At 42.5% G+C, this 144,179-nt stretch overlaps 6 protein-coding genes and 1 long non-coding RNA gene across 11 annotated transcripts in view; 3 read left to right on the forward strand and 4 right to left on the reverse strand.

Annotated features, from left to right (window-relative positions):
* The window catches only part of LOC307001797, a 10,532-nt gene extending 1,544 nt beyond the window's left edge, over nt 1-8,988 (reverse strand). The window contains exon 1 of the long non-coding RNA XR_013798326.1: nt 8,889-8,988. This is a non-coding gene — a long non-coding RNA (uncharacterized lncRNA). The remainder of the gene's footprint in view (nt 1-8,888) is intronic.
* A 37,241-nt stretch (nt 8,989-46,229) lies between these two features.
* LOC307002080 (uncharacterized protein) lies at nt 46,230-68,215 on the reverse strand. Its single transcript, XM_079619322.1, has 6 exons — nt 67,851-68,215; nt 65,325-65,521; nt 64,922-65,027; nt 64,112-64,228; nt 63,909-63,987; nt 46,230-51,325 (listed from the first exon to the last, which is right to left on the reverse strand). Exons 2-6 carry the CDS (start codon nt 65,480-65,482, stop codon nt 51,231-51,233), a joined length of 555 nt encoding a protein of 184 aa, XP_079475448.1. The 5' UTR covers nt 65,483-65,521; nt 67,851-68,215; the 3' UTR covers nt 46,230-51,230.
* A 2,640-nt stretch (nt 68,216-70,855) lies between these two features.
* steap3 (STEAP family member 3, metalloreductase) lies at nt 70,856-84,702 on the forward strand. Of its 4 annotated transcripts, XM_079619320.1 has the most exons (6): nt 70,856-71,349; nt 72,366-72,465; nt 78,871-79,350; nt 80,110-80,637; nt 81,548-81,712; nt 84,428-84,702. In XM_079619320.1, the coding sequence occupies exons 3-6, from the start codon at nt 78,874-78,876 to the stop codon at nt 84,698-84,700; spliced, it is 1,443 nt and encodes a 480-aa protein (XP_079475446.1). In that variant the 5' UTR covers nt 70,856-71,349; nt 72,366-72,465; nt 78,871-78,873; the 3' UTR covers nt 84,701-84,702. The 4 variants fall into 4 exon arrangements, with proteins under 4 accessions (XP_079475446.1, XP_079475445.1, XP_079475444.1 ...); XM_079619319.1 differs by lacking the exons at nt 70,856-71,349; nt 72,366-72,465 and adding an exon at nt 73,923-74,416; XM_079619318.1 differs by lacking the exons at nt 70,856-71,349; nt 72,366-72,465 and adding an exon at nt 74,289-74,420.
* A 918-nt stretch (nt 84,703-85,620) lies between these two features.
* cUnh2orf76 (chromosome Un C2orf76 homolog) lies at nt 85,621-89,241 on the reverse strand. The gene is made up of 6 exons (XM_079619323.1): nt 88,785-89,241; nt 88,538-88,687; nt 88,357-88,407; nt 88,239-88,276; nt 86,196-86,277; nt 85,621-85,761 (listed from the first exon to the last, which is right to left on the reverse strand). The coding sequence occupies exons 2-6, from the start codon at nt 88,668-88,670 to the stop codon at nt 85,685-85,687; spliced, it is 381 nt and encodes a 126-aa protein (XP_079475449.1). The 5' UTR covers nt 88,671-88,687; nt 88,785-89,241; the 3' UTR covers nt 85,621-85,684.
* Nucleotides 89,242-90,576: 1,335 nt separating this feature from the next.
* On the forward strand, nt 90,577-96,646 carry dbi (diazepam binding inhibitor (GABA receptor modulator, acyl-CoA binding protein)). The gene is made up of 4 exons (XM_079619324.1): nt 90,577-90,735; nt 93,463-93,580; nt 93,672-93,734; nt 96,119-96,646. Exons 1-4 carry the CDS (start codon nt 90,727-90,729, stop codon nt 96,190-96,192), a joined length of 264 nt encoding a protein of 87 aa, XP_079475450.1. The 5' UTR covers nt 90,577-90,726; the 3' UTR covers nt 96,193-96,646.
* A 1,029-nt stretch (nt 96,647-97,675) lies between these two features.
* Nucleotides 97,676-102,666, forward strand: tmem37 (transmembrane protein 37). 2 transcript variants are annotated; one of them, XM_079617630.1, is made up of 3 exons: nt 97,676-97,869; nt 100,401-101,033; nt 102,373-102,666. In XM_079617630.1, exons 1-2 carry the CDS (start codon nt 97,849-97,851, stop codon nt 101,019-101,021), a joined length of 642 nt encoding a protein of 213 aa, XP_079473756.1. In that variant the 5' UTR covers nt 97,676-97,848; the 3' UTR covers nt 101,022-101,033; nt 102,373-102,666. The 2 variants fall into 2 exon arrangements, with proteins under 2 accessions (XP_079473756.1, XP_079473755.1); XM_079617629.1 differs by lacking the exon at nt 102,373-102,666 and having other exon boundaries at nt 97,677-97,869; nt 100,401-101,117.
* A 7,195-nt stretch (nt 102,667-109,861) lies between these two features.
* On the reverse strand, nt 109,862-134,272 carry sctr (secretin receptor). Its single transcript, XM_079618176.1, has 13 exons — nt 133,388-134,272; nt 132,643-132,757; nt 124,133-124,228; nt 123,075-123,184; nt 122,711-122,820; nt 121,259-121,391; nt 120,867-121,020; nt 113,624-113,684; nt 112,831-112,900; nt 112,515-112,606; nt 112,153-112,291; nt 110,233-110,274; nt 109,862-110,032 (listed from the first exon to the last, which is right to left on the reverse strand). The coding sequence occupies exons 1-13, from the start codon at nt 133,448-133,450 to the stop codon at nt 109,880-109,882; spliced, it is 1,338 nt and encodes a 445-aa protein (XP_079474302.1). The 5' UTR covers nt 133,451-134,272; the 3' UTR covers nt 109,862-109,879.
* Between the last annotated feature and the right edge of the window lie 9,907 nt (nt 134,273-144,179).

The following is a 144,179-nucleotide window of genomic DNA, read 5'->3' on the forward strand; positions in this document are numbered from 1 at the left end:
CCTGTTAATATGAATATTTATTTTAAGTTTGACCATGCAATACAGACACAGATTTAGCATTGTGACAAAATTATATCTTTAAAAAAACACTTCTAAAAGTAGAACAGTCTATTAATGATTATTATTATTATTCAGTCTAACATAGCCTACATGATTCTTTATTCTTTCAAGCAGACATATTTGTATAAACTAAATACAAGTAATCCTTATAAAAGCTATTAAAGAGCAATGAATGCTTTTCTATTTTTATTATGTTGTTTGAATAATATTAAGTGAAGTATACACTAAGAAATAATGTTGTGTTTTTAATCCATTCAGACATGAAAGAGTTAAATTCAGTCCTCGCGGGCTATATAACGTTAAGTTAGCAGTCTATATGCAGGGCTGCACGTGAGCGCACAGGAAAACGTACTCGGTTACTAACGTAACCTCGGTTCTCTCTAGAAGAGGGAACGAGTACTGCGTCGAAGAACGCTACGGGAAAGATATTTCTTTGTCGAGATTGAAGCCTAAAATTAATCCTTAATTTTGTAATAATGTAAAACGCTTTTCTGAAGCATACAACCTAGGCGGAGCAATACAGCTCACCCATTGGCTGCTCTGCCAGAAAAGCACAGCCTATGCGAGGCCAGGACGCTGACCAATGAGGGCGCTTCGCGCCCTTCTGCGTCACCTCCCGCCCAAACAGGCGTGGCCTAGGCCTATAAATACGAGCATAGCTGTCTAACACGCCGATTTTCGTCAATGAAGCGATGCAGCGCGGACACGCACGGCCATGAGACGCAGTACTCTAGGGGTGTGCATTGGCACTGCCCTCACAATTCGATTCGATTACGATTCACCAGGTAACGATTCGATTCAATTCGATTCTACGATGCATTGCGATGCATCAAAATTCTACTGCACACAAGGCAAATTTATCATCAGTCATGAGGCAATACAAGCAGTCATATATTGAACAACAGATTTTATTGGCTGCTATGTGTGTATTATCACTCTCCTGTATCTTCGACATAAATGTCATTATTAAACAAAATAAAATTGAATGGTACAGGGTATTGTATATGCCATTTTCAAACCTGAAAAAGAAAACATAAATCACTGCTTTCAAGGGCTGTAATCTCCCAGTCGATTAGTCGATTGTTGGTCGATACGTTCTGGCTTGACAAAAATTCTGATTGGTCGATTTTTTGCCGCGTTCATTTCATCAGTTTTGCCGCGTTCATTTCATCAGTTTTGCCGCGTTCATTTCATCAGTTTTGCCGCGTTCATTTAATCCGTTTTGCTGCGTTCATTTCATCAGTTTTGCTGCGTTCATTTCATCAGTTTTGCCGCGTTCATTTCATCAGTTTTGCCGCGTTCATTTCATCAGTTTTGCCGCGTTCATTTCGTCAGTTTTGCCGCGTTCATTTCGTCAGTTTTGCCGCGTTCATTTCATCAGTTTTGCCGCGTTCATTTCGTCAGTTTTGCGCGTTCATTTCATTCGTTTTGCGCGTTCATTTCATCAGGTGGAAAGCACTAATTGCTAATGGGGGTGTTTTCAGAGCACCCCTGTTTCACAGGTAACAGTCTGTCTTCAGAACACCCCCCTTGTTTTCACTTCTTTTGGATTAGCCCAACCCACCGGAGAAGAGAGACAGATTGAAGAAAGTAGGCTACTAGAAGGTTTGCTGAATATTATTTATTTAATTGAGAGCGTTTAATTCATAGTCAGTCCTCCTCTACCATGTCAACAAAGACATCGGCAGTGTAGCAGCATTTTTTTTTTAGAAGACGGGAAAAAATGATTGGACCCTAATGCGCAGTGCCACTGTTTGTATTCGTTTTGCCTCTATGCTTTATTTTTCAGTTATGCACTTTATTTCGTTTTTGCTCTTGATCTGGTTTGTTTAATAAATATAATTGTTTTATTCAAATGGACGTGCCTTTTGTGTTTAAGAGTAAAAGCTTTATGTTAATAGTCTATTCGTGTCTCAGCCGCGAAGCTGCGCTCCTGTGTTCAGCCTCGTCTTGTCTAGTTTCCCGTTCTTCGTAGAATCCGAAATGTGCCCAGATGTCCGCTTTCCAAGCTTTGAGTGCGTTTTTAATTACTCGTCTATCGCGGTCATCTCCCTCCGCCTCAGCCGTCTTGATTGTTGTTGTTGTTAAGCCCACGGAAGTAATAAACTTCACAACTTTATTGTCCAACTCAAGGCCAAAAAATAAACAGTGACATAATCGATTATGGCACTTTGCCGTATCGATGCTGAATCGTGCATATCCCGCATTGCGATGCATCGCCGAATCGATTATTGTTGACACCACTACAGTACTCGTTCCCTCTTCTAGAGAGAACCGAGGTTACGTTAGTAACCGAGTACGTTCTCTTACGTAGAGTTCTCTCGTACTGCGTCGAAGAACGCTACGGGAACCCCATGTAAAACGCCGTGCGTGCTCTTGGACCGACACAGACACCTAAGGGCGCGCGCGCCCTGGTATACAAGTGCCTACCCCAAGAAGTATAGGGAGAGCGGCTAAATTAGCATCATCCCTTTATAGTAGTGCCTCTTAAGGCATAACAGCATATATATGTAAATATAGATATATATGAGGGGTAATAGCATGCTCATGGGACACATTGTCAGTGAGTGATGCTTAAACATTGAAGTGACCTGGGCCGCAGCGCGGGGCAGGAACACTTATACATATTAACATTGAAGTGACCTGGGCCGCAGCGCGGGGCAGGAACACTTATACATTTTAAACATTGAAGTGACCTGGGCCGCAGCGCGGGGCAGGAACACTTACACATAGTCTTCTAGACCGAGAGCAGTTTAGCCTGCAACGCAGGAACCTCTAGGTTATAGAACCTAATAAATGTAGACGGGGAGGCCCAGCCTGCCGCCATACAGATATCTTGTAACGAGATTCCGCTATACCAAGCCCATGAAGAGGCCATGCCTCTCGTGGAATGTGCTCTGACGCCCAAAGGGCATTCCAAACCTCTAGATGCGTAGGCTAGCGCAATGGCGTCCACTACCCATCGAGACAGACTCTGTTTCGTCGCGGCTCGCCCCTTGGAGCGTCCGCTGAACGAAACAAAGAGCTGCTCCGTCTGTCGAAAAACAGCGGAGCGGGACACGTAAGCTCTTAATGCCCTGACCGGGAAAAGGGAGCTATTTCCGTCCTCTGAGGCCGGCAGGGCCGACAGGGAGATGACCTGAGCCCTGAACGGTGTGTTGAGGGACTTAGGCACGTACCCATGCTTCGGTTTCAATACGACTACAGAGTCGTTTGGCCCGAACTCCATACAAGAAGCTCTCACTGAGAGCGCTTGCAAGTCTCCCACACGCTTCAGTGAAGCGAGAGCCAAAAGAAACACGGTCTTGAAAGACAGGTGTTTCATGTCAACTGAGTGAATAGGCTCGAAAGGGGCCCCTTTCATAGCGTTCAACACTGTAGAAAGGTCCCAAACGGGGACTGAGGGGAGGCCTTGGAGGGTTTAACCTCCTGGCGCCTCTAAGGAAGCGGACCACCAGGTCGTTCCTGCCTAGTGAACGGCCAAGCGTTGGATTAACGAACGCTGATATGGCAGCCACATAGACTTTGAGCGTGGATGGGGTTCTTCCCTTATCCAATAGCTCTTGCAAGAAGGAGAGAATCTCCGGTTCTCCACACTGAAGTGGTGACAGACCTTGATCTGAACACCATCCAGAGAACACCGACCATTTGGAAGCGTAGAGCCGTCTAGTAGACGGAGCCCTAGCTTGCTCGATCGTGTCTAACACTCCTCTTGGGAGGTTAGCGGGTACCCGTTTATGGCCCATACGTGTAGGGACCAAAGCTCGGGGTGAGGATGCAGAATCGCGCCCTTGGCCTGTGAGAGGAGGTCTCTCCTCACTGGAATCGGCCACGGGGCAGTACTTTTCAGTCGCATCAAAGCTGGGAACCAGGTCTGATTCGTCCAGTATGGAGCAACCAGTAGTACTGAGCATCCGCTCTCCTTGATACGCTCCAGCACTTGAGGCAGGAGTGAGACAGGAGGAAAAGCATAGAGCGGACGGCGGGGCCAGACTCTGGCCAGCGCGTTCGTGCTCTTTGAAAAGAATTCTGGGCAGTGAGCGTTTTCCTGGTTTGCAAACAGGTCTATTTCCGCTCTGCCGAACCCTTTTCCACAGCAGACGCACTGTCTGTGTGTGTAGGGACCACTCTCCCGTAGGAACATTGTTCCGTGAGAGTCTGTCCGGGCCTACGTTCAAGTGGCCTGGCACGTGTATTGCTCTTAACGAGCGCAGGTTGTGCTGGGCCCACACCAGTATGCGTTCCGCTAACCTGAATAGGTTTCGGGACCTCAGGCCACCCTGGTGGTTTATGTAGGCTACTACCGACACGTTGTCCGAGCGGACCAGGACGTGGTGTCCTTTTATCCGGGGACAGAAGCGCCTCAGCGCAAAGTCCACCGCCATCATTTCCAGGCAGTTTATGTGCGGTAGTTTGGCTCGCTCTGCCCATTGGCCAAAGAGCGGTCTGCCGTCGAGCAGTGCTCCCCAGCCTGAGGTGGACGCGTCCGTGGACACCACCTTCAGGCTCGAGGAAGTCCCCAGGCTTACACCTGACCGGTACCAGTCTGACGCTCTCCATGGTGTCAGGGCTGAAATGCATTCCTGAGTGACCTTGAGGCGATAACGACCGTGTAACCATGCTCGGCGCGGTACGCGCGTTCTCAACCAGAACTGTAGTGGGCGCATGCGCAGCAGGCCCAACTGCAGCACTGTAGAGGCTGAGGCCATGAGGCCCAGCATTTTCTGAAATCTCCTGAGCGGCACTATGTGGCCGCTGCGGAAGGATTTCGCCATTTGCAGGGTATTTCGCCTGCGCTGTGATGACAGGCGTGCTGTCATAGACAGTGAGTTCAGATCCAGTCCTAAAAAGGAGATCCTTTGACTGGGAAACAGTGAACTTTTCTCCCAATTGACTCTCAGACCTAAGCACTCGAGGTGATCGAGTATTAGTGTCTTGTGGTGAGCGAGTTCTGACGGCGATTGAGCTAGAATCAGCCAATCGTCCAAATAGTTCAGAATTCGAACGCCTCGGAGTCTCAGGGGTGCCAGCGCCGCGTCCATGCACACTGTAAATGTACGAGGTGCTAGGGATAGGCCGAATGGCAGGACTGTGTACTGATATGCCCGGCCCTCGAAGGCGAATCTCAAAAATCGCCTGTGACGTGACGCAATTTGTATGTGAAAATACGCGTCTTTCAGATCTATCGCCATAAACCAGTCTCCTCGGCGAATTTGCGCGAGGATTTTTCTGGTCGTGAGCATTCTGAACTTCCGCTTTGTTAGCGTTTTGTTCAGACGCCTTAGATCTAAAATGGGTCTGAGACCCCCGTCTTTCTTCGGTACCAGGAAATATCTGCTGTACAGACCCCCTTCGCTCTGAGCTTGAGATAAAGGCTCTATGGCCCCTTTGCTCAATAGCTTCGCTATTTCGGCTCGAAGTAGACGTGCTACTTCTGTTTTTACCGTGGTTTCGACTTTTCCCGTGAAACGGGGAGGGCGTCGATGAAACTGTAGCGAATAGCCTCTTTTTATAGTCTCTAGCACCCATTCTGAGACCCCGGGAAGTCTTTCCCATGCATGTGCACGTGTGACTAGGGGTTGAATGTAATCTGGGCCCTGGTCGCGAAATGGCGGCGACACGAGAGCAACCGTGTGCTGTAACATGGACGCCGTGGCGTCTGAGGCGGGGGACATGTTTAACACAGTATGCGTCCCGCGCGCGCTCGACTCTGTGTCGAGAGAGAGTGCGCGGGACGAGTCCCGTAGGGCTCGTTATGCTTGTGAATAAACGTGGGCGCTTGGTGGCGGGCACATTTATAACACCGGGGACACTGTGTTTGTGTATTGACTGACCGTTCGTTAGTTCCGTTTATACAGAAACCGCGGAACGTGCAGTGTGTAGTGGTTGTGGGCACTTGGCAGTGGACACGCTTACTACATGTAAAGCACAATCGACTGAGTCGATTTTAAGTGTGCAAACCCTGTGTTGAACGGGGCTGCCCGTAGGGCTCGTATATTTGTGAATAAATGTGGGCGCGTGGTAGCGGGCACATTTATAACACCGGGAATACTGTGTTTGTGAACTGACTGATCGTCCGTTGGTTTCGTTTTTACAGAAAACCGCGGAACGTGCAGTGTGTAGTGGTTGTGGGCACTTGACAGTGGGCACGCTCACTACATGTAAAGTACAAACGACCTGAGTCGTTTTTTATGTGTGCAGACCCTGTGTTGTACGGGGCTGTGCTTGCACGGGTTGAAAAACCGGGCTCTGGTCGCGAAATGGCGGCGACACGAGAGCAGTCGTGTGCTGTAACATGGCGTGATGCGGGGGCGCGCTTATCGAGCGGGCAGCCCGCGCGCGCGCTCAGCTCTCTCAGCTGAGAGAGAGAGAGAGAGAGCACGCGGTGCGAGCTCCGTAGAAACCATGTTGACATGTAGCTTGTAGTGATTGTGGGCACTTGAAAGCGGGCACGCTCACTACATATAGTGCACAATGTATTGTGTGGGGCTGTGCTTGTGTGTATGAATGGGCACTGGGTCGTGGGCATTGCAGTTACACACATTACATCATCGGCTGTGGCCGGGACACCGTGTAGCACAGAGAGTACTGTCTATCAGAACCGACTGACCGTGCATTCGTTTCGTTTTTACAGAAACCACGGGACATGCAGTGTGTAGTGATTGTGGGCACTAAAAAGCGGGCACGTTCACTAACTTACATGTATTGCACAATCGACACGAATCGATTTTATGTGTGCAAGCCCTGTATTGTGCAGGGCTGTGCTTGTGTGTATGAATGGGCACTGAGTCGTGGGCATTACGGATACACACATTACACCATCGGCCGTGGCCGGGACACCAGAAAATACATTTTCAGATTTACCTGGGGCGTCGTGAAAACGGCGTTTGTGTGCAGGCAAACGAGCATTGATGCTGATTTGGTGACTGCAAAATACACTGGCACGGTCGCGTATGTTGGGACTGTGCGAGCGAGACATTTTAGTGAAATCCGGCCGCGGCGGGATTTTAACACTGTAGCTTCCCTCGAAGCAGAAGTGCGCATCCTGGCTAAAGACGGGGCTTTCCGGGACTCCGCGCTTTCTCCGTGAATTCAGGAAGAAAAGGGCGCGGGTCGTGAGGACGGTAACGTACGTTCCTCTGCAGAAAAACAGCCATCCAGCCGGTAAGCGCATCGATGCTGGTCTTTCTCCGTCGACGCTCATGAGCGGCGGGGGAGGGGAGATCCTCGGAGCTCGCCCATCCGAAGCGGGAGAGAAAAGCAGTCTTCCTCCACAGACGCGGCTTCACCTTCCTCGTTCATGACGGACGCGGCGGCACACAGCGGCCATTGTCCGTCGATCATAGAGTCCAGCGAAGCGGGCGGAGAAGCTGGCGGCAGCAGCGGCGAGCACCTCGTGGTGAAGGGAGGTTCCGGGCTCTGCTAAGCACGGCGCTTTTCACGGCGCGGCACTACAGCAGGCGGAAAAGATGCAGCTTCAGTAAATGAACGCCAGGCGAGTCCGCAGAGTCACCGTAGGCATCAAATTACAGCGATGGCAGCCGCCATCGACGAGAGCTGAAGCTGCGTGATACTCACAGGCAGGAAACACAGCACGTGGTCCCTGTCGCTGAGCGGGGCTCTACACGAGCCACAGGAGGTGCGAGGCATCTTGAAAAAGACGCTCGGCTCTCTAGTGGTGGAAAAACTGTGTGTCGCGACGGCGAACACACACACAAAACACACACACATAATGTAAAGGATATTCCACGCCGGAGAAGCGCAGCAGGGAACGGCGGCTGAAGGCGGCGAAGACCAGCGGCTTCAGGTAAGGGCTCGTCCTGCTGAGGTGCTTGTTCCAAACGGCTGTGGCGGCTCGAATCCAATCCAGCGATGCGTGCAGCTTCGTTGAATTTTAGAAAATCGGCGTGTTAGACAGCTATGCTCGTATTTATAGGCCTAGGCCACGCCTGTTTGGGCGGGAGGTGACGCAGAAGGGCGCGAAGCGCCCTCATTGGTCAGCGTCCTGGCCTCGCATAGGCTGTGCTTTTCTGGCAGAGCAGCCAATGGGTGAGCTGTATTGCTCCGCCTAGGTTGTATGCTTCAGAAAAGCGTTTTACATTATTACAAAATTAAGGATTAATTTTAGGCTTCAATCTCGACAAAGAAATATCTTTCCCGTAGCGTTCTTCGACGCAGTACGAGAGAACTCTACGTAAGAGAACCTCTTTCGCGTCGTCACTCTTATTCAGATTATCTATATTTCTGCTCTTCTCTTTCTCCCAGACGTTTTTTTGAACGATTGACATGCATCAAGCGCATGCCAACTCCTGTTCAGTCAGGTAAATCAGTAGGCTACGTTACAAAATGTAGGCCTAACATTACGCATCTACCACAAACGCAAATCAGTTCTGAATGGATCTCTTCCCTAATAGTTTCTCCCTAACATTAACGTTTTTATTTGCCATTATTTGTAGGTTTTAATTTAACGTGTTAGTTATGGTCTCGTTTTTGTCTGTGAAAAAATGTTTGAAAAATGAAATTAACACTGCACTCTCAGTTCACTGGCAAACTTACAAACACATTTGAAAAATTAAACTATCACACAAAGACAACATTACTTATACAACGCACACACATCGATTTATACACTAACAGTTAGCTGCTAACGTTAACATTATGTGGCTCAAGTTAGCTGCTACTTTCGAGCTGTTTGAGAGCACATTAAAAATGGCGACCGACGGTCGCAAAAGTTTGTAAGAAACAGAGCAATGGTTTTGCAGATTGTACAACATAAACACGTTAATTAGGCTAACATCTAACTTTAAAAAATACAAAAAGTTACTTACATGGCTCAGTGTTCGAATAAGCTTCTGTCCTGGAACGAGAGTGAAGGATTTGCCCGCGGGCTTGAACTTTCCGTTGCTGCAGGTGGGCGGGGTCGTTTTTTTACGTCTGATATAAACTTTTAAAATGAGTTTTGTAAAATCAATTTATGGTGAAGTCCAATGAACCTAATTTTATTATAGAAAATATTAAGTTACGAAAATATTCACACTTTTTACTTATCAATAACTCAAAAAAACAAAGAAATAAAAATAAATTAATTTAATGGAATAAATATAGTTAAAAAAAATAAGTCTCATGGACAATAGCACTGAGCGACTTTTTACAGTGTAAGATATGCATAAAATAAACCACATTTAAACAAAAATTTGTACTTTCATCAGTTTCGTTTCGTTTTAGGCTAGGAACTTTATAGTGGCACGCACTGCTTTATGCAGTGAACCAGGAGTGGGTTACTTTCTTGTTTCCAGTAATTGTGGAGCAGGAAATGTAAAACAGGGTTGTGTGGAGCTGTCGAGTGATTGTTGAATGCTTTGAGTGAGGAGAAGAAATTGTTGTTGAGCCAATCCCTTCTGCTAGTGATCCAGTTTGTCATTTAAAAAAAGGGGGGGAAAGATGGTTTACATACAAGATAGCAATAAATAGTTATCAATAGCGTTATTAATCATGAAAATGTTCAACAGATGTTAAATAGGTTGCGATAACAAATGAGGGGCGGCTGTAAAAAGATGGCCCAAATATTTTAATGGTACCATATCTATTATAGTTGCATGTGACGTACCATCTACTGACATAAGAAGTTGAGCTTCTCCTCACAGTCTCTGTGTGTCCAGACCCTTGTTTGCTTGTCCAGGGCTCCACAACGAAGGTTTCTGGCAGGACACTGGGGCAGTCCCGTCTGAGCCCAGGCCGTAAAGTCAAGATCATCTCCATTGACCCATCTCCACTCTCCTGCTAGAAAGCGTAAACCAGTCCACACATATCCAGTGTCAGCCTGTGTGATTTTCCCTAAAGCAGAATCCAACCTGTTCTTTGAGCTCAGACTCGCCAGATCATCATAATGTTGTCTGCAGTATTCCAGAGCTCCTTCCCAGCTCTCTTTCTGCCGCACCAGAACAAACGTTGTCATACAGAAGAAGGCATATGTCTTCTTGCATTTAAAGTCATGCAGTTTCTTATGACCTTCGTGTAGAAAAGCGCATTCACCATCTTCAGGTTGTTTAGTATCCCAGCTAATTTGTGTTGCTTTTTCTCCTCCGGTCCACTTCCAGACTCCAGATTCTTTATGGAGACCAACCCAGGCATTAGAAGTTTGACCGACTGCATCTTCCAAAAATTGCTGCTCCTCGCTCTCATTGGTGAAGGTGGACAGGTCATGAAAGTAAGTTCTGCAGTGATGTAGTGCATCCCGCCAGTTCTTATCCTCATTCACGAAGAAATGTTGTTTAATGAGGCCGGAGGAGAGTCCGTAGAGCTCCAGGATTAGCAGCACAGTGAGTGTCGTCTTCATCTTCCTCCAGTGAAGAGGTTTGGTGATTTGTCGATGATTAGTTGAGGTAGAGGCCAGAATTGTGAACGATGGCACTGACTCTCTCTTACTTAAACTGACATACAGCCAATGACAAAAGAGTGTGAGGGTGTGACCAATCACAGCACACCTTTACAGTCAGAACAAACAAATCAACTGCATTCAACCAATCAAATAAACCTCATAATATTTCTAAGAAAGAAACTGTGGGCAGGTAAAACTGGCATGGAACTTTTTTTTCATGTGCTCCGTTTGGTTAAAGTAGTGGTCCCAGATTAAGCTCTCATATGTACAACTTACAAATACAATTCATTTTAGTGAATTCTTCTACAATCCTTCAAAAATAACAATTTATTTTACAGGGAGGGCTGTCCTTAGGACGGTGCAACCAGTGTGGCCCCGTGCCATGCTTAGGTCGTCCCCTGTTTCAAGGGATTCTGATATACCTTTAAAACCTGTCATCATCTGACTTTCTCTTATGTTCTCAGTTTTACAGACCCAGTGGATTGTTTTCCCATACAAAAATGCAAATTAAATCCAGTAAAGCAAATTTTGAATGCCATCCAAACAAGCTGTCAAACATTTGCCTTTGTGATTGGTGGTACAGAAAGCAAACATGTACGGTTCATTCTCCAGGGTAAGAGATCTACGGCACTGACCTTGGGCATCATCAGACTAATAGCGGACAAACACTAATAACCACCTCCTTTCACAACATATCTACACAGTGAAATTTGTCTCATGTATGGAGTATGGGTTTGTCTCTGGCTCAGTTATATAAAAAAACATGTGATGTGCAGAATTTTCTATATTGCAGCTGCTGGTTTTAACAAGATTTTGCCAAGTCAAGTTTCTTTAAAGCAATGACTAATACCTACATCTAGGGATGTGAACGTCTCGGTTAAGTATGTAACTCTCGTTCCCTGAGGAGGGAACGGAGACGTTACATCAGTGACTGACGAATGGGAGTTTAGCTTAGAAGCCTATCACCTTCGAGTTCTTACAAAACGAGCCAGCGGTTGTGGCAGGGGGACATAATGTCTCCGCTCCCTCTTCAAGGAACGAGGGTTACATACGTAACCGAGACGTTCCCTTTCATTCAGTCACTGCGAGTTACGTCAGTGACTGACGAATGGGGGTCCCAATTCAATCACGCAACTGCAGCTGTCTTCCAGTGCCCTGTGGAAGTCTGAGCTCCCTGTCGTGAGATTAGCACGGAGATTAGCAGGAATACCAAGGTACACTGGGTGGCATATCCCAGGTGGAAGATGTAACACAACACCTACCCATAGGGAGTGTGCAAAAGGGCATGATTATTTTATGTTTATGGTATTATTATAGTTTTACATTGACCAATTCAAGTGTTGAGTTTGCCTAGGGGGCGAGGTTTGAATCAGAAGTCTCGCGAGTTTTGTAAGAAAGGGCGAGAGATCGCATATTTGCGGCAATGGAGAAAGAGCGCATATTCACGGCAATGGAGAAAGAGTGAAGAAATGTGGCGCGAGTTATTATTGTGAACAAACGAGATGAGTTAAGGTGCATCAGAAGGCCATAAAGTTATAGATCGATAACATAGCTGGTGAGCAGTTTGGTATTTCATATGTGATGGGCGGCTGATGTTGTGTGATCGCTCCTGAGGTTGTTGGATTTCTGTGGTGAATACTCGTGTGTGCGTCATTGCAGACTGTAAGTGATTATCTTACATTTATTTTGTCTAATAATCATTGTTTTATATTCTGTTTAATGCATCAATAAGATATTTATTCAGTTATAAATAACAGCCAATATATTATACCTGTATCACAAGTTTGTGATGCCTCTCACGTTCAATCACGTGAAGTGATAATGATGCAGCATTTCTATTGTAAGAGTTGTAACAGAAACTAATTGAGTTTGTTTGTTTATTATAGAACCACACATACACGTTCATCTACATTTTGTCCGGCTGACCTGTCACACAAACCCAACACACACACATACTGAACATCGCAGCGATTGGCCCTTTCGTCTGAGGATCGACTTCTGATGACATCTGCACCCTTCTTCCATTAATCGGACTTCCTCTGGAATACTTGGGATTAAAACTGAGTACACTTAATTATTACCATCACTTCATTGCCCTCTCTCTTAATATAATTGTATCTTTTTGACTATGTTTCTATTGTTTGTTATTTTGCGTAGGCCTACGCTGTTTTATTGTGACATTTATATTTTGTTGAGATTGTGAGAGAATGTATCAATCAATACAGTGAGCGAATTTGATCTTTGTCTCTGGCTTCTTCAGTCTTCTCCTAGTTACTGGACATTAATTGTGTAATAATACTCTAAGGTGATTTAGAACCGTAATTGCAATCAGTGCATTCTACAGCCTTCAACACAGGGAGGACTTAGAATACACATATGACTCGAGAGCAGGATGCATATGGAAGCTCAGAGGTATCCAGCCCGCAGGGTGGAATATTTTAACCTCGAGATGGCAAGGGGTCTTGCAGAGGGAAAACACGTGCTCGGTGGAGACTTACCGTGGAAATACACATGTGGGGGTTGCACAAGCGGGGAACCATGCACATGGAAGCACCTAGCCAATCACGAGGGCTGACCAACCAGGTATGCACTCTGGTGACGGCATCGACAGTGTAGGAGGAATGAGCACTCATCTGATTGAAATAGCGCACGTATCTAATCCGTGGAGTGTACATGAGAGGACACTGGCTCTACCCGGAGATTATAGAATCTGGCGAAAGTGTTGGGTGTCGCCCAGCCTGCAGCTCTACAGATGTCTGTTAGCGAGGCCCACACCTGGGTGACGCGTGTCCACGTCAGGCGGGGAGGGTTTTGTTATGAGTAAGAAATAGTAAATAAGCATCAGTGATGCCGGTAACGCGTTACTTAGTAACGTGTTACTCTAATCTGACCACTTTTTTCAGTAACGAGTAATCTAACGCGTTACTATTTCCAATCCAGTAATCAGATTAAAGTTACTTATCCAAGTCACTGTGCGTTACTATTTTTGCCATTTTCCTCAGTAAAAATTATGGCTGTAGCCTACTAATGCGATATGAAACCGAAATCGCGACACTCAGATCCACGAACCTGTGAGAAGGCAGAATCGCGAAACACTCTCCAACTCCCAGAGTTATCCTTCCCGTCCAGATCCAATGCTACCACATCTTTAAATTACTATTAGTATTATTTGAAGTCAACATTATAAAATACGTAGACCTACACCACAAAACTAGTTGAGGAGAAATTATTTAAAATCGGGCAATTCCAGCGTTATGGACGTGACATTTGCAGTAAAAAACTTAAAATATAATATAATGAAATATAAATTATCAGAAAATGCATTTAATAACAATATATTGAAACGTCTGTTTATATCCATACTCCCTTAATAAAGGAATCCAGACATTAGAAAAATATCAGTCTACACACATGCATTTTATATTTAATATGAGAGAAATACACACTGCACAAACCTAGGCTAGCCACCGGATGAAGGGTTGGCTCTCCAGAGAACATAAAATATCCATTTTATTTTATTTTTCGTGTTTGCATTTATGAGGAAAAAACAATGTTATGGATGCGACAGTTCTCCGTTACGGACGTGACGCGCTCTGAAAGCGGCGCTAAAATACTGCTTTTTCACAGAGACCTAAAAAAACAGAAAGCACATTTTAATCAATGTTTTATCGACCAATTGCCTGGATTTAATAAATAAGAAGTAGGCTAAATATAGTAGACAATAGATAATCACGACACGAGGCTATTTTTATATTGAAATATCTACTTTTAAACAGAACAATTCGAAACGAAAACAGACTCTCTGCTTATGTAATACGTATGAAATGTGCATTTCTCTATGGCGCGTTCACTACTACGAAGATCGTGAGACAGCGGTTTGTTCAAGTCTGTTATATCCATTGCATTTTAATCGTATCTGTCGACTTCTTCTTGTTTCTGGCGTAGAATCGTCGGTATGTATACCTTGTTTTTGTGAGATTGTCTGGAGATATTCTGCATTATTTTTGACAATAATTTTGGTTTGTAGAGTGTAATCTGGGGATGGTCTGAATGTACTTCGGCTACTGAAAAGGACTGAAACACAGGGCTATAAATCCACACACAAAATGACGGGTAAACAAAAAACAGGTGATACTAATTATAGGGTAAGCAATTATTTTCATAAACACTCTTTTTAAATTCTGGTTAAAACTCTCCTGATAGCTTTTAATATTAGAGGGGTCTAAGTATTTAAAAAATGTACATATATCTTCTGTGGAAGTCTCAGGACCAAAGAAATGTTCATCCAATCATTGCATTTGGTACTTTATTAGTACAATGATAAAAGTCAAATAGAATAATGAAAAAGGAACACAAAGACATTTCATTTTTGTAAAGTAAAAGCAGTTTTAAGCTAATTCTACTGAAAAAAATAAAGTCAAAATGAGTAGTGTTTGATGGCTTAGTGACTAAGCCTGAGCCTCAAGATCTTCAATAGAATTCCATAGAATTAAGTACATTTTACAATAAAGAATTGTATTTAAATGTTTTTCCATCACAATTACATTTTTATGAATTGAATAAAATGAAAAACAAATATATAAATTATTGAAGTTAAAATGTTTTTTCTTGTGTAGTTTTTTTAAGAGGCTTTGCAGAATATCTCTTTGTCCATCTCTTTATGTTCAACCTTGGTATGCTTTTATTTAAAAGTAGCTTTGACAGTTACCGTCATTTGAGTGTAAGAAGTTCTTGAAAGTTCAGCGAATTGTTAGTTACCAGGTAAATGCATGTCTACTCGTCTGTAACCATTTCCCATGCAAACATATTTATTTATTCCAACATTATTCCTATTTATTCATGTTTTAAAAGAAAGGGTCTGGATTTGTTTCTCAAGAGAACTTTGAGTGAATGTAAATGTTGTTTATTTGGAGTGGTGCAATGTGTGGTTGACATGACATGGCCTTTTTTTTTGGTCCAATGTGTCAAAGTTAAGTAAATTATAGAAAATGATGTCAAAAAATGTGGTGATATTGTTCAGGAAGTGCTGTTTTATATGAACATACAGAGCATTCATGGGATTACTCTTCCATTTTTTCACAATTTTCAGCCAAACCAGAAAAAGCTCATATGGCGTGACTATCCCAAGCACATTTCACAAATTTAGATTTTTAATAAAAACAAGAAAATTAATTAATTTTCTGTTTATTCAATCATATATTGATTATCGCAGATGTCTACTTGTGAGTCTGCTTGACTAAAAGTTCAGGAATACTATTTTGAAGCCACCTTTAACTAAAACATTTTGTCCCAAAAATGATGTGACGCCATATTCCTTTTTTTAAACGGCCAATTTTTTGGAGACCTTTGGGGAGTGGGGGTCCTCCTTCTTCCAGGAGGTAGAACAACACCTCAGAAGGACACTGAAAGTTACAAGATGAGTTTTTTCTCTCTTCATGTTAAAAAAAAAAAATCAAGTATATCCGTCACTCTTTTTGCCTAGTCTTTTGGTGTGACGCATTTTACACAAAAATGCCCAAATTAAATTACTTTTCAGTCAATTTGACCTTTAAAACTATATTGGCATATTGTAGTTAGCATTGTTTTAGCATGTTAGCATAAAAGCACATTGCTTAAAGGGTGAATATATTCTGTGTGAACGTCATCCCATTCGTTGTGTGGTCGTGTTGCTATGGTGTCCGGAGATTTTTCTATGTCCAGAAAATAGCCCAGAATCGACCAGAGTGGAGGACCTTCGTGTCTGCCCTAATTGCATTTCTGTTACGACCGCTAGGGGTCAGCCGCAACAGGAAAAGGAACAGCGCAGGGGCAGACAAGGCCAAAATAACAAACAAAACAATCTTCTTTTTAGAACCTAAATGACCTTTAACAAAAGAAAGAAAAATTTAAATACAGTTTAACTTACCTAACTCCCTTACCCATAAACAAAGTGAAAAATAAATAGAAATAAATAGGCGTTAAACCCCCTACATCCCTTAATATAGTAACAATTACAAGAATGCTTACACACATTTAAAAAGTATCAGGTTGACAAGTTAGAATCGGAATCCAAAGACGTAGTCAATCAGGCAATAGTCAGATATAGAAGAAAACCAGAAGTAGGATTACATTCAACACTTACTCAGTTTCACTAAACACTAATAATCTCTCTGGCACGACACTCTTACTCAATTAAATAACGGCGAAACAAACAAAGCTGAAGAGAAGCACAATTAAATGGTATGACCGCGAAGCACAAAGGCATAAAGCAGAAAGTCAGCGAGGCTCAAAGGCAACCATGGTGTGTCAGAGGTGGTCCTTATATCCAGGTCAGGTGCATAGCTGGTCCAATCACAGTCTTCCACAGATTAACAGAGGTAACGCCCATCTGAAACACAAGCTTGTCTACACACAGAGAGAGAGAAAGCAAGACACACCCACACACAACACTTTCATTTGAAAAAAAGAAAAGTGAGTGCAATTATACAATTAAAACTTATTTTCAGAAATCTCAACAAACTGTTTTCTGCTTGAAGAATTGTCAGTATCAATGGAAGCTCACAGCACGATCACAGTCCCTACCAACAGTAACGTCTCGGTTACGGATGTAACCCTCGTTCCCTGAGTAGGGAACGGAGACGTTACGTTGAATGACAACGAATGGGGTTCGCTTAGAAGCCTATCCTCTTCGAACAGTAATAAAACGAGCCAATGGCAAGCAAATGCCATGGGTCTGCTGAATTTGCATAGCTTAACTCCGCCCCATCTCGTGGGTATAAAGGAAGTGAGCCGGCAACATGCAGATATGTTTCTTTGCTGAAGGAGCCAAGCTGAACTCAGGCTGTTCCAGCGGTACAGCGGAAGTGGCAGGAAGACGTAACGTCTCCGTTCCCTACTCAGGGAACGAGGGTTACATCCGTAACCGAGACGTTCCCTTTCGTTGTCACTTCGAGTTACGTCGAATGACGACGAATGTGGTTCCCAGTCCAATCACGCCACCTCGGCTGTCTTCCAGTGCCCTGCGTAAGTCTGAGCTCCCTGTCGTGAGACGAAGGACTCCTACTTAACACAGGAATACCAAGGTACACTGGGAAGCATATCTCAGTGGAATATGCAATCAGTGCCCGCCCGAAGGGGGGACTTAAGAATACACATATGACCCGGAGGGGGGTGCATACGGAAAACACTGGGGTGCACGGTCGACCTTGCTGCTGGTAACCCAAAGCAATGGCGTCCACTATCCAGTGAGACAACCTTTGCTTGGAGAGAGCCTTTCCCTTCAGCTTCCCACCATAACAGACAAAGAGCTGGTCTGAGGTCCTGAAACATTGCGTTCTGTCTACGTAAGCACGGAGGGCGCGTACTGGACAGAGCAATGCCAAGGCTGGGTCTGCCTCTTCCAGGGGCAGCGCTTGCAGGTTCACCACCTGGTCCCGGAAGGGAGTGGTGGGAACCTTGGGCACATATCCAGGCCGGGGTCTCAGGATCACGTGAGAAAAGGCCGGCCCGAATTCCAGGCACGCTTCGTCTACAGAAAATGCGTGCAGGTCCCCTACCCTATTGATGGAGGCCAATGCAACCAGGAGCGCTGTCTTGATTGACAGGAACTTAAGCTCCACTGATTGCAGAGGCTCAAAGGGAGCACTCTGCAGGGCAGTTAGCACCACTGAGAGGTCCCAAGAGGGAACGAGAGGAGGGCGAGGAGGATGTAGTCTCCTCGCTCCTCTCAGGAACCTGATGACCAGGTCGTGCTTTCCCACGGACTTACCATCGACTGCGTCGTGATGTGCGGCGATAGCGGCAACATAAACTTTCAGGGTGGAGGGAGACAGCCTTCGCTCCAACCCATCCTGCAGGAAGGAAAGCATGACACTGATCGGGCATGATCTGGGGTCTTCTGAGTGAGAAGAGCACCAAGAGATGAAGAGGTTCCACTTCAACGCGTAGGCATGTCTAGTGGACGACGCTCTAGCGGAAGTGATGGTAGCCACCACCGCTGGTGGTAGGGTACTCAAACATTTACATTTACATTTATGCATTTATGCATTTATCCAAAGCGACTTACATTGCATTATCCTATACATTTATACATAGGTATGTGCAATCCCCTGGGAGCGAACCCACACCTTGCGTTGTTAACGCAATGCTCTTACCACTGAGCTACAGGAAAGCTGCCTCGTCCCGTCCAGGAGCCACACGTGGAGGTTCCAGAGATCGGGACGAGGGTGCCAAAGGGTGCACCGTCCCTGAGAAAGGAGGTCCTTCCTCAGAGGAATTGGCCAGGGAGGTGCTGTCGCGAGGAGTACAAGTTCGGAGAACCAGGTTCGGGTGGGCCAGTGCGGCGCAACCAATATGACCTGCTCCTCGTCCTCCCTGATCTTGCACAGGGTCTGTGTAAGAAGGCTCACTGGGGGAAACGCATACTTGCGGAGGCCCTGGGGCCAGCTGTGCGCCAGTGCGTCCGTGCCGAGCGTGCCCTCGGTCAGGGAGTAAAACTGGGCGCAGTGGGACGAGTCGTGGGAGGCAAACAGGTCTACCTGTGCGTCCCCGAACTGATCCCAAATCAGCTGAACCGCCTGGGGATGGAGTCTCCAATCTCCAGGAAGAGGCTGAAGCTGTGAGAGCTCGTCGGCTGCACAGTTCAGGTCTCCCGTAATATAAATGGCTCGAAGCGACCTCAGATGCTTCTGACTCCATAAGAGGAGGTGGCGGGCGAGTTGCGACATACGGCGGGAACGTAGACCACCTTGTCGGTTGATGTACGCTACAGTCGCGGTATTGTCTGATCGGACTAGTACGTGCTGGTTCTTGAGCAGCGCCTGGAAGCGGTGCAGAGTGAGACGTACTGCCAGCAACTCGAGGCAATTGACATGCCATAGGCGGTGGGGTCCTGTCCAGGAGCCCGCGGCAGCATGTCCATTGCACATGGCGCCCCATCCCGTGGAGGAGGCATCCGTTGAGATAACAACATGCCTGGAAACTCGTTCTAAGGGCACTCCGGCCCGTAGAAAGCTGAGGTTCGTCCACGGGGTGAAGGTCTGACGGCAGGTCGGAGTAACTGGTACTCGGAACGTGCCCTGGTGCCATGCCCACCTCGGGACTCGATTGCGAAGCCAGTGCTGAAGCGGTCTCATATGAAGCAATCTGAGCGGCGTTACCGTGGCTGCAGATGCCATATGCCCCAGGAGCCTCTGAAAAAGTTTCAGTGGAACCGCACTCTTGCCCTCGATTTGTCTCAGGCAAGTCAGCAGTGATTGCGCGCGCTCATGGCGACCGAGTCGATTTCCATACCGAGAAAAGAGATCCTCTGCACGGGGCAAAGTTTGCTCTTCTCCCAGTTGACCCGAAGGCCCAGACGGGCTTGGTGCCGGAGCACTAGGTCCCTGTGTTCGCAAACCTGGTCTCGAGAGTGAGCTAGGATTAGCCAGTCGTCGAGATAATTCAGGATGTGAACCCCGTGTTGCCGTAGCGGCACAAGGGCTGCCTCGACGACCTTCGTGAAGACGCGAGGAGACAGGGCCAGCCCGAATGGGAGAACCGCGTACTGGTGTGCCTGCCCCTCGAAAGCAAACCGCAGGAACGGTCTGTGTCGAGGAAGAATGGAGACATGAAAGTAGGCGTCCTTCAGGTCGATCGCTGCAAACCAATCCTGTGGCTGCACACATTCGAAAATGCGCTTGGCCGTGAGCATCTTGAATGGAAGCCTGTGAAGGGAACGGTTCAAGACGCGCAGATCCAGGATTGGCCGTAACCCACCGGTTTTCTTGGGGACAATGAAGTAGGGGCTGTAGAAGCCGGACCTCATTGCGGCTGGAGGGACAGTCTCGATCGGCATAGCGGCCCGGTGTGGGGGCACGGTCATTAGCCGCGTCCTGCCAGAGAAGGCCAGGGAAGGACCAGCGTTCCACGGGGGCGTGCTCTGGCAGGGGTCTGGCGACAGAAGGGGATGAGAGCGGCGGGGCCCGTGGGCGGCGCGCACTGTCATTCCCTTCTGGGGGCTCAGAGATGGGGATATCAGTTCTTTCTTTAACCACATTAGGGTGCTGCCCACCCGTGGGTGAGCAGCGGGGAGTGGAGAACAAAAGATTCTCCCCCGGCCCTCCACCGGGGGAAGGAGTGGTCCTGCTACCATCTCCTGCGAAGAACTGGTCGCCATCTCTGAGCAGCCCGTCTCAGGAGCGCCGCTTGGCCTGGCGTTTAGCGGGGCGCGGGGCTAGAGAGGGCTGAGGCGCCTTCCTGCGGCTTCCTCCACGACGCGGCCCGGGTGAAGGCTGCTGCTGGGGCCGTGCGGGAGGGCGCTCTCGGTGGCGAGCAGGCTGAGGCGTCTGAGCCGACGGCTGGGTGAAGGCAGCAGCGAGCCGTCGGGGCAGAATATGTTTTATAGCCTCAGTCTGATTCTGGGCGGTTGAAAACTGTTGGGCAAAATCTTCAACCGCTCCGCCGAAGAGGCCAGCCTGGGATATGGGAGCGTCGAGCAGACGAGTCCGCTCAGCGTCCCTCATATCGGCCGAGCAGGGAGCGTGCGGTCACTTTCGTCGCCCGGAGAGCGAGGTCAGTGGCGGCACGCAGCTCATTGAAGAGCCCTGGGTCAGTCCTCCCCTCGTGCATGTCCCTGAGCATCTGGGCCTGGTAGACCTGCAGAGTGGCCATGGCATGCAAAGAGGCGGCTGCCTGCCCCGCAGCTCTATAGGTCTTCGCCACCAGGGTAGACGAAAACCTACAGGCCTTGGAGGGGTGCTTAGGATCACCACGGGAAGAAGCACTCTGTGGACACAGTTGCATCGCAACAGAGCATTCAACCATAGGTACCCCAGTGTACCCGTAAACAGCCGCCTGATCAAGAGGAGGAAAGGCGGAGGAGGTCGCCGAGCGATCACGGGAAGACAAGGGTGTCTTCCAGGACCTCGAGACCTCCTCATGCACATCCGGAAAGAAAGGCATTGGGGTCGGACGCCGACGTGAATCGGCGGCCGCCCCCAAAAAACAATCATCTAGACGCGAGCGCTCGGGGCAGGGCGGCGGATTGGACTCTAACCCGATGCTCGCGGCCGCCCGGGAAAGCATGGCCGTCAGCTCAGGATCAGGATCGGGCAATGCTGACGCGCCCGGAGGCAGCAGCACAGCCGACCCTTCATCTCCCGAGGACTCCTGCCCACCTTGTGATGCTGTGACCGACATAGCATCTTCATCAGGAGCGCCAGACGACGCGCTCGGCCCGCCCGCGACCGTTGGCCGGGAGTGATCAAGCGCATCATCCGGTCGGCTCGCGGGTTGCGTCACTTGAGAGGGGGGTGTGGCCCGAGGACGAATCGTCGGTTGTTGTTGCCACACCGTCACCCTCAGGTCACCCTGGCCACCAGCCGAAGTACCAGCTCTATTGTTACTAGAGGGGGTAGATCGGGGTGTGGATGAGGGGACTCTCACTCTTTCGAGATCACTGAGTCTCGACCATAGTGTCGCGATGGTCATGTTTCTGCAATGAAAACATGAGTCATCCACAAGCGCTGCTTTAGCGTGCTCTAAGCCCAAACACGCAAAGCAGCGATTGTGCCCATCTAAATCAGATAACCAGTGGCCACAACCAGAAGGGCACGGGCGATGCATCTTTAAAAAGACGTGCCACGCGCTTGCTCTTTTAAAGAGAAGGAAGATCCCCCCACCCCCCACCCCCCACCCCCCCACCCCACAGATGCTGAAGCGACCAGGGAGAGAACACACACACACTGGCAGATCACTGCTCAGATCGCAGGGAATGTGCACTCGCTGGAACTCGCTGTCACACCAACACCTGGAGGGAAGCTCGTCTCGAAGAGGAATGCAGAGATGAAACTCAGGATGGCTTGTGGAGTGAAGAATTAACTTGGCTCCGAAAGCGAAAACATAACTGCATGTTGCCGGCTCACTTCCTTTATACCCACAAGATGGGGTGGAGTTTCGCTATGCAAATTCAGTAGACCCATAGCATTTGCTTGCCATTGGCTCGTTTTATTACTGTTCGAAGAGGATAGGCTTCTAAGCGAACCCCATTCGTCGTCATTCGACGTAACTCGAAGTGACAACGAAAGGGAACAGTAAAAGTAGTTTAAGAAGAAGTCCTGTTCAATAACTTTTTCATTCCTGCATATGAAACACAAGGTGAATCAATACGTTTATACAAAATCCAATACACCTCATATTGTATTTATATACTGTATTCAATACAACCTTTAGTGGAGCAGAAACTATCCTGCGAATTTGTCTGCTACTTTATCATTCAACAAATCTGTTCTTTCTTGTTTTATTTTAATAGTGTGGATAAAATTATATAATGGTAGAAATTTGTAAACTGATAGAAATGTTTTACTGTATAAATCATAACCTTCTTCTGTATGTTTTGAAAACTGATTTGAAATTTGTGGAGAGGCCTGAGTTAGATTCTTCCTGTTTCTATCACTTTTTTGAGTAAATGAACAATTATCTGACCCAAGAATGGTAAAGTATGGTGTGCCACAAGGCTCGGTTTTATGTCCTTTGTTGTTTTGTCGACTGAAGACTCATCTGTTTAGCGAGGGATGTACAGTAGTTACTGTAAATTTCCATATTCTGGTCTTTCTGTTCCACTAGCTCTTTAAGGTGGGAGTTTTGTTTATTTTTTTCCACTGTTACTTTAATTCATTATTCACTTATTAGAGGCATAACATATATTCTTTATCTACCCACACCTTGGGAAAACCCATCTAGCTCTTGGCTACCATCAAACCCAAACTTGTGCCACATCTGTCATCATAGAGTTTCATGTGACGAGTGTCTGTCTTATGCTGTTTGCATCCCTCCTATTTATTGAAAATATGTAATAATTAATAAAGAAATTATTATAAATAAATCTATGTGGTTGGATCACAACTGTCCAAATGAACATATGTGTGCTTTGTCTATATTTTCTTTGTCTGCCTATGATCACTTGGACTGCTGTTATCATTTCATCCAGCCACTATTCACCATTGTCATCTGTGATGTTAATAAAGTCACACTTGAGTTCATCTTCTGTCTTGAGTTTCACGTGTAACATGGCCTTTCCTTGTTGTTGTTTTTTTTTCTTATCTATTTGAACATCACAATATTCCTTGTAAAACTGCTTTGGAACAATATTGTATTTATGTGATATATTTTGCATAATATTACAATAATTTAATATACAGTGTTATAATGTAGTTGTTGAATGATAACTGAATGATGCTGATATTGTCATAGGTTGGTTCAAATCAGGAGAGTTGTAACGGACAGAACGTTACTTGTTCTATTGTATTTTTGCTAATTGTTGATGCCCTAGTGTGATGTATTTGGGTCACGTGTAGTAAGAACAGGAGCACCCTGAGGGCGCTGTTGCCTGGAGGTAAACAGACATATAAACTCACCTACCATAGAGTAAGTCAGTTCGTTTGGTAGAGGGAAATCAAATGGTTGAATTCATGCTACCTTCTTGCTCCTCTAAAGTCCTTTGTTGAGAACTCTATGAGTTTCTGCTCAACTGTGAGTATGGGGTGTTTTATATACTTGACGTTGTGTTTGTTTCATAAGTTCATTGATGTTAGATATTTGCTTTCTTTCTAGAAAGGACTTTTAATTTCCACATGTTCTTTTGTGAGCACGGATTGGATTCTAGAGACAGTGGATCCAAGTGTAGTCCACACCAACAACGAGGCTACAGCACATGGCCAGCTACGTGGCGCTGAGGACAATGATTCACTGAGTGCTGTTGACTGCGATCTTTTCTCGTGTTGTGGGTTGTAGGATAACAACCATTGCATCGCACTCAAATTACCTTGTGGACTTGAAACTCATTTAATCTTCATCTTCACTTCAACTTATCAAAAGACAGGACATTCAAACGATCAAAAGACAGGACATTCAAACGATAAGTTTACTTCATCTCATTGGCTCATTATTGAAGAGACAAAGACTTTTGAGAGTGCTTTACAGTTTATGTATTGGCGGTGTGGTACATGTATTGAGCACTGGGAAAAATAAAATAGGTATAAAATATACATTTGTTTGGTGAAGAGTTTTATTGATCAGTACATGTCAAAAATCTGTTGAACCCCCTCAGAGTAACATCTTTAAAAGAAAGGAGGTGTTACAGAGTGTAGGCAATGATGTAATTGCAGCAGTACTTTATTAAACATCAGAACACTGGAAAATCAAACCATATAAAACAGAAGAGAACAGACAAAGAACTTAAAGGGCTGGTTCAGTATTTTAGACATCAGACCTCATTTTCCAAGTTAGCCTTGTTATTCATCAGTGGAGAAAGTTTTCAAAAAATGTCATCCAGTCCTTCCAGTTGCATAGTTCGCCGGTGCTAGGCTAGCGCGAGTCAGCGGTATTTGCTAGCCTGTCATTAAACAGTTTGACCCACTCCACAGTACACCAAAAGCAAATAAATGATAACGCCAGACTGTCGATATAAATGTCTGTTGAGAGAATAATGTTAGAAATCAAACTACCCTTTCATCGCATTGCAATAGTTATACTTTGTTCCCTATATTAATTAGCACAGTCTACAGCAGCGGCGGAGTGATATTAAGTTACCTAGACAACCGAGAGAGCCGGTCCACATGACGCAAGTGTATTTACCTGCCGCTGACACTCATCACTACAGACGCAGAGTATATTTCACGAAGAAATCAACATAGGACTATGGCCACGTTTGAAAGCCATGCCAATGTTTCAGACTTTGGAGACGAGGAATGTGTTTTATTCAACGAACCGTACATGTATGAGCTGGAATACACAGACGAGGATGGAGAGGACTCCTGAGGTTCTGGAAGGGCTGGAGTGGAGCCAAGAGACTTCTGATGGATGGAAGTAAACTGTGGAGGCTCTGGGGAAACTGGGTTTGGGCCCTCTTCCACTTCTCCCACAAAAAAGGAGGACCCACTCAACCATAGAGCATAATCCATGTATTTTGCCAGGGTACAGTTGGTTTCTCCCACTGGCATCAGTTGACAGATGACAATGCGGATAATGAGGGGCAAAACAAGGCACAAGTGGGAACAATCAATTAACTAATTTTGGCAACCTAGGAAACGGGGATCAAACACAAGAAAAGAAACCAAATACAGACAAGACGTGACGGATTCAAACTCTTCCATTAGACTAAGACTAATGCTTATTTGGGATAAAAATACAAACCCTGTACCTTTCACTATGCTATATTTCATATATAATATTAATATGATTCTATTATACAGCAATTATATGCCGATTGTACATGTAGATTATTATGTTCTATTATATATTATATGAATTCCTTCTAATAGTTTTGATCCAGATGAGAAGAACCGGGTGCACAATCTGTTGCTGGTGGACTCTATAAACAGAAGAGGAGATAGTATATGTAGCATTAAACACCAATTTGCATAAAAGCAGCAGTGTTAAATGTTTAAACACCAAGATAAATGTAACAGCAAAAAAGGTTGTCACGTGTTGTGTTATTTTACATAATTCATTAATACTTTCTTAGCCAAAACAATTGTTTGATATATTTTTTGTTACGTTTTCTATTATTGTTATTCTGGTGTCTCTATTGTCCTGTGCTTTGGGTTTCCAGCACAAGTCCAAGCCTATTCATTTCTATCTCCAATGTACTACCAAATTTAGTATTTTAATCAACAGTACATTTTTTGATAATCTTTTATCATATGTCTTGGAGTATCGCAATTATATTGTATTGTGAGTTTAGTTTCGTGATATGTATCGAATCGTGGCATGAGGGTATCGTTACACCCCTAATCACAACATGTTGAAATGTCCTGTTAACAGTGAAAACGTTCAAATACATTTTAAAAGTGTGACAACTAGCCCCAGTCTCCCTTGACTAGTGATGCTGTGTAAGTGACGTACCATCTACTGACATAAGAAGTTAAGCTTCTCCTCACAGTCTCTGTGTGTCCAGACCCTTGTTTGCTTGTCCAGGGCTCCACAACGAAGGTTTCTGGCAGGACACTGGGGCGGTCCCGTCTGAGACCAGGCCGTAAAGGTAAAATCATCTCCATTGAGCCAGAGCCACTCTCCTGCTAGAAAATGCAAACCAGTCCACACATATCCAGTGTCAGCCTGTGTGATTTTCCTTAAAGCAGAATTCCTCCTGTTCATTGAGCTCAGACTCGCCAGATCATCATAATGTTGTCTGCAGTATTCCAGAGCTCCTTCCCAGCTCTCTTTCTGCTGCACCAGAACAAACTCTGATATGCTCATACAGAAGAAGGCATATGTCTTCATGCATTTAAAGTCATGCAGTTTCTTAGAAACTTTGTGTAGAAAAGCGCATTCACCATCTTCAGGTTGTTTATTACCAGTATCCCAGCTAATTTGTGTTGCTTTTTCTCCTCCTGTCCACTTCCAGACTCCAGATTCTTTATGGAGACCAACCCAGGCATCAGAAGTTTGACCGACTGCATCTGCTAAAAATTGCTGCTCCTCGCTCTCATTGGTGAAGGTGGACAGGTCATTAAAGAAAGTTCTGCAGTGCTGTAGTGCATCCCACCAGTTCTTCTCCTCATTCACGAAGAAATGTTGTTTACTGAGGCCGGAGGAGAGTCCGTAGAGCTCCAGGATTAGCAGCACAGTGAGTGTCGTCTTCATCTTCATCCAGTGAAGAGGTTTGGTGATTTGTCAATGATTAGTTGAGGTAGAGGCCAGAATTGTGAACGATGGCACTGACTCTCTCTTACTTAAACTGACATACAGCCAATGACAAAAGAGTGTGAGGGTGTGACCAATCACAGCACACCTTTACAGTCAGAACAAACAAATCAACTGCATTCAACCAATCAAATAAACCTCATAATATTTCTAAGAAAGAAACTGTGGGCAAGTAAAACTGGCATGAAACAAATACATGTGATCAAATGAAACAAATTAAATTAAATTATTTTAATTTACTTAAAATATGTCAAACAATTATTTCATGATAAATGTTTAACACACAACTACAAACAGCAAAAATCACAGAAATATTTATTCATCACTAGATTAGACCAAGTAAACTGCAAACTCAACTGAACAAAAAAGAAAAGAAAATCAAAAATCACATATTTTGTAAAGCATCCTGAAATAACTCGTCATAATCTGTCATAATGTGACTTCCTCTCAGATTCTCAGAATTATACACCTCATGCAAATTAAAACTAGGAAAACAAATCATGAAAACCATCTAAACAAGCAGATAAGCATTTACATGTGAAAATAATGGAACACAATGCAAACGTTTAATGCAAACATGCACTGGTAAATCCACAGACGGTGACTTCTCAACAAGGATCAATTACTTGCCTAATTATTTGAAGAGAACTACAACATTTACATGTACTTTTACATTTATTCCTTTAAAAAAATGTGCGTGTGTGTGTGGACAATCATTGATTCGAAGTTTAGTTTTGAAGCCAACTGTGATGCTGTTTGTAAAAAGGGGCATCGACGTTTGTTCTTATTAAGGAAATTTCTAAATTGACAAAGCACTGTTGATTCTGTTTTTTGTGCTTTTATTAAATCAACTTTGTCCTTTTCTTTGGTGTGCTGGAACTGGAATTTCTCTTTAAAGAGACAAATTGTGTCGAGATCTAGAGCCAAATCTATTCTCCAGACTGAGAAATGGTCCAGTATTGACTGGGGAGCCGCTACTGAACCCTGCTTCACTGACTGTATACCAGCGGGAACAGCGAATGACTGTTTCAGTTTTAAGAGACTGGCATCATCCCCTGTATTATGAGTTCCTGCTCCTTCCGTCTAATGGATGGTTTAGACTAGTCCGCAGTGTACAACAAAATGGTATAAGAACAGCTTTGTCCCTGTAGTGATTCATTGTATGAATGAATAGTAATAAGATGAAGTAATAGGTCTGTTATAATGTTTTAGTGGTTAGTTTTGTTTTTATGTTGTCTATTGTATTGTCTATGATATGTATGAGAAACAGCCTGAACTTGTTCACCGAAACCTAATTTACCTAAGGGTATAAAATAAAGGAACCTTAACCTGTAGAAGCAAATTATACAAATTGTACAGGCAAAAGCTGAAATGAAGTAGCATGCTTATTTGCAATACATTTCCATTTGGGCTCATTCTCAGAAAATAACATTGTAAGAATTGATAAATGCCGGGCAGTCTGGTTGAGGAACGACCACTCCAGAGAAGACAAAGGACCTTGTAATGATTTAGAATTGTGTTTAATGCAAACTTAGTTCTAACTTAGTCCTATTATTTACAGGTCCTGTTGTTGTACTACAGGCCAGGTTCTCTCTCTCTGTCTGGAGATGAATGATGGCGAGCTGAACTACTACGGCTAGGAGCCTCCACTGAGCCTCCACTACTGGTCTGGTAGGAAGGTTGTCTGCAGCCTGTCCCCCACACACTTCTCCATAGACTAGCGCTTCAGTCCCACATGCACATCCTTTCCCTTGACGAACAATAACCTATGGACTTATCAATATAAACTCTCATAAAACCCTCGTGGGTTGTCGCGTTGGTCTTGAAGAAACCAAACATCGCTGGGACAGTTTTTTTCTTTTTGTTTCGTGTGTGTGGTATTTGCTATTATCACATCTTACTTGAACAATAACAACAAAGTGCACTTAACTATAACCGGTTCAACTGCAGTCTGTAAATATTTTGGGTTCTTTTCCTATTTTCATTATTTTTGTTTGTAAATATTTAGTTTAATCACTTTTCAATACATGGTACCTGTACTAAATTTAAATTCATGTTTCTGTGTTATTACGGACTACCAGCTCCTGTAGCCGAATCTAGACTCTCACGCTGAGACCATCTGATCTATAGAGACCTGAGACCCAAGAATCTATATGGTTTAGTGTGAATAATTATCATACAGTATTATACATGTTTGGTGTCATTTGAAATGTCTCAGTGCGACTGGTACAAGGGTCTCATTCGCAACGAAGTAAACCAAAAGGTAATACAGTGTTTAAGAGTTAAGAGATAACTTTCCCACAGAGGAGGGTGTGTCCTCCAGGCAAATGGCATTCTGCTCCCAAAAGGTGTAAACTCTGAATGCAAATTCCCATTGTTAGCAAATGTTTCCATGTGAAAGAAGTTTCTGTAAAAATAAAGAAATGCAACAAGAGGCTCAGGGCGATTAGTAACTCAAATTAGCCCGTGATGCGGAGTATTGTATAATGTCAGGTTCGCATCTTCTCTCTTTATTCCAGAGCATTTGATGTTTTGTATTGATTATCTTTGAACTGATTATGAAATTGCTATGATACATTTACCTGACATAATAAATTGTTGCATTTGATTTTATTCCGACTGACTCTGAAATTGTTTTCCCAAGTAGATTAATCGGATTTGCATGCAGATTAGTGGTGAATAATATTTGGCACTAATTCAAGTGTACGTGTTTTGCAAAGACAAGAAGTTAATTTGCGTTTAGGGCAGCAAAAGTGCTGCTTGACCAACCTAAATCTGTGTCTTACCTCTGTTTTAATTTAATGTTACTTTAGATAAGTGTACGTGGGAAACCACGGCATGGCCGTTCCAAAACTATTATAAGACAAGTAAAGTTGGTTGACTTATATCTGTAGTAGTGGCCATACCTCTATTGAAGTAAACGTTACTTGAATTTCAAGTGTATGCAATCACGGGGGCTCTTCCAAAGTATCTTTGATTGTGTAAGCGTGAATGCGACCGATCTCATAGCACCTTGTTGGGATGTAATGGTAACACTTTACTTGAAGGGGTGCATAAGACTGACATGACACCTTCATAATCATGACATGTGTGAATAGAGGTTTTATGCATGTTTATGACAACTGTTATTAAGTGTCATTCGCTCAATTATGACATTTTTAATGCAAATATGACATTGTTTGAGATATCTTTGTTATGACACCTTGACATAAACCAATACATCATAACCTGTCAGTGTCTTTGTCATGACAATATAAATAAATATCATAAATATGTCATGAACATGACATAGCAGATTAATGATCAAACTTAAGAAAGCACTTTTTATGGGTTAACATTACATTAAACTGTCAGGTGCTGGTTTTGACATTGCTAGCATGTGGTGTTCGAGTGGTGGTCGGGAGTCGGTGTGTGAACCGCATCCCATCAGGACTGTTCCCTGATGCAGTGGAGTTGAGGAACCAGGAGGGGGCAGCATCACAAGCAGGGGAGCGGTGGGGTGGCTATTTGGGCTTAAGCCCCGATTGTTTTGTCAAAAGCCTCGAATCTTTTAGGTTTTTTAAAATAACTTCAACTTTGTTTCATTTCCTCTCAGTCTTTCTGACTGGAGCGGCAAAAAATGAAACAAAAGCTCTATTACCGTGCGTGGTGGCGGACGGTAATGCCGTCCGCATCACTCAGCTTGTTTGCCAACTGGCAATAAAAACTATTGAAGAAGAATATAAATCTTCGTCGTTGTCATCAGGGGCTGGCGTAAAACCGAAACACAGCTTGTATCAAATGCTAAGTTATCTCAGGGCATGTTTTACAGCAAATTTCGGCACATTGGGCTTCGGAAGTTACAGGGCTTTGATGCAAAGTCCATTGCAGCTGAGATAGAGGCAATGTTACAGTCGCACAACTTCAGGTTCAGGTTCAGGTTCCTTTATTTGTACCCGTAGGTAGATTTGGTTTGCAGTGTCAGTGTTCTCCATACATTCAGACAAAACATAAACAATAAACATTTGACAAAAATTTAATACAAAATAAAAATAATAATAATACATATATACACACATACATACACATACATATACATACACACACATACCGGTACATACATACATACATACACACATACATATACACATATACATACTCGTACATAATAGATGACTAGCATAGTTTCTATGTCATCTATGCATTTTGTTCCTCTCATTAACGGCCGCTGGGACAAAACAATTTTTATACCGCTTAGTTCTGCACTTTGGGATTCTATACCTTCGTCTGGATGGAAGAAGTTGAAATTCACTATGCAGAGGGTGGGCATCGTCATTTGAAATTGACCCAGTTATCTGCTGTAACTGTCTGGTATACAGAGATACTGGGCTAAACTGAGACACTCCAATCAGCTTACTAGACCATTTTACAATTTGATTTAGGGAATTTCTGTTCTTTAAAGATAGATTCCCAAACCATGACACCAAAGAAAAAGATAATATTGATTCAATAAAAGCTCGATAAAATAAGACCATCATGGTTTTGTCAAAGCTAAAGTAAGACAGTTTCCTCAGACAAAACAGACGCTGGTGCACCTTTTTGCACACAGCTTCACAATTTGCCTCAAAATTCAATTTTGAGTCGATAATTGTCCCAAGATATTTGTAGGATTCTTGGGTGACCTACTGTGTGTTGCACAAGCCTATGATGGGGCATCTGTCATGAGTGGAGCAGTGGGCGGTGTCCAAGCCCGCTTCAGAGAGCGACACCCTGAAGCAGTGTATATGCACTGCTATGCACACGAACTCAACCTTGTTCTGTGCTACACATGCAAAGCTATACCTGAATCTACCGCATCCTTTGAACTGCTGGAGAATGTGTACACATTTTTCAGTAACTCACTTGTGAACCACAACAAGTTCATAGAAATCCAGAAACAACTTGGATTAAGGCCATCTGAACTTGTGCAGCTCTCCACAACAAGATGGGCGTGCCAGGTGAGGTCTGTCAATGCTGTCTTGAACAACCTTTCTGCCATTTTAGCGTGTCTCAGCAACATGAACACATCCATGGCCCTAGGGATCCATCAAAGCTCTGCAAGACAAAGACACTCTACATGCTTGCGATGTTTTCCAAACTCCTCGGCATAACTGAAGGTCTACACCGGTACCTGCAGGGGAAAAGTTTGGACTTGGCAAAGCAGTTCAGTACAAGACAGCAGTCCTTCAAACTTTGACAGAGCTCCGCACAGACTCTGGTGGTGGAGATGTGTTCAGGAGGGCCATGGCCTTATGTGTCGCAAATGACATCCAGCTCCCTGTTGGTCCCAGGCAAAAACAAAAAAAGATATGATGGTTTTGTGGTGGAGTCTGCCTGTGGGTCAACCTCCAATCTGACCACCTCAGATGAATTCAGACAACAGCTTTTTTAACCATGCCTGGACAGGATGGTAGAGGAACTCACCCATTGGTTTTCAGGTCTGGGAGAAGCACTTATGGCAGGTATTCATGCTTGCAACCCAACCACAGAGACCTTTCTCTCTGAAGAAGCCCTCAAAAGCCTTGCTTCCCATTATAAGATTCAGTTGAAGCCAGAATAACTCCTAGTAGCTAAAAGTTAAATCAATAGAAGGATGGAGAAAAAGACAGTCCCTGACACCTCCACTGTGTTCCAACTGCTTGATGAAGACATGTTTCCCACCCTGAAGGCTCTCTTCCAAGTTTCCCTGACGATTCCAGTAAGCAGCTGTAAACGCTCCTTCAGTGCCTTGCGCCGTCTTCATACATGGTTAAGGAACACCATGGGTCAAGACAGAATCAACGACTTGGCCATCATGTCAATTGAAAAGGACAATTTGAATGACACCAAACCTGACAGCGTTATTGACAGATTCGCTCAATTAAAGCCACGTCGGTACAGCCTTCTGTTGCCGCAACAGAAATAGAAGATGACAAAAAATGCTTGATCAAGACAACAATAGGAGAGCACAGATTTATAGGGTTTGCGAGAGATAGAATGGAGGCACGGCAGTTGGAAAGGAATGCATAGAAGAAATGGAAGAAAGTGTGTAGGAGGAAAAGAATGGAGAGTGAAAAGGGAGCAAAAGAATGGAGATGCTTTAATATGCTAGTTACTAAATAGGTTAGATATACATAATTTCTGTATGATTAATAACTTTTACATGTATATATTTATTAAATCTGAGAAAGGAGATTAGTCTGAAAATGAGCAAGGAGGAAAAATAAGTGGAAGTCTGGATTTGAGGAGCATAGATTTTTAGGCATTCTATTATCTCAAACAGCCGGAAAAATGCATTTAGCTGACGTAAATGGGAAAAAAATCTCCCAGGGGTAGTATGCCCCTGGACCCCCCTAGGTTTGGGCTAAGCCCCGAATGTTTACATTGTCTGGCTCTGCCCCTGATCACAAGCAGTGTGCATGGTGTTTATGGCCTTGTTCCCTGAGCATTACCACTCCCTGCTGGGGAAAGTGCTTGTGGATGTAAGTAACGCTGCAGAGATGAATATCCTTGGGCCTTCCAACGCGGAGCGACTAGCTGAGCTGTTTCCAGACAGTCTGGTGGTCAAAGGATTTAACACGGTTTCAGCCTGGGAGCTGCAGACTGGGGCTCATGATGGAAGCAGACAGGTCAGGGCTGCTGTTGTGCTATCTGTTGAAAACTAGCATAGGGTTATTTGAACTCTATGAGCTTTTACACTGAAAAAAAAAAGTGTGTGTTCGATTTACACACATGAACCAATTAAGTTAAACAAACATAATTTTATTTTTTTGCCACTTACTATAATTTGTTTACATTTGGGCATATAGCCAACGACCTATGTTTCCGAATTTCCTAGGGTGGTTTTGTCTCGATCGGACTAACGGTTTCAAAGATATTCATAAATGTTTTTTAAAGCTCTAAATCACAATGTTGCACTAACAATAAGGCATAACCTAGCATGTTTGGTATCGTTGGACTCTGCAAGGATTAGCCATAATTTAAAAATAGCAAAAATAGCCATTTTTTGTATCTCCGGACCAGTAAGTGGTGCTGCGCCGAAACCTAGCATGTCGCCTCAGGTAATGCTTGTGATGACATGTACCAAGTTTGGTCTGAAAACGATACTGAGCCTTTCGTCTGTTTTCTCTAGCGCTACGTTAAATTGGTTGTGCCGTATACGAGAACGGTTTGACCAATGAACTTAAATAAGCTAGTGTGCTCCAGAACACTGACGAAATTTGCATTTAAGAGATATATGCATTCAAAACTTACTTTATCTGCACTTCCGCTAAAATGGATCACAGATTTTTATGACATCACCGCTTCAGCTTCTCATCGCATCTTCTGTCCAATCAAATGCTCTCTAGAATCTAAAGCTCCGCCCCTTATGCTATAAATACCACCTGGCCAAAGCAACCATTGACACTTCACGGAGTAATATGGGTTGGAAATGTGCATTCAGTTGCTCAAACACTCAAGTTTTATTCCATTTTTCAACTGTACGCTGGTTAAGAATGAAATGGCTAGAATTTATTCACACCTCTACTATTAAATCCAACATATCATCAGCGCTAGGATTTTAAAAGGGGGAGGAGCCGTTCAATATGTCCCGCCTTAGCTTCCTGCTTCAGTGGAAATTACATCAACGCATCATACAAAGCTACGTGTTCCAAGGCACTTCAGTGGGACTTTAACAAAACAGGGGAATATACATAAGCAAGATAATGAGGGGTAAAATAAGGTACATGTGGGACAAATCATTTAACTACTGAGTAACCATGGCAACCTAGGACACAGGGATCGGGGGAGGGGGTGACCATGATGGAACAGCTGGCGGAGGAGAAGTGCATGTAGGAGCCAGTGGAGTGGGATGTCCAGATGGAGCCGGAGGTACAAAGGCCCACCGAATAGCACTTGGGAATTGCGGAACCAGGGGACAGAAGACCGAGGCAGAGTCAGGGAGCCTGGAGACCAAGGCAGAGCCAAAGAACCACGGTGACACTGTTGGGCCGTAACAGAAAATAATTGAGAAGCACTGCATTAGACTAAGACTAATGTTTATTTGGGACAAAAATACAAACTCTGTATCTTTCAGTTTTTATTGGTAAAAATGCTCAATTATGCTATATTTGACATATAATATTAATATGATTCTATTGTTGTTACGGAATGGCTGTGTCAATGAGGCACACGACGAAGGATGATTCCAGAAAATAGTGTTTTAATCAAAACCCACAAGGAACAGGAAGAGAAACTCAAAAACAACCATCCAACAAAGATGACGACAGACAACTACACAGTACAAGGAGAAACTGATTACACTGATTGACAATATAATTGACACACAGCTGAACCAAAATAACTAATGGGGACAGTGACCATGGGAACAAATGAATGGCGGGAAACTGAACAAAAGAAAAGAGTCCAAAAACAAACAGACATTTAAGCAAGCAAGCAACTTTATTTATATAGCACATATTCAAACAACAGACGTTGCCCCAAAGTGCTTCACAAAAATGATAACATTAAAATCATACAACAAAAGAAACATAACTTATTCAAAAGCTAAAGAAAATAAATAAGACTTAAAAGTGGCAATTGATGGAGCTGACCTCAAGTGGAATGGGACACACCACAGAAAAAGCACAATCTCCTTTTGATTTTAAATGGCAACGAGGGACCTTTAAAAGCCGTTGATCAGAGGACCTGAGAACTCTAGAAGGAGAGTAGGGAATAATAAAATCACTGATTTACTGGGGGGCCAGGCCTGATAGGGCCTCTTAGACAAACAAGAGAACTTTTCAAATCAATCCTGAATTTAACCGGAAGCCAATGTAAGGATTGCAGTACAGGGATAATATGATCTCTATTTCTCACCCCCATTAAAAGCCTTGCTGCTGCATTTTGCACTAACTGTAGGCGGACTAGCATAGTCTGGGTGAGACCAATATATAAAGAATTACAATAGTCAATCTTTGATGAGATAAAAGAGTGAACCACAATTTCCAAATCCTTACTGGATAGAAAATGCTTTACTTTAGCAATTGATCTCAAGTAAAAAAAGCTACCTTTAACAACGGCACCAATCTGTTTATTAAAATTCAATGATGAGTCCATAATTACCCCTAAACTCGTTACATGATCTTCAATCTTTAAGGACAAGGAACCTAAATGATCAGGAAAGGTAGGTGAGATGGGAGAATCTACAATCAAAACCTCAGTTTTACCGTAATTTAATTGGAGAAAGTTACTAGAAAGCCAAAGTTTAATGTCACTGTAACATTCCTGTACTTTGTCCAGCGAACAGGCTTTATCTAACCTCACAGGAGAATAAAAATGGAGATCGTCAGCATAACAGTGGTATGAAATGTATACTTCCGAAAAATAGTGCTTAGAGGAAACATATACAGAGAAAACAGCAATGGTCCCAAAATCGACCCCAGAGGAACACCACAAACTAAAGTCTCCCAGATTCACAGCAACTGTCTTGTCTTTTAAATATGAGGCAAACCACTGGAGGGCTGTACCCTGGACACCAACCCAACACTCCAGACAGTTGAGAAGAATCTCATGGTCAATCGTATCGAAGGCAGCGCTTAGATCTAATAAAACAAGAACAACATGTGATCCTGAGTCCAACCATAATAATATATCATTAGTGACCTTGAGCAATGCAGATTCTGTGCTGTGACAGGTCCTAAAGCCCGACTGGAATGCGTCTAAAGTATCACAATTATTCAAATATGAATATAGCTGTGAGTAGACCACTTTATCTAAAATCTTGGAGATAAAAGGCAGTTTAGAAATAGGTCTATAGTTGTTATATACTATGATCCAAATTAGTTTTATTTAAACAAGGGATGAAGAATTGCATGTTTGAAACTGTTTGGTACTACTCCAATCATCAAGGAGCTGTTAATTATAGTTGTTAGGCTAAACTCACAGTAGGAAAAACATCTTTAAAAAGATGAGTAGGGAGATTATCCAGTCTGCAGCTACCTCCGTTCATTTTCGAGACAATATCTGCCAGCTGGACTGATGAAACTAGTTCAAAGTTAGTGAAAATGTTAGACAGCGCAGGATTAATTGAACGGGAATGTGAAGGTACAATTGCACTTCTGATCTTTTTTTTTTTTTTTTTTATAATAAAAACTCTTCACAAGTCTCTTGTGTGGTATCTCTCAGTATTCCTTGAGGGGTTTAAAATAGAATCAATTATGTCAAACATTACTTTTGGCCGATTTTCATTATCTGAAATTACCTTAGAAAAAAAAATTTGTTTTCCCTCCTTTACTATCTTCTGATAGTTATCCAGGTACTCTTTTAACATCTCAGACGAAATCTGAAGTTTATCTCTCTTCCACTTCTGTTCAGCCAACGCATTCTCATCCTAGGGCGTCATATACTGACACTTTTGACAAATCATTTACATCCAACGCACATGGCACCCTTTAGCCTCAATATGAGACGCACAGAGCTTTGTTCGGTTATGGTTGGGTGGGTTTAGGTCTGGGGTAGGGTTAGGGTTAGACCGCTAGGAGGCGCCTTCTGGCCCATTTCTATCTGCGTCTCATATTGACGCTAAAGGGTGCCATGTGCGTTGGATGTAGACGATTTGTCAAAGCGTATATGACGCCTTGGGATGAGATCGGCTCTTGTCTAAGAGAGCGGGTAACATTGCTTAGCCAATGTTGAGAGGTTCCCTGATGTTTCTTTCATTTAAGAGGGACAACACAATCTAAGGCAAGAGTACATGACTTATTAAAATATCAAAAAATGTAACAACTATAATGTATACAACAATTATATATGCCGATTGTACATGTAGATTAGTATGTTCTGTTATATATAATTTAATTTATGTCATTTATCAATCATTTATATATCATGTTTAAACACCAAGATAAATGTAACAGCAAAAAATGTGTTGTGTTATTTTACATGATTCATTAATACTTTCTTAGCCAAAACAATTGTTTGATATGTTTTTTACGTTTTCACATTTTCTTTCATGAATTGGTTTGTTTCACAAGTCAAGATCATCTCCATTGACCCAGAGCCACTCTCCTGCTAGAAAGCGTAAACCAGTCCACACATATCTAGTGTCAGCCTGTGTGATTTTCCCTGAAGCAGAATCCAACCTGTTCTTTGAGCTCAGACTCGCCAGATCATTATAATGTTGTCTGCAGTATTCCAGAGCTCCTTCCCAGCTCTCTCTCTGCTGCACCAGAACAAACGTTGTCATACAGAAGAATTTGTGTAATGCATTGCAGTTTTCATGCTGCAGTTTCTTACAACGTTTGTGTATAAAAGCACAGTTTGATTGATTATTACTAGGCCAGGTAATTTCTGTTGCGTTTTCTCCTCCTGTCCACTTCCAGACTCCAGATTTTTTATGGAGACCAACCCAGGCATTAGAAGTTTGACCACCTGGACTCACTAAAAATTGCTGCTCCTCTCTCTTATTGGTGAAGGTGGACAGGTCATGAAAGAAATTTCTGCAGTGAAGTTGAGCAGAATCCCAGTTCTTACCCTTATTCACAAAGAAATGTTGTTTAAAGGGTTAGTTCACCCAAAAATGAAAATAATGTCATTAATGACTCACCCTCATGTCGTTCTAAGCCCGTAAGACCTCCGTTCATCTTCGGGACACAGTTTAAGATATTTTAGATTTAGTCCGAGAGCTTTCTGTCTCTCCATTGAAGCTGTATATACAGTATAGGGGAAAGTGGGGTGAGTTGTGCCAGTTTTTACTCAAAGTGACTTTAAAGTGAGGCCATGACAGTAATGCCTTCAACTTAAGGATGTACATATATTTCAGGATGTGGTGCATCCCTGAGAACAATAACTTTGGATCTGAAATAAATTGTTTCAGAAATATAGCTTTTGGGAAAAAAGTGGTCTCGTGGCACAACTTGACCCTGGTGCGGGGTAAGTTGTGCCTTTGGGGGAATACGTTGGGGGTAAATTGTGCCAGTGATTTCTGAAGTAAAACAGAACATTTTAATGTTATGAACTGTAATGCTATATAAAAGCAAGACAAATTCAATACAAAATGACTAATTTAAGGTTTATTTAGATATTGTCACCCTATTAAACTGTTAGAATACCATAGCATGCGTTTTTCCAATATGGTAAATTTTGTATTGAACATAACTCTGGATCACAGTGTCACAGAGACAAGAGGGTGGGCTCATTTTACTCAGACGACCAATCAGTCTCTCAGGATCATTGTGAAGCTATCAAGCCACGCCCTAGCAACCATTTAGAGCACCATAGCAACACAATTTATGATATTTGTGAATCATTTCAGGCAAAAAGGCTGTGGCAATAGATGCCTTTTGACATAGAACACTGTCTGTCAATTATGTAACATAAGAATAAAGTGACTTGGCTAATTTCTAAACATCCTGTGATTTAGGCCACTTAAAAACTTAATAAAACTTCTCTATAATAACATAGTGCAAACTCAAAACTGAAATCAGTGTTAGCTAAATTAAACAAATGGTAGGTAGGCCTAAGTCAAACACTGATGATGAGGCATACCCATCTCCTCACTTCTCCAGAGTATCCCCTGTGAGTATGTAGGTATAGGTGGTCTGGATCTGGCACAACTTAACCCAGGACCTTTGGCACAAATCACCCCAGACCCACAAGTTTGAAAAACTAGCAGGATCCAGCAGTTAAGAGCTAACTTTATGCTAACTGTATATACTCATTGTATAGCATGCTAAAGCACTAAAACATATGTGAAATGTTTTCAAACGTGTCTATACTTGTGCAGACACTACAATCAAAAAACCTTAATCATAGAAATTTTACTTTGAAAGGAAAAAAACTGTTTTTTGAGCTAAAATGTGTTTATACTCATGCCATGTGTCTCTCTTCTTTGGAGGATGAGTAAAATTGATTGCATTTCAAAATTATGTGGTCAAATGACCAATTTCTCCTATGGTTTTCCTAAAACAAGGGGTGGATCTACTTCCCCCCTGGCACAAATCACCCCACTCTCCCCTACTGTCCATGTCCATAAAGGTAATAAAAACATCATCACAGTAGTCCATGTGACATCAGTGGGTTAGTTAGAAGTTTTTGAAGCATCGAAAATACTTTTTGGTCCAAAAATAACACAAAATAAGACTTTATTCAGCATTGTATTCTCTCCCGGGTCTGTTGTCAATCGTTCACAGTTACGCTGATGGCGTAAGACGCTGATGACGTGTTATCTGGTGCGCCCGAGCTTCATTTATAGACTGAGGGAAACACATGATGTAAAAGTGTCTCATCCGCGACATGCACATTTACGCACCATTAAAAAAATGATATCCACCCAAACAATGTAGAATAGCTTGAATATAGCGTGCGTCTCCCTCAGACTGTAAACGAAGCTCGGGCGCACCAGATAACACGTCATCAGCGTCTTACGCCATCAGCATAACTGCAGAGTCCTGAACGCAGATTCACAACAGACCCGGGAGAGAATGCAATGCTGAATAAAGTCTTATTAGGGCCCAAGCCCTGAAAGGGCGCAGAGCCCTATTGTTCTTCTAAGGGTTTTTTGTTATTCTTCTTCTTCTTCTTCTTCTTTATAATACATTTTTTTCAAGGTTTTTGCCACTTTTGGGGGCCTTAACGTGCTCAAAAACTCTTGAAACTTTGCACACGGGTCAGAACCCGCGGCCATTAGAGCCGGACTGAAGCTGGTACCCGGGCGTGGCAGGGGGGGCTCGACAGCGCCCCCTGGAACGGGGTCCGAAAACTTGGTCCATAAATCAAACACGCTTGCATGAAATAATATGAAACTCGGTACACTTATAGATCTCATCGGTTCATATGTCCTTCATGCTCTGACTTTTTACCCCAGCCCAACAGGAAGTCGGCTATTTGGGGTAGTTTAAAAAACACATGCAATGGAATTTAAAATACTCCTCCTAGACGATTCAACCAATCACCACGAAACTCGTGTGCATGAAGTCAAGACATTGAGGATGAAAAGTTGCAAGGGGATTTTTGATATCTCGAACGGTTTGGCCGTGGCGAGGAAACGAATTTATGGCGAATATTGGAAACAGGAAGTGTGTTATAACTTCTGCATACATTAACTGATCTTGATGAAACGTCAGCAGTGTGTTCGCTGTAAGAAGCCGATCACATGGATGTGACTATTGTGAGTCAAAGTTATAGCGCCACCAACTGGCAGCAGGAAGTGTGTCACTTTCAAAATGCTTTGAAATCACCCTCTTATTTTTACCCGATTTGCTTCAAACTTCATCTGTATAATGTAAACACACGGCAGATGTAGACCTGTGAAAGGATTATTGATATCTTTAATACTGTCGCCATGGCAACGCTTTAAACTTTTATATTCTTTTTGGATGCATTTGAGGCTCTTAACATGCTTCAAATTGCATGAAACTCTACAGACACTTTACATTTATTGCCTAGTACACTTGTGCGAAGTTTCAGAAACGGGCGTGGTAAGGGGCTCAGTAGCGCCACCTTTAGTCAAAAATGGGGTATTAGTTTTACCTACAGTAACCAAACTCGGTACGTATATTCTTCTCTTCGATCCGGACAACTTTCTAATTTACAGTCATTAGCTCCGACCAACAGGAAGTCAGATATTTTGGTTTGAATGTGTACTGTTTGGAGCATTTTCCCTCTGCCCCTCTGTGTGTGTGTGAGTGTGTGTGAGGAGGGGGGCTAGTTTAGTTTAACCATTTCTCTGCTGTGTGCAAAATCTCTGGCACTTTTGAGGGCCTTAACGTGCTCGAAAACTCTTGAAATTTTGCACACAGGTCAGAACCCGCGGCCATCAGGGCCAGGCTGAAGCTGGTACCCGGGCGTGGCAGGGGGGCTCGACAGCGCCCCCTGGAATGGGATTCGAACACTTGTCCGTATATCAAACACGCTTGCATGAATTAATATGAAACTCGGTACACATATAGATTTAATCGGGCCGAACAACTGTCCCTGGGTCAAGTTTTACGCCAGCCCAACAGGAAGTCGGCTATTACTGGTTGATTGGAGAACGCTTGCTCTCGCATTTGAAACACTTCTCCTAGAGAATTCATTCGATGACCACGAAACTCGGTCAGCATGAAGTCAAGACATGGAAGATGATAAATTGCCAGGGGATTTTTGATATCTCGAACGGTTTGGCCGTGGCGAGGAAACAAATTTATGATTAAAAAAGGATGCATAAAGTGTGTTATAACTTAGTTATAGTTTTACCTACAGTAACCAAACTCGGTACGTATATTCTTCTCTTCGATCCGGACAACTTTCTAATTTACAGTCATTAGCGCCGACCAACAGGAAGTCAGATATTGTGGTTTGAATGTGTATTTTCTCTCTCTCTGTCTCTCTGCCATTCTGTGTGTGTGTGTGTCTGTCTGTGTGGGGAGGGGAGGGGAGGGGGGATGTGTGTGTGTGTGTGTGTGTGTGTGTGTGTGTGTGTGTGTGTGTGTGTGTGTGTGTGTGTGTGTGCGTGTGTGTGATTTTGGTTGGGTGACAGTTATAGGTTACAGTTTGACAAGAGTTTATAGTTTAACAAAATCACAATGTTGTGTTTCATTGCGAGTGTACACAAATATAAGGAAACACTTTGCATTTTGAATGATGTTCTGTATGAACAAAATGACGGAGTATGTTTTTATGTCTCCATTGTTCGATCGAGCCTCACACACACACACACACACACACACACACACACACACACACACACACACACACACACACACACACACACACACACACACACACACACACACACACACACACACACACACAGCATTCCAGCATTGCAATCTTGACATCGCAGAATGTTCATTATAGCCTTAATAAAATATAATAATAAAATAGTCAACCTTACATATAAAAATTACACTGCTCTGTTTAAATAGTCATTTGTACAGTTTGTGCCGTTCATAGTAAGCACCGCTCCACTGTGATGTTTCCAAGCACATTTTTGCGCATTTGAAGAGGATAATTTTTCTATATTGGAACGTGAGTGTACAAAGTGTACAAAGTACAAAGCCTATAAAAAGAATAGTTTAGCATCCAAAAATGTTAATAATATATATATTATTATTATATATATAATAATATATATGTTAAAAATAGGGGGAAAAAAGAATTTACATAATATATATGTCACGGGTATGGTGCGGATGAAGACAGGCAGACGGGTACAATACTCCAAAACAAACTTTTACTAGAATAAACTTACAAAAAGCTGGTACAGGCTGAAGGGTAACACTCAAACACAGTAACATAAACAAACAGAAAGTCCATGATAAACGTGACATAACGCCCCCCTTCAACAAGGCGCGACCTCGCGCCGTAGAACAACAAAGGGGTGGGGGGGTGGGCGCCCTGGAGGCTGATGAAGGGGTGGCCGATCTGGAGCAGGAAGCCTCCAGGGCGGAGCAGGCCTTTCTGGCGGCCAGGGCGGAGCAGGACGTGCAGGCGGCCAGGGCGGAGCAGGACGTGCAGGCGGCCAGGGCGGAGCAGGACGTGCAGGCGGCCAGGGCGGAGCAGGACGTGCAGGCGGCCAGGGCGGAGCAGGACGTGCAGGCGGCCAGGGCGGAGCAGGACGTGCAGGCGGCCAGGGCGGAGCAGGACGTGCAGGCGGCCAGGGCGGAGCAGGACGTGCAGGCGGCCAGGGCGGAGCAGGACGTGCAGGCGGCCAGGGCGGAGCAGGACGTGCAGGCGGCCAGGACCCTTCGGGCGGCCATGGCGGTGTGGACCCTTCGGGCGACCATGGCGGCGTGGACCCTTCGGGCGGCCATGGCGGCGTGGACCCTTCGGGCGGCCATGGCGGCGTGGACCCTTCGGGCGGCCATGGCGGCGCGGACCCTTCGGGCGGCCATGGCGGCGTGGACCCTTCGGGCGGCCATGGCGGCGCGGACCCTTCGGGCGGCCATGGCGGCGCGGACCCTTCGGGCGGCCATGGCGGCGTGGACCCTTCGGGCGGCCATGGCGGCGAGGACCCTTCGGGCGGCCATGGCGGCGAGGACCCTTCGGGCGGCCATGGCGGCGAGGACCCTTCGGTCGGCCATGGCGGCGAGGACCCTTCGGGCGGCCATGGCGGTGAGGACCCTTCGGGCGGCCATGGCGGTGAGGACCCTTCGGGTGGCCATGGGAACCGTGTCGGAAGGGCCTCCACGATCCCCTCAGAGGACTTATTGCCCCCCCCCAAAATTTTCTTGGGGAGGTCAGCACTGGACTGGACCAGCGGCGAAGAGGGCTCTGAGCTGACCGGGGCCAGCGGCGAAGGCGGTCCTGGGCTGGACGGGACCAGCGGCGAAGGCTCTGGGCTGGACGGGACCAGCGGCGAAGGCTCTGGGCTGGACGGGACCAGCGGCGAAGGCTCTGGGCTGGACGGGACCAGCGGTGCAGGAAGCTCTGGGCTGGACGGGACCAGCGGTGCAGGAAGCTCTGGGCTGGACGGGACCAGCGGTGCAGGAAGCTCTGGGCTGGACGGGACCAGCGGTGCAGGAAGCTCTGGGCTGGACGGGACCAGCGGTGCAGGAAGCTCTGGGCTGGACGGGACCAGCGGTGCAAGAAGCTCTGGGCTGGACGGGACCAGCGGTGCAGGAAGCTCTGGGCTGGACGGGACCAGCGGTGCAGGAAGCTCTGGGCTGGACGGGACCAGCGGTGCAGAAAGCTCTGGGCTGGACGGGACCAGCGGTGCAGGAAGCTCTGGGCTGGACGGGACCAGCGGTGCAGGAAGCTCTGGGCTGGACGGGACCAGCGGTGCAGGAAGCTCTGGGCTGGACGGGACCAGCGGTGCAGGAAGCTCTGGGCTGGACGGGACCAGCGGCGAAGGCTCTGGATCGGCTGGTGTTACCGTGAGGGAGGAACCACAAACCCAAAGAGCTCTGTCCATAAACTCAATAAAAGGTCTATCTAAGTCCCTGAGCAGCAATATCTGGGCTAGTGGATCATCAAGTCCTCTCCAGAACCGTTGCTTCAAAAACTCCTCCTCCCAGTAAACATCCTGATGAAGATGCAGGTAAACTTCCACAAACTCATCCAATGAACTCCCATTCTGATTGAACAGAAATGCCTCCATAGCGTCCTCCTCCATTACTTTATGGTCGGTCAATCTGTCACGGGTATGGTGCGGATGAAGACAGGCAGACGGGTACAATACTCCAAAACAAACTTTTACTAGAATAAACTTACAAAAAGCTGGTACAGGCTGAAGGGTAACACTCAAACACAGTAACATAAACAAACAGAAAGTCCATGATAAACGTGACAATATATATATATTTTTTTATATATATATATATTTTTATATGTATATATATATATATATATATATATATATAATTAAAGCTGCAAGCAGCGATGGAGGGCCCAAGCCGGTGGCACCACCACCCGGTGCCTTTAGTGTAATTTTGTGTTATTTTTGGACCAAAAAGTATTTTCGATGCTTCAAAAACTTCTAACTAACCCACTGATGTCACATGGACTACTTTGATGATGTCTTTATTACCTTTATGGACATGGACAGTATACATTTTCAATGGAGGGACAGAAAGCTCTCGGACTAAATCTAAAATATCTTAAACTGTGTTCCGAAGATGAACGGAGGTCTTACGGGCTTAGAACAACATGAGGGTGAGTCATTAATGACATTATTTTCATTTTTGGGTGAACTAACCCTTTAATGAGGCCGGAGGAGAGTCCGTAGAGCTCCAGGATTAGCAGCACAGTGAGTGTCGTCTTCATCTTCATCCAGTGAAGAGGTTTGGTGATTTGTCAATGATTAGTTGAGGTAGAGGCCAGAATTGTGCATGACACTGACTCTCTCTTACTTAAACTGACATACAGCCAATGACAAAAGAGTGTGAGGGTGTGACCAATCACAGCACACCTTTACAGTCAGAACAAACAAATCAACTGCATTCAACCAATCAAATAAACCTCATAATATTTCTAAGAAAGAAACTGTGGGCAGGTAAAACTGGCATGAAACAAATACATGTGATCAAATGAAACAAATTAAATTAAATTATTTTAATTTACTTAAAATATGTTAAACAATTATTTCATGGTGTTACATTTAATTTTATTGTGTTTGACCAATTTACTTAAGTTACATAAGTGATTTTTGTAGTTTTAAAGTAGCATTTAATAAAACCATTCGATGTCTAAATGTGAAACATTAGTTACTAAACTTTAACACACAACTACAAACAACAAAATTCACAGAAATATTTATTCATCACTAGATTAGACCAAATAAACTGCAAACTCAACTGAAAAAAAATAAAAATCACATCATATTTTGTAAAGCATCCTAAAATAACTAATATTTCTCAGGTTCTCAGAATTATACACCTAATGCAAATTAAAACTAGGAAAACAAATCATGAAAACCATCTAAACAAGCAGATAAGCATTTACATGTGAAAATAATGGAACACAATGCAAACGTTTAATGCAAACATGCACTGGTAAATCCACAGACGGTGACTTCTCAACAAGGATCAATTACCTGCCTAATTATTTGAAGAGAACTACAACATTTACACATACTTTTACATTTATTCCTTTTAAAAAATGTGTGTGTGTGTGTGTGTGTGTTTGTGTGGACAATCATTGATTCAAAGTTTAGTTTTGAAGCCAACTGTGATGCTGTTTGTAAAAAGGGGCATCGACGTTTGTTCTTATTAAGGAAATTTCTAAATTGACAAAGCAATGTTGATTCTGTTTTTTGTGCTTTTATTAAATCAACTTTGTCCTTTTCTTTGGTGTCCTGGAACTGGGATTTCTCTTTAAAGAGACAAATTGTGTCGAGATCTAGAGCCAAATCTATTCTCCAGACTGAGAAATGGTCCAGTATTGACTGGGGAGCCGCTACTGAACCCTGCTTCACTGACTGTATACCAGCGGGAACAGCGAATGACTGTTTCAGTTTTAAGAGACTGGCATCATCCCCTGTATTATGAGTTCCTGCTCCTTCCGTCTAATGGATGGTTTAGACTAGAGTCCCGCAGTGTACAACAAAATGGTATAAGAACAGCTTTGTCCCTGTAGTGATTCATTGTATGAATAGTAATAAGATGAAGTAATAGGTCTGTTATAATGTTTTAGTGGTTAGTGTTGTTTTTATAGTGTTGTCTATTGTATTGTCTATGATATGTATGAGAAACAGCCTGAACTTGTTCACCGAAACCAAATTTACCTACGGGAACCGATCATCTCTAGCCTAGTAGCTAATAGTAAATAAACAAGAATGAACAATGTTGAAAGATACAGTACAACTTACCGAAATGTATATTCCTCATACATAATATCGATCAATCAGTGTTTTTCAACCGCGGAAATAAAACAGCTAGAGAACAATTAAGTCACATAACATTTAGCTACCTCTAGCAAAGCCATTTAATGACCATAATTTATAGCACGTTAGTTGGCTAGAAAAAAGAGCTTTAGAGAGTATTTTGCTAAATATGTGTACTATATTAGGGGAGAGCGGGGCACAACGTAACGCTTTTTGACTTTTCTCAGTTTGTGTAAATCTACTTAGGCTTTAGAGTATTTAATTTCCCCCACATTCATTTTCCACATGTCGAGTACAATTATGTGGTTTTGCTTTATTAATACAGTGCATACTTTTTTCTTTATATACCCCGAAAGAATGGAAGAGAAATGTGACAACATGCCCCATAGGTGGGGTACATTGTAACATGTGAGGGGCACTTTGTAACATGACCATGAGATAGCTAAAAATGCTATCTGATCTAATCAAAAAAATATACAAGTCAAACTAAAATATTTTCTCAATAAAAAACAATTATTAACTTTTTCATATAAAATAATGGCATTTTTTAATAATTAAAAATAAACACATTTCTGAGTTTGACAACAAACCCACCAGAAAACGTCTCGGGTTACGTCTGTAACCCTTGTTCCCTGAGAAGGGAACGAGACACTGCATTGTTAGAAACAACTCTTTGGGGACGCTCCCTAAGCATACGTCTCTGAAGTATGAATGAAACTATTCCAATCCTGGGGTGCGTTTCCCGTACAACTATATAGCTCACTGCTTAACTACCATAGTACGATGCATCGTTGGATAAATCAACTAGCTAGTCACGACTGTTTCCCGAAACCATATGTCGCAAAGTATCGTTTAACCACGTTGGTTTATGATGTCTCGCACGTGGTGGACTAATAACTTTTTTAAATTAATTTGTTTGAGATCGAATTAACGCTAGATTTCGTCATATAAGTTACAGACATGGCATCTGAAGACCATTTCACATTTTTCTCAGTTACTTTGCTTTATTACCAGACTCAATATTTGGCTCGTTCTTACATAGTTGAGCACGTTCGCACATGCGCAGTCTTCAAAAACGGTGCTTTAAATCTCTTGACAAACTAGAAGACGTAAATTACATTTGTATGTATTCTAAATAAATAACACGGGTTGTACTGAATGTCAGCTTGCTTATTTTGCTAAAGATAAGGATTTATTCAGTCTACATCTCATGTAAACTAGAAACTATGCTTCTAACCACAGCTCGAGAGCTGTCGCTCCAACCACACAAGTCTGCGATGCTGTTTGCGAACGTTCGTTGGAACGATGGTTTCGGGAAACACCAAATCGTTGAACTATGCTGATAACGACGGAACTTGCGATCATAGTTGGCTTTCGATGCTTTCGGGAAACGCACCCCTGATTGGTGTTGCGTCATGACGTAACATGTGATGCATACCCGGATGTATAAAATTACGCCGGCACACACACATCATATTTTGAGATTGAGCCTTGCGATGAAGCAAGCCGCTCCAAGGTATGAAAGGGCGTGGCAAGGCGACGAAGTGTCTCTCTGACAGGACAGAGCACATGGAGCCTCTCTTCTTCTGCCGCCACATGTGGTGGAGGATGAAATGCCTGCAGGACCGTAGACCGTGCCATATTGGAAGGCACCTTAGGCACATAGCCAGGTCTCGGATGCAGGGTGGCCTTAACTCCTCCTGGGGCAAACTCCAAGCAAGCTGGCGATATTGCCAGGGCCTGGAGATCTCCCACCCTCTTAAGCGAGGTAATGGCTAGGAGAAAAGCCATCTTAAGTGTCAGGTCCTTAGCTGATGCCGACTGAAGTGGTTTGAAGGGGGCCAGGGATAGCCCTTCAAGAACCACCGCCAGGTCCCAGGTAGGAACTGGTCGTCGGTCTCATCCTCCATGTACCACAGAGAAAACTCATGATCAGCTGGTGCCTCCCCAGAGGCCTATCACTTAGTGGTGCATGGAAAGCCGCAATAGCAGCCACGTACACCTTAAGTGTGGAAGGGGTGAGACCAGCAGAGAAGCGATCTTGAAGAAACTCCAGAACTGAAGCCACTGGGCAGTTAACTGGGTCTAACTCATGTTCTCTACACCAAGTGGGAAACACATTCCACTTTAGGCCATACAATCTCCTAGTGGAAGGAGCTCTGGAACTAAGGATGGTCTCGACTACTCCGGCTGAAAGGCCAGCATCTAGGTACTGAACCCCCTCAGGGGACAGACCCACAGCTTCCACAGCTCCAGGCGAGGGTGGAATATCGTGCCGCCATCATTTTATACTTCCGGGTACGCCATAACATGTTACGTCATGACGCAATACCAATCAGGATTGGAATAGTTTCATTCATACTTCAGAGACGTACGCTTAGGGAGCGTACCCAAAGAGTCGTTTCTAACCTCGAAAGGAAACACAGCTATTAATTCAAAACATAATAATAAAAAACATTGACTCTCAGTCTTTATTTACATTTTACTCATGTTTTCTCAATAGAATTCATAAAAGTATAGAATATAATGGCATAGTTCTAATAGGGGCGCAACCTAACGCTCTCCCCTACATATTTATTATATTTTTACATATATCATTATATAAAGTTGTTATTATAATAAAAAATGCATTATATTTAATTTGAGTTATTTTTTACCTTAAATAATACTACCAGCTGGTAGGGCTCTCTGTATGTTTACAGCATTAGGTGAGATTTTATTTTCTTGAGTAAAATTAACACCTATCTTGTGTACCTAATATTTAATGATTTAATATTGAATCAAATCACAAGAAACCGTGAAATTTGTGTCAAGCAATAATCAAAATATTTTAGCTTACCAGAAATTGTACCATGTAAACATTGTAACATGTTGTCACTAAACCTAATACAATTGTTTAGTTACTCAAATGTTTTGACCCATGACTTGTAGATGTACATCTCAAATTATACAAATTTTACAGGCAAAACCTGAAATGAAGTAGCATGCATATTTGCAATACATTTCCATTTGGGCTCATTCTCAGAAAATAACATAATGTGTGTCCCAGTGACTAATGATGAAAGTTAACTTACATTATTTTAATAGTAATTACAACGTATAATAATTTGTATAAATCAGAAATGTTTCAACTACTCCATAAAGCATGAATATTGGTAATCAAGTTGTGTAAGCAAGTGTACCTGAAAGTATTTGTAATTAGCAGTGAAATGTAATAGATGTAAAAGATGCCTCGAAACCATATTTCAGCGAAGACTGAATGTAAGAGTGCAAAAATACAATATAACTGACCTGTGGATAAATGAATGATGTATTGGTTGAACTATGTCCTTAAACTTTAGTAAATTGTAGATGTATTTGATGCAACTACAGATGGTGCTGGTGTAATGGGTCTGTATTTGGATTTCAAATGTAAAGTTTGTTTTTGTTGTTTCTGACACACACACGCACGCACAATGAATAAGTCACTAATATCTCTGTGACATACAGTTTGAACCAAAATAGGACCCTGCCTGAGAGAAATATAGTTGGATGGGGATTAATGACAGTTGTGGTTTAAGATACAATAGATGCATATTAGCATATTAGGCATCAGAAAGTAAACTGATTATTCCCTATGTAGCTGTGTAGTGGTAAAGTGACTTATATAATGAGCATATGGGTCAAATAAATAATCAGTTTCATATTCTGAACATGGGAAAATCAATAGATACTGATGTCATTGTCAATTCAGTATTTGTCATTCAGTGGTAAACGTTCACATTTTACATGTAGTAATTAAAATACATTAGGTGTACTACTACTAGAATCTTGTTATTGTATGTGGTGATCCAGATGTGTGCAGGCTGTTTATGGGGGAAGAGTCTGTCGAGTGGAGCTGAACTGGGTACACAGTCTGTCGCTGGTGGATTCAGTAAAGGTAGGAGAAGAGGAGAGACCACTGCCTGCAACACACACACACACACACACACACACACACACACACACACACACACACACACACACACACACACACACACACACACACACACACACACAGAGAGAGAGAGAGAGGGGGGGGGGGGTGAGAGACATATTCTAACATTTAACTAATTGGGAATAGGTCAAAAAATGTTTTATAAATATTCTACATACATATATATATATATATATGCACTGAACAAAATTATAAACGCAACACTTTTGTTTTTGCCCCCATTTTTCATGAGCTGAACTCAAAGATCTAAGACTTTTTCTATGTACACAAAAGGCCTATTTCTCTTAAATATTGTTCATAAATCTGTCTAAATCTGTGTTAGTGAGCACTTGCCGAGATAATCCATCCACCTCACAGGTGTGGCATATCAGGATGCTGATTAGACAGCATGATTATTGCACAGGTGTGCCTTAGGCTGGCCACAATAAAAGGCCGCTCTAAAATGTGCAGTTTTGAGAGAAATAGGCCTTTTGTGTACATAGAAAAAGTCTTAGATCTTTGAGTTCAGCTCATGAAAAATGGGGGCAAAAACAAAAGTGTTGCGTTTATAATTTTGTTCAGTATATACATATCATATATACATTATATATATATATATTAGGGGTGGAACGGTATTTTCGTATTGAACCAAATCGGTACGGGCGTCACGGTTCGGTGCATGAATTTACACGGAGAATACACGGTATAAAAATAAATATAACTCGTGAGCAAATAAATTAATGTAATGCGAAACTACTGTTAGAAACACGGGTTCTGTAGCCCTGCCTGTTAGGTTTGCGAGCCTCCGCTGACTGCGCGCGCGCCTCCCTAAATGGACGAGGCATTTATACTTCGCGCTCGCCGGTGTACTATTCTTTGAAACGACAGGGTGAGACCAACGCTATCTCACGACCAATTCGTACGAATTTGTACGAGTGATTAAAAGGTGGCTAATTCGTATGAATTTGTACGACCTCACTCGTACGAATTTGTACGATTTGTCTAAACCCACGTTTAGGGTTTAGGGGCGGGGTCAGCGGTAGGTCATTCGTATGAATTCATACGATTTTGGCGAATCGTAAAATATGTACGATTTAACAAAAAACTTACAAATTCGTACGAGTGAGGTCGTATGAATTGGTACGAATTAGCCACCTCGTAAAATTCGTACGAATTGCCGTGAGATCGGGTTGGTGCGACTCAGTGTAATTGTCCTCTAAACCATCAGGAATCAGCGGTGAGAAGAAGTAAGGTACACTCGTGAATGTTTATTTTAGTAGGCTACACTTTAGTACACCAGATTATTCCTTGTGACATTAGAAAGAAAAAATGGATATGAGAACTTAACCTACAACTAAATGAACGTTAACTTACATCATTTTTATTTAGTTTTGTGAACCTTTTTATAAAACATGGCCATTTATTTTTATGTAAAGGACTTATGTCTGCTATTGTAGGCTCATTTAGTTAATATAAGCAACTAATTTAGACGCAAGAACTGGATGCCGGTGCGGTGAGATGTACATGCTCGGCCAGATTTGGCTTGAAGTCGCGCACCTTCGGATGCGGAGCCGTGCGCGCTGTTACAAAAAAGCCGTGCACTGCACACCACCACGCGAAATGGGGCCTTGCGCACCCAACGCGCACGACCGCAATGACGACATTTTTGCCGCGCGCACCTTCGCGCTCGTGCGTATTCATGCTGTATTTTCAGTTTTATAGCTGATTGTCTTATTTCATCCCACGCTTTACACTAGGGCTGCACGATATTGGAAAAAAAATTACATTGCGCTATTTTTTTCCCCAACGATATATATTGCGATATTGAGAGCCATAACTCCAGGCTAAAGTCAATAATGACCATTCCATGATATTAATAATTTCACTAATAAGCAAGCTTCATTACAAGTGACAAAAAGGTCACTTAATATTTTATTCCAAAATTAGAACATTTCTGTAAACACAAAAGCAGAACACATTTTTAAATAAAACAGCTGCTTTATGTCAACCCCCCTGATTGGTTTACAACAATATAACTTAAAATAAATATATTTTTTATAAAACAACTTATAAGCATTTTGGTTCACAATCTTTTAAGTCAACTTTTCTTAGCCAAAGTGCCAGAGTAAAACAGTGTTGGTGTTGGTCATCATCATAATAATATGAAATAAAACTTTAATATATTTTGTATTGTATTAAATCTTCTAAACAGATTAGAGAACATGTTTCTGTAAACAGAAAAGCCGAACACATTTAAACAGCAGCTTTACACCATACCGCCTGTCAGCGCCGCCGCTCCCACCACACGCGTCAAGAGCTGAGGGGGCACTAAAAAAATTGCCTTATGAAAAATCAATAATTATAATGCCGATATTATTTCAGTATAAAAAATACAGACATCCCAAGTCTCCCGGAAGTTCCGGGAGTCTCCCGCATATTGATAGCGGCTCACTGATGCCCGCAAATTAGTTAAAATCTCCGGAATCTAGAGCGAGCGCGCCCGCGAGACAGAGACTGTGAATATCGTTCAGCCCTACTTTACACCACTGCACCCCACGCTTTACACCACTGCATCCCACGCTTTACACCACTGCACCCCACGCTTTACACCATGCATCCCACGCTTTACACCATGCATCCCACGCTTTACACCATGCATCCCACGCTTTACACCATGCATCCCACGCTTTACACCATGCATCCCACGCTTTACACCACTGCACCCCACGCTTTACACCACTGCACCCCACGCTTTACACCACTGCACCCCACGCTTTACACCACTGCACCCCACGCTTTACACCACTGCACCCCACGCTTTACACCACTGCATCCCACGCTTTACACCACTGCACCCCACGCTTTACACCATGCATCCCACGCTTTACACCATGCATCCCACGCTTTACACCATGCATCCCACGCTTTACACCACTGCACCCCACGCTTTACACCACTGCATCCCACGCTTTACACCACTGCATCCCACGCTTTACACCATGCATCCCACGCTTTACACCACTGCACCCCACGCTTTACACCATGCATCCCACGCTTTACACCACTGCATCCCACGCTTTACACCACTGCACCCCACGCTTTACACCACTGCATCCCACGCTTTACACCATGCATCCCACGCTTTACACCACTGCACCCCACGCTTTACACCACTGCACCCCACGCTTTATACCACTGCATCCCTTGCTTTAAACCACTGCACCCCACGCTTTACACCACTGCACCCCACGCTTTACACCACTGCATCCCACGCTTTACACCACTGCACCCCACGCTTTACACCACTGCACCCCACGCTTTACACCACTGCATCCCACGCTTTACCACACTGCACCACACGCTTTACACCACTGCACCCCACCCTTTACACCACTGCATCCCACGCTTTACACCACTGCATCCCATGCTTTATACCACTGCATCCCACGCTTTAAACCACTGCACCCCACGCTTTACACCACTGCATCCCACGCTTTACACCACTGCACCCCACGCTTTACACCACTGCACCCCACGCTTTACACCACTGCACCCCACGCTTTACACCACTGCACCCCACTGCACCCCACACTTTCCACCACTGCATCCCACGCTTTAAACCACTGCACCCCACGCTTTACACCACTGCATCCCACGCTTTACACCACTGCATCCCACGCTTTACACCACTGCATCCCACGCTTTACACCACTGCACCCCACGCTTTACACCACTGCATCCCACGCTTTACACCACTGCACCCCACGCTTTACACCACTGCATCCCACGCTTTACACCACTGCACCCCACGCTTTACACCACTGCACCCCACGCTTTGCACCACTGCACCCCACGCTTTACACCACTGCATCCCACGCTTTACACCACTGCACCCCACCCTTTACACCACTGCATCCCACGCTTTACACCACTGCATCCCACGCTTTATACCACTGCATCCCACGCTTTAAACCACTGCACCCCACGCTTTACACCACTGCACCCCACGCTTTACACCACTGCACCCCACGCTTTACACCACTGCATCCCACGCTTTACCACACTGCACCACACGCTTTACACCACTGCATCCCACGCTTTACACCACTGCATCCCACGCTTTACACCACTGCATCCCACGCTTTAAACCACTGCACCCCACGCTTTACACCACTGCACCCCACGCTTTACACCACTGCACCCCACGCTTTACACCACTGCACCCCACGCTTTACACCACTGCATCCCACGCTTTACACCACTGCATCCCACGCTTTACACCACTGCATCCCACGCTTTACACCACTGCACCCCACGCTTTACACCACTGCACCCCACGCTTTACACCACTGCATCCCACGCTTTAAACCACTGCACCCCACGCTTTACACCACTGCACCCCACGCTTTACACCACTGCACCCCACGCTTTACACCACTGCATCCCACGCTTTAAACCACTGCACCCCACGCTTTACACCACTGCACCCCACGCTTTACACCACTGCATCCCATGCTTTACACCACTGCACCCCACGCTTTACACCACTGCACCCCACGCTTTACACCACTGCACCCCACGCTTTACACCACTGCACCCCACGCTTTACACCACTGCACCCCACGCTTTACACCACTGCATCCCACGCTTTAAACCACTGCACCCCACGCTTTACACCACTGCATCCCACGCTTTACACCACTGCATCCCACGCTTTACACCACTGCACCCCACGCTTTACACCACTGCATCCCACGCTTTACACCACTGCACCCCACGCTTTACATCACTGCATCCCACGCTTTACACCACTGCATCCCACGCTTTACACCACTGCACCCCACGCTTTATACCACTGCATCCCGCGCTTTAAACCACTGCACCCCACGCTTTACACCACTGCATCCCACGCTTTACACCACTCTGCACCCCACGCTTTACACCACTGCATCCCACGCTTTACACCACTGCACCCCACGCTTTACACCACTGCACCCCACGCTTTACACCACTGCATCCCACGCTTTACCACACTGCACCACACGCTTTACACCACTGCACCCCACGCTTTACACCACTGCATCCCACGCTTTACACCACTGCACCCCACGCTTTACACCACTGCATTCCACGCTTTACACCACTGCATCCCACGCTTTACACCACTGCATCCCACGCTTTACACCACTGCACCCCACGCTTTACACCACTGCATCCCACGCTTTACACCACTGCATTCCACGCTTTACACCACTGCATCCCACGCTTTACACCACTGCATCCCACGCTTTACACCACTGCATCCCACGCTTTACACCACTGCACCCCACGCTTTACACCACTGCACCCCACGCTTTACACCACTGCACCCCACGCTTTACACCACTGCATCCCACGCTTTACACCACTGCATCCCACGCTTTACACCACTGCACCTCACGCTTTACACCACTGCATCCCACGCTTTACACCACTGCACCCCACGCTTTACACCACTGCACCCCACGCTTTACACCACTGCACCCCACGCTTTACACCACTGCACCCCACGCTTTACACCACTGCACCCCACGCTTTACACCACTGCACCCCACGCTTTACACCACTGCACCCCACGCTTTACACCACTGCACCCCACGCTTTACACCACTGCATCCCACGCATTACACCACTGCACCCCACGCTTTACACCACTGCACCCCACGCTTTACACCACTGCATCCCACGCATTACACCACTGCATCCCACGCTTTACACCACTGCATCCCACGCTTTACACCACTGCATCCCACGCTTTACACCACTGCACCCCACGCTTTACACCACTACATCCCACGCTTTGCACCACTGCATCCCATGCTTTACACCACTGCACCCCACGCTTTACACCACTGCACCCCACGCTTTACACCACTGCACCCCACGCTTTGCACCACTGCATCCCACGCTTTACACCACTGCATCCCACGCTTTACCACACTGCACCCCACGCTTTACACCACTGCATCCCACGCTTTACCACACTGCACCCCACGCTTTACACCACTGCACCCCACGCTTTACACCACTACATCCCACGCATTACACCACTGCATCCCACGCTTTACACCACTGCATCCCACGCTTTACACCACTGCACCCCACGCTTTACACCACTGCATTCCACGCTTTACACCACTGCATCCCACGCTTTACACCACTGCATCCCACGCATTACACCACTGCATCCCACGCATTACACCACTGCATCCCACGCTTTACACCACTGCATCCCACGCTTTACACCACTCCATCCCACGCTTTACACCACTGCATCCCACGCTTTACACCACTCCATCCCACGCTTTACACCACTCCATCCCACGCTTTACACCACTCCATCCCACGCTTTACACCACTCCATCCCACGCTTTACACCACTCCATCCCACGCTTTACACCACTGCATCCCACGCTTTGCATTGCTCTCGGTGATGTAAGGCTTGGATGCAGATGCTCGGCCATGGAAACCCATTCCATGTAGCTCTACACACTGTTCTTGAGCTAATCTGAAGGCCACACAAAGTTAGGAGGTCTGTAGCTATTGACTCTGCAGAAAGTTGGCGACTTTTGCTCACTGTGTTCCTCAACATGCGCAGACCCGCTCTGTTATTTTACTGTGGCTGTTGTCCAATTCATGAAGGCATGAGTCTGATTGTTTCATTTAACCAGTAAACAACATTTGATTCTTGAGTGATCTAGTCACAACAGTAACAAATTATCTGTGAATAACGACATAAATAGTGGTTTGTCAAAAACAAAAGAAATATACATTATATTCTGAATTCAGAACAACTACATAGCATATGGAATTTTTTTGTGATACTTGTATGGTGTTTTTGCTTAAATTTTCATGTCCCTGTTAATTGCAGAGTGAGAGTACACTAATCAAAATGTTTTCTTTTTATATTTCACAGGAAAAAGAAAATCATAGCAGTTTGGAATAACAAGAAGTTTTACGAGACTAGATTTGATGGCCGAGTGCGGGCCGTAAGGTACTCGTGTGTGTGTGCGGGTTTGCATAAAACGATTTGTGGGACTTCAGCAAATATCTAAAAAATAAAGCATCTAAAAACAAATAAATTGTTATTCATCTGTTGCACAAAAGCAACAAGAACAAATAAATACAAATAAAAAGGATTTACAGGCAGAGTTTCTATTTTTAACATGTTTTTGCAGCGTTATGCAATGTAGCCAATCACAGACATATGTGTTGATTTCTTGAACGCAATGGCCAATCAGAAGCATTTCAGATAGAATCCACTCACCGCTCAAAACTGAGTTTTTGTTCAGTGCTGAATTCAGCATGCTGGCAATCCTCTTATTATAACAAACAAAGTGTTGACATTGTGAAAGATTCATTGTTCAGTAAGCTTTGTTGACAATAAAAGAGCTTTGTGAGATTGTGATGAACTGAGATGTCAGCTTTTTAGGAATTATTAAGGGGAGCGCACTTCGCACGCATTCTGTCATGCCAAACCATGTAAAGTAGCCTGCTTGCTTTTATGTTAAATTAACAGTGTTGATGTTGATTCTTTAATAACAAATAGTTTATTGGGAGCATTTATGCTGATTTGTAGGTTGTGGCTAGGCGACACGTAGGCTAACTTGAAAGTATTTCATGGTCATACAGAAAAAAATCTATTTATATTTTTAAGCTGACTTTTGCGGGCGGGATCAGGACAAAACATGAATGTTGCGGGTGGGAGCAGGAGAAGGTAACATATATTTTTGCGGGACCAGGACAGAATCCTGCGGGAGGTCTCTATCTCACATCACCAAAAACAATGTCAAGAATCAGATGTGTAAAGCATGCGGCTACTGGACTCTGGAGCAGTGGAAACCTGTTCTGTGGAGTGACGAATCAAGCTTCTTTGTTTGGCAGTCTGATGGGTGAGTCTGTGTTTGGCAGTCTGATGGGTGAGTCTGTGTTTGGCAGTCTGATTGGTGAATCTGTGTTGGGCAGTCTGACGGGCGAGTCTGTGTTTGGCAGTCTGACGGGCGAGTCTGTGTTTGGCAGTCTGACGGGCGAGTCTGTGTTTGGCAGTCTGATGGGTGAGTCTGTGTTTGGCAGTCTGATGGACGAGTCTGTGTTTGGCAGTCTGATGGGTGAGTCTGTGTTTGGCAGTCTGATGGGCGAGTCTATGTTTGGCAGTCTGATGGGCGAGTCTGTGTTTGGCAGTCTGATGGGCGAGTCTATGTTTGGCAGTCTGATGGGCGAGTCTGTGTTTGGCAGTCTGACGGGCGAGTCTGTGTTTGGCAGTCTGATGGGTGAATCTGTGTTTGGCAGTCTGATGGGTGAGTCTGTGTTTGGCAGTCTGATGGGTGAGTCTGTGTTTGGCAGTCTGATGGGCGAGTCTGTGTTTGGCAGTCTGATGGGTGAGTCTGTGTTTGGCAGTCTGATGGGCGAGTCTGTGTTTGGCAGTCTGATGGGCGAGTCTGTGTTTGGCAGTCTGATGGGCGAGTCTGTGTTTGGCAGTCTGACGGGCGAGTCTGTGTTTGGCAGTCTGATGGGCGAGTCTGTGTTTGGCAGTCTGACGGGCGAGTCTGTGTTTGGCAGTCTGATGTGTGAGTCTGTGTTTGGCAGTCTGACGGGCGAGTCTGTGTTTGGCAGTCTGATGTGTGAGTCTGTGTTTGGAAGTCTGATGTGTGAGTCTGTGTTTGGAAGTCTGATGTGTGAGTCTGTGTTTGGCAGTCTGATGTGTGAGTCTGTGTTTGGCAGTCTGATGTGTGAGTCTGTGTTTGGAAGTCTGATGTGTGAGTCTGTGTTTGGCAGTCTGATGTGTGAGTCTGTGTTTGGAAGTCTGATGTGTGAGTCTGTGTTTGGCAGTCTGATGTGTGAGTCTGTGTTTGGCAGTCTGATGTGTGAGTCTGTGTTTGGCAGTCTGATGTGTGAGTCTGTGTTTGGCAGTCTGATGGGTGAGTCTGTGTTTGGCAGTCTGACGGGCGAGTCTGTGTTTGGCAGTCTGATGGGTGAGTATGTGTTTGGCAGTCTGATGGGTGAGTCTGTGTTTGGCAGTCTGATGGGCGAGTCTGTGTTTGGCAGTCTGATGGGCGAGTCTGTGTTTGGCAGTCTGATGGGTGAGTATGTGTTTGGCAGTCTGATGGGTGAGTCTGTGTTTGGCAGTCTGATGAGCGAGTATGTGTTTGGCAGTCTGATGGGTGAGTATGTGTTTGGCAGTCTGATGGGTGAGTCTGTGTTTGGCAGTCTGACGGGCGAGTCTGTGTTTGGCAGTCTGAGGGGCGAGTCTGTGTTTGGCAGTCTGATGAGCGAGTCTGTGTTTGGCAGTCTGATGGGTGAGTCTGTGTTTGGCAGTCTGATGGGTCAGTCTGTGTTTGGCAGTCTGATGGGTGAGTCTGCGTTTGGCAGTCTGAGGGGCGAGTCTGTGTTTGGCAGTCTGATGAGCGAGTCTGTGTTAGGCAGGCTGATGGGCGAGTCTGTGTTTGGCAGTCTGACGTGCGAGTCTGTGTTTGGCAGTCTGAGGGGCGAATCTGTTTTTGGCAGTCTGATGGGTGAGTCTGTGTTTGGCAGTCTGATGGGTGAGTCTGTGTTTGGCAGTCTGATGAGCGAGTCTGTGTTTGAGAGTCTGATGGGTGAGTCTGTGTTTGGCAGTCTGATGAGCGAGTCTGTGTTTGGCAGTCTGACGGGCGAGTCTGTGTTTGGCAGTCTGATGGGTGAGTCTGTGTTTGGCAGTCTGATGGGTGAGTATGTGTTTGGCAGTCTGATGAGCGAGTCTGTGTTTGGCAGTCTGATGGGTGAGTCTGTGTTTGGCAGTCTGATGAGCGAGTCTGTGTTTGGCAGTCTGATGGGCGAGTATGTGTTTGGCAGTCTGATGGGCGAGTCTATGTTTGGCAGTCTGATGTGTGAGTCTGTGTTTGGCAGTCTGATGGGTGAGTCTGTGTTTGGCAGTCTGATGAGCGAGTCTGCGTTTGGCAGTCTGATGGGTGAGTCTGTGTTTGGCAGTCTGATGAGCGAGTCTGTGTTTGGCAGTCTGACGGGCGAGTCTGTGTTTGGCAGTCTGATGAGCGAGTCTGTGTTTGGCAGTCTGATGGGTGAGTATGTGTTTGGCAGTCTGATGAGCGAGTCTGTGTTTGGCAGTCTGATGGGTGAGTCTGTGTTTGGCAGTCTGATGAGCGAGTCTGTGTTTGGCAGTCTGATGAGCGAGTCTGTGTTTGGCAGTCTGATGGGTGAGTATGTGTTTGGCAGTCTGATGGGCGAGTCTGTGTTTGGCAGTCTGATGGGTGAGTCTGTGTTTGGCAGTCTGATGGGTGAGTATGTGTTTGGCAGTCTGATGAGCGAGTCTGTGTTTGGCAGTCTGATGGGTGAGTATGTGTTTGGCAGTCTGATGAGCGAGTCTGTGTTTGGCAGTCTGATGGGTGAGTATGTGTTTGGCAGTCTGATGGGTGAGTCTGTGTTTGGCAGTCTGATGGGTGAGTCTACGTTTGGCAGTCTGATAGGCGAGTATGTGTTTGGCAGTCTGATGGGTGAGTCTGTGTTTGGCAGTCTGATGGGTGTATGTGTTTGGCAGTCTGATGGGTGAGTCTGTGTTAGGCAGTCTGATGGGTGTATGTGTTTGGCAGTCTGATGTGTGAGTCTGTGTTTGGCAGTCTGATGGGTGAGTATGTGTTTGGCAGTCTGATGAGCGAGTCTGTGTTTGGCAGTCTGATGGGTGAGTCTGTGTTTGGCAGTCTGATGAGCGAGTCTGTGTTTGGCAGTCTGATGAGCGAGTCTGTGTTTGGCAGTCTGATGGGTGAGTATGTGTTTGGCAGTCTGATGGGCGAGTCTGTGTTTGGCAGTCTGATGGGTGAGTCTGTGTTTGGCAGTCTGATGGGTGAGTATGTGTTTGGCAGTCTGATGAGCGAGTCTGTGTTTGGCAGTCTGATGGGTGAGTATGTGTTTGGCAGTCTGATGAGCGAGTCTGTGTTTGGCAGTCTGATGGGTGAGTCTGTGTTTGGCAGTCTGATGGGTGAGTCTGTGTTTGGCAGTCTGATGGGTGAGTCTGTGTTTGTCAGTCTGATGGGTGAGTCTGTGTTTGGCAGTCTGATGGGTGAGTCTGTGTTTGGCAGTCTGATGGGTGAGTCTGTGTTTGGCAGTCTGATGGGTGAGTCTGTGTTTGGCAGTCTGATGAGCGAGTCTGTGTTTGGCAGTCTGATGGGTGTATGTGTTTGGCAGTCTGATGAGCGAGTCTGTGTTTGGCAGTCTGACGGGCGAGTCTGTGTTTGGCAGTCTGACGGGCGAGTCTGTGTTTGGCAGTCTGACGGGTGAGTCTGTGTTTGGCAGTCTGACGGGCGAGTCTGTGTTTGGCAGTCTGACGGGCGAGTCTGTGTTTGGCAGTCTGATGGGTGAGTCTGTGTTTGGCAGTCTGACGGGCGAGTCTGTGTTTGGCAGTCTGATGGGTGAGTCTGTGTTTGGCAGTCTGACGGGCGAGTCTGTGTTTGGCAGTCTGAGGGGCGAGTCTGTGTTTGGCAGTCTGATGGGTGAGTCTGTGTTTGGCAGTCTGACGGGCGAGTCTGTGTTTGGCAGTCTGACGGGCGAGTCTGTGTTTGGCAGTCTGATGGGTGAGTCTGTGTTTGGCAGTCTGACGGGCGAGTCTGTGTTTGGCAGTCTGATGGGTGAGTCTGTGTTTGGCAGTCTGACGGGCGAGTCTGTGTTTGGCAGTCTGAGGGGCGAGTCTGTGTTTGGCAGTCTGAGGGGCGAGTCTGTGTTTGGCAGTCTGATGGGTGAGTCTGTGTTTGACAGATGCCAGGAGAACGTTACCTGCCTGACTATAAAGTTTGGTGGAGGGGGGATTATGGTGCAGGGTTGTTTTTCAGGAGTTGGGCTAGACCCCTTACTTCCAGTGAAGGGAAATCTTAATGCTTCAGCATACCAAGACATTTTGAGTAATGCTCAATGCTTAATGCTATGCTCCCAGCTTTGTGGGAGCAGTTTGGGACTATTCCAGCATGACTGTGCTCCAGTGCACAAAGCAAGGTCCATAAAGACATGGTTGGATGAGTTGTGTGAAAGAACCTGACTGGCCCACACAGACCCCTGACCTTGACCCAATTCAACACCTGTGGGAATGTGAAAAGAGATTCAGAGCCAGGCCTTCTCATCCAACATCAGTGCCTGACCTCTCAAACTCTACTGGATGATTGGGCAAAAAATTGTCACACAAACATTTCAAAATCTTGTGGAAAGCCAGACGAGTGAAATCTGTTATAGCTGTGAAGTGGGGACCAGCTCCATATTAATGTCCATGTGTTTATAATGTCATGTCATTACATTCCCTGCTGGGGAAATGGGCAGGTGTCCCAATACTTGTCCATACAGTGTAGTTTAATCTACAGCACAAACTTCTCGAGATTTATTTGGAAAAGAAAAAAAGGGGGAAAAACAGTGTGTACATTTCTAAGACTTCCTTTAGAAACGAGCAAATGCTTTTCTGATACTGTGGTGTACAGCAACTGTAAAGGCTAAATTGGTCAGTAATGGTATTAAGGCTTAACAAAAACAACATTAGCTGTGTAACCTCAGTTTCTCTCACTTACCTCTCATGAGGTTGTACATGTTCAGGTAGTTTGTTCCTGAATCTAAAATGGCATACCAGCTACGAGAGATAGACCGGCCCTGAGGAGAGATTGAATGTTTCCATTAAGATTGTTGTCATTATTATTGTCAAGACATTCCCAAAAAACTGTAAACACAGCATGATAATAGAGTGTGTCTGCTTCAGGAGGAAAGATAATGTCACCTGAACATCACAGGTGTCTGGGTCTGGACTGCTGAGGTTGAAGGTGATGTCATCCACAAACCTCATCACAGGAGTGGTGTGTGTAGCAGTGATGTCCTCTGCATTCACAGACACCAGCTAAAGATAGGAAACAAAATCACAAGTAAGTGGCGATAACCACAGTTAGAAGGAGGGCCTTCATTGAAACTAGTGCGACCAAAACACACAAAATAACACTAGTCCTAGGTGAGTAAATATGAATTACAGTGCATTTGATTTCTGTGCAGAATGTTTAGGATGTTTTAAGCATTTCAGACCTCTGGTTTTTCAAGGTTATAAAAGCGCTGTCGTGCTGTTGCTTGGTCAAATTTTGCGGTCGTTTTAGAATCCGCTGTATTTCCGCGTGAGAACGGAAAAGTTTTCTGCACAGATTTTCCTCATGCTCAAGATTGTTTATGCAAATTTTGCGGCTCTGACCAAAAGAAAGAGACTTGTGTGCTTTGATTCAAACATTTTTTTGCCCATGCAAAATATTGCTGAAATGTAGGCTAACTAATGTGAGCGCACCTTGTTGGGATGTAAAATTACCATGGTTTGAATTTGTTTCATGTTAATACTATGGTATTTTTTGAATAACCTTGGAGTACTATGTAAATATAGGAATATGGTAAGGGTACCACTATTTAATGTGACCTGGATTCATATCATTTTATGATAAATTAATTATTTTATACAAAACAATTGCATACAATTTACCCATTACAGCTTCCTGGCGTATTTTTCTTTACAGTAGCCTATCATGAAGAATATATAATTATATAATTCACTCACAGAATAAAGGCATCTTTGGCTCTTCCCATGACATGTTTCTGTTGACCACTCTTTAATCTGGTTGACCAAGAGAGAGGAGACGTCAAAGCAGGTAATATCAAGTTTCCTAAAATAAATAAATAAATAAATACAGGTTAATAATAAAAATAAATAAAAATAAGTATATTAAACAAATAATCAAATATGCAAATAATAGCTCATTTAATAGGCATATCATAGGTGAGTTAGAAAAAAATATTCAATGTAAGAATTGAAATAATATCTTAAATGTTTATATATATCTTAAATGTTTATAGAAACCAGGGGTCAGCAAGACATGCATTGACTAATTTTAAAAAATGAGATGATTTTCTGTATCTGTGAGGCCAAGTTGGCTTATTGCATGACTACTGCGGTTCCGTACCACTCAACAGCGCACTGGGCATGGAGCGGCCCGGCCGCCAACGCGCACAGTATCCCGATCCCGAGAGCCAGCGCCGCGAGCACGGACACACACACCACCATCGTGCGCGTGCGGTTAGAGCTGCACGAGGAGTGAGAAAACGCCTCGCCTGAGCTCATGCTCGCGTTATCGCGGCCGTACAGATGTAAGATCAAGATCTCTCCAATAATAACCGGCTGCAGAACCGCAGAACCATGACGTCATGACAGTGTGAGGATGACAGCGCCAGCCTGACAGTCTGAGGCCGGAAGTGGGCGCGCCAAGGCATTACGCTACTTCCGCGTTTAGGAAACGTTATTATAAAGCCTTTGTTTTAAACTATTTAATTGAAAATATATATTTAAGATTGATTAACAATATGATACGTTAAATAAACCTTAAAACATAAAATAAATACTACAATGAAAACAAAACTTAAGAGTTTGAACATTTTATTCAATTGAAAATTACAATTCACAATAATATGATGGACTGAAAACCATGCTGAAAACACAAAAAATATTAATTTCAATAAAACGAGTTTTTTCCTCTGAAATATACAAATAAATCACACACTACCTGTTTTCTAATTAAATAAAAATACAAACTCAAACTAAATAAATAAATTATATAAAACAAAATCAAACCAAATAAAATAAATCTTATAAAAAGGTATACAGGCACACATTTAACAAACAATAATTTTCAAGAGAAAAATAAATAAATTAAAACTCCATACAATACACATGGAGTTTATGCTGAGGTGCCATTCGGTTGATTCGCAGCAGACTTTTTGTTGTTCTCCCCATGTTTTGAATTGGACATGAAGAGGACTACTCTGACCAACTGCAACTTTACGCACTGTGTAAATTCCATTTGATTTGTCCACACATTGGCTTGCAAGGTGAAATCTGGCATTAATGTCCTGAATTGGATTTTTTGTGTGTTTACGGTCAATATGTTTTTTTATATTTTTTTTATTCATGATGTTATTGCAGATTGGGCATTTCTGTTTAATAACAGGCCGTGCGCGAACCGTGCCTGGCATATTAAATGCTGTGTTGGAGGCTGATGATGTCCCAGTAGTAGGTGGCATGTTACAAACATTGCTGGAGGCTGATGATGTCCCAGTAGTAGGTGGCATGTTACAAACATTGCTGGAGGCTGATGGTGTCCCAGTAGTAGGTGGTATGGTCACAACCTCTGGGACAGTAAATGTATCACTAGTATTAGTGGACAGTGGCTTCTCTTTACATAATTCTAAATGATTAAGAAAAACATCTCTCCTCAGAATTGTGGCTGTACAATAGAGACAGTGGAAATGCAGAGATTGTCTGCAGCCCAAACCACATCTGTGAAATGTGAAATCTGAAATATAACAGGAAAAAAAGGAAACAATTAGTTCCTGTGCTTCAAAGTGTAACTCAAACCTACCCCTGATGGTTTAAATGTTTAATGGGATGCATTTATATACATGAAATATTACTATAACAAAATACAAATACACAAATATATAATTCTTTGTTTTTTTTTAGCTCAAGTTTCAGTGTGCAAACTTTAGACGTTAATGAAGACAATATTAATATTCTCTGTCTCGCTAATAAATAATATTTGATGCCTAAATCATGCAGAATACCATCTACATCTAACTAATTCCAAAGGGAATACTATTAAATATGTGTACCTTAAAATGTAATGCAAATCGCTTTGGATAAAAGTGCATAAATGTAAAATAATATCTATTGCCACTGTATATTAAAAAATAACTCAATATGTTCATACCTCCATGAACAACAGCCTTTTTTACGTGGACTTTCATATGATTGGTCAATTTGTCCAGTCTTGTTGGTTTGAAGATACTGGCATCACAAAATGGGCAGTGATAATTTGTGCAACATGTTGTGCATTGGTTCAGATGTGGTACCGCTGACCCTCTCTGAATCGTTATGTGCTTCTATAGGTGAAATAAAATACAATTAATGCAATTTTCATGGTCATAAAATGTAACAAATATTGTAAAATGCCACGCCAGTTTAACAAATTAAATCACAAACCATCAATATATAATCCAACAAAGTGATACTGTGTTATTGTTAAAGATTATCTTATAATACAAAATACTTCGTTTCAAAATACTTCGTTTAAAAAACAGTTCAGTACAGAGCCGTTTAGTATAGTTAAGCGTAACGTTATAACGTTAAGTTTGTTGCATCCATCAAAGAACCTACCTCTTTCTCCTCTTTTTCTTTTTTTACAGTGTGCTCCGCCATATTTCAACAATTTACTGTGTAACCATAGACTGGTCTCTAAACCCATAGTAACCATAGACAGTATGATAGTAACACATGTCTAAACATAAACTCCGTACACTTCCGGCATCAGACTTCTACCCCGCCCACTTCCGGCATCAGACTTCTACCCCGCCCACTTCCGGCCTCAGACTGTCAGGCTGGCGCTGTCATCCTCACACTGTCATGACGTCATGGTTCTGCGGTTCTGCAGTCAGACCTATCTCGATCAGCTGGAAAAAAAAAAATTAGCTCCACCAAGGACGGCCGAGGTCGAGGTGCCACACTTTAAACACGAGAGGCCTGTATTATGCATTACGATCCCGTTCAATCGCTTCCTATCCTAAGGATAGCTCAGAGCAGAAAGACGGAGCGCAACGGAATGGAAGGGGTATCGAGACGTCATCTCTAATCGATCACTCTCGGACCAATCCGCTGTAAACTCGACTCTAGAACGCAACGCTCCGCGCCGCAACGCAACGCTACGCTCCCCTGTGTTCTATACAGATAGCGAGTGAATGATAAAGATAAGGAATGTCTTTTTCTGCACGGTCTCGTATGTCTATTGCACAGTAACGGAAGCGCGCACCGGTTATACAGTCCTGGTGGAACTGCACTGCCCAAGAATCGCCAGAAAAGTTATTTGAAAGTGGTGAGTAGGCTACGCGTTAAATCATATAGGCTAATATAATGGATTTTCTGAAATTGCCACTAAATAATGATGTAAGGAATGTAAAAGTTAGAGAATGTTATTTTAACATTTGCCCTGAGTAATTGAGCATGTTTGTCTAGTACCCCTTTAGCAGAAACGAAACTTACTGACAACTCCTTTGAAGGAACAAAAATAGAAACTTCTAACATGCTCAACAACGACAATAATAAAAAATACTAACAACAATAACAAGTCATCCAAATATTTAAAATACACAAAACAACAGTCCACTTATCTTTACAGGCAAATCAGTAATGTAAAATGTGGGTAATTATGACATTTTTCATGAACATATTTTGTTATTTTTTTTAACAATAAACATTAAATAACAGGCCAACAACAAAAACGGGGTTGAGTTTAAAATTGAGAAAATGGACAGTGTATATGCTTTATATAGCCTATATATATTCCTGTTTTGCTGTAGAAAGATAAAACATATTGTTAGAGAGTTTATGGAATTTTTATTTTATTTATTTATTTATTTGACATGGACATGCAATTACATTGGACAAACCATATGCATTTGTTTAATTGTTTTATCACACATGCTCATTTTCAACACCTGTCCACTGGAGGCTTTTGGAAATGTAATGATAATCATTTTGATATGGGGACATGGGCACAAATATTTTAGCTACACTTTATTTCAAATATACATTTAAGTACTGAGTAATATGAACTACATGTACTTACTATAGGTTGAGGTTTAGGATTAGGCTTTTGTTTAGGGTTCATTGCATGTAATCATGCCTAATTTATAGTTATTACTATAGTAAATACATGTAACGTGTAACAAGGACACAATAAAATGAAGTGTTACCAATATTTTTATTGCAATTTAAAACAAGTCAATTACAAGTATTAATGAACATATAATAATATATCTAATATGCTTTAAAGTTTAATGGGACAACAGTTTAAAATGCATAATTATATCATTTCCTCACACTCCTCAGGTTGATTATGTCACAGTGTCTGGTTTGTGTATCCCCGGGTATCCACTAGAGGTCCTCGTCCGCCACGGTGTCTGTGTTGGAGGCTGATGATGTCCCAGTAGTAGGTGGCATGTTACAAACATTGCTGGAGGCTGATGATGTCCCAGTAGTAGGTGGCATGTTACAAACATTGCTGGAGGCTGATGATGTCCCAGTAGTAGGTGGCATGTTACAAACATTGCTGGAGGCTGATGATGTCCCAGTAGTAGGTGGCATGTTACAAACATTGCTGGAGGCTGATGGTGTCCCAGTAGTAGGTGGTATGGTCACAACCTCTGGGACAGTAAATGTATCACTAGTATTAGTGGACAGTGGCTTCTCTTTACATAATTCTAAATGATTAAGAAAAACATCTCTCCTCAGAATTGTGGCTGTACAATAGAGACAGTGGAAATGCAGAGATTGTCTGCAGCCCAAACCACATCTGTGAAATGTGAAATCTGAAATATAACAGGAAAAAAAGGAAACAATTAGTTCCTGTGCTTCAAAGTGTAACTCAAACCTACCCCTGATGGTTTAAATGTTTAATGGGATGCATTTATATACATGAAATATTACTATAACAAAATACAAATACACAAATATATAATTCTTTGTTTTTTTTTAGCTCAAGTTTCAGTGTGCAAACTTTAGACGTTAATGAAGACAATATTAATATTCTCTGTCTCGCTAATAAATAATATTTGATGCCTAAATCATGCAGAATACCATCTACATCTAACTAATTCCAAAGGGAATACTATTAAATATGTGTACCTTAAAATGTAATGCAAATCGCTTTGGATAAAAGTGCATAAATGTAAAATAATATCTATTGCCACTGTATATTAAAAAATAACTCAATATGTTCATACCTCCATGAACAACAGCCTTTTTTACGTGGACTTTCATATGATTGGTCAATTTGTCCAGTCTTGTTGGTTTGAAGATACTGGCATCACAAAATGGGCAGTGATAATTTGTGCAACATGTTGTGCATTGGTTCAGATGTGGTACCGCTGACCCTCTCTGAATCGTTATGTGCTTCTATAGGTGAAATAAAATACAATTAATGCAATTTTCATGGTCATAAAATGTAACAAATATTGTAAAATGCCACGCCAGTTTAACAAATTAAATCACAAACCATCAATATATAATCCAACAAAGTGATACTGTGTTATTGTTAAAGATTATCTTATAATACAAAATACTTCGTTTCAAAATACTTCGTTTAAAAAACAGTTCAGTACAGAGCCGTTTAGTATAGTTAAGCGTAACGTTATAACGTTAAGTTTGTTGCATCCATCAAAGAACCTACCTCTTTCTCCTCTTTTTCTTTTTTTACAGTGTGCTCCGCCATATTTCAACAATTTACTGTGTAACCATAGACTGGTCTCTAAACCCATAGTAACCATAGACAGTATGATAGTAACACATGTCTAAACATAAACTCCGTACACTTCCGGCATCAGACTTCTACCCCGCCCACTTCCGGCATCAGACTTCTACCCCGCCCACTTCCGGCCTCAGACTGTCAGGCTGGCGCTGTCATCCTCACACTGTCATGACGTCATGGTTCTGCGGTTCTGCAGTCAGACCTATCTCGATCAGCTGGAAAAAAAAAAATTAGCTCCACCAAGGACGGCCGAGGTCGAGGTGCCACACTTTAAACACGAGAGGCCTGTATTATGCATTACGATCCCGTTCAATCGCTTCCTATCCTAAGGATAGCTCAGAGCAGAAAGACGGAGCGCAACGGAATGGAAGGGGTATCGAGACGTCATCTCTAATCGATCACTCTCGGACCAATCCGCTGTAAACTCGACTCTAGAACGCAACGCTCCGCGCCGCAACGCAACGCTACGCTCCCCTGTGTTCTATACAGATAGCGAGTGAATGATAAAGATAAGGAATGTCTTTTTCTGCACGGTCTCGTATGTCTATTGCACAGTAACGGAAGCGCGCACCGGTTATACAGTCCTGGTGGAACTGCACTGCCCAAGAATCGCCAGAAAAGTTATTTGAAAGTGGTGAGTAGGCTACGCGTTAAATCATATAGGCTAATATAATGGATTTTCTGAAATTGCCACTAAATAATGATGTAAGGAATGTAAAAGTTAGAGAATGTTATTTTAACATTTGCCCTGAGTAATTGAGCATGTTTGTCTAGTACCCCTTTAGCAGAAACGAAACTTACTGACAACTCCTTTGAAGGAACAAAAATAGAAACTTCTAACATGCTCAACAACGACAATAATAAAAAATACTAACAACAATAACAAGTCATCCAAATATTTAAAATACACAAAACAACAGTCCACTTATCTTTACAGGCAAATCAGTAATGTAAAATGTGGGTAATTATGACATTTTTCATGAACATATTTTGTTATTTTTTTTAACAATAAACATTAAATAACAGGCCAACAACAAAAACGGGGTTGAGTTTAAAATTGAGAAAATGGACAGTGTATATGCTTTATATAGCCTATATATATTCCTGTTTTGCTGTAGAAAGATAAAACATATTGTTAGAGAGTTTATGGAATTTTTATTTTATTTATTTATTTATTTGACATGGACATGCAATTACATTGGACAAACCATATGCATTTGTTTAATTGTTTTATCACACATGCTCATTTTCAACACCTGTCCACTGGAGGCTTTTGGAAATGTAATGATAATCATTTTGATATGGGGACATGGGCACAAATATTTTAGCTACACTTTATTTCAAATATACATTTAAGTACTGAGTAATATGAACTACATGTACTTACTATAGGTTGAGGTTTAGGATTAGGCTTTTGTTTAGGGTTCATTGCATGTAATCATGCCTAATTTATAGTTATTACTATAGTAAATACATGTAACGTGTAACAAGGACACAATAAAATGAAGTGTTACCAATATTTTTATTGCAATTTAAAACAAGTCAATTACAAGTATTAATGAACATATAATAATATATCTAATATGCTTTAAAGTTTAATGGGACAACAGTTTAAAATGCATAATTATATCATTTCCTCACACTCCTCAGGTTGATTATGTCACAGTGTCTGGTTTGTGTATCCCCGGGTATCCACTAGAGGTCCTCGTCCGCCACGGTGTCTGTGTTGGAGGCTGATGATGTCCCAGTAGTAGGTGGCATGTTACAAACATTGCTGGAGGCTGATGATGTCCCAGTAGTAGGTGGCATGTTACAAACATTGCTGGAGGCTGATGATGTCCCAGTAGTAGGTGGCATGTTACAAACATTGCTGGAGGCTGATGATGTCCCAGTAGTAGGTGGCATGTTACAAACATTGCTGGAGGCTGATGGTGTCCCAGTAGTAGGTGGTATGGTCACAACCTCTGGGACAGTAAATGTATCACTAGTATTAGTGGACAGTGGCTTCTCTTTACATAATTCTAAATGATTAAGAAAAACATCTCTCCTCAGAATTGTGGCTGTACAATAGAGACAGTGGAAATGCAGAGATTGTCTGCAGCCCAAACCACATCTGTGAAATGTGAAATCTGAAATATAACAGGAAAAAAAGGAAACAATTAGTTCCTGTGCTTCAAAGTGTAACTCAAACCTACCCCTGATGGTTTAAATGTTTAATGGGATGCATTTATATACATGAAATATTACTATAACAAAATACAAATACACAAATATATAATTCTTTGTTTTTTTTTAGCTCAAGTTTCAGTGTGCAAACTTTAGACGTTAATGAAGACAATATTAATATTCTCTGTCTCGCTAATAAATAATATTTGATGCCTAAATCATGCAGAATACCATCTACATCTAACTAATTCCAAAGGGAATACTATTAAATATGTGTACCTTAAAATGTAATGCAAATCGCTTTGGATAAAAGTGCATAAATGTAAAATAATATCTATTGCCACTGTATATTAAAAAATAACTCAATATGTTCATACCTCCATGAACAACAGCCTTTTTTACGTGGACTTTCATATGATTGGTCAATTTGTCCAGTCTTGTTGGTTTGAAGATACTGGCATCACAAAATGGGCAGTGATAATTTGTGCAACATGTTGTGCATTGGTTCAGATGTGGTACCGCTGACCCTCTCTGAATCGTTATGTGCTTCTATAGGTGAAATAAAATACAATTAATGCAATTTTCATGGTCATAAAATGTAACAAATATTGTAAAATGCCACGCCAGTTTAACAAATTAAATCACAAACCATCAATATATAATCCAACAAAGTGATACTGTGTTATTGTTAAAGATTATCTTATAATACAAAATACTTCGTTTCAAAATACTTCGTTTAAAAAACAGTTCAGTACAGAGCCGTTTAGTATAGTTAAGCGTAACGTTATAACGTTAAGTTTGTTGCATCCATCAAAGAACCTACCTCTTTCTCCTCTTTTTCTTTTTTTACAGTGTGCTCCGCCATATTTCAACAATTTACTGTGTAACCATAGACTGGTCTCTAAACCCATAGTAACCATAGACAGTATGATAGTAACACATGTCTAAACATAAACTCCGTACACTTCCGGCATCAGACTTCTACCCCGCCCACTTCCGGCATCAGACTTCTACCCCGCCCACTTCCGGCCTCAGACTGTCAGGCTGGCGCTGTCATCCTCACACTGTCATGACGTCATGGTTCTGCGGTTCTGCAGTCAGACCTATCTCGATCAGCTGGAAAAAAAAAAATTAGCTCCACCAAGGACGGCCGAGGTCGAGGTGCCACACTTTAAACACGAGAGGCCTGTATTATGCATTACGATCCCGTTCAATCGCTTCCTATCCTAAGGATAGCTCAGAGCAGAAAGACGGAGCGCAACGGAATGGAAGGGGTATCGAGACGTCATCTCTAATCGATCACTCTCGGACCAATCCGCTGTAAACTCGACTCTAGAACGCAACGCTCCGCGCCGCAACGCAACGCTACGCTCCCCTGTGTTCTATACAGATAGCGAGTGAATGATAAAGATAAGGAATGTCTTTTTCTGCACGGTCTCGTATGTCTATTGCACAGTAACGGAAGCGCGCACCGGTTATACAGTCCTGGTGGAACTGCACTGCCCAAGAATCGCCAGAAAAGTTATTTGAAAGTGGTGAGTAGGCTACGCGTTAAATCATATAGGCTAATATAATGGATTTTCTGAAATTGCCACTAAATAATGATGTAAGGAATGTAAAAGTTAGAGAATGTTATTTTAACATTTGCCCTGAGTAATTGAGCATGTTTGTCTAGTACCCCTTTAGCAGAAACGAAACTTACTGACAACTCCTTTGAAGGAACAAAAATAGAAACTTCTAACATGCTCAACAACGACAATAATAAAAAATACTAACAACAATAACAAGTCATCCAAATATTTAAAATACACAAAACAACAGTCCACTTATCTTTACAGGCAAATCAGTAATGTAAAATGTGGGTAATTATGACATTTTTCATGAACATATTTTGTTATTTTTTTTAACAATAAACATTAAATAACAGGCCAACAACAAAAACGGGGTTGAGTTTAAAATTGAGAAAATGGACAGTGTATATGCTTTATATAGCCTATATATATTCCTGTTTTGCTGTAGAAAGATAAAACATATTGTTAGAGAGTTTATGGAATTTTTATTTTATTTATTTATTTATTTGACATGGACATGCAATTACATTGGACAAACCATATGCATTTGTTTAATTGTTTTATCACACATGCTCATTTTCAACACCTGTCCACTGGAGGCTTTTGGAAATGTAATGATAATCATTTTGATATGGGGACATGGGCACAAATATTTTAGCTACACTTTATTTCAAATATACATTTAAGTACTGAGTAATATGAACTACATGTACTTACTATAGGTTGAGGTTTAGGATTAGGCTTTTGTTTAGGGTTCATTGCATGTAATCATGCCTAATTTATAGTTATTACTATAGTAAATACATGTAACGTGTAACAAGGACACAATAAAATGAAGTGTTACCAATATTTTTATTGCAATTTAAAACAAGTCAATTACAAGTATTAATGAACATATAATAATATATCTAATATGCTTTAAAGTTTAATGGGACAACAGTTTAAAATGCATAATTATATCATTTCCTCACACTCCTCAGGTTGATTATGTCACAGTGTCTGGTTTGTGTATCCCCGGGTATCCACTAGAGGTCCTCGTCCGCCACGGTGTCTGTCACATTATGAACTGTATTCCCCACAATCCTTGTCTGCACTAATCACTGTTCACTGCACTCAGCTGTTCCCCGTCATCATTGTTCCCAGCTGTTCCCTGTTTCATTGTTAGTTATGTGTGTATATATACCCTGTCTGTTTCAGTGTTTGTCACGGAGTCCTTGTTTAATGTCCCCACACTTCCGTTCCTGTTGCTGCCTGTTTCTTGTTTTGTCATCGTATGTGGATTGCTTATATGGTTTTGACCCCTGCCTGGACTGGTTGTGAGTACGGATTTACCCTTATAATAAAATACTGCACTTGGATCCTCTCTCTCCTGTGTGTGTTCCGTGACAGAAGGACTCCGTCACCACAGGATCCAGCGGTATGTCTCTCAATGTCTCTTCCCCAACCACTGAGCGGGAGAGAAGAGAGTTTTTTGAGGGGACCCGATTGGTAAAATTTTGTGGGACCCGTGGAGGCCGCAGTGGAGGAGGTGGTCGAGAGGATTCAAGACACCATTCTCCACTCTGGCCCCTCTTCGGCCCTGGGTTGGTGAGATCCAGCCCAGAGTTCCATCCACCGCTGATTTCGCCCAGCCCAGAGCTCTGTTCGCCGTGGTGCCCGTCCAGTCCAGAGCCTGCACATTTTCGTCAGAAACGGCGGAGGAGGAAGACCTTCAGCCTCCCCAAGGACCCGGAGGCCGTCCCCTCCGAGCAGCCCGCTGTCGTCCCGGAGGCCGTCCCCTCCGAGCAGCCCGCTGTCGTCCCGGAGGCCGTCCCCTCCGAGCAGCCCGCTGTCGTCCCGGAGGCCGTCCCCTCCGAGCAGCCCGCTGTCGTCCCTGAGATTGTCTCGGAGCCGCCCACCATCAGTCCTGCCACGGCCAAGAGAGCGGTCTTCCTCTTCTATGCGGTGGCGGTACTGCATGCGTGGAGGAGGCACAGCACGTCTGCCGTTCCAGAGACTGTCCACGTCACGTCTGCCGTTCCAGAGACTGTCCACGTCACGTCTGCCGGTGCAGAGACGGTTCCTGTGCCAGACGCTGTTCCCGTAAGTCCTGCCATGGCCAAGAGGGCTGTTTTCCTTTTTTATGCACTGGCAGTACTGCATGCATGGAGGGGACACACGTCTGCCGAGCCTGGACTTCACGTCACGTCTGCCGAGCCTGAGCTTTATGTCACGCCAGTTCCCGAGCCGGCGTCTGTTGCAGTTCCTGAGCCGGTGGCGTCTGTTGCAGTTCCTGAGCCGGTGGCGTCTGTTGCAGTTCCTGAGCCGGTGGCGTCTGTTGCAGTTCCTGAGCCGGTGGCGTCTGTTGCAGTTCCTGAGCCGGTGGCGTCTGTTGCAGTTCCTGAGCCGGTGGCGTCTGTTGCAGTTCCTGAGCCGGTGGCGTCTGTTGCAGTTCCTGAGCCGGTGGCGTCTGTTGCAGTTCCTGAGCCGGTGGCGTCTGTTGCAGTTCCTGAGCCGGTGGCGTCTGTTGCAGTTCCTGAGCCGGTGGCGTCTGTTGCAGTTCCTGAGCCGGTGGCGTCTGTTGCAGTTCCTGAGCCGGTGGCGTCTGTTGCAGTTCCTGAGCCGGTGGCGTCTGTTGCAGTTCCTGAGCCGGTGGCGTCTGTTGCAGTTCCTGAGCCGGTGGCGTCTGTTGCAGTTCCTGAGCCGGTGGCGTCTGTTGCAGTTCCTGAGCCGGTGGCGTCTGTTGCAGTTCCTGAGCCGGTGGCGTCTGTTGCAGTTCCTGAGCCGGTGGCGTCTGTTGCAGTTCCTGAGCCGGTGGCGTCTGTTGCAGTTCCTGAGCCGGTGGCGTCTGTTGCAGTTCCTGAGCCGGTGGCGTCTGTTGCAGTTCCTGAGCCGGTGGCGTCTGTTGCAGTTCCTGAGCCGGTGGCGTCTGTTGCAGTTCCTGAGCCGGTGGCGTCTGTTGCAGTTCCTGAGCCGGTGGCGTCTGTTGCAGTTCCTGAGCCGGTGGCGTCTGTTGCAGTTCCTGAGCCGGTGGCGTCTGTTGCAGTTCCTGAGCCGGTGGCGTCTGTTGCAGTTCCTGAGCCGGTGGCGTCTGTTGCAGTTCCTGAGCCGGTGGCGTCTGTTGCAGTTCCTGAGCCGGTGGCGTCTGTTGCAGTTCCTGAGCCGGTGGCGTCTGTTGCAGTTCCTGAGCCGGTGGCGTCTGTTGCAGTTCCTGAGCCGGTGGCGTCTGTTGCAGTTCCTGAGCCGGTGGCGTCTGTTGCAGTTCCTGAGCCGGTGGCGTCTGTTGCAGTTCCTGAGCCGGTGGCGTCTGTTGCAGTTCCTGAGCCGGTGGCGTCTGTTGCAGTTCCTGAGCCGGTGGCGTCTGTTGCAGTTCCTGAGCCGGTGGCGTCTGTTGCAGTTCCTGAGCCGGTGGCGTCTGTTGCAGTTCCTGAGCCGGTGGCGTCTGTTGCAGTTCCTGAGCCGGTGGCGTCTGTTGCAGTTCCTGAGCCGGTGGCGTCTGTTGCAGTTCCTGAGCCGGTGGCGTCTGTTGCAGTTCCTGAGCCGGTGGCGTCTGTTGCAGTTCCTGAGCCGGTGGCGTCTGTCTCTGTTCCGCCTTGGTCTTCACCGCCATGGCCGCCCGAGTGGTCGGCTTCACCCTGGTCGTCTCCGCCATGGCCGCCCGAGTGGTCGTCTTCACCCTGGTCGTCTCCGCCATGGCCGCCCGAGTGGTCGGCTTCAACCTGGTCGTCTCCGCCATGGCCGTCCGAGGGGTCGTCTTCGTCCTGGTCGTCGCCCGAGGGGTCTTCACCGCCGTGGCCGCCCGAGGGGTCGTCTCCGCCCTGGCCACCCGATGGACTGTCTGCTTCGCCCTGGCCGCCCGATGGACTGTCTGTTTCGCCCTGGCCGCCCGCTTAAGCTGTACCCCCTTGTTCCTGTTCCCCTACATGGACCTGTCCCCCCGTCCAGCCCCCTGATCCTCCACCATTTCACCTTCCGCCTGTACTCTTGTTTTATTTATGTCTTGGAGCGTCTGGTAGCCGCTCCGTAGGAGGAGGGTTATGTCACAGTGTCTGGTTTGTGTATCCCCGGGTATCCACTAGAGGTCCTCGTCCGCCACGGTGTCTGTCACATTATGAACTGTATTCCCCACAATCCTTGTCTGCACTAATCACTGTTCACTGCACTCAGCTGTTCCCCGTCATCATTGTTCCCAGCTGTTCCCTGTTTCATTGTTAGTTATGTGTGTATATATACCCTGTCTGTTTCAGTGTTTGTCACGGAGTCCTTGTTTAATGTCCCCACACTTCCGTTCCTGTTGCTGCCTGTTTCTTGTTTTGTCATCGTATGTGGATTGCTTATATGGTTTTGACCCCTGCCTGGACTGGTTGTGAGTACGGATTTACCCTTATAATAAAATACTGCACTTGGATCCTCTCTCTCCTGTGTGTGTTCCGTGACAGATTATGGCAGAAGATCTGACGACTCCCTTGCTCTCAGACGCTGAAGGTCCTGCTGATGTGTGTCTAACCAGCCCTACGGTGGCCATACTCGGCTCTGGAGACTTCTCTCGCTCGCTGGCTCAGCGGCTGCTAGCATGTGGTGTTCGAGTGGTGGTCGGGAGTCGGTGTGTGAACCGCATCCCATCAGGACTGTTCCCTGATGCAGTGGAGTTGAGGAACCAGGAGGGGGCAGCATCACAAGCAGTGTGTGTGGTGTTTATGGCCTTGTTCCCTGAGCATTACCGCTCCCTGCTGGGACTACAGTCTGCACTTGCAGGGAAAGTGCTTGTGGATGTAAGTAACGCTGCAGAGATGAATATCCTTGGGCCTTCCAACGCGGAGCGACTAGCTGAGCTGTTTCCAGACAGTCTGGTGGTCAAAGGATTTAACACGGTTTCAGCCTGGGAGCTGCAGACTGGGGCTCATGATGGAAGCAGACAGGTCAGGGCTGCTGTTGTGCTATCTGTATCTGTTGAAAACTAGCATAAGGTTATTTGAACTCTATGAGCTTTTACACGGAAAAAAAAAGTGTGTTAGATTTACATGATTTAGTATTGTACATCGGTCCCACATGAACCAATTAAGTTGAACAAACATAATTAGTTTATTTTTATTTTTGCCACTTACTATCAAAATTTTGACATTTGGGCATTAGCGGAGACCTATGTTTCCGAAATTCCGAAACGGTTTCAAAGATATTCGCAAAAGTTTTTTTAAGCTCTAAATCTCAACGTTGTGCTAACAATAAGGCAAAACCTAGCATGTTTGGTATCGTTGGACTCGTTGGTATCGGGAGATGACTCCCGTGAAAATAAGTCACATTTCAGGGCATCGAGGCCAAGGGGCAAATTTGGCCAGGATGTACCAAGTTGGGTCTGAATACGATAAAGCGTTGCGGAGACAGCCTTAGGTCTGTTTTCGCAAGCGCTACGTAAAATTTGTTCGCGCCGTATTCGAGAGCGGTTTAACCAATCACCTTGAATTCCAAATCTTTTTGTCGGCATGTTCTGAAGATGATCTGGTTACATTTTCTTAAAAAAAATTGGAGAAACCGTCTAGGACGAGCTCTAAAAATTAGATTTTTCAGGAAATTAAAAATGGCGGAAAAATTTTCATGACGGAAAATTACGTCACTTTAATTAAGCAATTTGAACAAGCAGTAAAAATCTTTTTTTTTCTTTGTACCTTTCACTGCTGTAGGTCCTGATCTGCAGTAACAGTACAGAGGGGAAGAGGACAGTTGTGGAGTTGGCTCGGAAGATGGGCTTTCACCCAGTGGATATGGGCGGCTTGTCTGCTGCTCGAGAAATCGAGGTGGCATCATTGCGTCTATTCCCATCTTGGAGTGGCTCGATCGTTGTCACCTTCCTCCTCTTTTTCTTCTTCTACGGCTATGGCTTTCTGCGGGGAATTCTGCTGCCATTTCTTGCACAAGGACACAATGCTTTCTACCGTCTCGCCCTCGGTCTGGTGAACGAGAGCCTGCCAGCAGTGGCCCTGGTGACCCTGGCACTTGTATACTTCCCAGGCTTGTTTGCTGCCTGGTTGCAGCTCTGGAGGGGCACCAAATACCAGCGTTTCCCATCGTGGTTGGACAACTGGTTACAGCGGAGGAAACAACTGGGCCTGTTGAGCTTTCTGTGTGCAGCGTTGCATGGTGTCTACAGCCTTTGCCAGCCGCTGCGCAGAATTACACTCCACAGGCTCGTCAATACTGCCTACAGACAGGTAATGGTCCGCCATTAATAAGTAACTATGCGGGAGGTAATGCAGGACGACTCTAAAAAATGTTGGGTTGTTTCAACCGAATTTTGGGTAAAATATGGACAAACCCAGCCGTTGGGTTGAATTTCTAAATTACATTTTTAACCCAATGTTTGGGATTGTCCATATTTTACCCAAAATTGGGTTGAAACAACCCAACATTTTTTAGAGTGCAGTACTACATTAACACTTCAGCTACTACTATTAACTAACATAGAAACAAGCTTAACTAATCAGTAAGTAATATAGAATTTAGGACTAAGATAGTTCCTTATTAGGTAACCAATAATTACATAACGAGATTGGCATCATTAAGAACTACTGGGTAATTCTGACAAATTATAAATAATTACTTATTAATTACGTTAAAGACGTCTTATTTTACTCTCAACGTGGTCATAATGTATCACTAATTACTCAAGGACTACTAGTGATCTGGACCATTATTTTAAAGTGAAAAGGATGTTTTTTACTTTAAAATAATGGTCCAGATCACTAGTTGTTCCTTCATAGTGACTAGGTACTTGAGTAATTAGTGATGCATTTTATGAATATGTTCAGAGTAAAAATTATGACTGATTTACATCTCAGACACACAATAATGTTCTTTATAATTGTTCAGTTAGTTAATAGTTCTTAATGATGCCGATCTCATTAAGTAATTATTGGTTACCTAATAAGGAACTATCTCTTAAATTTGATATTACTTACTTATTAGTTAAGCTTGTTTCAATATTAGTTAATAGTAGTAGCTGAAGTGTTAATGTAGTACTACTCATTAGTCCTGCATAGTTACCGGTACTTATTGATGACGGACCATTATTCTAAAGTGTTGCCTAAAAGCATATTCTGCTGTTTTGTCTGAACGTATCAGGTTAAAGCAGGTGTAGAGGAGCCCTGGGATGAGCTGGGAGTTTGGCGGTCTGAGCTGTACCTCTCTTGTGGAGTGTTGGGTCTGGGCGTCCTCTCTTTACTGGCCATCACTTCCCTTCCCTCAGTGGGAAACGCCCTCAACTGGAGAGAGTTTACCTTTGTACAGGTGAGCCCATGCATACCGTTCAGGTGTTCCTGAGGCACACCAACAGTACACATTTTGGATCAAGCTGGGCATACACTGTGCGATCGCATGCGAAAGCCAAAGCTCACGAGTGTACGTGCTTACAGTATAGAGGGTATGCGCGTGACGTCACCGTCGGCCGGAGAAAGGTCTTAAATTATTGCATAATACTTTCATGTTTAATGGGTTACTTAAAAAATAATTTTGAGCTGTTTAATTGACAAAATGTTATTAAAATTAACAATGAATTCAAATTGAATAAACTAAATACATAAAATGATCCTATGATGTAAAAGGTTCTGTATAGCGGCAGCATTGGTGTTCAGCGTGAATGCCAGGAAAAACACACAAAACGCATCTAAAATGGGAAAGAGCTTTGAGATCGACTGTACAACTAGATTTGACGGGAAATCTGAGGTATATTTTTACAGACTGCCGAAAGATACAGAACAGAGAAGCAAATGGATCAGTGCAGTTCATAGAAACAACTGGATCCAGGCAGAGAAAGGTGGATTTGCTGTTTGATTAGGAAGAGTTCAATGACGTGTACTGTTGGTGTGCCTCCAGAAACAGTGTTGGGATTGGGAAACACTTTCATAATCATAACACATATTTTTCACACTTGACTACACTGGCAAAACGTCCCCTACTCTGCCTAAAACAGGGGTGGATAAACCTCTAACTGTACCTGTACCTATACCTGCAGAGCTCAGTTCAACCCTGTTCCAACACACTTGCCTGTATTTCTTAAGTAATCCTGATTAGAGTTGGAGCTTAACTCTGCTGGAAGACAGCTTTCTAGGAGCAGGACTGGCTAACCCTGGACCAGGGGACAACCATCCTGCCTAAATCATCTCCAACCTTAATCAAACACACCTGAACCAGCTAAACAAGGTGCTCATGATTACTTTAAATGTGTGTTGGAGTCTGCAGGAAGGTAGTGTACCAGGACTGCCCCTGCCCTGGCCTAAGGGCCTTTCCAAATACCCACACTTGCCGTCTTTGCACTCGACCACTTGTCTACTTACATGACGTATGTCCAGTATTTGGCCCAAGTGTTCAAGTAGGCATGAAGACTGCAAGTGTGTGTAGACCTTTTGATTACCCGATGGGAAACACTACAGTGTTGCAAAATTGCAAGTGTTTTACAGAGCTTTATTTTGATTTTCAATACTTTGCATTTTAAAATAAACTTCTGAATGTCTGGTCAGTAGTCCCTATGTCACAGAAGACACAATTTAAAATTGTGGTGCTTGTAATTAAGTGATAAAAAGCAGTTGCAAATGTTGTACGAAATACACATAGCCTACTCATCTTTGCCCCAATAAAATTAAACTTTAACCATTTGTTTTACTACCAAATTACAGTACATGTAATTAATTTAAATTTGTTTTAATCACTATCTCGGGACACGCGATTTCCGAACCTAATGCATGATTGGATACGATTAGGCTTAAATACCTCTCTGATGCGGTATTCAAGGTTGTGTACGTTCAGGGCACTGCGATTTGTTTGGTTTTTTTAGACATGAGACAGTCTTGCGCACTTACTTCAAGTGGCCAAGACCGCAAGTGTGTGTATTTGGAAAGGCCCTGAACCCTCTGCGCGCTTTGTACACGAGTTCCAAAGATAGACTCCAGTAAAAGTATTTTCACACAAGACCTGAAGTATTTAATCCTACTCGTTGAGACCCACTGTTCTGCAGAGATTATATCCATCCCCTCTCAAGAACTCCAGCCTGTGATTTTTAAGTAATCCTGAAGACTTTGATTAGATGGTTCATGTGTGTGTCAAAACTCGTGGGCGGTGTCTCAATTTTAAGAAATGGACTTGCCTTCTTGTGAAGACTTGTCTTTCAAAGCTACTTTGAACGAACAAACTCTACACATAACTTATCTTTGTGAGAATTGAGATGCTTAACTAACCGCTCCAGTACATTATAAGTGGGACAGCCAATCAATGCAATATAAAGAAAACAACATCACAGATGCCATAACTTAAAGTCCCCCTGCAGTCAATAATTGTATCCCTTAAAACTCATCTTTGATCACCAAAATTACATTTAAATGTTTCTTTGAAAAAAAAATATTCATGCCTTAAAATAGCTTGAATGTAACTCGACACCATTGTCTCTTTTAGTATACGCGGTTCTATTAATATGCAAATGAGCCCCGCCTCCGCTCACTCACTCACTCAGAGATCCACTGGTTGACGATCACACGTTGATCTGATTGGTTACAAGGTAGTGTGTGACGTCACAAACACCAGCGATTTCATACCGTGTTTTTGAGACTGTCTTTGGTTCACTGCAGTTTTAAGCAGAAAATACTCAGCAATGCTGTCGACTAATGAATTTACACATGGTTTGTCTTAAAGCATATTAAAAACACCACATAGACAAATAAACAACATTTAAAAACTTGATTTTCACCACAGGGGGACTTTAACACATTTACTAGCATATTATCGTATATTTTTATTTTACTTTGTGTATGTTTGTAAATGAGTATGTAAAATGTTTCCTATGCTTGCTATGGGTGGAGAGCATAACAAAAAAACAGACATGTTTTTCAAATGTACATAATGTTGTCAATGTCTTTGACTAGCATGCAAATGAACATTCAACCTACAAGCACAATCACAGCTTCTTAACATGTACTAAATTTTAATACAGTTGTGTCTCTCTTCTTCCTCCAGTCAGGTTTGGGCTACATTGCTCTGACTCTGTCCCTCATGCACACGCTCTTCTTTGACTGGGATTTTGCCTTCCACATCGAGGCGTATCCGTTCTACATGCCACCCAGCTCCGTGCTGGCTGTGGTTCTGCCCTGCGTGGTTCTGGTGTGCCGTGGCTTTCTGCTGCTTCCATGCATCTCCAGCAGACTGGCACGAATCCGCCGCGGATGGGAGAGCAAACGCAACTGTCCCGCCTTACAGACTCTCCATGCGGCGGATAATGGAGTACCATAGGAGGAAGTACTAAGAGGAATATAAGGAGGACTTTATAATAGGATGGGTGATAAACGGAAATACAGTTGGCAGTGCAGTGGCCAACAGTTTAAATATGCAGGTTAAAAAAGGGCTAAATATAAAGAGGAAAATGTTTATAAAGTATTTTAAGACTGGTCAAATTCTCTGACTAGTTTAAGTCAGCCTTACCTGAAAGTGATATTGTGCCGGCCTTAAATAAATAACTCCTGACTCAACTTTTCCAAATCACTGAATGGACTTACCGTGTGCCTTATATTATTACCTCAGCTGATCTTCCTCTGGGCCAGATACTGTGCAAACTCCATCCGTGACAGGGAGGCCTACATTACACTGAGTACTAATGAGTACTGAGCATTTAATGCAAGTGCTGTAAACAAATTATAGTTTGTAATTAAATGTAAAGAAAAAAATATTTGAATGTTTGTTTATAAACACACACAAAAATCCAATATCAAACTGACTGCATATTTTGCTCTGATAAACTTACTTTTTCTTTCACTTCTTTTCCTCGGTCTGACTGATTGGCTTTAGTTATTGTGGATATTGTACAGGAAAGAAGTTATGAATTGAACTTTCAATCAATAATGTTTTTGGTGTTGTGAAAGCATGACTTCATACTTCAACTTTATTTAACAAAAACAGCAAACAACTTCCAATGTCTCATTAAAATTAAACAAGATTTCTGGTACGTGATTTGTTTTCACACAAAAAAAACAAAAACTTAAATAATTGGTACTCAACACACACATTTAGCTCTGAAAAAAGAAGAAGAATATTCTTACATAAGAATATTCAAACAAAAAAAATATTTCCACTCAAAATATGTGCTCAAAAAGTGCTGACAACATTTGAATTGTAAGACTACAATATAAAAAGTAAAGCTATAGATTTAATTAAAATAGATGTTCCAATCCCACGTCACAGCCGAAAAGAAGCGCCTCTGGTGTTGAATCCTGACGGCCATCACCATTCTGTCTGCGGATTGGCCTTGAACTGTTTATAGTCTGCCATTTTGAAGAAGGCAAGTTCGGTTTCATTGGCTGTGAAGAGATGAAATGTGTCGAAATCAAGATTTCAGCAGGTACACAAATAGTCAATTACCAGAAGTAGACAGGTTTAGGTTTGCGTTTGTGTGTATATATATAGCCTCATAGCATAATTGCTTGTTATTGAGTCATATTTCAATGTTTTTGGAAAACAAGAAAAAACAAAAAATTACTTGGGCAATTATGCTATGAGGCTAACATAATATATGGCTGTGAATACAAATGTAATTGGCATTAAAGTCATTCTGCTATAGGCTAGTAATGAATTAACATTAATTAAAATATAACTTAAATAAAAATAAAGCCATTTTAATCTATCTTCATACGGTACATCGCCTTCATATATTATTGTTCATCGACGCCAATGCCATGTACATTTAGCTTCTCTCCCATCACCAAAACAAACCCTTAATATTGCGTTTACATACCGACACCACACGCTCGTAACCTGCAGCCGTCACGCAGAATCAACTTTTCATCGTCCTCTAAGCTCATTACAAGCTCATTCGTCTGAAATCATCGGAAAATATACTATTAATATTTATCATAATAGGTTATATTTACTCATTTTGTTCATAAAGCTATTCATCATCACCATTAAATTGTGTCTTAATAAATACTTATCTTGTTTCATTACTGGATGAATCTGATATTTTAACAAATCTCTTGAATGGATGATTCAATATGTTTACATCCTAAATTGTGAATTTAATATGGCCACCCCTTTCACAACTGCTGTTTCTGTCTCTTTTTTTATTGAGAAGAATTGCGTTTTTTAAAACGCAGAACTGTCTCTTTAAGACCATAGAAAAATGTTTTAAAGTGAGACTTTTCAGAGACCCCAACTCCACCTCAGCTCCACCTTGCCAGGCGCAAGTCAAACGAGTGCGGAAATGTGCAGATGTCGAATGAGCTTCAGCAGAACAACAGACAGTGATGACCAGTAAATATAGAGTCAATGCTAAACTGGTGGGTTGCAAGACGTGATTGAGTCGCATAGTCCTTTTTTTACAGTCTACGGTGCAGTCAAAGAAACAAGTGTAATTCTTTGTTTTTCTGATGCCACTCTTATTTTAAAAAGATGCGTGTGAAAGCTGGTGACACTTCTGCCAGATGCTGAGAAAAGCACGTTGTCCTAAATCAGTTGGCTATCTTCGGTAAGATGAGATGTTGTCAGTCCAAATGTCAGTAAAACTCAGAAAAACGAACTTTCCTGTCCTGTCAGCCGTTGTATGTGCTCGCGGTGTGCAAATGAGGCGCGCTGTAGCCGTACTTCTGTCGTCAATTGAAACGGAATACTAAATGAGGAAAAATAGTGGGCGTGGCTTCTTTTCCAACTAGCACCTGATTGGATCTATAAAAGTAGGCGTTTCATTCAGCCGGTCCACTGTCAGTTGGAGGGCCGTGGTTACGGATGTTAAGCAGACACCAAACCTGTCAAGCCTACGTCATCAGGGAAGCTCCTCCAGTGCAGAGCGGAGGGGCATGTTCAGATTTTGATTACGAAGCCAAAACATTTTGTGTGTGGATTGACTTGCATGGATGAATTGTTCACCACAAAACGATCAATTTAGGAAACAAAGTAAATATGGTCAATTTTGATTTCATGTGGACTTTAAGGCACGAACTGATATGTAATTGTTTAATGTACAAATAAGTGTGAGCACTGCATTTGTACTAGAAGATATGCGGTAATTTTGTGTTCATTTGTAAAGAGGACAAACAAAAATGGATATTTTTTAAATCCATAAAATACCTAATTTTACATTCTGGCATTTATGTGCTGTTGACTTCTGCCTGGTTCACATTCTTACACATGGGGATTCAAAAGAGACATTTTTTTTTCCTTTTTAATTTAGGTAGGCTATGATAGAACTGTTGCAATTATTTATTTTGACAGCTAATATAAGAAAGTTAAACATGCAGGGTTTACTTTTTCAGTTGCAACTTTTTTTTTTTGACAAACTCAGAATTGGTTGAAGAGTTCAATGATTATATAAAATTCAATGAAGGTCGAATAATCTTTGAATTACAATAGTTATCTGCATGTATTATCCATGAAGGTGCAACAAGCTATTGGGGGTTTTGAGAACCAGAACCAAGCTAACTGAGCCAGTTGAACTTTAATTTAGTGTGTGCCCCTTTATTAATATGCCTGGGGGTGGTGAATATTAATTAAAAAAAGATCAAATTCACCCAGTATTCAATGATTCCTAATTCACTACTATCTCAATTACAATTAAGTATAAATGAACTGTATTCAGCTGTGTAGGCACTAAAACTGTCCAATACTTAGTTAGTTAAGTTAGTTAGTTACTAGTTAAGATGTTAATACTTAGTTAATACTAGTTAAGATGTCTGTCCCACCCCAGACTGGTTGCTGGCCCTTGACTGGCCACCCCTATGGGGGAAAAAACTGTAATCATGCAAACATAATCATTTATGCCACAAGAAAGCATATTTAAAGTTACCTTTGCTCCGTGTGCTTGGTGTATGATTTTCATCGTATCTGCAACACAACAACAGGATTTTAGTAACACATCATATCTTTTATTTTTTGGGGAAAGTAGTGAGCAAATGTAGACTTACCATAGTCAAACTGCTTGAAGGGTGGAGGCAATCCAGCTCTGGTTGTAACGTCTTCAAAGAGAGAAGTGCATGTTATTATTCATTATTTGTCGATGTTTAATATCAAGCACACATCTGATCAACTTTTTACTCAAAAACATGAGTCATAAGAATTATGTCACCCCGTTGTCATCGTGTCTACCTTGCTTAACAAATGTAATAAACTCCTCCACCGTCTGGTCTAAATGAACGTCTTTGAAAACCAGCGGTTTAAAGTTGCGATGCTCGAAGGACCGAACCAGACGAAGCGTCAGAACCGCGCGATCACACATCATCTCGGGCAGAATCACTCCTACGACACGGGACACACACACACAGAGGGTTACAGCGTACAGACACACATATGTAAATGACCATAGGAACAAGGAGCACTTCGCTATTTAGCGTACTTCTATTTTTTTATAATAACAATTCCAAAGCGTTTATTTCCAGCATGTTCTGAGAAGTGAAAGTCTAGACCAAACTAGCCGCTGTATGATGCATCGATCGCAGGCAACAGCAGTATCAGGCAAGAGCAATAGACCTGCAGCACGTGACTCCCTCACTGTGGAAAAAGAAATGTCTCCACAATAACAATCCGTTACATTTGTTTATTTATTTTTTATTCTATGGCTTGTTTTATGAGTTATTTTATAAGCACTTATATGTGCATTTATAATTATATTCATACTTGTCAGAAATGGAATGCATATAATTTGAACACTTTCCAAATGAGATAAATAAAAAATATTCAAGAATAAAATGTAAAATTAATGATCTTGGAACATGACAGAATATAGCTTAGCTCTATACGTTTTTGCACAAGATTATTTGAACAAGATGACTTGCACAGTTATGATTATTATCGATTCCTGAATTTTAATTCCAATAAGTAAAAAAAAAAAAAAAACACTTAGATATCATTCACATGTATTCTGTATATAAGTCTTCTTGCAAAACATTTATTTGCAGCTGAATACCATCATCAGGCTAAAGAACATTTACACAAGGAACTTTTGCCAATAGTTTAAAAAATACCATAGCAAAGATAACTAACCTAACTAAATTAAAATGTCAAGCATTATTAAAGACAAGTGCACACTCAGTAATTAAAAAAGGACACAAATAAACAAATTAACAATCGCATAAATAAATACAACTGAACAAAGATACAATTGAAATAAACAGTGTTTTAAGATTTTCAGGTAGAGAAACAGTATTCAAATGTGAAATAACACTGCACTTTATAAAGAATATACATTAAAAATCTAGTTATTCACTCAAGAACAGCAAGTGAATTTTCTTTTGTTTTATTAACTTTATTGGCAGCAGAATTATTAGGCTGCTGTCACTTTAAGAGCTGCACGGATCCAATACACTGTTACACATGCGTTTTCTTTGTCAACTATTTACATTCACTTAACCAACTGTATTTTGTGTGTGTATTTGTCCGTTCAGTGTCGCTAAGTGTCAGTGTCAGTAAGTAATTAAAATGCACACAAAGAAATCGATAAAAGGAATCGAAATTTTAATTTTACAACAAGTATCTGATTCCTGGCCTATAAGTATTCAATTGCAGAATTAGTATATATTTTTTTTTAATTCCCAACTGACAGAAAGTAGCAAGCACATCAGATTGGATCTATTTCGAACAGTGTTTGCCATTGTTGTGTGCAGTGGCCCTCAGCCCTATCTATAACATCACATAACTGTTAGTAGTTGAGTCTGTTTGCGACAATGCAAAACATGCTGTAGGACGTATAACTGTGTGTGTAAACATAACTATAAGTCTACATCAAGTGCACTATATGGGTCAGGGCCAGCATGCACAGGGACATACTGTGTGGGAAGTAATTTGCATATGTTGATCAGTGTATTGTTAATTACCAAAAAAGCTTCATCGTGAGTATTTGCACTAAAAAAAACCCATCAGGTTTCACAAACCTTTTTATAAATTACAGATTTATAAGCCATTACATAAAATGTCTGAATGCAAACCTGTTATCCAAACACCCAAATGCAAAACCCACTGATAAAAATCAGCAGACACGTTAGTGTAAAGAAGGAGGCTCTGTTGCAATGTGTAAATGTCTGTTTGAATAAAGGCCATCTCTATATTTGCACAGTACTCTCAATCTGGCATCCCTGCGTGACCCTGTGGCCCAGTTAAAAGAACCTACAATTACGTGAATCTGATTGGACAGGTGGCTCGGTACATGCTCCAGCAGCCAATGGCGTGAAGGGGGCGTGGCCACGTGCGTACAGTACGGCAGTCCCCGAAGTGTTGCTGCCATTCACTCACAGCGGGTTTAAAGCGCATCGTTTTAACAACAGACTGAAGCATCTGCAACCATGTCTGAGGTCAGTATGAACAAACTCGACGCTTTTGTCCGACACGAGGGTGTTTGAGCCAATGTGCTGTATTTCTGACTTTAGCTGGTAATGCAAACGACATGGAATTCTTAGAATGGGACACGTGAATTACTTAGCATTTCATATGTGATAAAGATTGGTTTATCTCGATCGAGAGAGGTATAAAGTACCGGTAATATAATACAATAGAGTAATACATGTAGTAAATGAGACTGGAGGGCATATAATACTGCATGCAGAGAGCGCCATGTCTACGTGGGTGTGGCGCGTGACCGTGCGTTAGAATATAGCGCGAGCGCTTTTGTGTTCCGCTGTTTTTTATTCGTTGTTTTGTGCGCGCCAGGCGGACGCTTTTTGGACCGCTAACATCGCGTTACCACACCTTATAGAGATGGTTACCCCCCAAAATCCTGCAGTAGCCTATGACTGGAATGAATTTCACAAAAGGAGATGTTAGAGAGATGGGGATAGCGACAGTCACCATTCATTTTTATTGTATGGAATATGGAAAAATTATCCATTAAAAATTGGAAGGTGACATTATTTATGGAAGCTTGTTTCCACCTCAGAATAACAAATAAATAAAGGTAATTGCGACTTTTTATCAGTTAAATTTTTTTTTCTTGCAATAGAAAAAAGTCATAAGTAGAGTTATAAAGTCATAAATTGTGAGATAATAACTCTAAATTCTCAGAATTGGACTTTATAATTTGCAATTGCGAGTTTATATTTCATATTTTATTCGTATAGTTTATTCTGATTCTGACTTTATAACTAGCAATTCTGACTTTTTTTTCAGAATTGAGATATAAACGCGCAATTGCGAGAAAAAAAATTGAATTGCAAGTTTATGCCAAATCTTACTTTATAATTTGTATTTTGACTTTTTTTCTCGCAAATGCAAGTTTACATCTCGCAAATCTGAGTTTGTTTTTCAGAGTTGTGAGATATAAACTCGCAATTGTGAGAGAAAAAGTCAGAACTGTGAGATAAAAAGTCTTATCTTTTAAATAGTTGTATTCCATGGCGGAAACAAGCGTCCCAACATTATACTTGCCATCGCATTCTGTTATTTTCTCTGAAGAAATTCTTACAAGTTTGGAAATACGTGATCGATGATGCCAGGAAATTAATCTTTAAAATAATTAGTTCCTTTGCTATTTTGAACCATGTTCTCTGTGTGTTTGCGCCCGCTTTCATCACAATCTCATTCATTGCGTAACAGCCGGACATTTTGGGAAGTTTTCAAATCAACTAAAATGCACTTTGATTCCATGATCTTAGAGCTTTTTCAAATGTCGACTTGCAGTTTGTTGGAAGTAGAGTTATTTTAGTATAAGAGCATGTGGGTTTTTTGGCGATTAGCCATTAAAGTACCACGTAAAATACGTTAACGGATCTTTTCCAAAAATACTTGTCAGTTAAAGGTGTGAGAAATGGCTTTTAACAAGCTTGTAGTTAGCCCTACCGCACACTGAAATCTGATAACGTGTTGCCATGTTACCACTGAGGTTTACTGGTTTACTGTAACAGGGAGATGGACCAACAGAAGTTGGTTGATGATGGTGTGCCTTGGTGTGCATATCACGTAATCAGGGCAAAGAATCGCAGGCATAGTAAAGTGTGTGTAAGAGGAACAGAGTTTGACCCGTGATTAAAGATCTGCTGAAAGCCTCCATTATTGTGCCGTGGTTACATAATCACGCCATGTCTCCCACCAGCACTGTGAAGCAAGACTACGAATGTAAAACGGCCATGACCAAAATCTTTTCAGTCCTTTTTTAAGAAATAAGAATGAGAGTTGAATGCATAGAGGTTTTTTGTAGAGCAGAGTCCAAAACGAATGGGGCTTTCACTGGAGGTAACTGATATTCTTTCATGCTTTAGTCTTGCAGTTACATGAATTTCACCAACAAATATACACCGTCGCTGTAGATTCTGTTGCACCACAGCAAAATACGTCATGTTATTATACCAGAGTTGTGAATGTGGTGAAATTAAAGACTTGCTATGTTTCTATCCACCTATTTTTATGCAAATTTTGGAATATCACTGGATGGAAACACACAAAACTAATGTGCTCAATTAAGGCAGATCATTTTTTCAATCCGATGAGAAGACTTGCATACGTATAAATCCCTTGATGTGCAACCAAAAACTCATTTGATTTTCCCTCAGAAGAGGCTGTGATTGGATAACTGGACTAACTAGCGGACCAATGCATCTCAAATGTTGGCTTGGTTGTTATGAAAGTCCATGTTTGTCATCAGGATGATTTGGTTTAATTCCCTCCAAAAGAGTCTCACACGATTGCGTTCCCAAACACCAGCATCCGAGAACATGACTGCGTTTCGTCTGGCGCTCTGAGACGAACTCATTTATGATTTTATGAGTTGATGATTATTGAAAGAGCTCGATTTCAGCAACTTGCAGTTTAATTACAGATATTTTGCACCAATTTCCCATGAAGTGATGATTTTGTTCTATTGAACACATGGGATGGAAACTATGCTTTATTCGCAAATGTTTTATGCAATATTCCAAGATAAATTCGCAACTTTGCTTGGAAACCGCTAGTAGGCCAGTCCTTAGAAAGTTATCATAACTTTCAGTGATTTCAAAAGTCTTCAATGAAACTTGAGTCAGTATTACTGCCTGATTGACAGCATGTAGTCGTAGAGCGTTCTGTCTGGTCACGCTGTTGGTGTTTCACAGGCTGAGTTTCAGAAAGCAGCAGAGGAGGTCAAACAGCTGAAGGCCAAACCAGCGGATGCTGAGATGCTGGAAATCTACAGTCTGTACAAACAGGCCACCGTAGGAGATGTGAACACAGGTCAGCTTTTCCTCCAACACAGAAACATGGCTTAAGTTTATCCATAAAACTAAATTGCAGCTCTTTAAAACGTGTGTGTGTTTCTTTCCAGCCCGACCAGGCATGTTAGACTTCACCGGCAAGGCCAAATGGGACGCCTGGGAGGCAAAGAAAGGTCAGTGTCTCCTCCCTGCCACCAGAGTGCAGCGACACACCATTAGGGGTTCAAGCGCATCGACTGTGAAAAAATATGGACGTAGTGTCCGTGACGTCACCCGTAGTGTTTCTGAAGAGCATTTTTATAAGCCAAAAGTGGGCGGAGCCAGCTGTCGCCATCTTGGCCGCGCGTCACTCCGGGATAAACAAAAATGGGCAAAAAGGCGAGATTAGCTGAGGTGATGTGACGCTAACTCTAGCAGACAAACGGCAAGTAGTGACAGCACCGGCAATCCACCTGTCACTCAAGTGGCCACGCCCTTAATTATGCACAACTTTAAAGCTTAATATAATTTATTAATAACGGATGAGTTATTACAAAATTCACCCCCCTCACAGTTGTCATGAAGGGCAAAATGAGCTATATAGACCAAAACCACTTTTTGCACCAGGCTGTAAACACTTTTTTTTTTGCTGTAAAGTTGTGCATATTAACATGGGGGTCTATGGGGTTGACTCTCTTTTGCAGCCTGTCTCTAGTGGCCAGTCGATGAACTGCAGTTTAAGTAATTTGTTTGCCGCTTGGTCCAAGCTCGTAACGCTCGTCAGAAAAAGTGATCGGGCAGACCAAATCGTAAGTCGTAGAGACTTGAAACTTTGAGGGATGGTAGTACTCACACTGTCTACAGCGTCACCAAGGCTCGCCCCCATCGGCCTGATGGTGGCGCTACAGCGAATCAGTGCAGAAAGATTCTCTGGAGTCTGATTGTCAATAATTATCAAAAAGTCGAAAAGGTTAGAAGTGGGCGTGGACACTTCTACTAAAACGGCTATCCCTCTGAAACAAAATGAGATAATTTCACCAAACTTGGTACACCTATGTATGGGCTTGTTGTGTGGTCTCGTGAAAAAGGACGTGACGACTGGCCACTTGGTGGCGCTATAAAATTACAAAAAAAAAAAACGGCTACAGCTACGCAACTGTCAGATTGACTTGCAAACTGGCATGTGGTGTCTTTGTCCAAGGTGCCGCAATTGTTTACGAGGACTTTCGAGTATCTCGAAAAAGACGGCCGCCGTTGGCCAGCGAAGTTCGAGACACGGTTAATGAAGGCCAATCGAAACGAAACTGGCTAGGAATCCAAGAGAAATCGACAACCAGCATCTTTGCCTCGAGGACCACAGCTGTCAATCAAATCGGTCATTAAATATTGGAGATTAATTCAAAAACCCTCTTTCGCGAACTAGTCCTAAGTTTTTGGCTCTACCTTGATAACTGTTAAAAAGCTTTAAAGGGATAGTTCACTTCAAAATGAAAATTCTGTCATCATTAGCCGCGTTTCCACCGCAGGAACTTTCCCCAGGAACTAGGAACTTTGGGCTGGTACTCGGTGTGTTTACACCGCAGGAATCGGGGTCTAAATGAAGTTCCGGGTAAATATTTCCCCCTCCGAAAGTCCCTGCTGGTGAGGTAGTACTTTTTCAAAGTTCAGGAACTTTCGGGGGTGGGACTTGTACGGTGAACATGCTGATTGGTTCATTTATGTCTAGCATTACGAGCTTTCTGAACACGCTTTAGTATCAGTGCTCTTCTCTTTTCTGCCGTTTGTTAATTACCTCGTTAGTAAACCAATACATCACAAACAACTGCAGCACAGTTTGACTCTCCTCCACACTTATTATAAATGTGGCGCTCAAAACTGATTACTGTCCGTCGCTGGGAGGAGCAGTCGAGCACAGTTATAATCTTCCCGGTACTTTCTGGGTACTTTAGACCGCGGTGTAAACGCAGAAAGCAACCGGTCTGTGGCAAAAAAAGTTCCTGGGACAAATTTTTCCAGGTAATTTCGGTGGAAACGCGGCTATATACTCACCCTCAAGTTGTTTCAAACCTGTATTCATTTCTTTCTTCTGCTGAACACAAAGGAAGATATTTTGAAGAATGTCAGTAACCAAACAGTTAACTGGTCCCATTGACTTCCATAGTATTTTTTCTTTCCTACTATGGAAGTCAATGGGACCAGTTAACTGTTTGGTTACTGACTGCTTGTGTTCAGCAGAAGAAAGAAATGAATACAGGTTTGAAACAACTTGAGGGTGAGTATATGATGACAGAATTTTCATTTTGAAGTGAACTATCCATTTAAAACATATAATTCATTAGTAAATAACCTGTATTGACTGTAAAGGGTCTTTCCATCTATGATCTGTGTGGTTACATGCTTGCTTAATAAAACATCATTCCTGTTTATGCATGTGCTTAAAGCGCTTGAACCCTGTTAACATCTGCTTGCAGACTATTCTCAGTTTACTATAGAGTAAATAATCTCCAAACGTGTGTGTGTGTGTGTGTGTGTGTGTGTCTCCCTTTACATCTGTTTTTTCTTCTCTTGCACATTTCAGGACTGAGTAAGGATGATGCTGTGAAAGCCTACATCGCTAAGGTAGAGGAGCTGAAAGGGAAATACGGGATCTAACAGCCGGACCCCATCACAGCCAGCCTGCCTTTACCTGCACTGTTCTCCTCACACAAAGCGCCTTAAGGCCTCCAGTGTGTCCCTCGCGAGGGTGTTACGGTTACGCTGTAGCACGCAGACTCTGTTCTGTGTGAGAGAATAGGCACATTCCCCGCAGGCCAAGAGAAATCGCCCACCAGCAACCATGTAGTGAAAAGCAACAAATCAACCATGTAGTGAACAGCACAAAAATCAACCAGCATCAACCCTGTAGTGAAAAGCCCGAATGAATGCAATGCCATAAAATCACTTTTTCAAAACCCGTGTTCAATTTGAGTTTTCTTACAAACACTGATGACGATAAACATTATGGATTTCCCTTAAAAACGTTCATGTGATTGATTTCTTTTTTTTTTTATGTGAGACCCCTGTGGAAGATTTTGTTATTAAAAAATGACCTGATCAAATATTCAAATGCATTTACTGTGTGACTGTGCATTTACTTGTTTCAAGATGTTATAGTGCATTCAGACAGACTTCAGCTAGTGTGAATATCTGTACTTGATATGATCAGTCGTTTGAGGGCTTGTCAGCTAGTCAAGGGTCACATCACCCGACCAGACATTCAAATATTTCTTTCTATCCACTGGGATCATGTGATGGATGATGTAAAAACATTGAGGAAAGGGTTTAATTGAACGATGTGTCCCTTCCAGCATTTCTTTACCTTAGGGATCAAAGTCTTTTTGCTAGAGAGTGTAAATTGCATTATGTTTTGGATCATCGTCGCCTCAAAAAGGACTTTGGCCGGTCAATAATGATAATCAGCAGTTTAATCTGTGAGGAGAAACATTGGTAGCAATATAATCATTCAAAGTTTAAGACCTAATGCAGGCTTGGTATCATCAACGAATACTGTTTTACTAATTACTACATATAGGCCTAGTATTAGTGACTATTGTGTTTTTACTAGTAACAATTAGTTATTTTACTATAGTGTCTAGAGAAAAAAGATTAATGATTAGTCATTTGTTAAAATAGTTCTAGCGAATACTGGGGGAAAGATAATCTGAACAGAACTAAAATTGTGAGGATGGGAAAGGTACTGGCACTATTAAAATATAAACTGTTACCAAAATGGTAAAATGTTTCAACATTTATTCTTAAAAACGAAGAATAAATGTTGAAACATTTTACCGGGTCCTCTTGTTCCTTTAACTGTGAATGAAAATAAACTCTAAGACATTTTACTCTCGCACACACACAAACATAGGAATAGTCTATTTTACTCTTTAATTAGATTATAGTTTTGTAATTAATAATAGGCCTACTTTTAAGCTTTTTATAGTTTAAATCTTGGGGAAATATGAATGCATGTAAGGCCTAGCAAAAATAAAGAAAACACAATCTATTATTATTATTTATTTTTTAAATCCTGTCGGATACAAAGTGCGAAGTTGGAGAAACTCCCTCATGCTGCCTCTCGCATAATAATATCTGATTTAGTCACCGAACACCTCCGTGACCGGAACACTGCACGCGCGCCCGTGATCTGCGTGTCAAGGCGAGACGGGATACTTCAGTTAATCTTACACTGAACTTATACTGTACTTTCGACTGGACTTGACTTGTCTTCTTCGTCTCGCTTCTCCTGCTCTGTTGGCTGTTGAAATCAATATGACGGCAATAAAAATCAGGGTAATGCCTTTTAAATGTATTTTAAATGTTTATTTTACGTTTGGGATGAAATTTTTACATTTGCTTTAGATTAAAGGGCAATAATATGCTTCCTAATATTTAAACGACTTTTACAAGAAGCTATTACACAACAAAATGAAGTGTTGTTTATATAGGAGCGGGGAAAACATTATTATTCTATGTACAAAAAATGGTCCTACTATTTTTATTTAAATACTAAACTACATATTTAGGAGGGAAACAGATTAAAACAGTTTTTTTTCGCAGTCTGGCAGCTTTCAGTCAGAAACTCTCAGAAGAAAACAGCTCTAAAGCTGTCACTGGTGCAGTTACTCTTATCTCTGTGCCATATTTACCCATCTAGGGTGTGTCTTAGTACCTCATTTAGAAAGGGGGGGACATGTGGAAAAAAAACATCCTCTTATAATTATTTTAAAAAAGTGAAGTTGCATATTGTTGATCAAATGTTAATTATTGACAATATTTAACAAAATGCACTTTAGGTCTGTATCAGTAATCCATAGTAGCCTACCATTTATTCAAATTAATTTACACTGCAATTAACACTGCCTAAATAATGTTATTAGATTAATGTTCTAAATATAAAAGAAGAGGGCGGAGCCTGTACAGCTCGTGCCTCTCTGCCAAAAACAAGACATCTGTTTGGTTTGATTATCATCTCTATAGCAGTCACTCTCACGTGACTTTGCAGTTCTTCATCATGAGTTTTTATTATCTGCATGCGTTTTAAAGCCATATCAGTCTAAACTTCTGATATATGTGTTTCTGAGCGCACACATCCGAATCACACGCACAGAAAGCTGGATGTCAGACGGCGCGTCCCGTGATTATTAAAGTTCTCTTTCAAGTCTTATTGCGCTTAAAGACAGTCAATCTATTTCGAGGATATTGACCAAGGGGTTAATCCCGCTTTGACCGTCGAGAAGAAGTCTGCAGCGGAGCACAAAGGGGGCGCTCTCGAGCACCCTTCTGAGACCTAAAATGACAAATGGGACACACTACGGTCTCATGGACTTAGCGGACGCGTGGCAGCCATTGTAAGTCCACAAGACCAAACGTGCATATGAAGTGTGCCATTTGGGACAGGGCCTTAGTATTTGCATGTTCGCTTTGTAAACACTGGGTCGGTACTTTCACGTGACCTTTCAACTTTATTACGTAATGCGTGAAGTCGTGGAGACGCATCTCAGAGCTAGTGCAAGACCAGCATTTGGGGTTAAAAAGTATAGAAATGTTAATTGACATTTATAACAGAAAATGAGCGATGGTTTGGCTAGACACTTATTCCTCGGCTGGGATCGTGTCGAGCTGCACTGAAACTCACATTAGGACCTTCAAACCGTTGGACCTCATTGAAGTCCATTATATGGAGAAAAATCCCGTAACGGCAAAGATGGCGGTTGTATGCACATGTCCCGCCGCTCCCGCTGGATAGCCAATCATCTGCTTTTAACAGTCAAGCCGGGAAACATTTAAGCCTATCGTCTGGTTCCACTGACGCATGCGCACAGTTGAGGTTTTGCCTGTTGGTGTCGTGAACCCTTGCGCATGCGTAGTAAAAGTATAACCTGTGGGGGAAAAGGCGTTTTAAACCTTATTTTGGGGCAAAGTCATCAAACTTTTTCAGCGATTTTTATCATATTTTACTGCTGTGACCAGTGAGAGTGCAGTTCTGACTCCCTGCCCATTCATTTAGATAGGAGCCTGGTGTTGTTAGTCCGAAATAGCTGCCCGGAGGCGTTGCCAAGATGGCGGCCAAGTGGCACGACTTGCCTGAAAGGATTTAGGGCAAACCCACCGTTACCTCGCTGTCACCAATGGAGGCAGGTCCCGGAGACGTGAGATGTTGGAAAGTGTGAGGACAGAATTATTAAAGTCCCCCTGTGGTGAAAATCCAGCTTTTAATGTTGTTTATGTGTCTATGTGGTGTTTTTAATCTGCTTTAAGACAAACCATGTGTAAGTTCATAAGTCGACAGCATTGCTGAGTATTTTCTGCTTAAAACTACAGTGAACCAAAGACAGTCTCAAAAACACGGTTTGACATCGCTGGTGTTTCTGACATCACACACTACCTTGTAACCAATCAGATCAACGTGTGATCGTCAACCAGTGGATCTCTGAGCTGAGTGAGTGAGTGGAGGCGGGTTCATTTGCGTATTCAAGGGTGTCGGGTTACATTCAAGATATTTTAAGGCATGAGGATTTTTTTTTTCAAGGAAAAAACATTTTAATATGTAATTTTGGGGATCAAAGATGAGGTTTAAGGGATAAAACTGTTGACTACAGGTAAAGATAAGTTGTCGCTTTATTGAGAATTGATGCCATGGGTCAAATTTAAACAAACAAACAAAAAATTCTTGCCTAAAGTGCACTTATCTACTCAGAGGCCAAAGGTCAGGTGCAGGTCTCTCTGTGCACGTTTTCTTTTCTGAGAGCGAAGTGTGAATCATGAGAGCAGGATATATCATGTTGACAGATGTGGATCAGATTTCTTCTGTTTCTCTCTAGGTCGGGGCAGTTCCACATGGGAAACCCGGTCCCCTCTTTCTAGACGTGTTGTGCCGCAGTCTTATCATCCTGTGCACGTCTCTGTCCGTCGTCCTCTCGTCTGTTGCGGTGTGTGACGGTCACTGGCTGCTGGCCGGCGGACACATGTTCGGTCTGTGGTACTTCTGCTCGGTGGACCAGCAGAGCTTTAAAGCGTCCCAGAACTGCAGCACACACCTGGAGCAGTGGGGGGTGGAGGGTGTCGGCGTGGGCCTGCCGGCCTGTCGCTCGGTCATCACGCTGGCCGTGGTCAGTGCTCTATTCGGCCTGGAGATGCTCGTGATGTCGCAGGCGAGCGAAGGGAGGGACTCGAGCCGGCGCTGGACTCTCGGGACACGGCTGGTGCTGCTGGCGGGGGTCATGGCTGCCGGAGGGGTCGCGGGGTTCGTGCTCCTGTTAGGGACATTTGCAACACTCCTAGGGTTCACGCTCACCTTCTGGTGCCAGTTCACCGCCACTGTCCTGTTCTGCCTCAATGGACTGGCAGCGTGGCACATCCAGCATATCGAACCTCTGCTGCCCCTTAGTGGACATCCTGACAAACTGCAGAAATCAGACATCTACAGGAGATCTGCAGTCTGAGTGATTTTCATGGTTTGTTAATAATCAGGTACTCTCTTTAAAATAGGGCCCAGTGTTCCATAGTGTAACCATATCGGGCCCAGTGTTCCATAGTGTAACCATATCGGGCCCAGTGTTCCATATCGATATTTCACACACTCTTAAAAATAAAGGTTCCAAAAGTGATGTCACAGAAGATCCATTTTTGGTTCCTCAAAGAAACGTTCTTAAAAGAACCATGTTTTCTTGTTGTGAGGAACATTTTAATAATCTTAAGAACTTTAAAGAACACTATAAAGAGGAACATTTCAATAATCTTAAGAACTTTAAAGAACACTATAAAGAGGAACATTTGAATAATCTAAAGAACTTTAAAGAACACTATTAAGAGGAACATTTGAATAATCTAAAGAACTTTAAAGAACACTATAAAGAGGAACATTTGAATAATCTAAAGAACTTTAAAGAACACTATAAAGAGGAACATTTGAATAATCTAAAGAACTTTAAAGAACACTATAAAGAGGAACATTTGAATAATCTAAAGAACTTTAAAGAACACTATAAAGAGGAACATTTGAATAATCTTAAGAACTTTAAAGAACACTATAAAGAGGAACATTTCAATAATCTAAAGAACTTTAAAGAACACTATAAAGAGGAACATTTGAATAATCTAAAGAACTTTAAAGAACACTATAAAGAGGAACATTTGAATAATCTTAAGAACTTTAAAGAACACTATAAAGAGGAACATTTGAATAATCTAAAGAACTTTAAAGAACACTATAAAGAGGAACATTTGAATAATCTTAAGAACTTTAAAGAACACTATAAAGAGGAACATTTGAATAATCTAAAGAACTTTAAAGAACACTATAAAGAGGAACATTTGAATAATCTTAAGAACTTTAAAGAACACTATAAAGAGGAACATTTGAATAATCTAAAGAACTTTAAAGAACACTATTAAGAGGAACATTTGAATAATCTAAAGAACTTTAAAGAACACTATAAAGAGGAACATTTGAATAATCTAAAGAACTTTAAAGAACACTATAAAGAGGAAAATTTGAATAATCTTAAGAACTTTAAAGAACACTATAAAGAGGAACATTTGAATAATCTAAAGAACTTTAAAGAACACTATAAAGAGGAACATTTGAATAATCTTAAGAACTTTAAAGAACACTATAAAGAGGAACATTTGAATAATCTAAAGAACTTTAAAGAACACTATAAAGAACCTTTTGTGGAATGAAAAGGTTCCATGGATGTTAATGCCAATTGTGAACCTTTATTTTGAAAAGTGCCGGTATTGTCCATGTATTTTTATTGACACGTTGCATTGTGTTGTGTTTTATGGTTAAAGGGAAACATAAAAGAAAATGTCCTGGAAGAACGATGCCAGCAACTTTTTTTCAACCATTTTTCTCTCTTTTTTCACAGTGTAGAATAATAACTTGCATTTTCCACAAGCCTGAACGTTTTTACTAGTCTCCGTTTGCTTGTGTTTTATTTATTTTAATCATAAATATTTCTTTCACAGCTATAATTTATATATTTTTTCATTCATTCTCATTTCCATTTAATTTCAATAATGATATAATTAATGATGATGAGCACTTGACAGTTTTCATCTGTGAATAAATGACTCTTTACAGTTACTCTTCAAATGCTCTCTCTTTTACATCAGATATTTTATTACAGTATTTTAAATGATTTCTTATCTATACATCTCATTTTATGAGGAGATCTCTATACAGTTCATTTAATAAAAAGAATGTTTTTGTCTTTACATTTGTGTGTATTTCACAACTCGCACTGTTTCACAGGACAACACATGGATATTAGGTGTTCAAGGCATCATCATTATCTCAATATTTACAGTGGTATTGAAAAAAAAAAACATTAAAAGTTTAATTACATTACTAGTTTAATGTTTCTTGTGGTTCACAAAATAGTCATATATTTGTGAAACATGATGATTTTCCCATGCGGCCTCATGTCAGAAACACTTCTAAAGGTGCGCTGTCTCCTTTAAGACTTCAGTAAACGGTCACTGATTGGCTAACATCATTGCATGATCCCTGGGTGCTTCTCATTTCTTAAACTGTGAGGAAATGTGGAAACACAAACTAGGAAATGAGAAACGAGTCGATGGTTGTTGATGTGTTGTTGTGCAGCCAGTCAGATTAAAGTGACGTCACGATGCGGAGAGAGTCACTCTTTAGTATTGAGGAGGAATATGAAAGCTCTCATATGTCAAAAGTTCAATGAAAATTTGATTCCTCATGTCATGACTTTTAAATAATATCTCTTAAAGTGCTCTGCTGTCTTTACCTATTATTGACGTTTTCTCATATATATACAGTATATATATATATAAACATAATTATTGCACACAGGCATTCGTTTCCTAATAACTACAAAACCACAATGAACAAGCATATACAAGACAAATACAATAATTTCCATAAACTGTCAGACAGTTTGTTATGGCCATTAAGCTTTCCTCTCAGTGAGTGCCAGTCAACGAAAAGCTTTCGATCCAGGGTTAAGCGGACTGAGCATTTCTGATTGGTTCAGCTGTTGCCACTCTCAGGAGAAAAGGTTCTAAATGGAACTTTAAGGTTCCGTCAGGCGCTTCATTTTTTAAGGGTTCCCATCATGAGATCATTTCATGGATGTAGTTTTAACTCACTAATTTAGTTTAAATTCATCTTTAATTTTAACCCTTGTGTGTAAGTTTCAAAAAAGTTACAAAGAGGTCCTAGAGAACAAACATGTTGGTGTCCAAAACAAATAACATAATAATAAATAATATAAACATAATAATATAATATATGATATTATAATATATTTTATAATATTCTGCTATCACTGACTTTTGGATATAATTTGTTAATGATTAGCAACAACATTAATATTTATGCATTATTATTTTTGTGCATTGTCAGATTGTTTTTTTTAACTACCAAACACACACACATGCACACATTGTGTCTTATTGGGGACGTTCCATAGACATAATGATTTTTATACTGTATAAACTGTATCTTCAACCTCCTAACCCTACCCATCACAGAAAACTTTCTGCATTTTTACATTTTCAAAAAAAGATAATTCTGTATGATTTATAAGCTGTTTTCCTCATGTTCCTCATAACTTAGGGTTTACCAGGACACACACACACACTATAATACAGCAGATTTTCTCCATAGGCCAAACCTGAGACATGGCACATCATGTGGAAAATAGTAAAAAAAAAAAAAAAAAATCAATTTTGAATGAAAGCCTAAAGATCGCATGATTTTATTTTTAAATGGCGCTGGGAATATTTTTGGGAATTTTAATGGATTTAAACTGGGATATTTCTGTCCTTTAAGGTCCTTGGTTTAACTATTTTGTGTAAAATAGATTTATGAAAGGAAATGAGGGTAAAAAATATTAAACTTCCAATAAAAATACACACCTTTGGCTAAATTTACACTGTTTCCATTAATATAGCTAAAACCATAAACAAATAATAAAAAAATACTCTCTAAGGCCACATAAGTATTAATTAAATTGATTAAAATTAATCAAGTAGCTTGTAAACAAGCTTGTAAACATACTTTATCTCTAGAAAAATAGAGCCTTCTTCGAGAAGCAAAGTAGGAGAGAGCATCAGTCTGTGAGTGTTTACTTTTCTCAGTAGATTTTAGCGCGGTTCTTTGTTGATAGGAAACTTTGTTTTGTTTACTGTTTTACTCTGGTAAAACGACGCGACCTTTGTTTGTTTGTGTGTCGTGACTTTTGAGTTTCACTTGGCTAAAGAGGAGGGCGTGGCCTGCTGTATTCAACAATAAGGTATTAGGCGTGTATAAATAGGTTAGTGCAACGCGGCAGCTGTGGTGTGAAGCCCTCATCGTGTGAAGACCGAAGAGTGTAAAGACAAACGACTCTACCTGTGCGACTCCACCGGCAAGGCACTTGAGTATTACTTTCTCGTTATTTGTTTTATCTTCTTGTCATTTCCTCTCTCTTCTACTCAACTTTCAACTGATCTTTCTGTTTGTGAGCTCTTACACCATGTGTTTTTTTATAATCCCTACTATTACTAACATGCGTAAATCCAATGCCACACGTCGGAGGCGGTACAATCCTAACAACCTGCGTACCCTTCCCATGTCTTCTAGTACTACCTTCTCTTTTCCTATTGGTCTCTGGAATTGCCAGTCTGCGGTAAACAAAGCTGATTTCATTGCATCTATTTCTAGTCATTCAGGTCTCAGCCTTCTGGCCCTGACTGAGACCTGGATCAGACCAGAGGACACTGCCACACCAGCTGCCCTCTCCACTAACTTCACCTTCTCACACACCCCTCGTCTGACTGGAAGGGGTGGAGGTACCGGTCTGCTCATCTCAAATGATTGGAAATTTAATAATTTACCACCTCTGTGTAACAACAGCTCATTTGAATCACATTCTATTACCATCACTAGTCCTATTACAATCCATTGCGTAGTTATATGTCGTCCCCCAGGTCAGCTTGGCAGTTTCTTAGAGGAGCTAGATGTGCTACTCTCATCCTTCCCCGAGGATGGCACTCCTCTCATAGTTCTTGGAGACTTCAACATCCACCTTGAAAAACCGCAAGCTGCTGATTTCCACACTCTGCTTGCCTCATTCGACATCAAACGAGTATCGACTGCGGCTACTCACAAATCGGGTAACAAACCGGACCTTATTTACACACGCTACTGCTCCACTGACCATTCTCTAGTCACTCCACTGCACACCTCAGATCACTTCCTCCTCACTCTCAGCCTCAATTTGCCTCAGAACACAACACACACTCCTCCACAGGTCACCTTTCGGCGTAACCTACGCTCACTCTCACCCTCTCGTCTATCCTCTTTGGTCTCGTCCACACTTCCTCCACCAGACCAGCTCTCAGCACTAGATACTAACAGTGCAACTGATACTCTTTTATCCACTTTAACATCCTGCTTGGACAACTTCTGCCCCCTTTCCTCCAGGCCAGTCCGCGCCACTCCCTCTGCCCCCTGGTTATCTGTTGTTCTCCGTGAACATCGTGCTAAACTCAGGGGTGCAGAGAGGAAGTGGCGCAAATCCAAAGATCATACTGACCTTGGTCTTTATCAATCCCTCCTCTCTTCCTTCTCAGCTAACATATCTACTGCTAAAATGACTTACTATCACAACAAAATTAACAATTCTTCTGACTCTCGCATGCTTTTCAAAACCTTCCCCTCTCTTCTTAACCCTCCTCCTCCTCCTCCTTCATCAACCCAAACAGCTGATGATTTTGCCGCATTCTTCATAAATAAAACAACCACCATCAGCGGACAATTTACCAATCCACAAACTGACACACACATTTTACCAGCTAACACACACATTCTACCCTCCTTCTCCTTGCTTTCAGAGACAGAAGTCTCAAAACTCCTCCTTTCCAATCGCCCAACTACCTGTCCGCTTGATCCCATTCCCACTAACCTACTTCAAGCTATTTCTTCCTCTGTTATACCCACACTCACACACATCATAAACGCATCTCTTCACACTGGTACATTTCCTACAGCATTCAAGCAGGCTCGGGTAACCCCACTGCTTAAGAAACTCACTCTAAATCCAGCACATCTAGAAAATTACAGACCGGTATCTTTTCCATTCATCGCAAAAACACTTGAACGAGTTGTTTTCAACCAGATCTCCTCCTTTCTTACGCAGATCAACCTCTTGGACAACAATCAGTCTGGCTTCAAAAGCGGACACTCGACTGAGACTGCTCTGCTCTCAGTAATTGAAGCTCTGAGACTGGCAAGAGCAGTCCTCAGTTCTCATCCTGCTGGATCTGTCTGCTGCCTTCGACACAGTTATTCACCAGATCCTCCTGTCAATCCTAAAGATGAAGGGGATCTCGGGAACTGCACTCCTGTGGTTCAAGTCTTATCTCTCGGGTAGGTCCTTTAGAGTGTCGTGGAGGGGTGAGGTGTCTAAGACCCAACATCTAGCCACTGGTGTGCCTCAGGGCTCAGTGCTTGGACCACTTCTCTTCTCAATCTACATGACATCACTAGGATCTGTGATTCTGAAACATGGCTTCTCCTATCACTGCTATGCTGATGACACACAACTCTACCTCTCGTTCCAGCCTGATGATCCGACGGTAGCCGCTCGCATCTCAGCCTGCCTGACAGACATTTCTGGCTGGATGAAGGACCACCACCTTCAACTAAACCTCGCGAAGACAGAGCTACTTGTAATCCCGGCTAACCCAGCACTTAATCACAACCTCACGATTCAGCTAGGCTCGTCATCCATAACTCACAGACCACATTACTAGCACTGCCCGGTCATGCAGATTTGCCTTGTACAACATCAGAAGGATCAGCCCCTTCCAATCAGAGCATGGTACACAACTCCTTGTTCAGGCGCTTGTTCTATCCAGACTGGACTATTGTAATGCTCTCCTGGCTGGTCTCCCAGCTTGCACTGTCAAACTTCTGCAACTGATCCAGAATGCTGCAGCTAGAGTGGTCTTCAACGAGCCGAAGAGAGCACACGTCACTCCTCTCCTCACAAAATTGCACTGGTTGCCGGTTGCCGCTCGCATCAAATTCAAGTCACTGACGTTTGCCTATAGAACAACCACTGGCACTGCTCCCCTGTACCTGAACTCATTACTTCAGACTTATGTGCCATCCAGAAACTTGCGCTCTGCAAGCGAGCGGCGTCTTGTGGTGCCATCTCAAAGAGGCACAAAATCTCTTTCTCGGACCTTTACCATGACTGTTCCCTGCTGGTGGAATGATCTGCCTAACTCAATTAGAGCTGCTGAGTCTGTAGCTATTTTTAAGAAACTGCTAAAGACGTATAGTTTTCGGCAGCACTTGATCCAGTAATACTAACACTTTCTCCTGAAAAAATGTAATAATAAGTACTACATTAGATTGAACTGCGAAGGGTTATAGCACTTGTGTTGTCCTACTGCTAGTTCAATTGCTTCTATTGTTCTCATTTGTAAGTCGCTTTGGATAAAAGCGTCTGCTAAATGAATAAATCTAAAATGTAAATGTTCTTAAAAATTGAGTCAAGAACCCTAGAGTTCTATATAGAACCACACTGAACCTTTTCTCTGAGAGAGGGGCTGCTGTATGAGTGCTGTGCTTGAGCTGTAGGTCAGGTGATCAGATGGTCAGGTGATCTGATGGTCAGGTGATCAGATGGTTGAGGTCAGGTGATCAGATGGTTGTGGTCAGGTGATCTAATGGTCGCGGTCAGGTGATCAGATGGTTGCGGTCAGGTGATCAGATGGTAGTGGTCAGGTGATTAGATGATTGTGGTCAGGTTATCTAATGGTTGCGGTCAGGTGATCAGATGGTTGTGGTCAGGTGATCAGATAATTGCAGTCAGGTGATCGGATGGTTGCGGTCAGGTGATCAGATGGTTGTGGCCAGGTGATCTAATGGTTGCGGTTAGATGATCTGATGGTTGTGGTCAGGTGATTAGATGGTTGTGGTCAGGTGATCTGATGGTTGCGGTCAGGTGATCAGATTGTTGTGGTCAGGTGATCTAATGGTTGCGGTCAGGTGATCAGATGGTTGTGGTCAGGTAATCAGATGGTTGTGGTCAGGTGATCAGATGGTTGTGGTCAGGTGATCAGATGGTTGTGGTCAGGTGATCTGATGGTTGTGGTCAGGTGATCAGATGGTTGTGGTCAGGTGATCTGATGGTTGTGGTCAGGTGATCTGATGGTTGTGGTCAGGTGATCAGATGGTCAGGTGATCTGATGGTTGTGGTCAGGTGATCAGATGGTTGTGGCCAGGTGATCTGATGGTTGTGGTCAGGTGATCTGATGGTTGTGGTCAGGTGATCAGATGGTCAGTTGATCTGATGGTTGTGGTCAGGTGATCAGATGGTTGTGGTCAGGTGATCAGATGGTTGCGGTCAGGTGATCAGATGGTTGTGATCAGGTGATCTGATGGTTGTGGTCAGGTGATCTGATGGTTGTGGTCAGGTGATCAGATGGTCAGGTGATCTGATGGTTGTGGTCAGGTGATCAGATGGTTGTGGCCAGGTGATCTGATGGTTGTGGTCAGGTGATCAGATGGTCAGTTGATCTGATGATTGTGGTCAGATGATCAGATGGTCAGGTGATATGATGGTTGTGGTCAGGTGATCTGATGGTTGTGGTCAGGTGATCTGATGGTTGTGGTCAGGTGATCTGATGGTTGCGGTCAGGTGATCAGATTGTTGTGGTCAGGTGATCAGATGGTTGTGGTCAGGTGATCAGATGGTTGCGGTCAGGTGATCAGATGGTTGTGGTCAGGTGATCTGATGGTTGTGGTCAGGTGATCTGATGGTTGTGGTCAGGTGATCAGATGGTCAGGTTATCTGATGGTTGTGGTCAGGTGATCTGATGGTTGTGGTCAGGTGATCAGATGGTCAGGTGATCTGATGGTTGTGGTCAGGTGATCTGATGGTTGTGGTTAGGTGATCAGATGGTCAGGTGATCTGATGGTTGTGGTCAGGTGATCTGATGGTTGTGGTTAGGTGATCTGATGGTTGTGGTCAGGTGATCTGATGGTTGTGGTCAGGTGATCAGATGGTTGTGGTCAGGTGATCTGATGGTTGTGGTCAGGTGATCTGATGGTTGTGGTCAGGTGATCTGATGGTTGTGGTCAGGTGATCTGATGGTTGTGGTCAGTTGATCTGATGGTTGTGGTCAGTTGATCTGATGGTTGTGGTCAGGTGATCTGATGGTTGTGGTCAGGTGATCAGATGGTCAGGTGATCTGATGGTTTTGGTCAGGTGATCAGATGGTCAGGTGATCTGATGGTTGTGGTCAGGTGATCTGATGGTTGTGGTCAGGTGATCTGTGTGCTGGGGCGTGTCAGCAGTGAGACCTGTGTCAGAGGCAGGCCACTGTTACTCAGGGATCCGTGATGCACCCTGGGATCACCGTGGAAACGCTGCTTCAGGCGCCACCGTCTCCACCGCCTGTGGACTTCATATTGTACCTGCCAATAGTTAAAGGTCGATAGTTGTTAAGGCTTACCAGTGAAACATAAAACAGAAACATCTTGCTTCCCATGCCTAGAGCAGGATCTCAAAATGACAAATGTGTCTAAAATGTGTGATGTATTAAACTCAGTCCATCCCTGGAAAGGATAATCTCAGATAATTTGATTCAAATTTCAATCTTTTTTAATTCACTCACCTCTCCATTTAAAAAGCAGTACAGCAGAGCCACAATAAAGCCCTGTAATAGCAAACATAACATGAAGCAGAACCAAAAGACAACGATGGATAATTTCATAAAGCCAGAGAGAGTGAAGATAAATGACAACAACTTCCAATAAATGTACTGTACAGAGTTTGGGATTCATTACTTTTCCTGTTCCTAAAGCATATTAAAAGTTGTATATCGTCGCTGTCCGATGAAAACCGTGTATGTCCATTTTTCGACGGATAGAATGTCCAAGTTCATTTCCGTATACAGTATGCTTCACGTATCTAAATGACCAATGAAAAGTTGTGAAATCATGTCATCTGATTTTCACGTATATCCATTTGGTGTCAAAGCTGTCAATCACGCCACGTATCTCCCACGCTGTGGAGGCATATCTCGCCGCGCCGGTCTCGTGAAGTTTCATCTGAAACCGATGATTTATAGGTGAGTTATAGGCTAATGATAATAAATGTGTCTGAAAAAATAACGAGGCATTTTAATTGTTTATTAATAAACTGTTGTTTTCTAAATCAGTCTCGGCTAAAAACATATCTCCATCTCCGCTGTTAAGCAGATGCGCCTTTAGAGAGGAATGCACCTTTCATACGGATTACATAATCAGAAGGTATTAGCTTTCGATTCGAATTTGTTCGTTTTAAAGTGGACATATCAAGCCTTAGCTACATAGGCTATATTTAGTTTCAGTTCTCGCGCTCCAGTTCACGGAGATCATGAAAGCGCGCCTGATTGTTTTATTTTATTTTACAAAAGCACAACGTTTTCTTGTTATTGTGAGTTTACACAAATAAAAGTAGTTGCGAATAATGTATTATTATTTTCTGTATGACCAGAAATTATAGAGTATTTTAAGTTGTTTCCACTGTTGATAGGAAAATGCAAGTGTTCGCGCCCGCGCCTCCGTGCCGTGCAGTGCGCGCTCCACACTCCACACAAACCCGTGGATATGCGTCAAAATCTTGTTTATTTGTGATAATCTTAGCCCTGTATTATTATTGTCTAAACCGTATTATGAATGACATTTGACAAATTGCTTTGTTCATTTTTTGGATAAAAGCATCTTCTAAATATGTTGCCTAATCAATGTTAAAATAATGATGATAATTATTATTATTATTTGCGTACACGGGCCCCAAAAGTCAGGTGACTGTAAATGTGCAAAAACTGTTTCCATTGCACTTTTGCAAAATATTCACTTTCTGGCAGGTGAAATACTGCATTATAATATTGGCATTCTAAAGGTATTTTAAGAGGTAAAAAGTAGACATTTAATAAACTGAGACGTAGGCTATTTAATAAACTGAGCGTAGCCTAGTCATCTGTCAATATGAAACGCGACTTGGCCATTCTAATTAATGATCAGAAGAACACGTATCGACCACCGTTACTGTAAAATATGCACGTATGTCCATTTAAACTCAATTTTGGTCAAACGTGGATTATATCATTACACTGGCAAGAATATGGTTACATTTAAAGATGCCGTACCAAGTATGACAACGCTACGTTCAACTGCTTTTGAAATCACAGTGTTTTTTTCACTTCCTGAAATGAAGTTTCATCGGGCAGCGACGATATGCAGTAGGCTATAACCTACTTTACCTGTGTGCATACAGTAGGCTATACTCACACAAAGACTATATACCATACAGAGCAAATCTCGGCTGCCTGATTGTATTAGATTGTCACAAAAATATAAAAGGTTTTATCGCACATCTTTATATGTAAAGTTATAACGCTATCTGCGAATTTAAGGCATGAAGATATTTCAAAACAGAGACTTTCTGCTTTGAAACTGTGTGTATTATGAAAAGCGCCATATAAATACATATGACTTGACTTTTCCTGTGTGTATGAGAAAAAGAGAGAGGTTGAACTGTATATCATCACCTGTGTGGATGCTAATGCTAGCTCAATGAAATTCCAGATTTTGAAGGTTAGCACGCTCACTCGATCCGGGAAAAAGGCAAAGAGCACATACTGCAGCCCGAACAGGGACACTAGGAGAAATGTCGATTTCGCCAGCTTCCTACACCATAAAAAAAAGAGATAATGATGATGATTAAAAGTTCTTCTTTTTCATACACTCATTTATATTTCAATCATATAAAGCTGTTTTTTAAACTGTAGTGTGTTATTTCTGCGACCCTGGCTGTACCAAATAAAATTGTGCATATTACTTGCCCGTCACAGTAATCACAGTCATTATTATTGCCAGTGACGCACATGCTGAACGTGCTATTTTCTCTCACCTGTGATGATTAATTTCATTTCCATGCATGTCAGGGGCTTTCAGTTTTGCCACTAACGTCCGGATAATACTCAGAAAAAACAGCATGTTTACCTGAAAAACAATTTCCCTTGAGATAATTACAATGACTATTCATTATTGCATAAAGTGTTGGATATTTGAAAAAAACATTTAAAAAAAACATGGCATACATAAAATTATTATGATTAATTCTTAAAAAAAATATGCAGAGAAAGATATTGTTAACAGAAATATTTGAAAGTTAAAACACTGTTTAAATCTGAGAATAGGCCAGAAACTTTAACGGGATTGCTTACTGTGATGAAAATAATGACGGGTACTCGCAATATCCACCATATCCAGCCATGATCTCTCGTCTCCCAGCATCTAACACACACACACACACACACACACACACACACACACACACACACACACACACACACACACACACACACACACACACACACACACACACACACACACACACACACACACACACACACACACACACACACACACACACACACACACACACACACACACACACACACGTTATGTGTTTTCATGTTTTATGGGGACTTTCCATAGACATAATGATTTTTATACTGTACAAACTGTATATTCTCTCCCCTTACACTAACCCAGACCCCTACCATCACACACAACTTTATGCTTTTTTTTTTTTCATTTTCAAAAACCATCACTTTGTATGATATATATGCTGCTTTCCTAATGGGGACGAACAAAAGTCCCAACAAGGACAAGCATTTTGGATATTGCCATGTTTGTAGGTGCAACTTGTCCCCATAACTTAGGGTTTAGCAGGACACACACACACACACACACACACACACACACACACACACACACACACACACACACACACACACACACACACACACACACACACACACACACACACACACACAGGCACAACCATGCTGGTTTAAAATAACCACTCTTATATAATACAAATATACGGTAATAAATAACATTTTGTTGTTGTCCAGAGGAGGTTGGTATAAATAAAGAAAGTCCCTTGAGAGATCAGACTGAGCTTGAATGAGTATAACTCTGAAACTGGTTTCTTAACGTGTGTGAACGTACCCTTCATCCTGGTGCAGGTATTTGGCCAAACTCCAGCTGATAATAATGAGCATTGGTATCCCTGTGGGAACAAAATGTAATTGTACATCTAATATTGACAGGATGAGGCCTAAAACAGAGCAATTGTACTTTGCATTCCATTGACTTCCATTCATGCATATGCAAATACAGGAGACACATGTGCTGATCATTCACTGCATTCATCTCTTGCTGTTCAAGTTTGCATGCGATTGCATGACCTGTAAAATTGTATATTGACAACTCAGCTGAAAATCAAACAACATCAATTTTGGTTTAGAAGGATATGACATTTTTGTATAGATTATTATGTATTGTTTATAATTTTTTTTATTTGTAATTATTCAAAACAGACGCCCTGGTCTATGATATCATATCATGTTGCTTACATTCATGCCTTGAATTAAATAAATATGCCAGCTTAAAGGGATAGTTCACCCAAAAATAATGGTGAAAAATAATGTCCGTTTAGTTTCATTGAGTTCTGGTAAAGTTCTGATCTGTTCCTGTTTGTCTGGTTTGTCTTTGCTTATTTGTTTTCATTGATTCTGATTAGTTATGCACCTGTTTCTGTTCCAGTTAATTAGCTTTACTCTGTTTTTTAAAGGTTTAAGCCCTTAGTTCCCTAGGTTATTTGTCCAGTCACACTTAAGTGGGACGTGGTTGTGTTTTGTTTCTCTTATGTGTTCGATTTGTGATTCAAGACTGTGTGATTGTATTCTCCATCGTCATGCGCTTCATTGCAACCACACAAACTGTTACAGAAGCTAAAACCACAAAAGGATTTAAATAATGGACTTGCCAGCAGTCCGAATGCTCTGCGTAGAGAAGGAAGAACAAACACTTGAGGACCACACAACTAAATATTTAGAACATGGATTTTGCCGTGTTTGTGGAGTGGGTGCTGGTGAACGACAGATCTCCATTCACCATCTTCCCTAGTGAGGAGGACATCACCAGCACCACTCCAGAACCAGAGCCCAGCCAGCCGCCTCCCATGCCCTTCACGAACGAAACACCAGGATCCACCGCAGACGTGGAGCCCTAACCTGCTGTGATGCCAGGGCCAGAGAGAATACCTGAGCCAACCTGAGGGCAAACTCGTAGGGAAACATTATGAACAAGTGGAAGAGGATATTCCCCTTAGTCTCCTGAATCTCTGCTGGTCCAGTCCAGCTCTAATTCTCCTGCCCAGCTCAAAGTCTCCTGCGTCTCTGCTGGTCCTGCCCAGCTCTAATTCTCCTGCCCAGCTCTAAGTCTCCTGCGTCTCTGCTGGTCCTATCCAGCTCTAAGTCTCCTGGGTCTCTACTGGTCCTGCCCAGCTCTAAGTCTCCTGGGTCTCTGCTGGTCCTGCCCAGCTCTAAGTATCCTGGGTCTCTGCTGGTCCTGCCCAGCTCTTAGTCTCCTGCCCAGCTCTAATTCTCCTGCCCAGCTCTAAGTCTCCTGCGTCTCTGCTGGTCCTATCCAGCTCTAAGTCTCCTGGGTCTCTACTGGTCCTGCCCAGCTCTAAGTCTCCTGGGTCTCTACTGGTCTTGTCCAGCTCTAAGTCTCCTGGGTCTCTACTGGTCCTGCCCAGCTCTAATTCTCCTGCCCAGCTCTAAGTCTCCTGCGTCTCTGCTGGTCCTGTCCAGCTCTAAGTCTCCTGGGTCTCTACTGGTCCTGCCCAGCTCTAAGTCTCCTGGGTCTCTACTGGTCCTGCCCAGCTCTAAGTCTCCTGGGTCTCTACTGGTCCTATCCAGCTCTAAGTGTCCTGGGTCTCTACTGGTCCTGCCCAGCTCTAATTCTCCTGCCCAGCTCTAAGTCTCCTGCGTCTCTGCTGGTCCTGTCCAGCTCTAAGTCTCCTGGGTCTCTACTGGTCCTGCCCAGCTCTAAGTCTCCTGCGTCTCTGCTGGTCCTGTCCACCTCTAAGTCTCCTGGGTCTCTACTGGTCCTGCCCAGCTCTAAGTCTCCTGGGTCTCTACTGGTCCTTCCCAGCTCTAAGTCTCCTGGGTCTCTACTGGTCATGCCCAGCTCTAATTCTCCTGCCCAGCTCTAAGTCTCCTGCGTCTCTGCTGGTCCTGTCCAGCTCTAAGTCTCCTGGGTCTCTACTGGTCCTGCCCAGCTCTAATTCTCCTGCCCAGCTCTAAGTCTCCTGCTCTCTGCTGGTCCCGTCCAGCTCCAAGTCTCTTGCGTCTCTGCTGGTCCTGTCCGGCTCTAAGTCTTCTGCGTCTCTGCTTGTCCAATCCAGCTCTCAATCTCCTGGGTCTCTATTGGTCCTACCCAGCTCTAAGTCTCCTGCATCTCTTCTAGTCCCATCCAGCTCTCAGTCTCCTGGGTCTCTGCTGGTCTAGTCCAGCTCTCAGTCTCATGGGTCTCTACTGGTCCTGCCCAGCTCTAAGTCCCGTCCAGCTCTCAGTATCCTGCATCTCTGCTGGTCCTGCCCAGCTCTAAGTCTCCTGCGTCTCTTCTAGTCCCATCCAGCTCTCAGTCTCCTGGGTCTCGGCTGGTCTAGTCCAGCTCTCAGTCTCATGGGTCTCTACTGGTCCTGCCCAGCTCTAAGTCCCGTCCAGCTCTCAATCTCCTGGGTCTCTATTGGTCCTACCCAGCTCTAAGTCTCCTGCATCTCTTCTAGTCCCATCCAGCTCTCAGTCTCCTGGGTCTCTGCTGGTCTCGTCCAGCTCTCAGTCTCATGGGTCTCTACTGGTCCTGCCCAGCTCTTAGTCTCCTGCATCTCTGTTGGTCCTGCCCAGCTCTGTCTCCTGGGTCTCTGCTTTTCCTGCCCAGCTCTTAGTCTCCTGCATCTCTGTTGGTCCTGCCCAGCTCTAAGTCTCCTGCGTCTCTGCTGGTCCTGCCCAGCTCTTAGTCTCCTGCGTCTCTGCTGGTCCTGCCCAGCTCTAAGTCTCCTGGGTCTCTGCTGGTCCTGCCCAGCTCTTAGTCTCCTGCCCAGCTCTAATTCTCCTGCCCAGCTCTAAGTCTCCTGCGTCTCTGCTGGTCCTGTCCAGCTCTCAGTCTCCTGCGTCTCTGCTGGTCCTGCCCAGCTCTTAGTCTCCTGGGTCTCTGCTGGTCCTGCCCAGCTCTTAGTCTCCTGCCCAGCTCTAATTCTCCTGCCCAGCTCTAAGTCTCCTGCGTCTCTGCTGGTCCTGTCCAGCTCTAAGTCTCCTGGGTCTCTACTGGTCCTGCCCAGCTCTAAGTCTCCTGCATCTCTGCTGGTCCTGTCCAGCTCTAAGTCTCCTGGGTCTCTACTGGTCCTGCCCAGCTCTAAGTCTCCTGCATCTCTGCTGGTCCTGCCCAGCTCTAAGTCTCCTGGGTCTATGCTGGTCCTGTCCAGATCTAAGTCTCCTGCGTCTCTCCTGGTCCTGCCCAGCTCTTAGTCTCCTGCATCTCTGCTGGTCCTGCCCAGCTCTAAGTCTCCTGGGTCTATGCTGGTCCTGTCCAGCTCTAAGTCTCCTGCATCTCTGCTGGTCCTGTCCAGCTCTAAGTCTCCTGCGTCTCTGCTGGTCCTGTCCAGCTCTAAGTCTCCTGGGTCTCTGCTGGTCCTGCCCAGATCTAAGTCTCCTGCGTCTCTGCTGGTCCTGCCCAGCTCTTAGTCTCCTGCATCTCTGCTGGTCCTGTCCAGCTCTAAGTCTCCTGGGTCTCTACTGGTCCTGCCCATATCTAAGTCTCCTGCGTCTCTGCTGGTCCTGCCCAGCTCTTAGTCTCCTGCATCTCTGCTGGTCCTGCCCAGTTCTAAGTCTCCTGGGTCTCTGCTGGTCCTGTCCAGCTCTAAGTCTCCTGCATCTCTGCTGGTCCTGTCCAGCTCTAAGTCTCCTGCGTCTCTGCTGGTCCTGTCCAGCTCTAAGTCTCCTGGGTCTCTACTGGTCCTGCCCAGATCTAAGTCTCCTGCGTCTCTGCTGGTCCTGCCCAGCTCTTAGTCTACTGCATCTCTGCTGGTCCTGTCCAGCTCTAAGTCTCCTGGGTCTCTACTGGTCCTGCCCATATCTAAGGGTGTATTCACACCTGCCTTGTTTGGTTCGATTGAATCGAACTCTAGTTCGTTTCCCCCCTTGGTGCGGACCTTTTGGGCAGGTGTGAATACAGCAATCGAACTCGGGTGCGGACCAAACAATCGAACCGAGACCCAGCTGAAGAGGTGGTCTCGGTACGGTTCCAAACGAACTCTGGTACGGTTCGTTTACGATGTGAACATGAACCGACCCAATATCGGCCCAATATCAATATCGACCCAATATTGTTCGTTCAAGTGCGAAAGAGAATTCCATTCCGGCGCGCTGTCTGGCCACTACTGTTGCGCGTCGTTCTGCGCGTCGTGTGTGCATCATTGGCAGTGTTGTGCATGAACGCGTTCAATGAACGACGTTCATATTTTCGCCGAACGCTGAACTGAACGAATCACTTTTCATACAATGAACGTGAACGAGAGATTTTTCGAGAGAACTCATCTGATTTTTTGTACATATAGCATAGCCTATTTGTTAGGGATTTTAGTATCATAATGATTAGGCTAATAAATGCACGCACAATTATCCGTGAACTTGATTTAAACAAATGCCTTTCAACTTGTGTGTGCAAAATTTAGAATTAAATTAATGTGCAGAAATTTGTACAAATAGAGAGTAGGATATGTAGGCCTACTATACTGTTGTAGCCATTAAAAAAGCGCGTTTCATATTTGTTAAAATATTATAATGTTATTTTTTTCCCATTTATGTTGATTTATGAAAAGTGAACAGCACGACCGAGATAGGATGCGCAATATGAGACATGGAGCGGGTCAGACATGATTTTGACCGTTGAAGTTGAAATTGTTATAGAAAGCCTTTCTTTAAAGTGAATTTCGTTTTGTATAAATTGTATCTTAATTTTAATACATTTTTCATCAACCAATTGCCTGTATTTAATGAATAGGCCGACGAAACAAATATAACGGAGGGAGGCGCCCGCGCGCTCACTTGCACGTAAACTAGAGCACATCCTAACTTAACGAATCTCAGTGTATGCCTCACACAGACATGACAAATACATCAAATACACAAAGCTTGAAATGTCTTTAAACGAAATAATTCAAAACGAAAAAAGAAAAAGGCTACTATCTGATTATGTAATCCATTATTAGGCTTAGCCTATTTATGTGCATTTCTCTCTAAGCGCGTTCACACGGAGATGGCGATCGTCAACTTCATCTTTGCAGCCGAGTCAACACTTTTAGAGAAAACACTTGTTTATTAATAAAAATCAATACACGCGTCACCGGATTTACAGATGCACGCACACATATTATTTCGAAATAACGAGACAGTAAAAGAACAAATAGCCTATTGCAGTAGCCTACGAAATATCTCCAAATTTATTTTTTATTTATTTTTATATTTTTTATATCTCCGAGCCTTTTTTTTGTTGCACTTCCTGATTTCCCTACTTGAGAATCCTTGTCCAATGAATGGACGACCTTAGCACACGTGTGGTTTTGTTTACACATTTTGGTTCACTTGCAAAAAGAGCAGTGTGAAAGCGAACCGTACCAAACAAAAAAACAAAACAAAATATTTGGTCCGGACCAAAGCAAGTGAACTATCGGACTTTCCCGGTGTGAATACACCCTAAGTCTCCTGCGTCTCTGCTGGTCCTGCCCAGCTCTTAGTCTCCTGCATCTCTGCTAGTCCCGTCCAGCTCTCAGTCTCCTGCGTCTCTGCTGGTCCTGCCCAGCTCTTAGTCTCCTGCATCTCTGCTGGTCCTGTCCAGATCTAAGTCTCCTGCGTCTCTGCTGGTCCTGCCCAGCTCTTAGTCTCCTGCATCTCTGCTGGTCCTGTCCAGATCTAAGTCTCCTGCGTCTCTGCTGGTCCTGCCCAGCTCTTAGTCTCCTGCATCTCTGCTGGTCCTGCCCAGCTCTAAGTCTCCTGCATCTCTGCTAGTCCCGTCCAGCTCTCAGTCTCCTGCGTCTCTGCTGGTCCTGCCCAGCTCTTAGTCTCCTGGGTCTCTGCTGGTCCTGCCCAGCTCTAAGTATCCTGGGTCTCTGCTGGTCCTGCCCAGCTCTTAGTCTCCTGCCCAGCTCTAATTCTCCTGCCCAGCTCTTAGTCTCCTGGGTCTCTGCTGGTCCTGCCCAGCTCTAAGTCTCCTGGGTCTCTGCTGGTCCTGCCCAGCTCTAAGTCTCCTGCATCTCTGCTGGTCCTGTCCAGCTCTAAGTCTCCTGCATCTCTGCTGGTCCTGTCCAGCTCTAAGTCTCCTGCATCTCTGCTGGTCCTGTCCAGCTCTAAGTCTCCTGGGTCTCTGCTGGTCCTGTCCAGCTCTAAGTCTCCTGCATCTCTGCTGGTCCTGTCCAGCTCTAAGTCTCCTGCATCTCTGCTGGTCCTGTCCAGCTCTAAGTCTCCTGCATCTCTGCTGGTCCTGTCCAGCTCTGTCTCCTGCATCTCTGCTGGTCCTGCCCAGCTCTTAGTCTCCTGCATCTCTGCTGGTCCTGCCCAGCTCTTAGTCTCCTGCGTCTCTGCTGGTTGAGGATGTTGAGACTGGGTAACAAGTCTCAAGTGACTGGGAGACAAGTGACTGGGACTGGGAAACAAGTGATTGGGGAGAGAAGTGCAGAGGAGTAACAAAAATGGGATGAGCAGCATAAACTCCAAGTAACTTTTACTTTTAGAATGATCAAAAAACAAAGTACAACCACACAAACTGTTACAACCATTTATTCACCCAAGTGACATTCCAAACCTTAAGACTTTTATTTTTCTCTGGAGCGCAAAAGAAGATATTTTGATCCATAGGATGTCAATGGAAACCAAAACTGTTTCTCAGAATATCTTCTTTTGTGTTCTGGAGAAAAATGAAAGTCATAAGGTTTGGAATGTCATGTGGGTGAGCAATTGATGACAGGATTTACATTTTGGGGTGAACTATCCCTTAAAGACCTCCCCTAATTCTAATTCAACCAAAGACCCTCTTCATTCATAATTGTGGGAGCTCATTCAATACGAAACCAACATAGCGTATAGTCATCCCTAAAAAAATTAAAACGTCACTGAATTACGTAACAAAATATCAGGGCAAGTGTGCACAAATGTTATGGGAGCTTTTCTCAGAACTGAGTTTTAATCAGCAGGTGTTTAAGTGATTTTCCGTGTCTGTATGAAGTCAGTTCTCCTCAAGTTCACAGAGGAATCCTAGCATAATAACCACAGGTGCAGAGCATCACATTAACTAGCAACAAGATCCACTGACAGATAAGTGTCAATTGTTACTGGAGCAAGGAACCTACCCCAGCCGAGCAGGATGTACCAGTGCAGGCGTTTCTTCTGTGAACGCAGTGAGAGGTTAATGAGGCTGTGGAGATAATGACCTTCCACCAGCAGCCAGCTGTAATTTGCCAGGATGCAGTAATTAGACAGGAACAGTGCCACTTTACAGCCAGGCTGAGGGAAACCCCGGAAACACATCATCACACAGAGCTTATCTGTGCATTTATTTACCATGTATATGTACAGTCTAATGCATTTATGAACGTTTTTGTTGATGTGTGTGTGTGTGTGTGTGTGTGTGTGTGTGTGTGTGTGTGTGTGTGTGTGTGTGTGTGTGTGTGTGTGTGTGTGTGTGTGTGTGTGTGTGTGTGTGTGTGTGTGTGTGTGTGTGTGTGTGTGTGTGTGTGTGTACCGGATGAGAGTTGCAGTGGTAGTACTCCTGTGAGTAATGCAGCGCAGCATCTCTGATGAAGATGAAGATGGCTCTCAGGATGAAGGACAAAAAAAGCTGCATGTGGATAAAGTTACGATTGCAGTGCAGCTTCCTGGAGGGGGGTTGGGATGGAGAGAGATTTAAAGAGAAGACGAGGCCAATAAAACATGCAACGCATCATGTAAATACAAGTGTGTTTAATTTCATCTGGCATGTGGAATTTTTCTAAACTAGACGTTTTTCTAAACTTACCCAAATGTAAACGTCAAAATGTTAAGCATCTTTATCATCACAACGCCAGCCTGTACAAAATAACTGCAGTGTGAAACTTGGAACACGAATGGCGAATTCTTTGGCTCACAGAGCGACGGTTTAGGCTCAGGCGAATTCACTACAGTGTCGGGATACTTTCCATCTTCCATGTTCTCGCTTGGAATGACATCTATTTTAATTGTAACTTCTTTTTGGATGATTTACGACTGTTATCACTAACAGAACATGCACTGGATGAGTTTCTCTGCTCTTGAGGAGCTGCACTCCACACTAACTGAGAGTAGATTGTGTGTTGCTTTTAAAAATGAATGGAATGGTTTGTGTGTGTTTAACATGAACTGTAACTTCCTATGTTTTGTTGGTATGGACATTGTGTACAGGTTAAACTCGAAAAATTTGAATATCGTGCAAAAGTTCATTTATTTCAGTAATTCAACTTAAAAGGTGAAACTAATAAATTATATAGACTCGTTACATGCAAAGTGAGATATTTCAAGCCTTTGTTTGTTATAATTTTTATGATTATGACTTACAGCTTATGAAAACCCCAAATTGAAAATTTGAATATTGTGAAAAGGTTTTCATAAGCTGTAAGCCATAACTCATAAAAAACAAACAAAAAAACATCCGTGCAGGAGTAACAGTTAAAATAAAATAAAATAAAAATAAACAGTCCTTTAGACGTATGTTAATGTTGACATTTACACTCACTAACATTTTAAGAGAGAGAGCATTATGTGAATTGAATACATTGTTAGCGGCTCTTCAACACAAACTTGTCCTAAACTGCACGTGCATCAGTCCGTGTTGTGCATGCCAAATAAAATCAGCCATAATAAATAAATGTAATTTCTTATGATTTTTTTTTTTTGTAGCATTAAGAGTATTTATTTATTGACCCTTGTTTATTTAAAAAACTGTTTCTGAATGTCTTTTTACATGATAATACCTATTATGTTATTCATGATAAGGTAGTATCGTATTATAATGTTTTTACCGTTAGGAACATGTTGGCTAACAATGCTTTTGGGAAACACACCCCTGAATACATTAGCAACTGCATAGCAAGTCTTGCTGCTCAGTACTATTAGTACACTTGACATTCTCATAAAACACATGTGAACACACACACAAAGACACAAACACACAGTCTGTTACCTGAACACACACAACACTGTGAGAGCAATGCTGAGTGAGACAAGAGAGACGGCGTATCCCACAGAATACATGATCTTCACGTAAAAGAAGTACTCGTGTGAGACCAGCACCTACGAGAAGAGATAGTCACATTATGTAACATCAACATTGTCATATATGATATCTTGTGTTTCAGTGAATGTTCTTCTGTGGTATTGAATCATTGAAATGATAATGTGATGTTGTTGTTATACTGTTGTACAAGCATTTACTGTCTTTCTTTCTTTCATTTTTAATCTGTCCTAAAGGGAAATTTCATGTTTTTGTTTTGTTTTTACTTTTATGAAAGAACATGAGCACAGAAATAAAATATTTTTGATATTACCGAGTCGGTGGGGATATGAAAGCTGTCATTAAGCCCATGGCCACAGGCGAGCTCGTACGGCGGGAACATTTCGGACCAGCCATTCTCCGTGCAGTTTTTCATCACAGCTCCTGCGGACAGAGACACGGAACAAACAACACAATTACAACCCTGTACAACAGCTCGTCCCTGAGGGCCAGCCCAGATCACTCTCGATTTTTGTCAACAATTGATCAAATATAGAAGTCCATAATCACATACGTCTCCCATAATCAGTCATTGTGTTGTTTTATTAACCCTATAAAGCCTACTGTATCATTTTTGTATCTGTAACATGATGAAAAAACGTAACACTTAAAAAGTAACACAATCTACTACAGGCCTTCTGTCGTCTGAGTGATACTTCATACTTTTTTAGCAAGTAAAAGTATTTTGGTATAATTGTACAAACGTCCTCCTTCAGCTCTTTAATAAAGTGATCATAAGAATAACTTTTATGTTTTTTAATAGTTTTTCAAGATAAACACTTATGGACTGAATCAACTTATGTTTACTTGATTATCCATACATCATATTTTAGAAAATCGTGTTTTGTCTCAAATATGATCATCAGGCTTTTGAGGAAGATATTTGTTCATCTCTGAATCATCATAGTATTGCATTGCATTATATGTTTTAAAATCATATAAAACATATATATGTTTTATATGATACATGTTTTATACGATACATACATGTTTTATATATACATATATGTAAAATATATATATATATATATGTTTTTATGAGAATTTTATCATAAAATAAGTATTTAAATATGATATTACTAATACATATTGGCAGATATAGATAACTGATATTTATATGCATTTTATGTAGGTAGTCACTATATACTGTTATGAAGATCTCACTGATGTACAATATAAGCATCATCATTTTTTTTTACTTTGTGGCCATATTAATATCAGCATTTGCTCCAAAGCATATTTTGCTCAGTGTGGGTCTCTGAATCAGGCTTTACAAGGTTACAGATATAACATTCAGGAAGGCTTGTCTGTGAAAACCTAGATGCACCTGACCTTTGACCCGAAGAAAATTGGGGCACGGCCGAGACACGGTCTCTCCAACTTCAGCATGAGGCCAACAGTTCAGATCATCCCATAAAGCACTGCAACCTGTTCAGAGGGGATGGAGGAGGAGTAAAACAGAGCTAGGAGCAAATCTGGACAGTGTGATAATTCAAGTATCTAATTATTGCTCTACTAATATTCTAAAATGTAAAAATGCCCAATTTTTGGGTTACATGGTTGCGGCTTGACTTTTGTCTAATTTCTCAGCATTGCATCGCCACATACAGTCCAAATATACGGTCCGAATTTCAACCAAATAGAGCGTTCCTAACCACAAAGGAACAGACCTAAATGCTAGTTCGGAGTGGATTGCGGAGGCAAATTCATTGGTTAATAATAAAGACTGGGAGCTCTAAAGAACATTCAGCACTTAAAGGGGACCCATTATGCCCCTTTTCACAAGATGTAATATAAGTCTCTGATGTCCCCTGAGTGTGTATGTGAAGTTTTAGCTCAAAATACCCACAGATAATTTTTTACAGCATGTTTAAATCGTCACTTTTTGGGGCTCAGAAAAACGCACCGTTTTAGAGGGTCTCCTTTAAATGCTAATGAGCTGCTGGTTCACGGCACAGGGGGCGGAGCCTAACCAGCTCGCGCTCAGTGAACAATCTCAACTCACGGAGATATGATAATATCAAAACAGAAACTCACAGTAACGGTGTCAGAGAATATATGCTGTATGGGGTTGGAACAGGTATAGTTCAGTTTAATTGCGGTTATAACCTATGTGTCATTGATTGTAGCCACTATTAATACAAGCCTGTTGTAGGACCACGTCTGAATGATGACCTAAATATACTGATGAGTTTAATAAAGTTTATTGTATGTCACAAAAGATGAAGCGTCAGTTTTACTCCAGAAAATCACAGTAAAGGCCATTGCACACTGAGTCCGAAATTCGCATCCGAAATTCTCGCACGTTAAAAAATAAATACGACCTCACGTTATGTCAATCACGCTTGCACACTGCCTCCGAAACTTTCGTCCGTCATAAAAAAAATCGAAACGGGTTCGATTTTCTGCGTTTTTCCCATCCGTAACAAGCAGTTTGAATGGTGTTTGAATGGTGATTTGACAATTCAGAGCCACCGAATCACGAAAACGAAAAAACGCATACGAAAATTTCGGACTCAGTGTGCAATGGCTTTCAGTGTGCAATGGCCTTAAGAGCTGAGTAAACACAGTATAAGAAGTGCGTAAGTACATAAACAAATTTCGGTAGATTTGAGGGAGCGTTTTCTTCAAAAGCAAAATGAACCCACCTCGTCTTCAGCGGCTGGCTCAGATTTCAGGAGTAAATAGAGAGAGCGACGTGAATGAATACATCTAGCCACAACACCTTCAACGCTTGGGAGACATTCTCATCAGTGCAGCAATGGCGGATGTGTACAACTCGCGGTGACATTGAATATTGTTGTGGACATCTTTTTAGCCATATGGAGTACTTGCATTTCAGCAGATTCATTAGGACTGTTAGATTACATCACCAAATTAATTTTCATAAACTAGACCCTTTGTTTATGTAGTAGCCTTTCAGATTGTTCATTCACCCCCGAGCTTTACTAATCAGATAAGAAAGAGTGTATGAGGATTACTCTTTATCGTTTGCTCTCTCTCTCTCTCTCTCTCTCTCTCTCTCTCTCTCTCAGATCATTTTGCAGTCTCTCCCTCTCCTTCTGATGAATGACAGGAAAAGTTGTAGCCTAAGCGTTTCTCTTGGTACTTTTTCCAGTGAATTACAGATAGGAGACTCTGTGAGGACCAAGAGATCTGTACAGCGTTGTTCTGTTATTGTGATGTCTGTGTTGACAGGCCTGTATTGACTGCTTCCTGTGTATGGAAAGGTTGGCCTGCTTATAGAGTGAGGAAACTGAAGCCCTGTTCACACTGACAGTTTTATTGTTGGAGGTCTGAGAGTGGTCGAGTGTTGGTCATTCCTGCTGATGGACGAGTAATCCAGAAAGCATGTTATACATACCTGGGGTTAGTTCACAAATAAGTTTAGCAGTAGTATAAGCAGTAGAATAATTAATATCGAACACTCAAAGTTTTTAGGCAACAGTCTACTTGATTTGTTTAGTGAAATGTAGGCCTACTTCAAGATGGCTGAACTACTTTCATCTTGTCAAATTGAGTAATCAATACTCACATTTTCTCGTTACCTAAACAAACACAAAGTTGCATTGAGCTTTAAAATACAAAAATGACAAAGGGTGTACTCACACTAGGCACAGTTGTCTTGTACCGTGATAGACCCTTTTACAGCCCACGTGATCAAATAGTTGCGCACGCATTTTGGCAACGGAAGTGGTGTTGTTCCCCACTGGCTCTAACATGTTAGCAACTCCGAAAGTTTATCAAAACGGTTTCCCAGCATCAAAATGTCTGGTTGTTACATTTACGGTTGCACTAATCGATATTCCACCAATGGGCTTAAAGGTTGTGTAGGTCAGAATTGTCTAAAGAACTTTTTTTCAAATTGGCTTAAACTGTCTTTATACACCAATACATAATTAAAATGTAAGTACTTTGAAAAAGAGAATATAAAAATTGAGTGACTCTAGTGTATTTAATCTTCAAAAAACACAGCTCATTAATTCCTACCGGGACGAAACAAGTGATTGGCTTGCGCGACGGTCACTCTCCGTCGCCATGACTACCGCCGCTATCACTGGCTCTGCCCACGTGCGCGCAGTCGCGCACCCGTTTTTAGGTGGGAGTGAATGGAATTAATGAGCTGTGTTTATTGAAGATTAAATACACTAGAGTCACTCAGTTTTTTATACTCTCTATTTCAGAGTACTTGCATTTTAATTATGTATTGGTATATAAAGACAGTTTAAACAAATTTGAATAAAAGTTTTTTTTAGACAATTCTGACCTACCCTACCTTTAAGTTTTATAGGATTCCGACAGGATCACGGCCGTTTCAGAAGAACCGGCAGCGCCTGTGGCTGCAGGCGATTAAACGTGTTGATTGGAGCGAAGACATAATAAAAAATGCTCGCGTCTGCAGCACCCTCTTGACACTCTGCTGATTCTCGTCATACTTCCGTTGCCAATATGCGCGCGCATACGTTTCTACATCATCATTGTGTACAAACAGTAAAAGGGTCTATTGTCCCACATCCCCACTCCCCCGCTGGCCTGAACTTACACTGCATTTAATGTTCTGGGCCAGTGCAACTTTTTGTTTTGAAGAAAACAGAAAGAAAAATAGACTGCCTAATAGATTTATTATTTATGCCATGCAGTGATTTTTACACGATTGTGCTGAACAAATCAGAAGATTATTACGGAGGCTGCTGACGTTGATGGAGGAATTTGTAGCTTTACTTGCAATTAATTCCTGTTCATCATAAGATGAGAACCAGACCTGTTATAAACCTAAATATTATCGATTTAATTAAATTAACCGAAAAGTGTAGTAATGCCGATCACATTAGTCAAACGAACCAAACTTTGGTGGTCAAACGTGCTCGGGCACGGTTCAGAGTACACACTGAGAAATTGTTCTTGAAATAAGTCTTGCCTGGCCAGCTGAAGAGGATGAGTGTCATAGAAAAAGCGAATTAAATGAACACTTTGCCTAAATCTGCATCGTCCTTGATGGCTCTGACACTCCCCACCAAACCCTGCAGGGAAAATTTGGGTTGGTGGGCAAAGCGTATGTCGCTGCGGGTCAGGCTGGTGCATGTCTGCACACCATGGCGTTGTTACAGGCATACCAGGCTGACCTGCCAAAAGACCTGAATAAAGGCAAGGGAATTGGGCCGGACAGTGGTGAAAGAACTCCAACGTACGGGCCACAGATCTGGATCTCCACATCACCAAGCAGATGGACTGCTCCATCGGCCGTTCAATGGCTGCCATAGTTGTCGTGGAGAGACATTTGTGGCTTTACCTATCGGCATTAAAGAGTGGAATTAAGCCTTTCTAATAGACGACCAGTTTGCTCCATCAGGCCTCTTCGGCGACACTGTCAATACAGTGTTCGAGAGGCTTCAGGAAGCTAAACAGCAGTCTGTGAGATGTTGTTTCTGCCCACCAGGGGTTGAGACTGAACTCCAAGAAATGTGTACTTTCTCCAGTTCACCCTCTAAAACAGATGCCAAAGTACCCTAGTGGATTGGTAGAAACCTTGGATCTTAGCCCAAGGGCTCATGTTGGGGGCATCATATCATCGCAAAACATTAAAGACAGATACTTCTCTTATGGGTTGGGGGGATATCTTAGATGGCCATTCAGCTCAAGGTCGGTGGAGAGGTCACCATATTTCATGGCACATAAATTGCCTTCAGATGAAGGCTGTATTTCTGGCACTGAAATACTTACTCCCAGATCTCAGGGGTTACCATATTCTTGTCCAGTCAGACTCGAATACATCGGTAGTCTTACATCTGTCTGCATTCGCGCCCTTTTTCCAGATTGGCGAGCCAGATTTTGCTCTAGGCTCAGGCCAAGCTGTTATCAGTAAGAGCAGTCTACATCCCTACATTTTGGTTGATCCAAAATGAGCGGTTACGAGTCATCCAAAAATATTTGTAATGATATTCGGGTCGCGGTCGAATATCATTACAAAATGGACAAAATGGACGATTTCCCAACAGGTTGAACTGAGCAATGCCATTGTGCCGTTGTAATAGGCTACTTTTAAACGTATAGCTCAGTAATGTCAGTTTTATGTATTTGCTGGGGGGGGGGGGGGGGGGGGGGGGTTGAGGGATTTTTGTTGGGAAAGTCAGGGGAGAGACGCACACTTCGATTAGACTGGATAAACACATGCAGCATCTTACAGTTTTTTTGGATTGCTTACACACTAAAATTAAAAGTAGTACACTATTAGCAAAACCTTACACTCAAGAAGCAAAACATCAGCCCATATTTGCACAACTATAAGCACATTGTCAACCTCACACTTGTTGCAAAACTCTACACACAGTGATTTGCAAAACACTAAACACACTTAACATACATTACACACAAAAATCTATCATGAAGTCACTTCCTTGCAATACCAAAGCACTGACTGTCAAATTACCGCACCGTCCAACCAATTGGTTCAACACAGTCATCAGGTGTGCAAACACTTGTTTGCTTAATTGTAGACACACCAATCAGGTGTATAAGAAACATCAATGTCCCAGGGCAACGTGGGGTAATATAACACTGTGCAGCCATTACACAGAATGGGGTCCTCCACCGCCATGCCCATATGGGCCCTTACAACACAGCACTCATACTTACATTCTTGGACCAATTGCACAACGTTAACAGCAGCAAATCAAATCGATCACATGCAGAGTTCATATGCAATACATTGTTGTCTGGGACAATGTGTCTTTCCACCGCTCTGCTCTGGTTCAGAACTGGTTTCAGCAACATCCACATTTCACCGTCCTATATCTTCCACCATACTCTCCATTCCTCAACCCTATAGAAGAGTTTTTCTCGTGGCGGTGGATATACCTTCTCCAGGCTGAGGTTCCCCTCATCCAAGCCATGGAGGAGGCCTGTGACCAGATGGAGGTAGCAGCAATGCAAGGATGGATTCGTCATTCAAGATGTGTCTTTCCAAGGTGTCTTGCTAATGACAACATTGCAACATTGCTTGCGATGAAATTCTCTGGCCAGATCCAGCTAGGCGAAGAGACAATGTCTAGTTTATTTTATTTTTTTTTACAGTAAACTTACAGTACAATACGTAAAGTGACATTTTGTTACAGTATTATGAATCTCCATGTCAACATTTTGGGCGTGTTGAGAAATAAATGAGTTTCTTCAGTCTGCAACATTGGTCTTGTGTAGTGTTTGGTGAATTTACATTATATTTGTACTTTGTTGATGGTAGCCTACTCTAATCATAGGGAAGTAGAAGTGCTAAAAGTGTTTTAGGTTTATCACAGCAGAGTGTAACTCGTGCAAACAGAGTATAGCAATGTGAAACGTGTGTGTTTCATATGGTAACAAAGTGTGGTTTTTAAACAGAAGTGTATAGTTTTAACAAGTGTGTTTAATTATGCAAAGGATCTGTAGGGTTTTGCTAATTGGGTGTGTGGTTCTGCTAACTGTGTGTAGTGTTTTGAAAACACGGGCCCTGTTTTGAAAATCGTGCTTAAGCAATCCCAAAAAACTGTAATTGTTAAGAAAATGAAACTAAATAAATGAATAAATCAAGCCTTTATTACATAATACTAGGCGATATCATACAGCATTCTGAAAAATGCTGCGCCCGCACCGCTAGTTCCTACATCGATGGCCCAATGGCGCTACGATGAGCATTTACTGGCTACTTTTTAAAAATGCGGGTCAGGAAGCGGGTCGGGTACAATATTTTCTTCTCTTTTTTTTTGCGGCCCGAGTTGCGGGCGGGTTAGTTGAAAACGTCGATCAGGTGCGGGTTGTTTATACATTTACCCGCGCATCACTGCTGGGCAGGGGGCAGACATCCAGTCTAGGTAGGGGCTGAGGCCCAGGGAATGGAGACTTCACCCAAATGGTGTGAACTTGATAAGGAAAAAAAAATTATGTGAGGGGGGGAACCAGCAATGCAACCCCCGACAAATCTCGCGTGAATTACGACTTGCTTTACGGCAACGACGTCACACACATTAACAACATATGAAGCACCGACTGCTCTGGAAGCAAAAAGACACTTGCGCACATTTCAGACGTGATACTCGACGATGGAAAAAGCAAAGAAAACGCGGTCGGAAGAGACTAGGAAAAGAGAATCTGACCGCGTGAGGAACCGGTATGTTGATATGTTGTATGTTGTTGCGCTTGCTTGTAGTATGTCATTTTTTTTACGATGCTGTTCATTCATCCATTATATCAGACGACGCTGTTGATGTTGATTCCTGCGATTATCATGAGAACAGTTGTCAATATCTCACATAATTATCAGAACATAAACAAGCCTAGAGGTTGTAAATAGTGTAAACGAGCACAGTTTGCAAACTATTATGATAAATTGCAATAATCATGTTTAATGACATCCTAACGGCCAATGTTATGAAATAATGCGACGTAGCCTACATTTAACTTTACTGATGTCATCTGGCATTTTGTAATGTTTACATTACAATCAAAAAACACAAATTAAATGATACAGTAGACTATAGGCTATTTACTTGTGATTTAGCTGCAATCATGTAAAACGTTATTAAGCCCGCAAACGCGGTAGGCTACTTTATTATTACAAAGTAGTCTAACACTTGACATAAACTTATTATTATCATATTACCATCATCAGTAGTTCAGTAGACTATGCAGTATGCAGTCGCCTAATATTTGCATGAAATCGTGAAACATTACCTGGTCAATCCCACGCCCGCCGCTTCTATCCTACCGAACAGGAACCGGTGTACAGGCTGGGTATTTACAACAGTGCAAGTATTCCACAGCGACTCTAGGGGTCGCTGTTTGACAAAAACACAAATTCTACATAGTGTAACTTTAATATCAGTCTAATATATTAACCCATTTCATTGGCTAGGCGCCAACCAAAAAACGTTGGTTTTTCGCCGCCGCCGAGTTGCAAGTGCACAAGTTAGTTTTGCACCAAATATATCGCGAAAAGAATAGCAAAAGTCAAGGCGTGAAATTTGAAATTGCAGTGACAGATTTGAAAAGTTGCAAGTGATTATTTGAGGTTGTACTGAATGTAAAGATTAAATGCAAATATATATTACATGTTTGTGTCTGTCATTGTATTTTTGTGAATGGCATTTTACACATTTGTGACTACTTGACTGCAGCTTCAAATTCAGAATACACGTTTGTGACTATTCTCTGCGAGTGCAAATCTCAACATTCAACTTCAGATTTTTATTTTACAGGTTTTCACATTGGAGCTGTGAGTGTAAATGTTCACGCACAAGTATGAATATTTATTGTACAAGTTCTCAAATTCACATCTACATGCTCTCGAGGTTTGCTACTCATTTACCTACTTCATAGACTTCCGATTGCTTTGTCACTCACACTTTGTCTAAATCACTGTACGTGTAAACGGATTATTGAGTATGAGACTTTATGATACTGTCACTTAAACACACACACACACACACCCTCTCTCAACTGGAAACGTAACCCAAGTAGGCAATAGTTGTGCCAGCGTTAGACCAGCAATTGTGCGTGTACACTGCGCTGAATGACGTTATATATCTATAATCTGATAAGGGTGTGATTTATGGAGTATGGATTATGGAGGCCGTTCTCTAAACTTCCCCCCAGATATCACATTACAACTCTTAGGAACACACATCAACACTTATCATTTTGTTTGTCCACATAAACAAGTATAAAAGGCATTAAGTGTATTGATGTGTATGGAGCAGGCTTGTGGAAAACACTCTGGGCATATCGAAAATAGCTGCCCTCTATATGAACTCAATCTTCTCATTAAGTGTGTGTGTGTATGAGAGAGAGAGAGAGAGAATGTAGTGGCTCGCCTGTGTGTGTGGACCCGGACTCTGTCAGGTTCTCTTGATAGATGATTTTGAAGCAGTCTTCCTCCTCTCTGAGTAGCACAACCTCTAGATCACATTCTGGCGGAATGGCACACACCTTCTCACACACACACACACACACACACACACACACACACACACACACACACACACATTTATTTGTATCAAACACAAACCAAACATTACTTAACTATTAGATAGCATCAACTAACAAAGAAAAATATATGTAGGCTACAGCATTTATCACAAATGCTAATCTCAACATTTATACATTTTTAAGTGTCTGTTGACATTCATGCACTAATAATTAACATTAAAAACCATCAAAGAAGCTTAATAAAATGCAGTAAAAATATATTGTTCATAGTTAGTTCATGTAAGTTCATGCATTAACAGTTAACAAATGAGAATTGTATCAACCAAACCACCCAGATATAGAATAAAGAATAAAGAAATGAAATATAAAATATAATGCAATATGCAATAGGCTAATATATAACCTCTTCTCGGGACAAGGGGCTTTTGTAAATTCGGGTCAAGAGTACACACGTTTTGTATGCTGTAATTTAATATTGATCAAATATCTATTGGTGAGAACAAAAGTTTGATATTTATATGATGTGTATCTAAACTATAAAAGAATATTAAATAATATCTCATATGAAGCAGTTTCTGCAGTGCGTCAGCTGTGTGTCGTGTTCATCATAGGCTACTGCTCTGAACTCACGTGAGAATAGTCGTGAAGTAAAGCCGCGAAAGCAACCAGGTGTAAAACGGCAGAAATCTTCATTTACAAATCTTCTGACGGCAGAACTCGATAGCAACCCAATAATCCCAGTCTCCTGGTGGGCAATCTCCAGGCGCGCGGTCCCTCTGAAGGAAAGTTTAGTCCCCTCGCGCATTCCTTGGCGCTCGAGCGCAGTGAACAGACATGAGTGTGCGCGCGATGCGTCCGGTCAGCACGTGAACGACTGATGATGATCCAGACACTTGACCACATCTCCGTCAGATGCGCGCGGCGTCTCTCAGCACAACCTCCTGCTGCACTCTATTAGAAAAGTGTCAGTGTGCTGTGAAACGTCTTGTAAATGCACTTTAACAAAGCAAGAAATATTAAAATGTTCCATAGGTAATTGCATAACTGTAATTAATTACTAGATTTGTAAATTTTCTGAAGACAATGTGAAATAACATTTTGTAGTGAGTTTTAACCCTCCATAATACTATATGTAATTACTAAGGTGTTCTGCGTGAATTTTCATATTTGGTTGCTAGGATCTCTCCATAAATGCAATTCTATGGGATATTTTCTGTTTTCCAGAATAACATTTGTACCCCACTGACTTTCTTTGCATGGACATTTTTTTTTGACATGTTTCTTATGTGTTCATGAAAGAAATGCATACATGAATGGAATGGAATTTTCTTTCTTTTTTTCTCTCTTTTTCTTTTTACATTTTACAAATAGTTGTAGTTTTGCATGTTGATTAGTCTTCCCCAGCTGTGTCTTGTTTAGGTTAAGCTTGTTTGCCCCTGTGTATTTAAACCCCTGTGTTTCCTGGGTCAGGTCTTGTCCTGGATGTATGTTTGGTGTGTCTCATTCTGTTCTCGATTCCCTGGTTCCTGTTATGCTTTTGTTCATGTTTATTTTCTGATTCAACTACTTTGCATTTGGATCCAGCTCTCCGTTTGTTTCTTGAGTTCACTACACATAGTTCCAGTTTTACAAAACACACATAAACTTTGTTTGCCACAACCAAGACTTATAAAGCATATGAAATACACATAAATATTTCACATTCACAAAAAAAATATTTGTGTCTTAAAACAACTCGACACCCTTGCCTCATTTAGTATGTGCGGTTCTATGAATATGCAAATGAACCCGCCTCCACTCACTCACTCACTCAGAGATCCACTGGTGGACGATCACACGTTGATCTGATTGGTTACAAGGTAGTGTGTGACGTCAGAAACACCAGCGATTTCAAGCCGTGTTTTTGAGACTGTCTTTGGTTCACTGCAGTTTTAAGCAGAAAATACTCAGCAATGCTGTCCACTTATGAACTTACACATGGTTTGTCTTAAAGCAGATTAAAAACACCACATAGACACATAAACAACATTAAAAGCTGGATTTTCACCACAGGGGGACTAAAAAAATTCACTAAAAAAATGCAGTTCATGACCCCTTTCAGGATGAGCAATAATTGTGTTAGTACGCCCCAAACATCTCGAACTATCTCAGACTGACTCTGTGCTTTAGTGGTGGGAATGTGTCAGGGAGTCTCAAGGTTACATTGAGTGAATCATTGAATCATTAACTCAACCAGTTCGTTTATAAACTGGTTAATGCGAGCACAAACCTCTAGCACCGCGCTGAACGGTTGATGCTCCTTCGAGCCTTTGCAAAAACAGGCAACATGGCAATAAAGGCAATAAAGAGGTAAGTTACTCAATATTCACTTATTTTTTAATCAGGCTGATACATAAAAGCAATATCACATAATCAAGATTTTGGTCTGAATATCAGAATAACAACATGAAGTTACGTTCCAGTTCTTGGGTTTTAAATCACGTCAGCGTGCTACATTACTGAGTGTCATTGAAAACACTTAGTGTCAATGACTGCATGCAATAACTTATATGGTGAGAGTTTAAACAACCATTTAATTAATGATTAAACAATCTCCCCGTCTCTCTTTATTGTGTTCAAGAGGCGATGCGTTGCTTATATCACCCATTCAAGCAGATTTAGATAAACCCTTATTGCTCTTTACAGCCTTTAATAACAAGCTTTCTAATATTCAGCAAGCGGAGCATCGCACTGACAGCTGTGTGCTGTGATGATCTTCCACTTGCCATATTTGGAAATACAGACACATTTGGATCATATTATGATAGAAAGATGTTTATGTAAGCTCTCAATAAGTGCTGCTGTGACTCTAAATGTAGGACAACAGGATGTTCTCGAGCAAGTTTGAGTGAACAGAAGTGTACCTGATGTCAAACCTATTGTCAGTTTCATATACGCTTCCCAGGTCCCACACACACACACACACACACGCGCAGTATGCGGAAGTCTGTAGATTAATGTCTGCTTCTGCAAACTGACGTGTGCTGTCTATCTTTGATCAATGAGGTGCTTTTTATTGACTTGAAAAGATATTCTCACCAGACAAAAGTGTGTCTGTGTGAACATGTTTTCACCATGAAAACAAAAGAGATCATGTCCTATACTGCGATCATTCTGCCATCTGTGCACACCTGTGGTGCGAGTGCAATCACACAGCGTTTGTGAAGCGATGTGGGTCATTGCCTCCGTTTCCTTGTGAATTCTTCAAAACACTTACAGTTGTACACCCCAAAAAGTCTTCAGGCATTTAAATGGTTAAAGGCCGACTGAAGTGCCTTAAAACTCACAGCGTTTTTCAATGTGTTCACTTAAAGGTACAATATGTAAGAATTTTGTAATAAAATATCCAAAAATCACTTGCACAATGTGATATATTTCCTGCAGTTGTGTACGTACAATATCCCAAAAGTTCCCAAAGATTTTTAATTTCAGAGAAATTCCAATTTTGAATAATAGTTCGTCCCGGAAAACCTGTTCATTGTCGCCTGTCACTGTCGTAATATCCGCGTTACCACTGGTTTCCGCTCATACTGCCATAGTAACCATGACGACAGACGTGGACAACTGCGTAGTGCGTAACGTCTAGCTGCACGCTCACACTGTTGTTGTTTCGTTTAAACATTATGGACCATGGCAAGCAGACTTTGGGACAAAAGGAGAACTAAAGTGAGGATCAATATCAGCGTGGCGTTTTCCAGAAGCTGAGAGCTAGCGTCCGCGACTAACTTCGACTCGACAGAGACGCGCTCTTACATACTTTATTAGACAGGAGAGCAAATGTACATAAAACTAATCAATGTTATTTAGTTCAACGTTATTCTAATGTTGATCTAGCTTACTGCTAGTCTCATACAGACAAACTAACACAGAATAACATTATAACGTTCACCACACTCAGATGCAGTTTAGTGTGATAGTGTAGAGCGAGTGAGACAGCGCTGCGTTTCCTCACAAGTTTCATTCGTCTAATAAACTGTCCTGTGTGAGTATTAATACAGCACTTGCGGGTCCTTATTCTTTATATCTGCAGGACTCGCGTGTTGCGCTGATATCTGTCTCTCATTAGCAATCGCGAATCGCGATCGCCTGCTTCATACCACAGTCATGTTAAAAACATCAATGTATTCACTCAACAATAAACATTATTAGATCGGCTTGACGACAAGTTCCATAATTCCGCCGGAAATTTTGTAAGGGTTAATGCCCGACGAGGTGTCCATTGTCAGGTTTTAATGGACGACGGCGAGGTGTGAACCGGCCGACGCGCAGCGGAGGCCGAAGTCCATTAAAACCTGACAATGGACACCTCGTCGGGCATTAACCCGCTTATACCATGGTCACTTGCCAAATAACACATTTTTAAAACATTAGTTTATATTTTAATTAGTTTTACAATCGAAATCTAAAGTTACAAGTTACAAACAATAACTTGGTTTCCTTGGTTACGCCTGACAGTTTATTTAGGTGTCCTCTATCACTTTTTAACGGACACCCTGCAGCCAATCAGAATCAAGTATTCACCCAAACCATGGTATAAGCATTATCAACCTACGCCTATGTTATTGTAAGAGGTCCGCGATCCCTAGTAGTGAAAAAAAATACATATTGTATCTTTAATTTCATCTAAAACAGGAAGACAGGGCGGGACATATCGGTCAGCTCCTCCCCTTTAAAAAAATAGCCAATAGCTTTGTATTCATATCACTGCTCGACCAGAGCTGTTGAGCTTGATAAAGCCGTATTTGACAGTTTATGACAGCCACAGTATAATAGATTCCCCCTTTGAGATTTAATATGAAACTGTTCCTAAAGCAAAACAGTGATGATAATCATGCTGTGTAGTTTGTGTAGTGTTGTCAGTGCTGTTTCTAATGCAGAGTCTGTTTAACCGTTTCGACTCGATCTGATCCGCTCTGTGCTCTCGTGCGGCGGTTCGTGTGACACTAACGTGAAACCAGACTTCATTCGCCCCAAAGAACATGTACACTGAATCTTTCTCTATCCCCTATATAGTGCACTAAGTGCCATTCACCATGTAGAAAATAGTAAATGAGTGATCAAGTGACCGGTTTCAGCCGCAGCTGATATAGTGTAGGGGGCGGGGCTTCAGATTCGAGACAGGATTGATTGGACAGAAAATCTGATGAGTCATCAAAATCATTGATCCATATTGGCAGAAGTGAGTAAGTTTTGAATGCTTGCATCTTCTAAATGCAAATTTTGTCATTGTTTTGGAGCACACAAGTTTATAGATAACCTTAAGGCTACATATTCATACAAAAAGCCCCAAAAAAACATATTAAGACTTTAAAGTGATTTATAAACTAAAAGTTAAAATTTACAACATTTAATATTTTTTCACTTGTAATTTAATTATAATCAAGTAATTTACATGTGCTTCAATATGTTTGTCAACAAATCAAAATAAGTGTACATCTTTTAAGCACATTAAAGTAGTATTACTTATTATTATTAACATATTTAAAATTAGCTTTAAAGTAAAACTTTTGATTTTACATCATTACTGAAATAAGAACTAAAATACAATTCAAAACATAACAAAACAAAACATAGCAAACAATTATTCCTAACAAAGTACACTTCTTTAGATAGTTTACCTAAATATGAAAATACAATCATAATTTACTCAGCGTCATGTCGTTCCGAACTCTCTCTCGTCTGAGGAACACAAAAGCTGATATTTTGAAAATGTATCTTTTTTTCTCTCTCTCAATAAAGTAAAGTCAAAGTGTTGTTTTTAATACCACCGACTTTCATTTATGGACAAAACAGTTGCACATTCTTCCAAATGTCTTATTGTATGCTCTGAAGGAGAAAGAAAGACATACAGGTTTGGAATGACAGGATTTGAGAACAGTAAATTAATTTTTATTTTAGGGCCGCTGTGTGCGCACTTGAGGAGAACTGACCTATACATCCACTAAAAGTCAACAAAACACCTTTTGATTCAAATTTGGCTAAACACATAAGATTATTAACCTTTGAGCACAGATTCCACTGGCTTTGAGATTTTGTTTTCTAATACAATGAACTTCACAATGTCCAATATTGTTTGATTCGCACGAAGTTGACAAACCCGAACAGCGTGATGTTGTCACACCTGAGAGTTCATTTTATGAGGCAGTAATTTCCACAGACAAGATGAGCTCTCTCTGTAAACACTGTTGATGCCATGGTTGTAACTGTCACACCTTCATCATAACTAACATAGTATCTATATATAGCCAAGCAGACATCAAAGAAGAACTGACATGTTGCTAGTGAACGCCGGGCATTATTCACCAGCAAACCAAAGAAAATTACAACCAGTGTCCACAGTGAAGAAACATTCTGTCAATGCAACACACACACACACACACACTCACACACACACACACACACACACACACACACACACACACACACACACACACACACACACACCTCTACAGTGATTCACCGCACGGTTGAAAGCTTTGTGTGGTTTATTTGGGTCTGCAACAACTCAACTTTGCGTGCAACAACAGTGAACTTACAGCACACACACTTACAGTTACACCACACAGAAACTACACAATCCTGACCACATCAAGAGGTTAAAATGCTTATTCAGAATATTTTCCCTGTAACTTGCACTTTAACTATAACTCTGGTAAGAAAATGTTGACCTTCTGTTTATTACAAGCAAAACTTGTAGTTGCTCGTCATTGGAAAAACACAGAAATTCCTCATTTTAAACAATAGTTACAGGAATTGTTTGGCTTTGGAGAAACTCACATATATTGTTAAGGGAAAACCTGGAAAGTTTTTCAAAGTATGAAACCCCTTTATATAATTTTTGATGGAAGCTGAACCAAATAGTTTATTTTCTGTGTAACCAGGTATAACATTCACTATGTTATGATATTAATCTACCATGTCTTGACATTTGTATAGTATAGATGTTGTTGTTTGTTTATTTTTTTTATTTTATTTTTTTATTATTTATTTGTTTTTGTATATTATTTTTCTGTGCTTGTTTTAATGTAAATGTTTCTAAAATCAATAAATACAATGTTGGGGGGAAAAAAGCTTATTCAGGACCCTATGGAAACTGCTCCGTTTATTGTTCACTTTGTAATTTTAAATATTTTAAGTTGGTACCACTGCTATTTTATTAAAGGATAATTCCGGTATTTAACACCTTGAGTCTATATTGTAGTTTGTTTTGGATGAACAAGAGCGGTGGACAACATTTTTTTGACAATGGTTCCTCTCTCTCGAGTTTTTGACTATAATAGAATTGGCCATGGACCCATTTAACATTGGAGTCAATGGGCATGTCCGAAAATGTCATTAAAACAGCCAATAATGTTCGTTTACAAAACTGTTAAACTCACCGAGTGGATAGTGGTGTTCGTTGATGATTATAAACAATATATCGTCGCAATATATGATTCCAATCCGTTTATTTTGCTATAGTGGAACTATTTTTTCAGACACTTCACAACTGTGTAACTTCCGCTCAATATTTGAATCTGAAGCGTTAGCACACTCCCGACCACTTGATGGCGATAACCGATGTTTATGTCTCGCGGGACACTCACGGTCACAGTTGAGTTCAACTTCATATTACAAGTAACAATTAATGAAGGTTTTGTTTGTTTATTTGGCTTACTCTCCCGGAGCACAGTTGCTCTGCGCGCTAGCCTTATGAGAAACGGAAGCGAGCAAAAAGACGACATCGACCAAATGTAAACAGCCCCCTTTCCGTTTCCGGTAGCGCATTTATATTAACGAGCACTCAGTCCTTCAACAGAATTCAATGGGATTTTACAAAATGACGAATAAAACACGACAGAAACTGTATTTCGCAACACTTTTTGTTTCTGGAACATCAACTAACATCACTAACCACTCGGTGAGTTGCACAGTTTTGTAAACGAACATTATTGGCTGTTTTAATGACATTTTCGGACATGCACATTGACTCCAATGTTAAATGGGTCCATGGCCAATTCTTTTATAGTCAAAAACTCGAGAGAGGAACCATTGTCAAAAAAATGTTGTCCACCACTCTTGTTCATCCAAAACAAACTATAGACTCAAGGTGTTAAATACCGTAATTATCCTTTAAATTAATGTGTTAATTCACACTCATTTAAAAGAATATTCCGGGTTCGATATAAGTTTAGCTCAATCGGCAGCATTTATCGGCACTTACAATAGAAGTCATTAGGGCCAATTTTTTATTTAAAAGCAGAAATGTGAAGTTTTATTTATTTTATTAAACCATTTATATGATTTTATTTAACTTTGTCTATTATTTGAGCTGTAACGCTGTTTAAATAATATTTGTTACAGCTTTTTTAAGAGGTTATAGTGTTCATGGCAAATCAAATCAAAACTAACTTTAGCTAGACAGTAACTTTATCCTAATGCTGTTGTACAGCCTAAACAATCTGTTACGGTCATTTCTATTATAACTGTAAAGCTGCTTTGAAACAATCCATACGGTTAAAAGCGCTGTATAAATGAAGGTGACTTGACATGCCGTTATGTTTTCATGCCGCACGTCTGCTGTCCGGTTAAAGTCTGTTTAACAAAGCAACAAGATGGACAAAATTGTGCTGTTGTCAGTAATGGAGACACTCTTATTTATTACAATAATTAAAACTATAATGTCTGTTTTCTCCTAACATGTGACTCAACAATGAATAAACTTGTTTTGCACAAAACTCTTGTAGTCCTTTCTTTAAATAATCTTAAAGTATTTTAATTGGATAAATTATTAATTAATTAATTCATTAATGATACTTAATCCTGTAAACTGACACCTCAATGCATTATGCTCTCTTACTTTCATATGAAATTTTTCTTATAAACAGTCTGATAAACTAAATACGAACTCTTGAATTCAGTAACTGAGTATAGTACATATGTTTAAACAATTCAAAGATTATTAATATATGCTATATATACACACATTCACCTGGTACTTTATTAGGTACACCATGCTAATACCGGGCTGGAGACCATGGTGTCTTCAACTGCCTTCATTCTTCATGTCAGAGATTTGCTGGAAACATTCCTCAGAGATTCTGGTCCATATGACAGCATCACACAGATGATGCGAATCTCCGATCTCAAAGCTGCTGTATTAGATTGAGATCTGGTGACTGTGTGATGGGCAGAAGATGGCACACTGTGGTCATGAAGAGATGGACATGGTCACAGCATTACTCGGGTCGATTATGGCGTTTAAACAACGCTTGGTACTAAGAGGCCCAAAAGTGTGCCATGAAAATATCTTCCACACCAGCCTGAACCGCTGATACCAGGCAGGACGAATCCTTGCTTTCTTCTTGTTTACGCCAAACTCTGACCCGACCATCTGAATGTAGCAGCAGAAGTCGAGACTCATCTGAACAGGCAAGTGTTTTTCTATCTTCTATTGTCCAACTTTGGTGAGTACGTGTGAATTGTGTCCTTATTTTGCTGTTCTCATCTGACAGGAGTGTCCCCGGTGTGTGTCTTCTGCTGCTGGAGATCTTCTGCTTCAAGGTTTGGTGTGTTGTGTTTAGAGATGCAAAAACCCCCCTGGTGTGACCACAATTTGCCTCACGCAGTGCAACACACCTCCTCCGCATAGAGTTGATCAGGTTGTTGATGTGGCCTGTGAATGTCGGTCCACTCCTCTTCAGTGGCTGTGCGAAGTTGCTGGATATCGGCAGGACCTGGAACACGCTGTCGTATACGCCGATCCAAAACATCCCAAACATGCTCAACAGGTGACATGTGCGGTGAGTATGCTGACCATGCAAGAACTGGGATGTGTTCAGCTTCCAGAAATTGTGTACAGATCTTTGCAACACGGGGCCGTGCATTATCAGCTGCAACATGAGGTGATGGTCGTGGAGGAATGGCACAACAATGGGCCTCAGAATCTCGTCATGATATCTCTGTGTATTCAAAATGCCATCAATAAAATGCACCTGTGTTCTTTGTCCAGAATATCCGCCTGCCTATACCATAACCCCCCCGCCACCATGGGCCACTCGATCCACAGCGTAGACATCAGCAAACTGCTCACGACGCCACACACGCTGTCTGCCATCTACCCTGTACAGTGAAGACCGGGATTCCTCCGTGAAGAGAACTCCTCTCCAAAGTGCCAGACGCCATCGAATGTGAGCATTTGCCCACTCAAGTCGGTTACGGTGACGAACTGCAGTCAGGTCGAGACCCGGTGAGGACGACGAGCATCAGATGAGCTTCCCTGAGACGGTATGCAAACCAATTCACCTTTGGCTAAGCCCCGCCCCCCTTAGTTACTGTTGCTACCTCCGACAACTTCATCAGGGCTCTGGTTTGGTATCAACATGGCTTATGCTGTGACGACTCTTCCTGCTGAAATTTTATCAAACTTTTATAAAGCAGCAAATAAAGTGTCCGATAGAAGTAGGCAAAAGTGTCTGCAGTGTGCGTTTGAAGGCTTTATTCAAGACAAACGGTGAAACGCAAGCAACAACAAGGCATCCAAATAGAGGCAAAAGTATAACGGTCACAGTCAAAAACTGAACCACCGCATCATATCCTAATGGAGACGGAGGCTGTGACTAACAATATCAGGAGAAACGCTGTTCATGCAAAGCTGGGTAGGTCTCTATTCACTTCTATAATCGTTATTATTTACAAAGCAAACGGACTACGCGAGTATAAAGTTGTATTTATTAGCAGCGTGTGCTAGCGTATCAACAATTAGGGCAGAGAACCGAAATCATAACCTAAACAGCATAAAACTGTCTAACTAGTATATCTTCACAGTAAGGTTAAAAGCTAAATGTATCTTAGAGCAAAAGTGTGTTGTTGATCTTGAGGGGTTTCGCTGACTGAGGACGTCCACACAGTTTAATCCAAAGACGACACTTGTCAGTATTTAACTTCGGTTTTGGGAAGGGGAAAAAACGGACACCCCCCTCCAACCTCTCTGGGAAACGCGTATCTGTGTTACAAATGCCCCAGGCACAACGTTTAACCATATTTTTTATAAAACGACGACGTAATAGCCTGCCGAGACCAAAAATATGAGCCTCCTGCGTTGAAGTCAATGGAGCGCCGTGAAAAAGTGTCGGAGCCTCTGTGGGAGCTCGTTCTTGGCTGCGCTGTGATTGGTCAATCTACATTCTAGGGCGTGGCTTAGCCAAAGGCGAATTGTTGCAGCCGTGGTCCGGGTGGCGGGTCTCAGACGGTCTTGGAGGTGAAGACGCTGGATGTGGAGGTCCTGGGCTGGTGTGGTTACATGCGGTCTGCGGTTGTGAAGCCGGTTGGATGTACGGCCAAATTCTCTAAAAACGCCTTTGGAGACGGCTTATGTTAGAGAAATGAACATGCAGTCAGAATG

This window comes from Phoxinus phoxinus, assembly GCF_949152265.1.
Source record: "Phoxinus phoxinus genome assembly, chromosome: 7".
Classification (NCBI taxonomy): Eukaryota; Metazoa; Chordata; class Actinopteri; order Cypriniformes; family Leuciscidae; genus Phoxinus; species Phoxinus phoxinus.

What these genes read in the sequence shown, in the direction of transcription:
- cUnh2orf76 (XM_079619323.1), bottom strand. Translation starts at nt 88,670, where the DNA reads ATGATGTGTGATCGCGCGGTTCTGACGCTTCGTCTGGTTCGGTCCTTC. An exon ending in CTTCAAGCAGTTTGACTATG is followed by an intron (nt 88,277 to 88,356) that starts GTAAGTCTACAT and finishes GTTGTGTTGCAG; the next exon opens with ATACGATGAAAATCATACAC. An exon ending in GTTACGAGCGTGTGGTGTCG is followed by an intron (nt 85,762 to 86,195) that starts GTATGTAAACGC and finishes ATCTCTTCACAG; the next exon opens with CCAATGAAACCGAACTTGCC.
- steap3 (XM_079619320.1), top strand. Translation starts at nt 78,874, where the DNA reads ATGGCAGAAGATCTGACGACTCCCTTGCTCTCAGACGCTGAAGGTCCT. An exon ending in CTCATGATGGAAGCAGACAG is followed by an intron (nt 79,351 to 80,109) that starts GTCAGGGCTGCT and finishes TCACTGCTGTAG; the next exon opens with GTCCTGATCTGCAGTAACAG. An exon ending in GAGAGTTTACCTTTGTACAG is followed by an intron (nt 81,713 to 84,427) that starts GTGAGCCCATGC and finishes TTCTTCCTCCAG; the next exon opens with TCAGGTTTGGGCTACATTGC.
- dbi (XM_079619324.1), top strand. An exon ending in CGTAGGAGATGTGAACACAG is followed by an intron (nt 93,581 to 93,671) that starts GTCAGCTTTTCC and finishes GTTTCTTTCCAG; the next exon opens with CCCGACCAGGCATGTTAGAC. An exon ending in CGCCTGGGAGGCAAAGAAAG is followed by an intron (nt 93,735 to 96,118) that starts GTCAGTGTCTCC and finishes TGCACATTTCAG; the next exon opens with GACTGAGTAAGGATGATGCT.
- tmem37 (XM_079617630.1), top strand. Translation starts at nt 97,849, where the DNA reads ATGACGGCAATAAAAATCAGG. An exon ending in TGACGGCAATAAAAATCAGG is followed by an intron (nt 97,870 to 100,400) that starts GTAATGCCTTTT and finishes GTTTCTCTCTAG; the next exon opens with GTCGGGGCAGTTCCACATGG.
- sctr (XM_079618176.1), bottom strand. Translation starts at nt 133,450, where the DNA reads ATGAAGATTTCTGCCGTTTTACACCTGGTTGCTTTCGCGGCTTTACTT. An exon ending in ACAGTGTTGTGTGTGTTCAG is followed by an intron (nt 121,392 to 122,710) that starts GTAACAGACTGT and finishes ACCCCCCTCCAG; the next exon opens with GAAGCTGCACTGCAATCGTA. An exon ending in ACTGCTTTTTAAATGGAGAG is followed by an intron (nt 110,033 to 110,232) that starts GTGAGTGAATTA and finishes AACTATTGGCAG; the next exon opens with GTACAATATGAAGTCCACAG.
- LOC307002080 (XM_079619322.1), bottom strand. Translation starts at nt 65,482, where the DNA reads ATGAGCTCAGGCGAGGCGTTTTCTCACTCCTCGTGCAGCTCTAACCGC. An exon ending in GCCCAGTGCGCTGTTGAGTG is followed by an intron (nt 65,028 to 65,324) that starts GTACGGAACCGC and finishes TATTTATTTTAG; the next exon opens with GAAACTTGATATTACCTGCT. An exon ending in CAGACACCTGTGATGTTCAG is followed by an intron (nt 63,988 to 64,111) that starts GTGACATTATCT and finishes ATCTCTCCTCAG; the next exon opens with GGCCGGTCTATCTCTCGTAG.